Raw genomic sequence first — 121,896 nt, 5'->3', positions numbered from 1 at the left:
TCCCCCCAAAAATCCAAACAACCCCCCTCCATATGATTAAAATAATCTCATGTATTAAGGGCAACTGGAAAATGTCATACATCAGGGAAAGCAACAAAATCCTGGTATCTAAAGTGGGAGTAGGGGGGGAAAACACATATTTGAGGCATTAAAAACAATCAATAGATCTGTGGAGAGGGATGAAAAATACAATATATGGGGGAAGCAGTAAAAAACAAAAAACATGAAACCCTATTTCTGGAGGGAGGGATGGGTGGGGTGCACATGAGGTACCTGGCAGCCCACCCTCATGCGTGCCACTCCCTAGCACCCCATCCTGACTGCACTCAAAACCCTTGCACCCCACATGAATGGTATCCCACATCCACGACAGCTGCCAGGGCTATAGTAACCCTAAGTCTGCCCCCAGCATTGCGTCACGTATTGATATCATACAATTCTCGCACCATGAGAAGATACAAGTATCCAACAGCAGCAAAGAGGTTAAGCAAGAGAAGTTCACTGCCCTTCTTCACTCTGACATCACAGCCAAAGGCCTCCTGTCAGCCCCCACAGAGTTTATGCAGTAAAGCCCTTTGAAAGGTGCATGAAGTTCTTTAGCAATCAAGAGTGACCATAAAGGTAGGGGCTGCTGTAGCAGCAGCTAAATGAAAGTGGGTGGGATGTGGGAGAATTCCTGCTGCCCTGGCGTTTTGAGCTACTTTATTAAGACTGCATGCAGCCCAAGAGAACTGACTGTACTCCCTGCTGCAAGCCTCGAATAAGCTGCATTACACACACTGTAGCTCTGCTCAAGCCTCTTCTAAATTGGAATAGAATGCAAAGGATTTCCAGTATAGCTATCTGCTGCCTGAAGGGACTCTGAGCAGCTTTCTTGTAACCTTATGTTTTAGTTTCCTTGTGGCGCCAGTCTTTCCACTCAGGTAAGCAGTTATTTTAGGTTGTGCATTATTTTGCTTTATGAGCAGCAAATGGATAGATTTCTCCTTGGTTGAAAACTGAAGTGCAAAGAAGCTGTTTCTCTCAAATTGTGATCAGGTTCATGATAAACACTATTGTGTTGACATTGCTACGATGGTATAATTATGGCTTTCTGAATAGATTGACTGTATCATCCTAGGCAGTGTTTGCTCTAAGTTAAAATTAAAACCTAAAAAAAGAATACAGGCTGGTGCTTCTAATTTAACATTGACAGATTGCAGCTCCCATATGCTGCAATGTGTGTTATTACTGCCAGCATAGAGTTCAGCTGATCTGCTCTGCCAGCATTATCAGCACAAAATGCAACATTTTATTTAGGTTCGGCTGCGTTAGATTTCTTTTTACATTCAGTTTGGGCCAGTCCCAGGCTTCATTAATGATAAATGTTGAATCAGTTCTTCCAGTATAAATAGCACTCACGTTTATTAATTATTCTTGGTAGCCTCCAGTGTAAGTTTGAATCATTAAGCACAAGATGCGTGGGCTAGTAATTAAAGCACAGGACAGTGAATTGGAACAGCTGGATCAAGATTTTCAAACTTGGCTGCCTAAAATTAGGCTCCTAAATCCATATTTAGGCATCTAAATTGGGATTTTGGGGGCACCTAACTCTCTTAGGTTCCATTTAAAAATCAAGCCATTTATTTAAGGGTGGAATTTTCAAAATGCTGAGCACCCTGCAGCACCAATTGAAACCAGAGAAATTCAGGCTAGTTACTTAAAAATGATCTTAGGCTGGGATTTTAAAAGGTGCCCAGGAGAGTTGGGTGCCCAGCTCCCATTGACTTTCTGTGAGATTTGGGCTCCTAATGCCATTTGGCCCCCTTGAAAATCACAGCCTTAGGACCCTAACTATAGGCAGCCAAGTGTGAAAATCTTGACTCTGAGTAAAGCAGAGTTGTAGGTACAAACACTCTTCCCCCCTCCAACTCTGAGATATTTAGATTGAACTGTAGATCCACATTTTATGGCTAGGGCACCTTTCTGCTGGGCTGCGTTTTTATCTCTGAAATGGTCTCCCTGTGTGATCCTGAGCAAATCCTTTAAATTCTGTCTCTGTTTCTCCAACTGAAAAATGAAGTGATGACATTTAACAACTTGCTAAGAGGTGGAGGCTAAATTCATTAAAGTTTGCAGAGCACTTGGGGCCAGATTCTGACATACTGGCTCATAGCAATGATGATAGGGCCTACAAGACCTAGTCATGTTCCAGGACCCCATTACGCCAGGCACTGTACAAACAGAACAAAAAGACAGTCCCTATCCCAAAGTATTTATAATCTATAATATATAATCTAAATAATAATATAAATAAGTATTTATAATCTATAAGTATTTATAATCTATAATAAAGCCCCACCAGACGGATGGGGGAGTACAAGGAAAAAATGAGACATTATTGGTCAGCATGCCAGGCAGTCATCTCAGCACACCCGTGGCCCAATCGTTGACAAGGTTTTTATAGGCTTCACAGCAAAGGAGAGTTTTAAGGAAGATTTGAAGGAATATAATGAGGCAGCATTATGGATGATTATGGGGAAATCCTCACAAGCATAAGTGGCAGCATGGGAGAATGCAGAAGGGTGCTTGAAAATTTAACAAGTGGGTGATGGAAACCCATCATGGGCTAATAGAAGGCAGAAGTCAACCTCTTGATAGTGAAGGAGAAATGATAGGTGGGGTATGCATAGGTATGAAAAGATTTGAAAATGAAGACGTGGAGCTAATGTTTGTTGTAATAGAAAAGGGAAAGCCACTGGGGGGATGCAAAAGAGGGATGAGGTGGTCAAAATGATGGGCTAGGAGAATGATCTTTTTCAGCAGCATTCAGAATGGAGATGAGCAAGGCAAGGAAGCTTGAGCGAAAGCGAGAAAGATGTGGTAATCAAGACATGAGAGACTTCAAGAGAGTTTTAGGTGCGTGCATGGATAGGAAGGCCGTATTTAGGAGATATTGTGCAGAAACAATCAGCAGGATTTAGACTTAGCCTGGATGTGAAGATCTAGACAAAAGTTGGAGTCTAATGTGGTGCCCAGGTTTTGGACCTTAGTGACAGGTAGGATGGTGATATTGTCCACAGTAATCAAGAAAGGAGGTAGCAGGGAGGGACTGGGGGGTGATTAAGAGTTCTGTTTGAGCCATACTGATCATGAGGTAACAGTTAGGCATCTATGAGTAGATATCTGAGAGACAGGCCAAGATATTAGTTTGGACAAAAGGAGACTGGTCTGGAGTAGCAATAGAGATCTGTGAGTCATTACAGATGGTAATTGATTAATTGATTGTGTTAATAGATAAGATTACTCGGAGATCCAGTGTAAAGGGTGAAGAGAAAGGAACTAAGGACTGACCTGTGTGGAACCCCCACAGAAAGTTGGAGTGGGGGGATGAGGAGGATCCTCCAGAGGACATCTGAAGGGGCAACTTGTGAGGTAGGAGGAAAACCAGGAGAGGACAGAATCATAGAAGCTAAGGGAGGACAAGATTTCAAGAAAGAAAGAGCATGGTTGATGGCCTTGTTAGTGATTGACAAGTCTAAGACCGTGAGGATGGAGTAAGGGTTCTGAGCTGTCCGTAGGAAGAGGTTATCCAGGCCTTGGTAGCAGTGGTTTCAGTGGAGTGCAAGGAGAAGAAGCTGGATTAGAGAAGTTCTAGGCTGGAACTGGAGGAGACACTATAAGGTGGGTAGAAAGTTGGCTAGACTGTCGGGCTCAACGGGTAGTGATCAATGGCTCCATGTCTAGTTGGCAGCCGGTATCAAGTGGAGTGCCCCAGGGTCGGTCCTGGGGCTGGTTTTGTTCAATATCTTCATTAATGATCTGGAGGATGGTGTGGATTGCACTCTCAGCAAGTTTGCAGATGACACTAAACTAGGAGGAGTGGTAGCTACGGTGGCAGGTAGGGATAGGATACAGAGGGACCTAAACAAATTGGAGGATTGGGCCAAAAGTAATCTGATGAGGTTCAACAAGGATAAGTGCAGGGTCCTGCACTTAGGACGGAAGAATCCAATGCACCGCTACAGACTAGGGACCGAATGGCTAGGCAGCAGTTCTGCGGAAAAGGACCTAGGGGTGACAGTGGACGAGAAGCTGGATATGAATCAACAGTGTGCCCTTGTTGCCAAGAAGGCCAATGGCATTTTGGGATGTATAAGTAGGGGCATAGCCAGCAGATCAAGGGACGTGATTGTTCCCATCTATTCGACATTGGTGAGGCCTCATCTGGAGTACTGTGTCCAGTTTTGGGCCCCACGCTACAAGAAGGATGTGGATAAATTGGAGAGAGTCAGGATAGATTCCTTGAGGACCTGCTCCATGATTTTTCCGGGGACTGAGGTGAGGCTGACCGGCCTGTAGTTCCCAGGATCCTCCTTCTTCCCTTTTTTAAAGATTGGCACTACATTAGCCTTTTTCCAGTCATCCGGGACTTCCCCCGTTCGCCACGAGTTTTCAAAGATAATGGCCAATGGCTCTGCAATCACAGCCGCCAATTCCTTTAGCACTCTCGGATGCAACTCGTCCGGCCCCATGGACTTGTGCACGTCCAGCTTTTCTAAATAGTCCCTAACCATCTCTTTCACCACAGAGGGCTAGCCACCTACTCCCCATGCTGTGTTGCCCAGCGCAGCAGTCTGGGAGGTGACCTTGTTCGTGAAGACAGAGGCAAAGAAAGCATTGAGTACATTAGCATTGAGGGGGGAGGGGAATGCTGTCAGTTTGGGGCCCCATGTAGCAGAGAGGAAGAGGTGTGTATGTATGTTTTGGAGGTGGTGTGTGGGTGAAGGGTCACAGATTGGTGTGTTTATAGTGGTGTTTAGCTCAGGAGGCAGGGTGTGTGTGTATTTTGGTGTTTGTAGGTGGTGTGTAGCAGAGGAATGGGGTTGTGTGTGTTTTGGAGATTGTTTGTAGCTAAGGAATGGGGTTGTGTGTAGCTGAGGGATGGATTGCGTGTAGCTAAGGAGCAGGTAGTGTGTGTTTTGTGGGTGGTGTGCAGCTGAAGGGCAGGGAAGTGTGTGTTTTGTGGGTGTTGTTGCCATGGGGCAGGGTTTCCTCTTCCCCTGAGGAGTAAGCTAGTGATGGTGGGTGGCAAAGGAAGGAGTGACCTCTTTCTTGGTCTCCCCCATGGAACCTGTAGTTCCCTGGCAGGGTGTCTGTTCACAGCTCCTGCTATCTATGGGGGAGGCTAGTGCAGCACTGGCTTGGGACATCCTTACTAGGAAATGAGTGTTGTGAACACATTTGGTGCAGGGAGGAGGTGGGATTTCTGCAACTTGTTAATTAAAAACTTGTCCTGAGTCAGCAAGGTCAGAGGCCAATTGCTCCCTGGAGATTGGGACTCTGTTGTGTCACTGAACCTGAAGACACAGCCCTAGTTCATACTATGCAGGGCTTTCTTTGCCTTGGCCTCCAGGTTAGCCACCATTGCTTTGCATATGCTCTTTGCTATCTGACTCCGGCTATGCATCGAGGCTGGGAGTGGGTGTTGGAGGCTGGGAGATCACCCGGACTTGTTTATAAGTAACCCTGGTTAGTTAAACCCAGTGACAGTGCAACTCCTAACTTCACAGGCTAGATAGTTTCAGCACACTAATTTTTTTTTTTAAATCACCTCACCCATCTTGTAAAGATAACCATGTACTAAGCACTTAGCTTGGAGATAACAAAGGGCATTTGTGTCCAAAAGACACACTTCACTCATTCAAGGATTAGCCACACAAGAATAGCATCCATGTTTACTCCATATTGTAGGCAGCATGGGTAATGACACCTATAATCAAAGTTGCCTAACAGGGTAGCCTCACCTGGGATGCCCTCTTGCAGGAGGTCATGATATGACATGTTTACCTACCTTGGTTTCCCTCTTTATAGACCCCAGTAACTCCCCCACTGCTCTCTTGCCTCAGTAGTTCCCCACCTTGGGGCCAGTTGCTTACAAAACATAATTCAAACTAGTTTCATTACCAAGAGTCTGCAAACATACACCCCAAGCCATGTAGTCCTGAAATACCACACCCTCTAGTCCCTTGACATAGCACCTCATCCGTGCACTTCCTCAGCTCTCTCCTGGCCTTTTATCAGGACAGCCACCCCAGCACCTCTCTCTTCACAGCAGCTTCTTGGCTGGGAGATCATCCTCACCAGGGGAGCATCCCCTCCTCCCCATGGCCCTCTCACTAGTCCCCTGTGTGGAGATATCAGTGGGTTAGCCCCTCTGCTGCTTCCAGGCCTTCTGCCCTCTCAAGACCATGGCTTTGGTTCTCTGGCTTGGAGTCAGTAGGCAACTCCTTCTGCTGCTCTCCAGCCTTCAGCTGCCCTCAAGGGCCTCCTGCAGTTTCCTGGTCTCAGACAGCTCTTACCTATTAACTGCAAGACAGCTCTCGCCTGATCTTTGCCTGGCAGACTCTCTGAGGCCCAGCTGCCCTTTTTAAAGCCCAATTGGGGTCAGCTGAACTTTTTCCTCTTAAAGGACAAATGTCATCCTGTGACACCCCATTGCTTAGAACTTTGCCAAACTTTAATCCTTTGGGCTGAAATTTCCCATGCTTGGTATCTGCCTCAGATCGTTTTTTTTATTTCAGATAGAGTTATTCAGTGACTTCCCAGATTGAGATTATAGGGGGAAATATGTGTTTTGTCCATGTTTAAAAATATTTACAGCCCATTTGTTAAGAAGCTCTAGCACCCCCAGTCTTTGGAGCAGGGACTTTATATTTTGCAGCAGGGTCACAGTGATATCAGGTATGTGCCTTTTTCTGCTCCTGTGACAATCCAGCCAAATGTAGCCAAATTATATAAATAATAGTGTGCAGCTTCAAAGCCAGTCAGACCAGCGAATTTCACCCACTTGACCCTGCACTGGGCTCAGTAACTTGCGTTTGGCTAAAACGCCTTCCAAAAAGGCATCCTGTCTTGAGTGAACATATCAAGAAATGGAGAATCCACCTGGGTATTTTGTTCCCATGGTTAATCACCCTCACTGTTAAAACTGGTGCCTTATTTCTAATTTGAATTTGTCTGGTTTCAGCTTCCAGCCATTGGTTTTTGGTCCGCCTGTCTCTGCTAGATTAGAGAGCCCCTTACTACCTGGTATTTTCTCCCCATGAAGGTGCTTATACACTGTAATCAATCACCTCTCAATCTTCTTGTTTGATAAACTAAACAGATGGAGCTCTGTGAGTCTCTCACTGTAAGGACGATCAGTAGAGGTTTAATAGAATTCAGCAGAGCTACGTTCTCTGAAGATTCTGGCTGTGGGCTACAGTGGCCAAGCAGGACTTTCTGTGTAATTGCTCTTCCTGGCTGCTGGGGGTTATTGTGATGCCAGAACTGAAGCAGGGAAATTATCTTTCTTCTGGTCTCAGTGCTACCCCCACTGGATCTCACCATGGAGGCAAAGAAGGAAGCTGCCTGCATCCTGATTGGAATGCATAGGTGTAGGACAGGAGTTGAAGAAGGGGTGGCGGGATGGTAGCACAGGGGACAGTGACAGGAATCAGGGGTGGGGGAGAATAGGAGCAGAGGGGGATGTCAGGGACAGGTTAGGACACAGGTGCAGAAGAGTCTATATGTTCCTCTCTGGAACCTACATAAGAATGGCCATACTGGGTCAGACCAAAGGTCCATCCAGCCAAGTATCCTGTCTACCGACAGTGGCCAATGCCAGGTGCCCCAGAGGGAGTGAACCTAACAGGTAATGATCAAGTGATCTCTCTCCTGGCATCCATCTCCACCCTCTGACAAACAGAGGCTAGGGATACCATTCCTTACCCATCCTGGCTAATAGCCATTAATGGACTTAACCTCCATGAATTTATCCAGTTCTCTTTTAAACCCTGTTATAGTGCTAGCCTTCACAACCTCCTCAGGCAAGGAGTTCCACAGGTTGACTGTGTGCTGAATGAAGAAGAACTTCCTTTTATTTGTTTTAAACCTGCTACCCATTAATTTCATTTGGTTCTTATATTATGGGAACAAGTAAATAACTTTTCCTTGTTCACTTTCTCCACACCACTCATGATTTTATAGACCTCTATCATATCCCCGCTTAGTCTCCTCTTTTCCAAGCTGAAAAGTCCTAGCCTATTTAATCTCTCTTCATATGGGACCCGTTCCAAACCCCTAATAATTTTAGTTGCCCTTTTCTGAACCTCTTCTAATGCCAGTATATCTTTTTTGAGATGAGGGGACCACATCTGTATGCAGTATTCAAGATGTGGGCGTACCATGGATTTATATAAGGACAATAAGATATTCTCCATCTTATTCTCTATCCCTTTTTTAATGATTCCTAACATCCTGTTTGCTTTTTTGACTGCTGCTGCACACTGCGTGGACATCTTTAGAGAACTATCCACAATGATGCCAAGATCTTTCTCCTGATTAGTTGTAGCTAAATTAGCCCCTGTTATATTGTATGTATAGTTGGGGTTATTTTTTCCAATGTGCATTACTTTACATTTATCCACATTAAATTTCATTTACCATTTTGTTGCCCAATCACTTAGTTTTGTGAGATCTTTTTGAAGTTCTTCACAGTCTGCTTTGGTCTTAACTATCTTGAGCAGTTTAGTATCGTCTGCAAACTTTGCCACCTCACTGTTTACCCCTTTCTCCAGATCATTTATGAATAGGTTGAATAGGATTGGTCCTAGGACTGACCCTTGGGGAACACCACTAGTTACCCCTCTCCATTCTGAAAATGTACCATTTATTCCTACCCTTTGTTCCCTGTCTTTTAACAGTTTTCAGTCCATGAAAGGATCTTCCCTCTTATCCCATGACAACTTAATTTACGTAAGAGCCTTTGGTGAGGGACCTTGTCAAAGGCTTTCTGGAAATCTAAGTATACTGCGTCCACTGGATCCCCCTTGTCCACATATTTGTTGACCCCCTCAAAGAACTCTAATAGATTAGTAAGACATGATCTCCCTTTACAGAAACCATGTTGACTTTTGTACAACAGTTTATGTTCTTCTATGTGTCTGACAATTTTATTCTTTACTATTGTTTCAACTAATTTGCCCGGTACTGATGTTAGACTTACCGGTCTGTAATTGCCAGGATCACCTCTAGAGCCCTTCTTAAATATTGGCGGTACATTAGCTATCTTCCAGTCATTGGGTACATTAGCTGATTTAAAGGACAGGTTACAAACTATAATTAATAGTTCCGCAATTTCACATTTGAGTTCCTTCAGAACTCTTGGGTGAATACCATCTGGTCCCAGTGACTCGTTACTGTTAAGTTTCTCTATTAATTCCAAAACCTCCTCTAGTGATACTTCAATCTGTGACAATTCCTCAGATTTATCACTTACAAAAGACGGCTCAGGTTTGGGAATCTCCCTAACATCCTCAGCTGTGAAGACTGAAGCAAAGAATTCATTTAGTTTCTCTGCAATAACTTTATCGTCTTTAAGTGCTCCTTTTGTATCTCAATCGGCCAGGGGCCCCACTGGTTGTTTTGCAGGCTTTCTGCTTCTGATGTACTTTAAAAACATTTTGTTATTACCTTTTGAGTTTTTGGCTAGCTGTTCTTCAAACTCCTTTTTGGCTTTTCTTATTTCTTTTTACATTTAATTTGGCAGTGTTTATCCTCCTTTCTATTTACCTCACTAGGATTTGACTTCCACTTTTTAAAAGATGTCTTTTTTACATCTCACTGCTTCTTTTACATGGTTGTTAAGCCACGGTGGTTCTTTTTTAGTTCTTTTACTGTGTTTTTTAACTTGAGGTATACATTTAAGTTGAGCATCTATTATTGTGTCTTTGAAAAGTGTCCATGCAGCTTGTAGGGATTTCACTCTAGTCACTGTACCTTTTAATTTCTGTTTAACTAACCTCCTCATTTTCGCATTGTTCCCCTTTCTGAAATTAAATGCCATAATGTTGGTCTGTTGATGTGTTCTTCCCATTACAGGAATGTTAAATGTTGTTATATTATGGGCTCTATTTCCAAGTGGTCCTGTTATAGTTACTTTTTGGACCAGATCCTGTGCTCCACTCAGGACTAGATCGAGAGTTGCCTCTCCCCTTGTGGGTTCCTGACCAGCTGCTCCAAGAAGCAGTCATTTAAAGTATCAAGAAATTTTGTCTTTGCATTTCGTACTGAGGTGACATGTATCCAGTCAATATGGGGATGTCATAAATATAAAGGGAAGGGTAAACCCCTTTGAAATCCCTCCTGGCCAGGGGAAAGCTCCTCTCACCTGTAAAGGGTTAAGAAGCTAAAGGTAACCTCGCTGGCACCTGACCAAAATGACCAATGAGGAGACAAGATACTTTCAAAAGCTGGGAGGAGGGAGAGAAACAAAGGGTCTGTGTCTGTCTATATGCTGGTCTTTGCCGGGGATAGACCAGGAATGGAGTCTTAGAACTTTTAGTAAGTAATCTAGCTAGGTATGTGTTAGATTATGATTTCTTTAAATGGCTGAGAAAAGAATTGTGCTGAATAGAATAACTATTTCTGTCTGTGTATCTTTTTTGTAACTTAAGGTTTTGCCTAGAGGGGTTCTCTATGTTTTTGAATCTAATTACCCTGTAAGATATCTACCATCCTTATTTTACAGGGGGGATTTCTTTATTTCTATTTACTTCTATTTTTTATTAAAAGTCTTCTTGTAAAAAACTGAATGCTTTTTCATTGTTCTCAGATCCAAGGGTTTGGGTCTGTGGTCACCTATGCAAATTGGTGAGGCTTTTTATCCAACATTTCCCAGGAAAGGGGGGGTGCAAGTGTTGGGAGGATTGTTCATTGTTCTTAAGATCCAAGGGTCTGGGTCTGTAGTCACCTAGGCAAATTGGTGAGGCTTTTTACCAAACCTTGTCCAGGAAGTGGGGTGCAAGGTTTTGGGAAGTATTTTGGGGGGAAGGACGCGTCCAAACAGCTCTTCCCCAGTAACCAGTATTAGTTTGGTGGTGGTAGCGGCCAGTCCAAGGACAACGGGTGTAATATTTTGTACCTTGGGGAAGTTTTGACCTAAGCTGGTAAAGATAAGCTTAGGAGGTTTTTCATGCAGGTCCCCACATCTGTACCCTAGAGTTCAGAGTGGGGGAGGAACCTTGACAGGGGATAATTGAAATCCCCCACTATTATTGAGTTTTTTTATTTTGATAGTCTCTCTAATCTCCCGTAGCATTTCATTGTCACTATCACTGTCCTGGTCAGGTGGTCGATATGAGATCCCTACTGTTATATTCTTATTAGAGCATGGAATTACTATCCAGAGAGATTCTATGGAACATGTGGATTCATTTAAGATTTTTATTTTCATTTGATTCTACATTTTCTTTCATATATAGTGACACCCCGCCCCCCACCGACACGACCTGTTCTGTCCTTCCGATATATTTTGTAACCCGGAATAATTGTGTCCCGTTGATTGTCCTCACTCCACCAGGTTTCTGTGATGCCTATTATATCAATATCCTCCTTTAACACAAGGCACTCTAGTTCACCCGTCTTATTATTTAGACTTCTAGCATTTGTGTACAAGCACTTTAAAAATTTGTCACTGCTTATTTGTCTGCCCTTTTCTGATGTGTCAGATTCTTTATGTGAATGTTTCTCGTCTGATCTGGCCCCTACTTTATCCTCCTCCATCCTTCCTCCTGACTAAAACCTAGAGAATCTCTCTCAATAGACTCTCCTCTAAGAGAAGTCTCTGTCCGATGCACGTGCGCCTCTGCAGCAATCGGCTCCCACCACCGTCCCACATCTCTTAGTTTAAAAACTGCTCTGCAACCTTTTTAATGTGAAGTGCCAGCAGGCTGGCTCCACTCTGGTTTAGGGGTAGCCCACCCTTCCTGTATAGGCTCCCCCATCCCAAAAGTTTCCCCAGTTCCTAATAAATCTAAGCCCCTCCCCTCTACACCATCGTCTCATCCACGCATTGAGACTCTGAAGCTCTACCTGCCTACCTGGCCCTGCGCGTGGAACTGGTAGTATTTCTGAGAATGCCACCATAGAGGTCCTGGATTTCAGTCTCTTTACTAGCAGCTTAAATTTGGCCTCCAGGACGTCTCTCCTACCCTTCCCTATGGCATTGGTACCTACATGTACCACGACCGCCGGCTCCTCCCCAGCACTACACATAAGTCTATCTAGATGCCTCAAGAGATCCGCAACCTTCACACCAGGCAGGCAAGTCACCATACGGTTCTACCAATCATCACAAACCCAGCTATCTATGTTTCTAATGATCGAATCTCCCATTACTAACACCTGCCTTTTCCTAATGACTGGAGTTCCCTCCCCCGGAGAGGTAACGTCAGTGCGAGAGGATACCCCAACATCATCTGGAAGGAGGGTCCCAACTATGGGAAGGTTTCATAGAATCATAGAATCATAGAATCTCAGGGTTGGAAGGGACCCCAGAAGGTCATCTAGTCCAACCCCCTGCTCAAAGCAGGACCAATTCCCAGTTAAATCATCCCAGCCAGGGCTTTGTCAAGCCTGACCTTAAAAACCTCTAAGGAAGGAGATTCTACCACCTCCCTAGGTAACGCATTCCAGTGTTTCACCACCCTCTTAGTGAAAAAGTTTTTCCTAATATCCAATCTAAACCTCCCCCACTGCAACTTGAGACCATTACTCCTCGTTCTGTCATCTGCTACCATTGAGAACAGTCTAGAGCCATCCTCTTTGGAACCCCCTTTCAGGTAGTTGAAAGCAGCTATCAAATCCCCCCTCATTCTTCTCTTCTGCAGGCTAAACAATCCCAGCTCCCTCAGCCTCTCCTCGTAACTCATGTGTTCCAGTCCCCTAATCATTTTTGTTGCCCTTCGCTGGACTCTCTCCAATTTATCCACATCCTTCTTGAAGTGTGGGGCCCAAAACTGGACACAGTACTCCAGATGAGGCCTCACCAATGTCGAATAGAGGGGAACGATCACGTCCCTCGATCTGCTGGCTATGCCCCTACTTATACATCCCAAAATGCCATTGGCCTTCTTGGCAACAAGGGCACACTGCTGACTCATATCCAGCTTCTCGTCCACTGTCACCCCCAGGTCCTTTTCCGCAGAACTGCTGCCTAGCCATTCGGTCCCTAGTCTGTAGCTGTGCATTGGGTTCTTCCGTCCCAAGTGCAGGACCCTGCACTTATCCTTATTGAACCTCATCAGATTTCTTTTGGCCCAATCCTCCAATTTGTCTAGGTCCTTCTGTATCCTATCCCTCCCCTCCAGCGTATCTACCACTCCTCCCAGTTTAGTATCATCCGCAAATGTAGTTCCTTCGAAAGCCGGCCTGCTGTTCATCCAGATTTCGCAACAGTCGATTTGTTATTTGTTATTATTTTTGTGAACAACTTATAGATATGCGAAAGCAGGCAGATCAGGTGATAGTTCTTTAGATTTTCTCTATCGCCTTTCTTATGCAGCAAGATGGTATTGGACTCTTTCCAACTGGACGGTATTTTCTGGATTTCCAGTTAGCGGCTGAACCTTTGGGTAAGAGCTTTCCAAAGTTCCTGACCTCCCGCCTTAAGCACTTCTGCTGTCAGACCTTCCTTGCCTGGAGCCTTCCGCTCTTTCATTTGATGGATTGCGTGACGGACTTCGCTGATGAGAACTGGGAGTATGTGTTCATCGGTTTGTTGAAGTGATGGTACTCAAGCCTGTCACTGCCATTTCTTTTCATTTTCCTCGTCTTCTCCAATAAAGTCTTTGTATTCTCCGAGATTCTTCTGCTAGCTCTTCTTGGTCTTTCACACTCAGCTTATTTCACACACCGTTTCAGTCTCTTACTGAAGTTCTCATAATCATCATTGCAGTTGTCCAGGAGGCTTCAATTTTCCCTAGAAATGTTTTCCTTCAGGATTGCCTCATCGAAAGCTACCGGTTGGTGCCTTCTGTTCGCCATACACAGCGCCTTTTTCTCCACCTTCACAGTGAATGTGAGTCTGGCTCTCAGTAGGCGGTGATTGCAACCGATATTGAATGATGGCACTACTGAAATATCCTGCACGATGCGTCGTCTAGCGATCAGAACGTAATCAATTTCATTTTTGTCTTTGTTTGGTGCGATCCAGGTCCATCTTCTGTTGGCTTTCTTTTGGAACCAGGTGTTACCAATGAACATTCTCCTCGTCTCTGCCAATATAGCTAGTCGTTCTCCTCGCGTGTTTCGTTCTCCGATACCGTACCTTCCTGTGAACTTTTTACCCTCTCTCCCTCTTCCAACCTTGGCGTTAAAATCTCCCATCACAATCGTATATGTGGAACTCTGGGCGAGGGTTCCCTCCAGTTCCTGATAGAATCCTTCCACATCATCATCTTCGCATGCACTTGAGGGAGCATAGATCTGGATGATTTTGAGGGTACTATTTCGGTTCAACTGGAGGTAAAGCACCCCAATACGTGATGATTTCAAATGGCATGAGACAATTTTCGAAGACCATTCCTTGTTTATGATGAATCTGACTCCTCCAACTGACCTTGTGCCTTCTCCATGTTTCCATCCCTCCAGCTGACCTCCATCTCCTTCTTTCTGCAGTATTACTGATAATTCTACCATTTCCATCTATTAATGGACTAGTACCATTGTCAGGATTTTTTCTGTTCCTAATAGATTTTAAAAAATGCCTCCTTATTTTCCTTAACTCTGCTGGCCATAGATTTCGCTTTCTGTCCATTTGCTTTCCTTATCAATTTTCTACAGTTCCTATCTTCTGATCTGTATTAATTACAATCAACTTCTCCTTTCTTCCATTTGTAATATATTAGGGTTTTTTTAAATAGCTGCCTTCACTTTCCCTTTAAACCAGGTACATTTTTTAAATCAAGACCGCTTTCTTCCTTGGTTGTGGGATTGTGCTTTTTTGGGCATCTAGTAAAGTGTTCTTAAACAATTCCCAATTATCAGTCATTTTTCTGATTAAATTCTTCCTGCCAGCTAATTTGACTCACAGTTGTTTTCAGCATTGAGAAACTGGCCCTTTCAAAGCACTCAGTTTAAATATTCCTGTTCCGGACATTATTCTGTTTGCATATTATAAACATGATAAAGTCATGATCACTTGTACCTAAGCTATGATTAACTTTAAGTTCTGTGACCAATACTTCATTATCTGTCAAGATAAGCAAAAAGAAAAGGAGTACTTGTGGCACCTTAGAGACTAACCAATTTATTTGAGCATGAGCTTTCGTGAGCTACAGCTCACTTCATCGGATGCATGCCGTGGAAACTGCAGCAGGCTTTATTTATACACAGAGAATATGAAAAAATACCTCCTCCCACCCCACTGTCCTGCTGGTAATAGCTTATCTAAAGTGATCATCAGGTGGGCCATTTCCAGCACAAATCCAGGTTTTCTCACCCTCCACCCCCCCACACAAATTCACTCTCCTGCTGGTGATAGCCCATCCAAAGTGACAACCATTTCCAGCACAAATCCAGGTTTTCTCACCCTCCACCCCCCCACACAAATTCACCTGATGATCACTTTAGATAAGCTATTACCAGTAGGACAGTGGGGTGGGAGGAGGTATTTTTTCATATTCTCTGTGTATAAATAAAGCCTGCTGCAGTTTCCACGGCATGCATCCGATGAAGTGAGCTGTAGCTCACTAGAAATACCTTACAATGAGAGACTTGGGGCATGCCTGCATTGCCCCACGGTTGTGACTAAAGGGGTGTGAATAGCAGAGCACACCAAAGTGTAACATTGTGGGCATAAATTTACAAGTCCAGAGTTGGCGCTAAGGTAGTTGAAACCTTTACATTCACACTCGCAGCATCCACACACGGGAGTTACAGCGCAGCCCTTTGATGCACACTGTTAGTCACACCCCCTTAGAGTCAGAACTGTGGTAATTTAGACATGCACATACAGAGCTCAGTCTGTTTAGAGTATCAAAAAGAAGATTGTTAGGCGACTTGATTATAGTGGATAAGTAACTCCACAGCGAGAAAATAATGGGTCCCAACAGGCTCTGTAACAGGGAGGCAAAAGTTTTAGCCCAAGGGTCACATTGGGGTTGCAAAACGGTATGGAGGGCCTGGGCTGTGCCCCCCAAACAGCCTGGCACTGCCCCCATCCGACCCCTCCCACTTCCCACCCCCTGACTGTCCCCCTCAGAACCCCCGACCCATCCAACCCCCCCGCTCCTTGCCACCTGACTGCCCCCTCCCAGGACCCCACCCCATCCAACCCCTCTGCTCCCTGTCCCCTGACTGCCCTGACGCCTATCCACACCCCTGCCCCAACTCTCCCTGTTCCCCACCCCCCCAGAACCTCCGCTCCATCCAACCACCCCCTGACAGGCCCCCCGGGACTCCCACACCTATCCAACCGCCCCCTGCTCCCTGTCCCCTGACTGCCCCCTGGGGCCTCCCAGCCCCGGCCCCCTTACCATGCCGCTCAGAGCAGCATGTCTGGCAGCCGCGCCGCCTGGCCAGAGCCAGACGCACTGCCCTGCATGAGCACGTAGACCCACCGCCCAGAGTGCTGCCCACACAGTGGCGTGGCTGCGGGGGCGGGGGATGACAGTGGGAGAGGGGCCGGAGGCTAGTCTCCCTGATGGGGAGCTCAAGGGCCGGGCAGGATAGTCCTGTGGGCCAGATGTGGCCTGCAGGCCATAGTTTGCCCACCTCTGCTCTTTAATCTAGCAGAGAAAGGCATAACAAGAACCAATGGCTGGAAGATGAAGCTAGACAAAATAAAATTAGAAATAATTTTTTAACCCTGAGGATGATTAATCATTGAAACAAACTACCAAGGGAAGTTAGGGAGTCTCCATCTTGTGGGCTCTTCAAATCCAGACTGGCTGCCTTTCATGAACCAGGTAAGACAGGCATTGCTCTGCTGAAGTTCCCTGCCAGGCCCACGCCAGTAGGTGCACTCAGAGCCACACCTAACTCCACACAAAACAGCCAGGTGGACGGAACGACAGTTCGCTCACAACATTTCACCCAGTGGTTAGGGTGCTCACCTAGAAGGTCAGTCAAGTACCCCCTGTGCCTGGGGGAGAAGGGATTTGAACAGGGATCAGCCACTTCTCAGGTATATGCCCTAGACACTGGCCTATGGGACATTCTGATGTTGTGCTCCCTGGGTCTCTCCTGCTGAAGCTGTTCCTTTTTGTATGGCGAGTTAAAGAGTGCTGAACTCCCGAAGAGGGCCAGGGCTTAAGAAACATCTCTCTCCTTTGCATCTCCCCTGGGCTAGCATGGCCAGCTCCCCGCCCAGCATGCTGGCTTCTGTGAATCCCTAGATACCTATCAGAATGGCCAGACTAGGTCAGATCAGAGGTCCATCTAGCCCAGTATCCTGTCTTCTGACAGTGGCCAATCCTATCTCCCTCAATTCATTGGAGAGGAAGCCTGAATGCCTAACTGTGACTTTGTGAATCCCAGGGATTGTCGGTGACTGAAAATCCCTTTGTGAATCTAGCACTAGATGTCTGGAAATGAGTTTGTCTCTGATTTGGAGGCCCCAATCTCCAACGTGTTAATCAGTTTACAAAGAGACTCATGAGGCTTACTTGAACATGATTTGTGAGCCATTATTTCATGTAAGGGAAGTGCCTCTGACTTGTGGATTTGTGTTGCCTAGCCCATGGGTGCATGATGATGTGAAGGAAACAACATCTGGGATGACTTAAAAACAAGAAAAATAAAGTATGTGTGTGAATGTATTCCAGTTATTCATTTTTAATTGAGCTTTTCCATTTAATGTAGGTTATGAAGGCAGCCTAATACCCGAGCTGGAATGACTGGCCAGTTTACCATGAAAGGACATGCCAGTCATCCTCATGAGCTGATTGCTCACTTTAAGCCCTAATGGTCTATCCCTTCTGGAGATTGGGCTGAAGCATCTACTAGCTGACTTGCCTCCTATTCCTGCTGTGATTCTCTCCTTCTACTCGGCGCACCATGGGAGGATGCTTCTCCAAACCAAAACCAGGTGACTGCTGTTCAGTGTTCCTCTAATCGTCATGTGTTTGCCCGAGTAGCTGCAGATGAAACTAGGTCAGGCACGCAGAGGTGCTCCACGGGGAGGCTGCTTCAGAGAATTTTAATTCTCTGCTCTTACACGGAGGATTACAGGGCAGTTAATCCACAGAACATTCCACTTCATTTTCATTCACATGCAGTGAATTGTGTAAAACCTTTCAAAGTGCTGAGGGGTAGGGTGAAAAACTCAAATCTCAGTAAACTAGAGATAGAAAAGCTCGCTGGGGTATCAGTCGCAGCCTGGGACAAAGGTAAGAATCCAGCCTTGATTTGAAAGACAGAGATTCAAAATCTATAAGTACATTTCCCATTTGATTTGCCCTCACACATAAATGGCACACTCACATCCTGCTGCCCTGTACACGCCCACACAGAGCAGCTTTTCGGTCCCCTTGTGGCTCACATCCACAAAATTATGGTGTGGTCTTCCCATATGCTTGCCTCACCTTGAGGTTACTGCTATACGCTCCCCTGTCCCTGATCCTCTGCCAGATTCACAACACTACTGTATTCTCCCTCACCCCCCTTTCAGAACTGCATTGCTCCCAGGCTCAGCCCCGAAGGCACCGCTATACACTTTCCATCTGCCCCCCGGATCCTCATGATGAGTGAAAACTTGTGGGGAGGTAATAGGTCCATTATGGACAAAGACTGTAAATTGCTTCAAAAGAGCAGTGTGACAACCATCCTCAAAACAGGCAATATTGTGACCTTGCTCAAGAAACAATCTCAGCTCTAGTAACCCCATCAATTATTGACCAGCCTCAAATCTTCCCTTTTTGGAAGATCTTCCATAGTTGTATGCACTGTTGTTGTAGCCACGTGGGTCCCAGGATATTAGAGACACAAGGTAGGCGAGGTGATACCTTTTATTGAAACAACATCTCTTTTTGTGAGAGAGACACGCTTTCAAGCTACACAGAGCTCTTCCTCAGATCTGGGAAGGGTAGGTATAGTGTCACAGCTAATTACAAGATCAAACAGATAGTTTAACATAAGTAGTTAGCACATAGTCTTTATTCTTTTAGTTAGCACATCTTTAAAAATGTCATTATTTTAAGCTGATCTTTAATTGTGAGGGCCTGATTCATCATTTTTTAATTCTTGAAGCTGGCAATTCTGAGCATGGCATATACTGCGGTGATGCTCTTTTGTACAATATTAGCATTCACAAATAATATAAATAAACCACTTCATCTACTTTTTTATTTTTCTTTAAAAAATACTCAAATTATTGGGTTAATTCATGTGTCCTTCCATTATATGTACCAGCAGAACCGTAGTTGCTTTGCCATGAGAGAGAACTGATTTCTCATTCCTGACCATCTCAGATCTTAGATGGCAAGAGTCCTGGTCTTCAGTACAAAAGTTCCCCCTTTTGTTAGTCCAACAGAAGTCAGCCTCAGAACACCTGTTATTGAGTAAACAGAAGTACAGTCATATGTGACTGCTTAAAAAATTGCAAAACATTAGATCGCATTCACATTAAGCTTAAGAACCTCTTTTAGTAGGGTTAAAAAGGGCTTAAAATATGCTGGAATGCAGTCCAAGTACATCAAGCCAATCGGATTAAAAAAGTTAAGAAACTTGGTGTTTATAAACCCCTTATTTCTTAGAAATCTAATTTTCCTTGATCAAAATAGACCTGCATCCATTCTGAACAAACCTTGTTACCACGGAGCCCCAGGCTCCAGAAAGGCACAGCAAAAGGGAACACAGCTCCCTACCTAGAGCAAAGGGGCTGTCCCAGAGGCACCCAGTGTGGGGCAGGGTGGGGTGAAGCAGTGAGTTGCCAGGATGGGGAAGGGGTGAGGTGGACCAGGGGGATGCCATAAAGAGGAGTGGGTGGGGTGAAGATGGACGGTTGTGTGGGGAGGTGAAATGGAGCCACACTGTAAAGGGTTGGGGTTGAGCCCAGGGGCACCATGGCGGGGAGTGGAGCCATGAGGCACAGGGAGCAGGTGGAGCTGAGATGTGCAGTGTGTGTGTGTGTGTGGGGGGGGAGCTGGGAGGTGTCCTGTGGGATGGGGGGGGAGCTGAGAGGTACAGTGTGGGGGGGGAGCTGGGAGGTATCTTGAGGGAGAGGGATAGGGGGGAGCTGAGAGGTGTAGCGGGGTGTGGGGGGAGCGGGGAGGTGTTCTGAGTGAGAGAAATGAGGGGTCTGAGAGGTGCAGTGGGGGGGGGAGCTGGGAGGTGTCCTGAGGGAGAGGGATGGGGGGGAGCTGAGAGGTGCAGTGTGTGTGTGGGGGGGAGCTGGGAGGTGTCCTGTGGGATGGGGGGGGGAGCTGAGAGCTGAAGTTGGGGAGGAGTGAGGAGCTGGGAGGTGTCCTGAGGGAGAGGAATGGGGGGGAGCTGAGAGGTGCAGTGTGTGTGTGGGGGGGGGGAGGGAAGAGATGGGAGGTGTCCTGAGGGAGAGGGATGAAGGGGAGCTGAGAGATGCAGTGGGGGGAGGGAAGAGCTGGGAGGTGTCCTGAGGGAGAGGGATGGGGGGGAGCTGAGAGGTGCAGTGTGTGTGTGTGTGTTGGGGGGGAGGGAAGAGATGGGAGGTGTCCTGAGGGAGAGGGATGAAGGGGAGCTGAGAGATGCAGTGGGGGGAGGGAAGAGCTGGGAGGTGTCCTGAGGGAGAGGGATGAAGGGGAGCTGAGAGGTGCAGTGTGTGTGTGGGGGGGTGGGGGAGAGCTGGGAGGTGTCCTGAGGGAGAGGGATGAAGGGGAGCTGAGAGGTGCAGTGTGTGTGTGGGGGGGGTGGGGGAGAGCTGGGAGGTGTCCTGAGGGAGAGGGATGGGGGGGAGCTGAGAGGTGCAGTGTGTGTGTGTTGAGAGGAGGTAGCTGGGAGGTGTCCTGAGAGAGAGGAATGAGGGGGGCTGAGAGGTGCAGTGTGGGGGGGGGAGCTCTGAGGTATCTTGAGGGAGAGGGATAGGGGGGAGCTGAGAGGTGTAGCGGGGTGTGGGGGTGTGGGGGGGAGCTGGGAGGTGTCCTGAGGGAGAGGGATGAAGGGGAGCTGAGAGGTGCAGTGTGTGTGGGGTGGGGGTGGGGGGGAGCTGGGAGGTGTCCTGAGGGAGAGGGATGAAGGGGAGCTGAGAGGTGCAGTGTGTGGGGTGGGGGGTGGGGGGGGGGAGCTGGGAGGTGTCCTGAGGGAGAGGGATGGGGGGGAGCTGAGAGGTGCAGTGTGTGTGTGTTGAGAGGAGGTAGTTGGGAGGTGTCCTGAGAGAGAGGAATGAGGGGGGCTGAGAGGTGCAGTGTGGGGGGGGAGCTGGGAGGTATCTTGAGGGAGAGGGATAGGGGGGAGCTGAGAGGTGTAGCGGGGTGTGGGGGGAGCGGGGAGGTGTTCTGAGTGAGAGAAATGAGGGGTCTGAGAGGTGCAGTGGGGGGGGAGCTGGGAGGTGTCTTGAGGGAGAGGGATGGGCAGGAGCTGAGAGGTGCAGCGGGGGGTGGGGAGGAGCTGTGAGGTGTTCTGAGGGAGAGGGATGGGGGGAGTTGAAAGGTGCAGTGGGGGTGGGGGGAGGAGCTGGGAGGTGTTCTGAGGAAGAGGAATGAGGGGGAGCTGAGAGGTGCTGTGTAATGGAAGGGACAGATGAAGCAACCATGGTACCTTTTTGCTAGGGACAATTGTTTTGAAAATCACTTTAGTGATACTGATTATTGTGTGAGCCACCAGATTTTTGTGAAGTGCTGCACTAGTTAGCACCTTCTGGAGCTGTCTAGTGTCATATACTGCCCAACTGGTTTTGCATAGCAGTGGTTCTGAACCTGTGGTCCATGGACCCAGACTATGTCTAAGGGGTCTGCAAAAGACAGATTGAAAACTGACTGAACAGAATTCTACTATATATATAGACCATAGATTTCCAAAGGGGCCCACACCTTCATTCAAAATTTTTTAGGGTCTGTAAAATGAAAAAAGGTTGAGAACCACTGTTGTAAAGTGCCATCGATGTGTTGCTCTGCCTGTTAATTCAGCAGATAGGGAAGTACGTACTCCCACATATCTGCTCACGAGGCTCCTCCTTTGTCCACAGAGACTCATATTTGCATGGGTTCCTTAGGCCATGTCTACACTATAAAATAAAGTTGACCTAACACCTTTTGGCATATAACAGCTGCAGTTATTATATTGCTTGTGCATGTCTACACTTCGCTCCTTGTGTCGGCGGTGCATGTCCTCACCAGGAGCACTAGTGTCGATTGTACTGTCAGTGTGGGGCGGTTCCTGAAAGCCAGTAACGGTCAATATACGCAACACAGTGTTGACCTAACCTAACTACATTGACCGTGACTCTACGCCACCCATGAAGATGGAGTTATTATGTCAGCGTAGTGGGGCAGTTATGTCAGCGAGAGTGAAATTTGGGTGCAGACACTTCCAACTAACCAGCAGTTAATGTGCTGCAGAAGGTTCCACAAGGCTGCATGACCATAGTGTGAAATTATCTATTTTTTACCGTGACTGAGCCATGCATTATGCACAATACCCATTGTGGAGGGTAGCAGAGCTTTGCTCCACCAAAGCTCTGGGTGGTCTCTTAGCCCATGTCTAAAAAATTGCCACAGGTGCTACCTCTGGTAACACCAGTAATAGCACTGGTAAGAGCCCTAGTTTAGACGGCTTTCAGGCTCTGGCAGTTTTTTTCAGTGTCAATTAACACTGCTGAGGAGAGTAAGTCTAAATGTCGAGATCCTGAACACTGCTGCTGAGCTGGAAAACTTTCTATACTAGGCCTCCCGTCAGTGCAATTACTGGTACAGCTGAACCAGTGGTAACATTAGTGAGAATTTTTTTTACTAAAGTTCCCTAGGGTTGATAAAGCCTTCATTGGAAAAAAAAAAAAAAGATGAAGGTCCTTCTTTGTAGAGCTGGCAGCTAATGTAGTCTTTGCATGATGAGACAGGCCCATTTCTTGGTTTTACCTCTTCAGTGCTGAACTGTGTACGCGGTATGTACACCACGCTACAGAAGGACTGAAGAGAGGGCTGTCTACAGACTTTGAGCTCTGCTCAAAGGTGAGGTTTGCAAAAATTATTGCCTTTGTACTGTAGTAGGAAAGTGCGATTGGGTGTGCGCAGGTCTTTGTTCCTCAAGAGCTCATTGAAAGAGGCCCCTCTCAGGTGGGTGAAACAAAATTGGGCAGGAAGAGAAGAACTCAGAGGAGGTTTGTATGGGAGTAAAAACCAATTTGGGTTTGTGATGTGGAAATATCCTGACAGAAAAACACTACGTAAACACGTCAATAGTTGGATGGGTCACATAGGGCATCACCATTTGGGACTCCATAGAGATGATGACCGGAGCTGAGACAGGAGTGTTGTCATGTTGGGTATTGGGCAATCACACCTCCTCATGGAAGTTGTTGGGCAGGATAACTGACTTCCATTCAGGTCAAGTGAGGGAACAATTACATGCCCCTTTGGTTAGTGAAAGCTGAAACAGGGACTAGGCTGCATGCAAGCCTGGGCAGTGGCTGTGCCATATGGTCCAAGGGGTTTTCCAGGGGATCCGATAACAAATGCTGGGGCAGGGGTTTGACTGGATTGCAGCTGTATGTCTATGTGAGAGAAAGAGAGAAGCAGCAGAAACACCACTGAAGCGCACAGAGAAGGCAGTAAGGAAGCCCTAGCCACATCCGGAGAAGGTCTTGTAGCATGACCTTCAGAAAAGATGAAAGAGAGCTTGTGGATAAAGGGCTGGAGCTGGAAAAAGGCTTGGCACTGAGAGCAAAGAATCTGTCTCCATCTGTTTGATTCCTACTGTGTTCTGGGAAACAGGACTGTATGCATTCTTTGTAAGTAAACAGGATTGCATCCAAGAAATACCTGACTGCATCAATTTCTTAGGCTCACAAAAATAATCTGCTAGACCCTAATTACTGGCTAACCACTCGGGTCAAAAGCAGTAACAACGCTGTATCTGGGTCCCATACTTGCATGGTGTTTCTGTACCATAGATAGGGATGGATATTTCCCCCAGGGACCTAGCTGGGTAGCAGAGCCTACACATCTAGGCAATGTCTTTATTACAAAAAGTGTGTTTTTACATGGAGATAGCGAACTCAAGATAGCCATCTTGCTGTAAAATCAGTGTGGAGACAAGGCACAGTAGTTTTAATTCCAGGTAGCTAGTCAAGGTATATTCCAGGGGAACTCAGGTAAGAAGTGATCCTATTTAGCCCCCCAAGGTCAGAACTTAGCTACCCACTGCTGGGCCCTGGATTGGGGCCTGGTGGAGAGTGTGGGCCTGGGCTCCCCTACCAACCGCTGAAGGTGGGATGACAACAGGAGTCTACTCTTCAGTGGGAAATCCAGCTGGGAAAGGCCCTCAATACACAAGGGTCCAGATCCCCAGTCCCAGAGTTAAGGAGGAAGTCCTGAAGCCCTTGTGGGCACAAAAAGATCTCTGCTATTGGATTTTTCTCTCTGTATATCCCAAAAGGGCTGAACTAGAATATGTGAGCTGGCTGGAGGGCTGAGCTGCAAAAGAAGGGACTAGCCCCACAGGACGGAGCTGTAGATGAAAGGCGGACCTCTGGTCATACCCTGCCTGACCACTAGGCTCCACAGCCAGGGCAGGTCACCTTTCACAGCTTCCCAGACAGACTTCCAGCCTGTGGGTAATCTTGTTCTGAGCTGGTAGGGGCACTTCATTTTCACACATTCCAGTGATGTGTCTTCTTTACCTTTGGCCTGTGACAGACTGTTTTCAGTCCATTTGATATGTGCTAGTGATCGTTTTACAATCAAATGCTTTACAAAAATGCAATATTATATCAAACCTGTTTCCTTTATCAGTTAATTTATAATCTTGCCAGAGGACAATTTTCAAACTTATTTAACAAGAATTATTTTCCAGGAAACCACATTGATTGCCAATAATTATATTACATAAGTGTATTTTGGAAAATCCCCGTTTGCCCTTCACAGTGTTTTAGCTTAGGAAAAAATCAGCTCACTGTGCCACTGATGTGAACTGAATGAGTCAATGAAGTTCACTTGGAACCCTGCAAAGAAACTTGCTCACAGCCAGAGACTTTTAAATTGGTAAAGTCTGGCACATTTGATTGATTGACTACTACAGCAGTCAGTTATAATAATGTGAAAGAAGTTCACAATCCATCTCTTCCAGTGCGTCAACATGGAAACATTGTCCTGAGGGAGAGAACAGGCATGAGAATGATGCTATAAACCGGTGTTTGGAGATCCAGATATTCCCCCTGCTCCATTGACTCTTCTTAATTGTTATTCCACAGTGGAAAAGCTTCAGCAGGAGAGGCTGAGGGATTCCCAATCTCAGAACATCCCATATTCCAATGGTTAGGATCACAGGCACTGACTTTTCAAAGTGGTAGGGGGTGCTCAATCCCTGTCACTGTCCCAGGCCCCGCCCCCACACCACCCCTTCCCCCAAGGCCCCACCCTCACCCTGCCACTTCCCACCCCCGCTCCACCCCACCTCACCTCTTCCCACCCAGTTCCGCCCCTCCCCCGAGCACACCACATCTTCGCTCCTCCCCTCCAGAGCCTCCTGCACGCCACGAAACAGGGAGGCATTGGGAGGGAGGGGGAGGCAGGGCCCGCTGGCGGGCTGGCGGGAGGCACTGGGGGCTGCTGGTGGGTAGTCAGCACCCACCATTTGTTCCCCATGGGTATTCCAGCCCCAGAGCACCCACGGAGTCGGCGCCTATGGTTAGGGTATTCACCTGAGCAGTGAGAGATTCCTGTTCCAATCCTCTCTTTCCATTAGGCAGAGAGGGGATTTGAACCAAGGGTCTCCCACATCCCAGCTGAGTGCTGTAACCACTGGGCTAAAAGTCCTCCTCCATCATTTTGTGTGAACTCACCTGAGGGGCCCGAGCCAATAAGTAGCCTCTGAACATGCCTGCCAAATCAGTCCCCACACCTGACTAGGTCAGCTGAATGCATGTCCTCCCCCCGTTTTGTGAATCGCTCTGGGCCTTAGGTGGGAGGCAGGTGCCCGGATGCCCACAGGAAGGCAGTAGGGCGCATACCCAGAGATACCTAGGGAACTCTGACTACAAAGTACATGGTTTGGCAGCGGGGAGGTGGGATGGGATGGGTTCTGTCTTGAAGTCAGGGGCGCCAGAACAGAGGGGCCCAGAAGGCCATGGCCCCATCCCTTTTAAAAGAGCACTTTTTACGGGCTGTAAGGATGAGTGATGGTGGAGGGGCGGAGAGACGTGAGTAAAGGGTGGGATCTTGGGGGGGAAGACATGGCACAGGAGTGGGGCCTTTGGGGAAGAGGCGGTGCAGGGGCGGGGGCTCAGGGAGAAGGGGTGACGTGAGGCGGAGCCTGCGGGGGGGCAATGTGAGGGGTAGGCCTAGGGGGAATGGGCAGCACAATGCCATGGACTCAGGGGGAGGGGCAGCGTGAGGGCGGGGGCTTGGGAGGAAAGGGTAGGGACCAAGGTCAGGCACCGGTGGCCCCTCAGTTTTAGGGAGCTCCCACTGCTCCTGACTGAAGTGGTGCCAAAACAGGGACTTAGGTACCTAACTCCTCTTGTGCATTCAGGCCGTGGAAACTGCTAAACTGGGTCAGACCATCAAGACTGGTAATTAGTGTCCTTCCTCTGCTGAATGCCAGTACCTAATACTTCAGCAGAAGGTGAACCCCACTTTCATGCATCTGCCATGCTGGAGATGGGAGCGAAGTTCCCTTCCTGGACCCTGAACGATCAGTTTCATATTCTGAAGCATAAGGTTGGATTAATCCTGTTTAATCATGCATGACTACAAATATTATGGGTCAGAAGTACACAGCCCTGTTTTAAAATCAAGCAGCAGGGTTGGACTTTGTAACCTCTTGCTCTTGTGGCGGTGAATTCCACAGCAGGACCACATACTGTGTAATGAAGTATTTCCTTAATTTCTTGCAGTTTTGTGGGCTGTTGTTAAGTCATTGAGTGACCCTTTGTTCCTGGTATGGAAAAACACAAAAGATAGAAACTCACAGCTTGATCGGGACAAGTAGCTGCCCTCAGTTTAATGGTGGGGAGAAGATGGGGGGGGGGGGGGCAAATGTTCCTTAAAGAGGAAACCTGCCCTGCATGCTCAAAAACCTGATGATCACTTTAGATAAGCTATTACCAGCAGGACAGTGGGGTGGGAGGAGGTATTTTTTCATATTCTCTGTGTATAAATAAAGTCTGCTGCAGTTTCCACGGCATGCATCCGATGAAGTGAGCTGTAGCTCACGAAAGCTCATGCTCAAATAAATTGGTTAGTCTCTAAGGTGCCACAAGTACTCCTTTTCTTTTTGCGAAAAACTCTGAAGGTACATAGTCCTTAATCCCCCTGCTCTCACCATCAGCTCTGCCCTAGGAGAAATACCAGTTCTGCACAGGGGCCTCAATCCCCCCATCAACACCATCAGTGCAGCCCCAAAATGCCCAGACAAACTGCAAACCCTGGAGGGGTTTCAGGAAATCTAATAGGAAAGGGGAGGTCGCACAGAGTGCAACAGAATCAGGGTATTTACAGCCCTCGCCTGGAGCACCTCTGGTCCCCAGCCAAGGCAGTTTCTCCCTTCCAAGGGACTTTGTGATTCCCCATTAGGCTAGAACAATGGGTTCTTTGTGCTCCGGGATCCAATGGCAGGTCTCAGCCTGCTTTCCTCCTGAACTGCATACAGTGAGGTGCCTCCATCTAACTGTCAAGTGAATAAATGAATATGTAACTTCTAGGACATGAATAATAATTGAATTCAAAAGGACTCATGGACCAGGAGTGGTGAGAAGAACCAACACTTTTGTAGGGGGCAGAATAGGGCAGCAGTCATCTGCCCGCACCCATAGCGCTCATCACCCCAGCACTAGCTCTGTTGTCACACACACCAGAGTCTCCCTAAGGACCATTATGGGCATGTCCGACTCCTCCCCATCCTGACATTTCTTGGCCTTTTCTCCATTCCCCTCTTATGGTTGAGTTGCATTCATCAGGCTATACTCTCCCCTCCTGCTTCCTATGGCTTTTCTCTACTCCCCTATCTCCTCCACAGACAGCTTCCCCTTGGATTTCAACACCTGGCTTACCTGTTCCCTTTCTTCTCACTCTCCCCACCCTGCATCCGTAGAGACTTCCCTTTCCACATCAATGCCACACCTGCAAATCAGCAGCTCCCTCCTCACTCTCATTTCCTTCTGTGATCATCAGTCCTGGATCCACTCTCCTAAATGGCCATTTGACCTGCTTCTCACCAAAAACCTCTTTGACCCTGTGTGACACGGAGGCCCATTGGTGGTTCACTGCTCTGTCAGCAACTCATCAAGCCTGACATTCCACACCTAACACACTGTTCTCATGCTATATACCCAAACGGTGGCATGTAAGATATCACTGGAAAATGAATTACTCACTGATCATTAATATTCTTGCAGGAGGTGCATGTATGTGTGGAGTGTGTGTCTACAAAGAGTTATGGATATGTGCTAGAATTCTGTTCTTAAAATGTGTTTGGCAAGCAATGCATAAGCCCAGTCTGCCCTAGACAAAGGAATATATATTTGTTTGTTGGACCTGCTTGGTTGTTAGGCAGAGACAATGAAAGCACACTCATATGAAAGCCATCGATCTACTGAATGGGGGAGATAGCCTCTAAACTATGAGACCAGGGGTCTCAAGTGATAAGTAATTAGATCAACTGATTGTACACAATATTATAAAAGTGCATCGAGTACAGTCTCTGCTGAAAGCTGATGACATACTGGTGATTAATAACATGGTGAATCTATGGATTAACGCTATGTGAGGAAATATGGATACTCGCTGATATAATGATTTAAAGTCTGTGACCTAACACAGGGAGAAACAGGTTTTCTTGAGGGAAGGTAGCAGTGTGGAATCAATACAATGGAAGCCCTGTTACACAAGAATTGGCAGGGGGATGGGAAGCCCACAGGAAAGGAACAACAGCATGAGGTCATCCTGAGACTGGGAAAAACACAGTGAGTTAGGGAAGATACAAGGAGAGAGAAGACATGGTCCTGGCATCCATCACTAGACAGACACAAGGAGCCAGAGCTCTAGCAAGATGAGAAAGATGGGCCCTTCTGCCAAGGGGTTTGACATCTCTGGGAGAGTAACCTGCTTCAGCAAAGATCTTTCACCAAGGAAGACAAGAGAAACCAGCACCTTGGGCTTCTGAGAAAGTCAGCAATGGCTGGGAAAAAAAAGAATGGTAAGAAATCTATCTTGAACCAAGGCTGTAGTTTGCTGAATTAAATCTTTATTTTTGTGTATTAATAATTCTTTCTAACTTTATTCCTTCTACTTGGTATCACTTACCTATGTCCTTTTGTTAATGCATTTGTTTTATTTTCACAATGAACCAACTCAGTGCGGTGCTTGAAGGGAAGGGTGTATTAACAGCTTATTAACCTAACTGGGGTAATGTGCTTTTGCCTCTTTCAAGGAGCAAACAAACATTATTTCTGAGTGGTCCAGGACAGGGCTGGATACTTCAGGGCAAACAGTTTTGGGGAAATTCAGAACTGGGGGTGTGTTGGGGTCACTTGGCTAGTAGTAACCCCCACAGTGTATGACTGTGATGTAACATGCAGGCTGCTGGAGTCAGATTTGCTGAAGCAGGGTTGCTTATCACACAGACATTCAGTGCATGCTTGTCTGATGGCTGGGAGAATCCAGACAGGGAATCATAGAATATCAGGGTTGGAAGGGACCTCAGGAGATCATCTAGTCCAACCCCCTGCTCAAAGCAGGACCAATCTCCAATTTTTGCCCCAGATCCCTAAATGGCCCCCTCAAGGATTGAACTCACAACCCTGGGTTTAAGGAACTACAGCAGCAGAGCCTTTTAAGACACTCAGGGTTACAGGACAGGTGGTAACACAACCTCTCAATGGTCTGGGTTGCAGCTCAAAATGTGACACTCTACCCCTCCACCTGGACCTTCTGCAACCTCCAGTCTATTGAGGCCCTTGACTTCCCAGCCGACTTCAGCTCACTCCTCTCAGTGCCCTCACCTGTCTTCAGTACACAGTTGTTCTCTACCAGCACTCTGCTCTCGTGTACCCACTTCCCTGGCTTAATTCCCATGCCACATGAACCCACTGCCCTGGCTCACTCCCCGTGCTCCTGCTGCTGAACACCATTGGTGGGAGTCCCATGATCTCAGAGACTCTCTCTACAACAGGTGTTTTCTCTCCTGCTTTAGCTCTGGCACCTCCCTGTCCAAAACCAATACTTTGGCCCCTCACGGCCTCCCATGCCCACAGTCCTGTCACTAATCTGTGGTTTCTGACCCTGCCTCTGTCTCTGCACAGGATCTTGCTGATTTCTCCAAAGAAAAAAAACCTGACAAAATCTGTTGATTTCTCCCTCTCCCTGACTTGTCTTCTACCTCTAATGCTTCCCCATGCCGTAGTGATCCTATCCCTACCCACCTCCTTAGCTCCATCGCCTCCATGCCCACCCCTTCCCTCACATTGCTTATCAACCTCTCATTGTTCTTTGTCCCTACCCCTTAAAATATAAATATGCCTTGTTCTTCCTACCCTCAAAATAGTCTTTGATTCTTGCTGCCTTTCTAGCGACTGCTCCATCTTTCTCCTCCCCTTTACCTCTAGAACAGGCACCTTCTAAAACTATACAGAACTCAGACCCTCCTTGCTTATATTCTCTTGCCAAGCTTTGCTTCATCTCAGATCCACCCCCCCCCCCGCTCTGCCAGTGCCCCTAGTATTGGCACTCCATTTGTCAGATTCGTGCCCAATCCTCTCTGTGACTTCATGGTAGGACCTCCCTGAGCTCAACTGCAAGGCCCCTACCCTGCCCAAACTCTGACATGCTCCCACTACTGTGAATTGAGGTGACTTGTATGCACCTTGCCCTAATGCTCTTCCCCTTCTCCTAACCACTGTCTACCTGTCCGTCTGCCCTTATAGTGGGAGCTTCTCCGAGGAGAGACTGCACTCCCTGAGTGTTTGGAAAGTGCCCAACATATACTGGACACTAATATAAATAATAATAATAAAGGGAGGGACCAGAGATAGAAAGGAAAGCATGGGAGTTGAGGGCACCAGATGTATAAATTAATAAATTCATAGATATTAAGGTCAGAAGGGACCATTATGATCATCTAGTCTGACCTCCTGCACAACGCAGGCCACACAATCTCACCCACCCACCCCTGCGAAAAACCTCTCACCTATGTCTGAGCTATTGACACCACTTCAAATCATGGTTTAAAGACTTCAGGGAGCAGAGAATCCTCCAGCAAGTGACCCGTGTCCCATGCTGCAGAGGAAGGCGAAAAACCTCCAAGGCCTCTTCCAATCTGCCCTGGAGGAAAATTCCTTCCCGACCTCAAATATGGCGATTAGCTAAACCCTGATCATATGGACAAGAGTTACCAGCCAGATACCCAGGAAAGACTTCTCTGTAGTAACTCAGATCTCACCCCATCTAACATCCCAAATTAACCTACAGCAGTAATCGGACTCTCTTACCTTCAGACAAGGAGAACCCCACAAACAGTATGTGACTGCACTCTCTCAAATCAGGACAGACACCTGGGCATCGCTGAGGACTGCTCAACGGATACCTTGGCTCAGTGGGTAGCTAGCTGCAGCCAAAGAGGCCAGCCAGATGTTGGGATGCTCTAGGATATGTGAAATGTAGACATATATGTTTGGTGTTTGGGTATGTGAAAAGATGCCTGCTTGTCTGGCAGGGAGGGAGAACAGCCAGGTGAAAAGCTGAGCCAGCAATCTGATCAGGTGAACACCTGGGTCAGCAGTTCAATTAGGTAAACAACTGAGTTAGCAAACTAATCCTAGCATTAGGCAGAAAAGTGTTTATACAATACATAATGAGTAACTTTGTAATAATATATTTTTGAGTAACTGAATGAGGCTGTGCACTTGCATTTAACCCTATGCTGTGCCCTGTTTCAGTGAACTGATCACTCACTGAAGCAGCAAATAAACTACATACTGCTTCAGCTCAAGAATCTGTCTGTGAATCTGTGTGTTCTGGGTAGCGGGAAGAAGAGTGGTCAGCAGACACATAAGGAATAGGATGGTGAATAATACAGAAAATATTCAATGCCTTTATACAAATCAATGGACCAGCCTTATCAGGATACTAGGGGTAGGACTGGTCACCCTGTCTCACCCAGGATATTGCAGAACTAGAGGGGTCTGATAGAAGAGCAATGAAAAGGATCAGTGTCCTGGAAAAGGTGTCTTATGAAAAGAGAATGACAAGACTGGGATTGTTACCTTAGAGAGGAGACAAATAAGAATGGATATGATCAATGTTTATAAAATAATAGACTCATAGACTTTAAGGTCAGAAGGCACCATTATGATCATAGAATCATAGAATATCAGGGTTGGAAGGGACCCCAGGTCATCTAGTCCAACCCCCTGCTCAAAGCAGGACCAATTCCCAGTTAAATCATCCCAGCCAGGGCTTTGTCAAGCCTGACCTTAAAAACCTCTAAGGAAGGAGATTCTACCACCTCCCTAGGTAACGCATTCCAGTGTTTCACCACCCTCTTAGTGAAAAAGTTTTTCCTAATATCCAATCTAAACCTTCCCCACTGCAACTTGAGTGATCATCTAGTCTGACCTCCTGTACATTGCAGGCCACAGAACCTCACCCACCCACTCCTGTAATAGATCCCTAACCTCTGGCTGAGTTACTCAAGTTCTCAAATCATGGTCTGAAGACTTCAAATTCCAGAGAAGCCACCATTTACTCTAGTTCAAACCAGCAAGTGACACATGCCCCATGCTGCAGAGGAAGGCAAGCCTCTCCGCCAGCACCTCTGCCAATCTGATGTGGGGGGGAAATTCCTCCCTGACCCCAAATATGGTGATCAGTTAGACCCTGAACAAGTTGGCAAGACCCACCAACCAGACATCTGGGAAAGAATTCTTGGTAGTAACTCAGAGCCTTTTCCATCTGTGTCCCATCACCAGCTGTTGGAGATATTTGCTGCTAGCAGTCATAGATTGGTTGCATGGCATTGTAGGCAGGCTCATCATCTCATCCCCTCCATAAACTTACCAAGCACAGTCTTGAAGTCAGTTAGGTGTTTTGCCCCCAGTGCCACCCTTAGAAGACAGTTCCAGAACTTTACTCCTCTGATGGTTAGAAATCTTAATCTAATTTCAAGCCTAAACTTGTTGATGGCTAGTTTATATTCATTTGTTCTTATGTCCACATTGGTATTTAACTTAAATATGAGGGAAGGAGAGGAGTTATTTATCCCTCTGATGTATTTATAGAGAGTAATATCTCCCCTCAGGCTTCTTTTGGTTAGGCTAAACAAGCCAAGCTCTTTGAGTCTCCTCTCATAAGATAGGTTTTCCATTCCTTGGATCATCCTAGTAGCCCTTCTCTGCACCTGTTCCAGTTTGAATTCCTCTTCCTTAAACATAGGAGACCAGAATTGTACACAGTATTCCAGGTGAGGTCTCACCTGCACCCTGTGCAATGGTACTCACACTTCCCTGTCTCTACTGGAAATACCTCATCTAATGCATCCTAGGACTGCATTAGCCTTTTTTGAGGCAACATCACAACTGCAACTCATAGTCATCCTGTGATCAATCAATACACTCAGATCCTTTTCCTCTTCTGTCACTTCCAACTAGGGAAGGTACATTGGGAGCATCTGGTCTCCTTGTGTCATAACAGAAACAAGGGGACATAGAAAGAAATGGAAAGATGGCAAATTCTAAAGTGATAAAAATAATTTTTTTTCACATGGAACAGCTTGTGGAAGTCATTGCCATTGGCTAGCATTGTCAAAGAGGGCTTGGACATTTAAATGGATGATGAGACTTCCGGATTTATAATAGCTAATGCTAAAAAAAAGCACTAAAATCAATGGGAATTTAGACTTATAAACACCAAGGTCAGAAGGGACCATTATGATCATCCAGTCTGACCTCCTGCACAACGCAGGCCACCGAATCTCACCCACCCACTCCTGCAATAAATCTCTCACCTATGTCTGAGCTATTGAAGTCCTCAAATCATGGTTTAAAGACTTCAAGGTGCAGAGAATCCTTCCAATCTGCCCTGGAGGAAAATTCCTTCCCGACCCCAAATATGGCGATCAGCTGAACCCTGAGCATGTGGGCAAGATTCACCCGCCAGATACCCAGGAAAGAATTTGGTGCATAGGTGCTTCAGAAAATCCCACTTCCCCAAATATGGGGCATGGGCCCCTAGGGGGGCACAGAGAAACATTCAGGGGGCACGCAGTGGGTCCCAGGCCAGTCCCCACAGGAGGCAGGGAGGGAGCGACACCCAAACCCACTCTGCCCCCAGCCCAGCTCCACTACACCCTGTGCCGCACCCAAGCCCCACTCCAGCCCCTGCTGCACCCCCATGGCGTCATTCCCTCTCCGCCCCAAGGCCAGCTCCAGCTCCAGCTCCTCTGCTTAGCCAACTGTGCAATAATGGAGGGTGCATGGACAGGTAGGGGGGGAGGGTACAACAGGAAAAGTTGGGGCACCACTGCACTAGCTGCTTACCTTTCAATATCTGGTCATTGCCTTTTTTCGCATTTTCTTTGTAAACTACTACTATCTAATTTGCTGTCTGCTCTCACCCTTAATTCTTTCATTGTCACAGCTTCCCAGGGTGCTACCTACCCTGAAGTACCCTGGCAAGTTTAATTAATTAATGTTTATTCCCTGCTTCTAGATTACCAGTAAAGGTGTTCAATTAAGCTGGTACCAACAGTGATCTCTGAGACATCTCCCCAAAGAGCTCCCCTGTGCCCATGCATCAGCTGGTATCTAACCAACCTAATTATGTAAAGGAGACTCACCTCCAGGTTCTTGCATGACATCCTGCAAGCTACCCATTGCTAGACTGTATTTGTCTTTATGAAGATAGTACCACTTTAAATACCTGTAACATTTCAACTCCTATTAAACCAAACTCTTTTTCTGTTATTACTTTCCAGCCACTGTCTGCCCAGGTTGACATGCATTTGCAGTTCTGTGCCCCAAGTAGAGTCATTTTCATTTATCTTTTTATTAACTGGCCCAGATTTTCACTGATCCTAATGCAGGGGAATGAGGAGGTATAAGGCCCCACCCCACCTGTTGGCAGTTTGCAGGAACAAGCTTAGGACCAAGAGCAGGAGTGCTGCCATAGAAATGGAGAGGGCAGTGGGTTGGTTTTGCCCCCCTCACTATGCCAGCATGGCTGGCAAAAGGTAAGGAGCAAGCTGCACCCTGCTGTAAATTTGAGCTGCTCTCTTCCTTTCCCTCCAACTCTCACAGCTGCTGCAGAAGAGGCACTGCTATCTGGAGGCATTAGATAGGCCCCCTTTTCTGTGGCCGCACACTGCCCATTTGGCAGCTAAGGACCAGTGGTAATATGAAAGCTGAGCTACTCCACCCCTAGCCTCTGGCAGCAACTCCCTCTCCCACCCCTTTGTCTGCAATTCTGTCCTTTCCCCGGCCTCTCCCACTTCCCTGGCTGCTGCTGCTCCTCCTCCTGGCAAAGTGAAGCTGGGGTTCCTGTGTGTTGCTTAGTCCTGGCTGAAGGTTTCCTCCTCTACAGCTGGCCTGGGTCAGTTTCAGGTGCATTGAGTGTTAGGGGGCACCAAGGTCTGGATTCACAAAAGGACTTATGAACCTAACTGCCACTTTAGGTGCCTAAATCCCAGAATCAGGCCCACGGGGATTCACAAAGCCCTTGCTCAGCTGCCACCAAACCCTGTAGGTGCATAAACTCCCTTGACACCGACACGTTTGCAGTAGAAGTTTGCTCAGGGGCTATTTTTCTGCCCATGAGCATGCGTGCTGCTGCCTCCCTCCACGTGTCCAGATGCCTAAGCCCCAGAGTGAAACACAAACTGAGAGAAATAGGTGCCTCTCGATCTAACTTGCCTGTGAACTGGTGCGCGCAGAGCTCACCTACCAGAGTAGATCCCCCATAGGTGAACAAACACAAAATGGCTGGGAAAGGAGGATGTCCCTCATAGCTTTTAGCCCAGTGGTGGGTACTCTCCTGGGATGGGGAAGACCCCTGCTTCCCCCCCCGCCGTAGGTACCTAATGCCAAGTAAGGATTTTGTTGATGAGAATTCCAAACAGAGGGAGGTGCCAAACTCCCAGAGAGGATGCACTTGTCTTGGAAACTGCCATTAACTAGCTGAGGCGGGGAGCCACCTCCCATGCTGGCTTTTGTGGATCCCATTCTGAGGTGCCTATCTCTCCCTTTCCAGTGTGCAGGGAGCCCAGGTACTGAACTCAAGTGTTGTGAATCCCAGTGATTTTCTAGGCCCCTGCATGTCACCACCCCTAAGTTCCTTTGTGAATCTAGCGATAAGCAACTGTTGGGGGAGATGGGTCAGCAGCAGCAGCAGCAATTGACTGGTTTGTGGGGAAAGGGAGTTTGTGCAGTTCCATGTGACATTCCTCACTAGTAAGAAAAGGTCATGATTGTCCTCACTTGAATCTCACGCAAAACCTGGCAGCTATGGGAATTCCTGTACAAATCACAGGAATATCAATCTCCCCATTTTCCAGCTGCTAATGCAGACAACGATCATTTCCTTATGTTATGAGACATAAACAAATAATGTTTGCCACCACAGTGTGAGGGTAACTGCCCCTGTATTCCCCACTCTGTGGCCCATTCCAGGAGTGCCCAGTCAGGTCTCAGGTATCACCTGTCTCTGAGAAGGGAGTGTTGCCCCACTCCCTTCTGACTGCGGGTTTTAAGGCTGCACAGCTCCCTGCCTTACACAGGGATATCCCCAGTCTGCCTAACGGTCAGCGCTTGTGCATGGCTTTCTCTCCAAGGGCTCTGCGCAGTGTATTGCCAGCAGTTACAAGTTATCGCACAGGTCTTTCTAAGCAAACACGTTTATTCTTAAGGTAAAAATATCACAGAAAAGCATAAAATCAATAGAGGTTCCTATACACATGCTAAAAGCTTAACAGAGGTCACCTCATAGGTCTTATGGGGCCTTAGTAGGCCAAAGTCCTTCAAACACTTTCACAAGGGTTGGTGGGAGGAGCCCTTGGAGAGAATGTCCTGGCTGCTGGTTCAGAAAGAAGGTCCCTTGTCAATTTAAATGTAGTCCTTTTATCTAGAAAGCCCTTTCTTCATCTGTTGGTCTCTGAAAAACTATGTTTGGACCAGTGTATGCATACCTCCCCAGCAGGTGGCACCTCTTTGGAGATGTTGGCAGTTTCAGAGACTTGCCTTAATCACCCTCCATTGCTTTTAGCTCCAGGAGGAGTGGCAGTAACCCTCCCCCTTGGAGTTGCAACGCTCCCTGGCCCATAACGATAAATAAACCATTCAACACTTAATAAAATATGGTCCCCAAAGACATTGCATGCAGTTGCAATATCATTTACACTTGCAAGTACAAAGTATTAAGGCCAGTTAGCAGCACAGCTGGGACTAGAACTCAGATGCTGCCAGCGCCTGGCGTTAGACACAGATCTTGGGGCTACATGGATTCTAGGAAGGCTCTTTCTCCTCTAGCAGCTCTGTCAAAAATTCAAATTTGAAAATCAGCCAATGTTGCTGGAAAATACTGCTGTTTATCCCCAGGATGATTTTCATCTTCTATTGCCAAATTTGTGCACCTTTCCCATTTAATGCTCAGGATTCATAAGAGTCAGAACTCAAATAATAGTTGAAATTTATAACATCAATTTTTTATTAATTGCCATCTGAAGTGGTAGGATTTTTTATTAATTGCCATCTGCTCAGCTGTGTACAGATTTAATATACCATACTGTATAGGGTTAGCTTTACCTCCCATTTAATATTGGTTATTAATGATGGACAATTTTTCTTTATCTGTTTTCAGATGAACAGAGACCCATTTATGACTAGAAACTGAAGCGTCTAAGCCTAAACATAAATTACAGCTGATTGCTAGCAGCTGTATTTCATTAACAGGGAACAAGACTAACATTGATTGGGTGGGGTTTCACAAGCTTTAATATTTCTGTTTGCAAGAATACTTGGTTGATACATATTAAGGAAAACTGGTGGGTTGTGATTAAAAAGGGAATATAGGGGTCATGGCTGTTAAAACTTAGTCAAGACTGAGATTTAATATGCCACCTTCCCAGCCAAGGCAGCAAAGATGGCAATCTGAATGGTATGCGTCAGGTCACCTAGAATTTCCTGAAAGCCAGTGTTCCTAGGAAAGCTGGAAGTAATGTTTCAAGGCCATAATAGCATTATCTGCAGATTTCTGGAGAAATTATATAATTTGACTGAAAAAACTGCTGCTTAGTTTGAATGAAGATTTCTGTTCGCTCCTGCAGTTGAAGTGAAAATTGAAGTTGTCCTACCAGAGAAAGAGAGGGCGAAGGAAGAGATGTCACCCAATGGGAAAGCCAGTCCACTTGTTTACAAAGTCAATGGGACTGCCCGGCATTACCACCTTGAAGAACATCCCATCACCATCAACCCCTACCAGAACGTGAAGGATGTAGTTGAAGCCTCAGTGTGCCACGTGAAGGACCTTGAGAATGGACAGTAAGTGTTTAACATTTTTACAGTTAGCTTGAAGGATCCCAGAGGGCTTTATACATGCTACCATATACTATTACCATAACTGAAATGCTGCCAGCATGGTGCTGGAGCTGAACAGCAAGGCTGCACACCTCTGTGAAATGTGGCATGTTATGACCCCAATTTATCTAAACACTTGAGCATGTGCTCAACTGTAACTTTGTGCTTAAGCTTAAATTTATCTCCAGTCAGCACAGCATTTAAGCATATGCAGGTAAGCATGTATTTAACTGCTTTGCTGAATCAGGCCTATGTCATGGAAACTGTTGCTTTTTTCTCACTAGCTCTTTAGTCTTGACTAATCCAAGATGATCGGACCATCTGTGGCTAGTGTAATTTATCTTTGTAATATGGGTATTGTTATCTTCCTCCAGTTTGAATACAATAGAATCTTGTACAAGTGACAACTCCTCTTTAATGTTTTTGGATACATGAAATTCTCTCATGTTCTGTGCCTGTGGAACTCCTTTCTGGGGAGATGCGACACTAATTTCCAATAGACCTTGTCTAGTATCCTTTAGTTGCTTCTTTAATGATTTGTAAGTTTATTTGCAAAGTTCTCGACTTAGCATTTTAACAAACTAGTTTAAGTAAAACAAGCGCGTGGAGTTTGTGGAGTAGGCCCCATAGCACTTCTACCTTGTCTTGTTTTTCTAGTTGATCTGGTTCCTCATCAATTTGTTCTCTCACAAAGAATGGAATTTTCTGATGTTTTTGTGCTAATGGAAACACACTTTGCATGCAATTTCACAGTCCTGATTTTTCATGTAACAATGGAATCTGTTAGGATATCAGACAATAGATCACTGGTACATATTGATGAAAACACATATTCAAACCAGAACAAAAAACAACAGATTATGTAGCAACCCAGAGAGGGGGGAAACCAGATATGTAGGAAGAAGCCCAGGGAAACAGCAGCAAGGGGTTGGACTGCACAGGGACTGTGGCTGCTTGTTCTAGGGTCCCTGGGCTGGAACCCAGTGTAAAGGATGGGCCTGGGTTCCCCTACCAGCCTCTGGGGAGTGGCAAAAGGTGTTGGAGATGCCTGCCAGCCAGAAGGTCTGGAAAGACTGCAGATTCTCCAGAAGGGGAAGACTTAAGTGACCTGGCCGGAGGGCCAAGCCAGAGGGAGGAAGCTGCAGACCCAGAAGTGAGCGGGGCAGCAGAGTGAGACAAGACAGGAGAAGACAACACTGGAGGGAGAGCATAAACTGGCAGAGCTGATCCCCAGGATGGCCAGCAGTAGGTGCTGCAAGCGGCGAGTGCGTCCCTTGACATCATGTTCCCTTACTTTCGTGGCACCTACAGCCTGGCTTGTAAGTATAAGCCACTTTTGTTTCATCTGGTAGCAAGTCCATAGTTTTGGGTTATCTCCCATGAAAGTACTGCCTCCCTCAGTCATAAAGCTCCACTTCTTCATCCACAGCTTCATTGCTGCAGCAAGCAAAGCTGTCATCGTAGAGACAGAGAGACATTCCAGGCAGAACTCTGAAAATCAGGTCAAGTGCTTGCACAGGATTCTGTTCAATAGGGACGAGTGCAGAGTGGCATATTGGAGTGATGTGTTCTTCCTGGTGACCCTCCGCTGCTGAGCCTGAGGCTGCCACAATCTGAACTAACTGGAGCTTCCTCTGAGCATAGGCCTTCATTCCTAGATACAGGGAATTGCAGTATCCGAGTGTAAATGCATGGATCGCCGTGACCCAGTCTGAGTGCAATGGGATCAGGTGCAATATTCTGACCAATTGCAAAGGAAATGGGAGTGCAGGGTCTTATACCTGTGGACTGCGGTGTAAATGCCTTTGGTGGGAGGGATGAGTTATTCAAGTTGCTAACCCTGTCTCGCCAGCATTGCTTCAGTGTGGTCTAGCTGAGTAAGTTTTTAAAAAAACATCGTTGTGCTTAGAAACCGATGTGTGGTCAGTGACAAAATGAATAGGGAACACACAGACAGAGGCTGGTTTTCCAAAGGCTTTTTTTCAGGACAGACCTGCATTTTAACTGGCATTTCCTGGCTTGTGAGTGCAAGCTGGGCAGACATGACTAACCTTAACCCTCCCCCCTTTTTTAAAAATATGGAATAAAATCTTAATAGGAATGACTCTAAATGAGTAGATTGCTTCATTCTAACAGCCCTTGGTTGTAAATAGCCATCTCACTCACTTGTGGAATGAGTGTGTCATTTGAAATCTTTTGCACAAGGTTTCTGTATTTGCTTCAAGACATCAGGTGCTGATGATTATCTATCTCAGGTCAAGTGGTTCCTTCGGGTGGCTGTAAACCATTTCTCTTATCTTTTCATAACTCTGAAGTTGTCATTTAACAAGAACTGTGGGGTTGGTCTGAAATAAAATCCATCCGAAGAATGCAGCAAGACTTGTTCCTTTTGCATGTGGTGAAGCATGAGAATGCATTGATCTCTTTATTCCATTTGGACTGTGCTTACTGCAAGGACTAAACAGGCACATGGGAGGGAGTAGAGCCCTTGTAGCATTCTGCTCCAATAAAATTGCGGTATGTCCTTAGCAGTAGCCCATACTGCTGCTTAGGGCCCCATCAGCAAGGTGTCTAAGCACATGCCAAAAAGGATTATTCCAGTGGGACAATTCTTGGGTAAAGGTAGGCAGGTGCAGAACTGAAGTCTGGCAGGTGCTCCACTTCATTGCACAGCAGGGGGAATCAATCATAGAATCATAGAATCATAGAATATCAGGGTTGGAAGGGACCCCAGAAGGTCATCTAGTCCAACCCCCTGCTCAAAGCAGGACCAATTCCCAGTTAAATCATCCCAGCCAGGGCTTTGTCAAGCCTGACCTTAAAAACCTCTAAGGAAGGAGATTCTACCACCTCCCTAGGTAACGCATTCCAGTGTTTCACCACCCTCTTAGTGAAAAAGTTTTTCCTAATATCCAATCTAAACCTCCCCCACTGCAACTTGAGACCATTACTCCTCGTTCTGTCATCTGCTACCATTGAGAACAGTCTAGAGCCATCCTCTTTGGAACCCCCTTTCAGGTAGTTGAAAGCAGCTATCAAATCCCCCCTCATTCTTCTCTTCTGCAGGCTAAACAATCCCAGCTCCCTCAGCCTCTCCTCATAACTCATGTGTTCCAGTCCCCTAATCATTTTTGTTGCCCTTCGCTGGACTCTCTCCAATTTATCCACATCCTTCTTGAAGTGTGGGGCCCAAAACTGGACACAGTACTCCAGATGAGGCCTCACCAATGTCGAATAGAGGGGAACGATCACGTCCCTCGATCTGCTCGCTATGCCCCTACTTATACATCCCAAAATGCCATTGGCCTTCTTGGCAACAAGGGCACACTGCTGACTCATATCCAGCTTCTCGTCCACTGTCACCCCTAGGTCCTTTTCTGCAGAACTGCTGCCTAGCCATTCGGTCCCTAGTCTGTAGCTGTGCATTGGGTTCTTCCGTCCTAAGTGCAGGACCCTGCACTTATCCTTATTGAACCTCATCAGATTCCTTTTGGCCCAATCTTCCAATTGGTCTAGGTCCTTCTGTATCCTATCCCTCCCCTCCAGCGTATCTACCACTCCTCCCAGTTTAGTATCATCCGCAAATTTGCTGAGAGTGCAATCCACACCATCCTCCAGATCATTTATGAAGATATTGAATAAAACCGGCCCCAGGACCGACCCTTGGGGCACTCCACTTGATACCGGCTGCCAACTAGACATGGAGCCATTGATCACTACCCGTTGAGCCCGACAATTTAGCCAGCTTTCTACCCACCTTATAGTGCATTCATCCAGCCCATACTTCCTTAACTTGCTGACAAGAATACTGTGGGAGACCGTGTCAAAAGCTTTGCTAAAGTCAAGAAACAATACATCCACTGCTTTCCCTTCATCCACAGAACCAGTAATCTCATCATAAAAGGCGATTAGATTAGTCAGGCATGACCTTCCCTTGGTGAATCCATGCTGGCTGTTCCTGATCACTTTCCTCTCATGCAAGTGCTTCAGGATTGATTCTTTGAGGACCTGCTCCATGATTTTTCCAGGGACTGAGGTGAGGCTGACTGGCCTGTAGTTCCCAGGATCTTCCTTCTTCCCTTTTTTAAAGATTGGCACTACATTAGCCTTTTTCCAGTCATCCGGGACTTCCCCGGTTCGCCACGAGTTTTCAAAGATAATGGCCAGTGGCTCTGCAATCACAGCCGCCAATTCCTTCAGCACTCTCGGATGCAACTCGTCCGGCCCCATGGACTTGTGCACGTCCAGCTTTTCTAAATAGTCCCTAACCGCCTCTATCTCCACAGAGGACTGGCCATCTCTTCCGCATTTTGTGATGCCCAGCGCAGCAGTCTGGGAGCTGACCTTGTTAGTGAAAACAGAGGCAAAAAAAGCATTGAGTACATTAGCTTTTTCCACATCCTCTGTCACTAGGTTGCCTCCCTCATTCAGTAAGGGGCCCACACATTCCTTGGCTTTCTTCTTGTTGCCAACATACCTGAAGAAACCCTTCTTGTTACTCTTGACATCTCTGGCTAGCTGCAGCTCCAGGTGCGATTTGGCCCTCCTGATAACATTCCTACATGCCCGAGCAATATTTTTATACTCTTCCCTGGTCATATGTCCAACCTTCCACTTCTTGTAAGCTTCTTTTTTATGTTTAAGATCCGCTAGGATTTCACCATTAAGCCAAGTTGGTCGCCTGCCATATTTACTATTCTTTCGACTCATCGGGATGGTTTGTCCCTGTAACCTCAACAGGGATTCCTTGAAATACAGCCAGCTCTCCTGGACTCCTTTCCCCTTCAAGTTAGTCCCCCAGGGGATCCTGGCCATCCGTTCCCTGAGGGAGTCGAAGTCTGCTTTCCTGAAGTCCAGGGTCCGTATCCTGCTGCTTACCTTTGTTCCCTGCGTCAGGATCCTGAACTCAACCAACTCATGGTCACTGCCTCCCAGATTCCCATCCACTTTTGCTTCCCCCACTAATTCTACCCGGTTTGTGAGCAACTACTCTGGTGATGTCCTATGGGAGCACCAGCATTCTAGCTAGGACCCCAGCAGAGACCTACAGAGCACCAGAGAGGTGGGATTCACAAAGGTATTCAGGCACCTAACTTCCAAAAATAGGTCAGATAGGATAACTGGGACTTGCAGCATAAAATGAGGAGGCCATGGGGGATTCTGCCACTCCTCTGGGATGGAGCATGGCAATCAAGGGCACTTGGCCCAGAGAGATCTGCCAGCTGCCTGGTTCAAAATAGACTGAGAGATGAGGAGCAGACCCACCCACCTGGGATGGCAGTTGTCAGGAGTGGACGCAGATTTAGAACCAATTGCTGAAGTATATTTAGCTCATTAAAGGCTTCAATAAAGGTCCTTAACAGAGGGACAGGGACCCTGCTGGGCATCTTAAGGATTGGATAGTCTGAAGGTTTTGAATATTCCCCTGTGAACCTTTGTCACCATGGCTGTCTGTGGTGTGGGCAGAGGAGGGACAATCAAGAAGAAGGGTAGGTCTCTTAGGAGATTTGATTCATATGCTGTCCTACAGGATAAGTTTTTGGCAGCAGAGGCAGTAATGGTTTCATAGATTGCTAGGGGTTTAAGGCCAAAAGGGACCATTGTGTTAATCTTGTCTGAACTGCATAACACTAGCCAGGGAGCTCACCCTGCGATTCCTGCATGGATCTCAGTAACCTGTGGTTGACTTAAAGCAGAACTTGTAGATAGAGATCTAATCTTGATATAAAGATCTCTCTCTCTCTCCGTGTATGCTGTCATTGAGAGAGGTGGAAGAGCGCCTTCTGCAGTCCCCTGGGTTTACATGGAGGGATTTGTTCATTGTAAAGGGCAGGCATTTCAACTTGCTTCCCTCTTAGTCTGCTAAAGCCCAGTTATTCTTCCTGACATGCCGCAAAACCCATCTCTTCTCCCAGGTATTTGGGGATGAAGCCAATGGTGAGACACAGTGTTAAGTGGCTTTATGTTAATGATTGTACAAGCTACGGACAGTTCATCTGAAATGATGACACTGATGAATGTATATTTTGCTATAGTAGGATAATGTGTTGCAGAGCTGCCCTCCACAATGGAGGGGAGCTGTTTGGTTATAAATAAAGATTATTCATTTTTATTTTAATTGCAAAAACCTGAATAAACCTCACTGCTGCATCCTAAAACTCCCTCTTGCAAGTGACAGTGTTTGGAAACTCCCTTCTGCAAGCGAGAGCGTTTGCTTTGGCGGCATCACTAAATATGCTCCCAGTGATCCTGTGGGCAAGCTGACAGGCCACAGCTGGGTTCCATAGAAAGGGCAACAGCTCACCATACCCAGGAGATTGAGACGAAAGAGATCCTTGCACCAAAAATCCCTGGAAAGCAGCATTCCATGTGTAAATGCACTAGTCAGGAATGGAATACCTGCTGCCAAGCTGCTGAACATCTTCCGCCAGTTCCTTAGCCAGCATAATGCATGCAGCCCCATGGAAACCAGTAAGGCCAGATCCTCTGCCAGTGTAAAGCAATTGGATCTCATTGTAGCAGTGGGACCAGACCCCCTGCTGGTATCAGTCAGCTCAACCTTGACTCAGAGTCATGTTGGATTCTCCTTCACTGGCAACTTTTCAATCAAGATTGGATGTTTTTCTGAAACTTATGCTCTAGTTCAAAGGAATTATTCTAGGGAAGTTCTCTGACCTGTGTAATACAGGAGGTCTTCTGGTCTTGGAATCTATGAACCTCATTGAAAGGGGATTTAGTCTTACTGGCTTCAGTGTAAACAGCACAGTCCCATTGAAGTTAATGGGCTCAAAATCCCAAATGGTGTAAATTGGCCAGAGCAACCATTGAATTTAATGAAGCTACATCAGTTTATGCCCGCTGAGAACTGGCCCATTTTTTAAAATCAAAAGTGCACATTAAATTGAGGTAACCAGTACCAAAAATGAAACTGATCCATTCCAGATGTTACTGCTACCATAAGTCGATTCAAATGGGAAAGGGAAGATGGGAGGAATTTAGCCCATGAGCTTTCTAGAGCCCTGGTTTGATCAGGAGTCCGTCTAAGCTGCGCCGATGGTTATACTGTTGATCTGTGTCGCCAGCATCCCCCAGCAATTCAAATCAAGCCAACTGTGTGAAAAATATTTACTGAAGATCTAACACAGATGCTGAATACATTGTTATGCACTTGATTCAATGTTTGACATGTGGAGGGAGAGGGGGATCATGCAGCGTTGATGCATGGTTGGCAAAGCTGTCCTAGTGGCCAGCACAGCACTGACTGGATCTGCAATGCTGTTTAGCACAGCTACAGAAAGAGATAATGTCGCTATATGGCTGGAGTTAGAATGCAGTGTCCTCTCCTGCTTCAGCCTTCAGAAAACCTGGAGATAAGATTGTAAACAGTTATTCTTTAGCTTAGTTCAGTTAGTCCTAGTGTAGATAGTGTAGTTTGTTTTCCCGGACTGGGGATTCCCTCCCCGTAGTCGGGGACAATGCCTAGACTCTGGGCTTCAAAAACTGTGTTTCCTGCCCTAGATCCTTCTGCATCAGCAACAACACCAACACTGCCTCTACTGTCTGGGGGAGATGCGCGTCTTGGGGAAGTGCAGCATTTGTTGCTCGTTTCCCCCAAGAGCTCTAGGGGTGGGGTTCTGACTTAAAATGTTTGGTCCGTAATCTTGATGGAAGCATTCGGTGAGACGTTTTGCTTAGGCACTAGAAAGTATTTTATCTTTATATTTCTTGTAACCATTTCTGACTTTTATGCCTCATGACTTGTACTCACTTGAAATGTATCTCTTTATAGTTAATAAACTTGTTTTATTGTTTAAGCAGAAGTGACAGGGTAACTCTATTTATGGTAGTGAGCTGATATTATTCCCTTAAAGGAATAACAAACTTAATATATTTGTACTGTCCAGGACATACATTTCTGGGGGACAATCCAGGACTCGGAGTGTTTTGGGGTCACTCCGCAGTATAACCGAGGCTGGTGAGAGCCAGGGTGTGACTGGCAGTTTTCAGTTACACAAACACATCTGGGAGTGACCTGCCTGCTGGTGGCTGTTTGTGAGCAGTCCAGGTTGGAGGCTACAGCAGCAAGGCATTGCAAGGCACCCCAGGTCACAGGGCAGAGGTGACGCACCCTGCACTGGTTTGGATTGTACTCTGTTCTTGTGAAATACTGTAAAGGAGTCTTGACATATCAAATTATTCCTTCTCCTTCACTCTAAATTTCTACCCAATGTCATCTCCAAATTCTACCTTCACCAGTATATTTTCTTACCTGTCCTTTTTCCGAAAATCCATGCTTCACATGAAGAGAAAAGACTTCATTCCCTCAACATCAGGTGTGCACTGGCTTTGACCTGCAAAGAACCAAGTCCATCAAAGTCTCCAAGACTTTGTTGTGATAGCAGAGAGATCCCATGGTTAGGCTATATCCTTTCAGAGGATTTCTAAGTGGGTTTCTGGCTGCATTATTGAATGCTGCAGACTCACATCCCACCTCCCATTCAAGTGGTAATGAAGCCATTTAACAGGCATTTGCCAACCCCCGGGTGTACACTGTCAGTTTCTGAATTTACTGACAAAAACAGTTGTGCATTACTGTAATATTTACTCAGAACATGTTTAGTCTACAGGACGTTAGTTTAAAATTTGCTTTAAAAATATTTCATTAGTGTGTTGCTGAAGATTACAAAATCACATCTCTAAAAAATCCTTGCATAGATTTTTTTAGATGCACAATCTGAGTATTCATCTTTAGCCTTAAATGCTTGGATCTTCAGACATATAGTTTTCTAAATAAATCCTTCAAAAGACCACCCTTATCTAAAATACACATGCAAGCCTGGGCTGCCATCGGGCATAGGGGCACCAGTTTAATAATACTGCATAGGGCCCCATAAATCCTAAGGACGTCCCTGTGCATACCCACGGATGGAGTACAGCTACAGACCACACACCTTGAAGAACCTCCAGTGACAGTAAGTAACTGTGCTTATAGCTAAAAAGAAACCATTAGCTAATGTGAAAGCTTGGGACTGGCTCTCTGACATTTGATAGCCCGAGCGGATCAAAAGGCAGTGATAATAGATATTTATTATTGTTACTATTATTTATTATGTATACTATATTTTTCATGCTTTTTAACTCCAGGATGCGAGAAGTAGACCTGGGTTGTGGGAAGGCTCTGCTGATAAAGGAAAATGGAGACTACTATGCAATGGGACACAAATGCCCTCACTACGGAGCCCCACTGGTGAAAGGTTAGTCTGTACGCTCTTGGTGTAAGAATATGAACCTGAATCAGATAGTCACAACAGACAATGGATCCGTATGAAGAATCTGAGCCATTTGGTATCATTCACTACATTGCAGAATTTTCAGGTCTATAGAGACATCCTGCCTTTGAGGTAAACATACACTGTTAATCCAGGAAAGGGATCAAAATCCTCTGCAGAGCACTCTGTCCATGTTTGATTTGCTAACAGATCTCGTGCTAGCCTATGCAGCACATCTCTGAGTGAAGTCTCTTAAAATGATGTTTGAAGAATAGAAATATAACCTTTCTGCCAGTCCAAGTTGACAGCAACAAGAGCTGGGTTCAGTATCTAGGGGTTCCTTTTCAACAATACATCATGAAACTGGCTTGAGCCCCCACCCAGTGACTTGGACAATTACACACCACCCCCTGGGTGCCTCTAAGAGGCAATACTTCTCCATTCGCAAGCACGGAGTCTGAATGTAGCAAAGAAACTTTTAATAAAAGGAGGGAAGTAACCCGGCATTAAATTGGGAAAACACTACAAACAGGGTTCACAAACATAAACCATTAGCAAAAGGCCCACTCCCAAGTAAGTTGGGCAGTGTCCTTTTCCCCTCAGGTTCTTAAGTCCAGCAACCAAAAGTCCCCTTAACATGCCCATCCCTTCTCTGCAGCCCACTCACAGTTGTTATCCTTGGTCAGGGCAGACCCAGAATTGAGAGATTCATCTGCAGATTTCACCTCTCACCCTGGGCAGTGGGGGGAGAGTAAGAAGGTACCTCACTTGCTCCGCTGCCCAGCTGATTAGTGCTCCGCTCCTCGCCACCGGCCGCTCTGCTGGCCAATCGCCACGTCTCTCCACCAGGCTGTACTCACCACCCTGCTGGCCAGTCGCCACGCCTCTCTGCTGGCCGCCCTGCCAGCCGATCATCGATCCACTGGGATCTCTCCAGGACTCCCCACTTAACACAGGGGTCTGAGACTTTCACCCAGTGATTCCTGCTGCGGAGGGGAACTATTCTTCTCTATTCTATTCTTCTCTACGACAGAGCATTTAGAAATTCCATCCTCTACGTGGATGGCTCTGCTGTGGTCCTGCTTCTTACCTGGAAGCCAGAGCTCTTCCTCCCACCCACCTCACGCTCACAGTCTGGTTCTGCACATAACCAGCCACACCACATAAACATTCTTACCTCAAAAAAACAGTAAGAGCTGCTCTACAGGCCATTTTTGCAGCAAATTTAACTATTCCAGGTGAAATTGGTGCACCCCCTGGTGTGGATACAGTTCTCTTGTTACAAAGGAGCTTATACAGTTATAGCTTATTGCTGTCTGTTTACCTGCTGGGCTCGTGGGAAAGCTGGCTTTGGTCCCTAGGCACCAGACTTTCAGCTCCGCTCTAGCTCCTTTGCAGGAGACAGCTGTTAACTAGCATCAGGGGCTGAACCAACCCCTGCAATAGGGGAGCACAAGAGTCTATATAACAACCTTCACCCCGCAACTTGGGTCCCATGCCTGAGCACTGGGCTGCACAATTTAAAGTCCAGTGAGCCCTGTCACAGTTCCCAGGCTAGCTGCACCTTTGACCCCTCCTGGCCTCTTTGAGGGCACCCCTTTCTCAGGCCTCGAACCATCACCTCTCTGGATGGTATCACACAGTTATCCCACTCTCAAACCAGGCCTTGGACTGCATCCCCCTGCAATCAACCATGATCACCTCAGCAGAACTGACTTATCCTCAGCACCTGCAGTTCCATCCCCTCCAGGATCAATGACAGAGGCTAATACAGTGGCCTCCAGATCTGTGAATATATGTTGACATGCTTCTGCACTGTCACTGAGCCAGCATGAAGGGGGCCAACACCTGATCATTGGCCATCAGTAATGTTGCCAGGATGTTGCTGCACTAAGTTCTCGCTGGGATTGCTAGGAAATGGTAGGGAAGGATCTACGGTGAGGTGTGACTCGCTCCTGCCATGCCTTTTGCAGGGGTTTTATCCAAAGGAAGAGTGCGCTGTCCCTGGCATGGGGCTTGTTTCAGCATCGGCACTGGTGATATAGAGGACTTTCCTGGCTTGGACAGCTTACCCAAATTCCAGGTGAGATCTTTCAATCTGCAGAGAAAGAAATGACCATTGGGGAAGGAAGGGACAGGGGAAGTGTTTTCCTTTCAGAGTGCAGAGCTGGGGTCTCCCAAGTGTGGGAGTGGTGGTGACTTCATGTGACCCCACTCACTGCTCCCTCCACCTGACCCCCATGATTCCAGCTGACCCCTTTGCCCTGCACCCATCTTGCAAGTGCCAGCCAGCTCCTGTGAAACTGAATCTCCAGGGTAAGGAAGAAGGAGAGAGAAAGGGAGGGGGCACATACATGGGAAGGGCTTGTTACACAAAGGCTGCTGCTGGTGAAGAGTGGTGGGGCTGAGGAAGAAGGAGGGGAGAAGGGCATCCAGGTGCCCCCCAGGACACGGTGCTGAGAAGACACTTAGGCATGTGGGATAAGAATCCAGACGAACAGAGATGGACACTCTGCTAAAGATCCTTGTACACCTGATACTAGTTAACAGAGAAAGTCCCAGGTCCCTGGGTGTAGGAGAGCCCTGGGTGCTGCTCACCCAGCTCTTACATGGGCCATGCAGAGAATACAGCGAGCATGCAATGTGGCTGAGTGGACAGAACCTGTTTTGCATTGAGCTATGTTTAGTTCAGCAGCTGTTAGACAAGAACACTCCCTTTAAACCCAGAGACACTAACTGTGCTGCAAACTGCTGCTGTCTTCTCGCCCCAGGTGAAAATCGAGAAGGAGAAGGTGTACATCCGAGCGAGCAAGCAGGTGAGGGGGAGAGATTCCATTGGCATCCAAACACAGGGACTGGGGATCGCAGCTTGCTGGGAGGCAAGGGTGATTTGATCCTTTGGCCCTTTGATTAGGTAAACAAATGTCCAAACAGGAAATAAATAGACCTTCCACACTCAAACCCTCCAGCCCTCATCCCCAGAGCTACAATGGGGTTCAAGTTGCCAAGGTTATCTGCTGCCCCCTAGGGAGTACCACAAGGAATGCTCTAGTTTGCTTTTAGAGACTGCTCAGATATGCAACAAAAATTATTAAAGGTCTAGAAAACATGAGCTATGAGGGAAGATTGAAAAAATCGGGTTTGTTTAGTCTGGGGAAGAGAAGGCTGAAAGGGGACATGATAACAATTTTCAAGTACATAAAAGGTTGTTACAAGGAGGAAGGAGAAAAATTGTTCTCTTTAACTTCTGAGGATAGGACAAGAAGCAATGGGCTTAAATTGCAGCCCGGGGGCTAAGTTAGACATTAGGAAAAACTTCCTGTAAGGTGGTTAAGCGCTGGAATAAATTCCCTAGGGAGGTTGTGGAATCTCTGTAATTGGAGATTTTTAAGAGCAGGTTAGATGAACACCTGTCAAGGATGGTCTAGATAATGCTTAGCCCTGCCTTGAGTGCGGGGGACTGGATTAGATGGCCTCTCGAGGTCCCTTCAAGTCTTATGATTCTATGCACATTCTATCTATTAGGAGCCACATTCTGATATCCACCCATACATTTAAGGAGCTCCAGTGACTCAAAGATTTGGCCCAAAGAGGTCACTAATATCAGGTGTGGCTGCCAGCATGTGGACAGATGATTTGTGATGCAGTGTCCCATCTACCCAGGTTACACACGTGAATGTTGGGGTTTGATGAAAAAGGATAACATCTTCCCATCCCTACCATCCTGTGCTGAGTTCTCCATTGGCAATGTGGGGGGCCGTACGTGGGGTGGTAGAAGTTACACTGAACTTTGCTTTGCTAGGACTTGCTGCTGTATAGTTGTAAAGCTAAAGAACATTGAACCAGCATTGCCACAGCTTTGTTCGGCACCCAAACTTTCCGACCTGGATGAATTTGTGGCTGATGGTGGATTTATTCTTCAACTGCCTTCTGGAAGTGGCATAGTGACATGTCTGGTAGAAAGGTTTTATAGTCCCATCATGCTTTTGTTGGGTCTGAGTTTGGAATCCTCTTCAGGCAATAAGAGTGAAGCTTTCATCCAAGCTGCTTTACAAAATAACTCATAGCTGTTCCCATTTGTACCTGGCAAAGTTAAAGCTTTGAACTGTTAATGACAGTCATCTCATTAATTGCTACACAGGCTCTTCTGACGCAAAGAAGGACAAAGGTTATGGCAAAATGCATCTCCCTCAGCAACTACAATATCAGTAGCACCAACGTGCTGATCATTGGAGCAGGTATTGAGATGTGCCTGCTGACAGCAGCAGATCTGTCATTTCAGTGAAGGATATAAAGAGAACAGTGAATAGTATATGCTAACTGATGTACACCCTTCATCTTCCTGGCCAGTCTGTGGATACACCCATCCCACTCCCAGTCTGGGTACATAACTGTCCATTCTCCTAATGTGTATAGACCCACAGCCAGATCCACCAATACAGAACTATTAACTAAGCTCAAGATCTTTGTATGCCACTACGCTAACCATTGGCCTGGGCTATGCAGCAAGTCAGACGAGATGAAAATCTAGGACTCTGTGTACAATGTCCCCGTGTGCCTAATTTATAGACATTTGCTCCCAAACTTTGTGGAAACCCTTCCCCAACCTCCCACACTGGGTAACTAACTACCGCTCCCACTGCAAGTTTCTCAGGGTATTTCTTCACTGCACAGTTAGCCCAGTAAGTTATGTTCCTGGTCTGTATTGAGATAACACACACCCTAGCTCCAGAGCAATAATGGGAAATGTGGATGTCCTGTGTATAAGTAACCCCTAACTCCTGCACCTGATCTATTTTAATTCTCCCACTCTGTGAATACAGTCATTTCCTCCTAAACCATCACCAGACACTCCAGGCACTTCTCTTTCTAATCACCACCCCAGTTCCTTTGACATTCCCCCCCATGCTCCTGAGCTGCTGATAACCTCCACTCTTCCAGGCTATATAAAATACAGGTATATAATAGCAAAGCTTCTGTCCCTGCTGTCCTCCGCAATCTCTCTTGTGTGTTAAGTTTGGAATTAACGCTTTGTCTACAGTAAGAAAATTTTGCAAAACTCTGCTCTGTCACCAGTTCAACTGCATTGGTTTTCACAACCTAGTTTTTCAAAAAGATCTGCTCTAGTTCAAACAGGAGTTAATTCAGGGAAGTCCTATGGCCTGTGTTATGCAGAAGGTCAGACTAGATGACCACAGTGCTACTTTCTGTCCTTGGAATCTATTGGTCTAGCGTAGATGGGTTACTGGCTGCAGTACTTACTTTAAGCACTGGATCTTATACGCAGCTCTGAGTATGTTTAATCAGCTCAGTGCTTAAAACAGCCCCTTGACACTAGTGCTCCCAATATAATTAGCACCAGCCAAGCTGAAATGATGATAGCAACAATGAGATCATTTTACAGCAGTTCCCTAGTGTAGACATGGCTTTAGTTCCAAACTTACCAGAGACAAATTGGAGGAGGAGTGTGAGTAGGAGGGGCCAGTTGCATTTGTGTTGGTACTTTGTGCTTTTCTTAAAATGTGTTTTGTGGATGGAACAAAACTTTACAGAATAGAAGACCTCACCAGTCTGTAGGCAGCAACAAACTTCCCTGCTGTTGCTTTTCTACAGAGAACAGGGAGTCATGGTGGATGCTGCCTTTCCAATGATGGTTAGCATGGACTATTCATTGTTTGTAATGACACCATTATTGCAGGCTTAGTTGCAGAAGAGCCCCGAGGCTGAGAAATTTCTACTCATTTTTCAAAGCTTCAAGTATACACCTAGAACTGGTTCAATATTTTTGGCCAAGACATTGTTCAGCATATGTTGCCATGGCATGACTATGTAATGGAACAAGTACCTTTTGTGGTATTTGATTACCTCTGGAGCTAGTCAAATCCTAGGCCAGATTTCACGGTTTATTCAGATCATGCTTAGCGAAGTAGAGCAGGGCTATCAGGGAGCCAACTGTTGATTCTCTGCTTGGCCCCTGCATATGCCAGATGTCTCTAGTCCCTAAGGTGCCATATGCCATGGGTGAAAGCCAAAGCACACCATGTTCCGCCACTCCCTGTCCCCTTGCTTCCTGCCCCAGGTGCTGTGGGAAGAGTAGGATAGAAGCCAGCTATGCCTGCTCTTCTCCTATTGCATTACCCACTCCCTTTGTGCCAGTGTGCTTTGCTGGATAAAAGCCAAATTCTGAAACTCCTGTCCCTTGGTTTCAAGGGGTCTGTTCCTAGAGCAAGGCACAGCTACACATGGGAATGGACATCAGAATCTGGACCCAAGTTACTCATCAGATAATGATGATTTAATCAAAGAATGCATTTGATTAGTGGCTTTTCCAGGCTTCAGCCAGCTCATTTTACAGCCCTCCTAATGCTCCAGTTCTAACTGGTGAGCCAGAAAGGCAGGGGTTCAAACCCTAAACAGTGAGGCAGAAGCTCTGAGGACAGAGTAGACCTGCTACCCAATGGAGCAATTCGGAATCCACTCCCTGTCCCAAGGTATCAATGACTGGAATAGCACTAGGCAACCTTTTTATTGTTCATAAAAGCAAAAGAAATGAAAGGCTAGATTCACAAAAAAAAAGTCTGAGAGATTGAGTCCTTTACTGGATGGATGCTAAACTTTTCATTTGTTAAATAAAATACATATGTAGCAATTACTGGCCTTATGCCTTTTAGGTGCTGCTGGATTGGTTTGTGCAGAGACCTTAAGACAGGAAGGTTTCTCCGACAGGATCGTAATGTGCACAATGGACAGACACTTACCCTATGACCGACCCAAGCTAAGTAAGGTTTGTATCATCCAGAATGTTTCATATTCTTATTTCATGTATTCTATATTCATGTTTCTCTCACTAGACAGTGGGTGTCCCAGTTGCTAGAAACTTTGCCAGCTTGTCCTTTTATTGCACTGAGGCACTGTCAATAAAATTAATTCTAGGGACTTCTGGAGCTTGTCACCTTTTCAGTGTGTGTTTTCGGAGGCAAACCCGTGAACCCTCCTCTGACCTAGTCATATCATCATCTAAGACCAATAATGGAAGGAGCCTGATGAAAGCTGGGGCCGAGATTTCCCAATGTACATGCTTTATGTCCCGTTCTTAAGTCCATAGTTAGGTATCTAAATAAGTAGCCTCATGTTCAAAAGTACTGAGTAGCTCTCAGTTCCCACTAAAACCAGAGAGAGTTACTGGCTACTCAGCACTTTGCACAATCAGGTCACCTAGGTCTCAGGTTACATAACCTGTTTTAGAAAAGCTTGGCTGGGGGCCTTGTCCCAACTTTATTAAATCATCTTCGTCTTTCATATGCCTGGGGTAGAGCAGCAACTACACTTTCACCTGATGTCGATCGAGCCAAATGGCTGTAGCGGGAGTAGCAGAATTTATTGCAGTGATGCCTGTTTAACTAAATATACTGGCACCTTTCTTTCATTTTGACCTCTTGTTTCTTCTTTTGCTTGAATTTTCTTTTCTGCAAACAACTGAGGATATTAAATACAAAACCCTGATGTTCAACTTTCAATCATGGTACTGCACTGTCTGCATAAAAATGAGAAAATTGTAAATATTCCCAAAGCAAATCCATATACAGGGAGAACTGGATTTAATCTCTATATTGTTACCTTTAATTCTTTAATATATTCTTAGGCAGAAATCTTTACAATGATGAAGTGAAGGCTGTAAACATAAATTCTTTTTAAAAAAAGAATGATAGTCGCTGCCTCCGTATTTCTTTCACACAGAGCTAAAGTGGGCGAGTTAGTGGTACACCCTCCCAGAACATGGAGGGTGGGTAACGTTTAATCTCTGGAAAGCAGGAAATAAAGAGATCAGTGAAGACAAATTTAAACCTCTGGAAACCAGAGAACGCAGAGATAAAAATGTCTCCCGCCCCGGCAGAACCTTAACTCTGCTCCTCTGGAGCTGGCATTAGTTACTGGGACAAAACCTGATCTATCCCTAAAAGCCTGTCACCCATCCAAGCAAAGGCTCAGCTCAGCTCACTCATGGGGCTCTCCACCCTTCTGACTCCCCGGTGCGTACTTCAGGAGGTGAGGACAGCCTTGTCGCCCGCCTCTCGAGCTTACCTCAAGCAGGTCCTGAGGAAGAGTGCTCCCCGCCCACCCCGGGCCCTATGGATCTTTTCATCGGGCCCCTGTCCCGTGAGCCTCCCCTGCCACCCCACCCTGATGCCTGAAACCAGCTGCGTGACCTGCAGTCGTTTGGCTTTCAAACCACACCAAGGGCACATCTGTACACATTTGTGCTCCATACTCTGTTTCCTCACCCTCGTGTCCCGCCCTGATACCAAGTGGCGGGACCCAATGTCATCTGTCGAGGGTGAGGAACCCCGGTGGGCCAGTCTATATTCCATCCTCGTCCCACGGCCCCCCAGGGATATTGGCTGGCGGCTCCTCCATGAAGCTGTGAGCACGGGCGTGGATTTGGCGCGGTTCACTCCTGTCCCCAAAGCCTGTCCCTTCTGTGGTGTGAGGGAGATCCTGGAGCATGTGTATCTTGAGGGTGCCAGGTTGCAGCCCTTTTTTGGGCTCCTCCTGGACCCCCTTTTACGTTTTTGGCTGCACTTCTCCCCCCACCTCCTTATATATCACACCCTGTCATGGCCCCACAAAGTCACGGGACCTCCCAGTCAACTTCTTCCTAGCGGTGGCCAAGGTGGCCGTCTATAACCCCAGGGAAAGGATGTTGGCTGAGAGGGTTCTCTGTGACTGTGGGACCTATTTCCAATCCTCCCTCCATTCATGCATCTGGGCAGAGTTCCTCTGGGCAGCATCCGTTGGCTCCCTTGACACCTTCGAGGAGCAGTGTGCGCTGTCCAGGGTTCTCTGCTCAGTATTTCCTTCAGGTTTCCTTTTTTTGACCCTTTGACCTTCACACCCATCCTTGTTATTTTTTCTGTTGTCCCCCATAATTATGTGAGTTTTCCGGGCTCTGTGGATCCTCCCCATAAGCTTGGGGAGGGTCCCTTAGCCAGCCCACCTCTCCATAACCCAATAGGATCCAAGCAGAGGACACTGCAGGGTTTGTGTGTGTGCTCTGCTGACATCACCCCGTCAGAGCCAGGAGGGGGACGGGAGGGTGTTGTCACTAGAAGGCAGGTTTTCTAATCCTTTCATCATTCTCACAGCTCTTCTCTGAACCCTCTCCGATTTATCAACATCCTTCTGGACTTGTGGGCAGAGCCAGGGAGCCTAGGCCCCTCCACCTGCCTGGGGTGGGGGTGGGAGGGCTGAGAACACCCCGCAGTCCATGTCCCTGCCCCCGCAGACCCTCCACCCAGGCCAAAGGGTCCACAGCTCCCCACAGCAGCCTGCATGGCTCTTACCCTGACCTGGCTCCAGCTTCTGGCCTGGCCGGGGGAGTGGCACCTTGGGGGCCGAAGAACTACAGCCAGGCTGTGGTAAGAGCCACATGGGCAACTGTGGGGAGCCGCAGAGCCTCCATCTGCTGCTCTTGAGCCCCCCCACTTTGGGCAGGTGGACAGTCCATGGCTGCCTAGGCTGCTGGGGCCACCCTTACATTCGCTCTTTTGGCCACAGCATCACACTGGGAATTCATGTTCAGTTGATTATCCACCACAACCCCCAAGTATGTGTGAGTCACTGCTTCCCAGGATAGAGTCCCACATCCTGTAAGTATGGCCTGCAAGCTTTGTTCCCAGATCTATACATTAGCTGTCTTACAATACATGCTGGTTGCTTACGTTCAGTTTCCCAAGCAATCCAGATCGCTCTGTATCAGTGACCTGTCCTCTTCATTATTTATCCACTTTCCAATGTTTGTATCATCTGCAAACTTTATCAGTGATGATTGTATGTTTTCTTCCAGGTTATTAATACAAATGTTAAATAGCATCGGGCCAAGAACTGATCCCTGCAGAACCCCAATAGAAACAGACCCATTCTGTGATGATTCCCTATTTACAATGACATTTTGAGACCTATGCTACCAGTTTTTAATTCATTTAATATGTGCCCTGTTAATTTTATATTGTTCTAGTCTTTTAATCAAAATGTTGTGCAGGAACAAATCAAATAGACTTATAGACTTTAAGGTTAGAAGGGACCATCGTGATCATCTAGTCTGACCTCCTGCACATTGCAGGCCACAGAACCTCACCCATCCACTCCTGTAATAGATCCCTAACCTCTGGCTGAATTACTGAAGTCCTCAAATCATGCTTTAAAGGCTTCAAGTTAGAGAGAATCCACCATTTACACTAGTTTAAACCTGCAAGTGACCCGTGTCCCATGCTGCAAACGAAGGCGAAAAACTGTCAGGGCCCCTGCCAATCTGGCCTGAGGGAAAATTCTTTCCAGACCCCAAATATGGTGATCAGTTAGACTCTGAGCATGTGGACAAGACTCATCAGCCAGATACCTGGGAAAGAATTCTCTGTAGTAACTCAGAACCCTCTACATCTAGTGTCCCGTCTCCAGCAATTGGGGATTTTTGCTACTGGCAGTCACCAACGGGCCACATGTCAATAAGTTTCTATGGTATTCTTGTGGTTGAATATCTGCTGATGTTCATAACTCAAAATATCTAAAGCTGGTATAAACTAGCATTTTGCTGTCAACTCTCAGCAATTTAGCAACATTTACTCATAACATCACATTATCTTGTGACATCTTGTAATACAAGGTCATGTATCGGTTAATTACTTGTGTCCAGATTTTAAGCCTTTGGCCTCAGTTAGTTTGTAAGTTATTGCCTTACAGGCTTGGGACATATAAGCTTTTGCATTACTGCCTTAATTCATACTTATTCCTTACCTATGTGTATATATGTTTGTATCACTGTCTACAAATTAATTGGCTACAATCCAGTGAAATTACTAGGCATCAAGTTTAATACAAACAGGAGGAAATACTCTTTCATGCAATGCACAATTTACCTGTGGAACTCATTGCCAGGGGATGTTGTGAAGGTCAAAAGTATAAGTAGGTTAAAAAAAGAACTAGATAAGAGCTTGTGTTTTGATTCTTGCTGGGACATTTGCTCTTAAATAACTTAGCTGCTCTTGAAAATTCTGCCCTCAGGTGGATAACTGATTCTCTTTCCAAAAGTAACCCTTTTCTTGGCCCCTTTGTTTGTCTCTGTGCTCTTCCATGTTATGTCTTTTGAACTTCCACTTTACAGCTATTCAAAAGCCTTCCCTTCCTGTCTTTCTTAGTAGGCCAATTCTTGTACTGCAGTGTGAGCTAATATAAAAGGAATTAAGGCCCAATACCAAGTCCATTCAAGTCAATGGAGATCCTTCAATTTTCTTCAATGAGTTTTGGTTCAGGCCCTTAGCCCTGGTCACCTGCACAGATTTCCTGTGTACCAGGTTACTACAAGGACAGATTTCAGGCTATCACTGAAAAGTACTGGGAACATGTATAAAGGATGTAACTGGGAATTTACAAACATCTCTCACACTGTAAACTGTAAAGCCTGCTGCAGTTTCCACGATATGCATCTGAGGAAGTGAGCTGTAGCTCACGAAAGCTTATGCTCTAATAAATTGGTTAGTCTCTAAGGTGCCACAAGTACTCCTTTTCTTTTTGCGAATACAGACTAACACGGCTGTTACTCTGAAAACTGTAAACTGCGTAATTGACAGCAAAATTGCTTCTTTGTTGCAGTCAATGGATTCACACTTAGATCAGATCACCTTGCGCCCTAAGGAATTCTTCCGTACAAATGACATTGAGGTCCTGACTGAAACACAGGTAAGGAGAACAAGATTTGCAAGGTGCAGTCATACAAAATAGCATACAGTGTACATCTCGGAAGTTCTTTATCGAACACAGAGACTGCATGTGGCTAGTAAAAGAAAAAGCTAGCTTTGCTAGCTGGCACTGTCAAATTGCCTCTACAGAAATATTACCAAAAGCTGCATTAAAGCCCCCACTTCATAACAAGATCCCAGCTGTATGTCTCTGTTCAAAGCGCTGTTAGCTTGGCTAGCAAATAGCTACAAGATGGATGCTCATTGTGGCTGTTCCCACACTGATCATGCTCATGGCTGTGACCCTACAGAAGTTCGGTGCTGAGCACTACAGCTCCATGCATTGCAATAGGAATTACCCAGCAATAGGAACTGGGCCCTGACTTAGACTACTCAAGACTGGTTGTATTATTTTACCAAGGATACCAGTTAGACATACAGGGACCCAAATTCCTTCTTTTGTGAGCCAGTTTTTCAGGATCTCCTAAATTGCTTGTGGTTTTTCCAGAGTCAGTGTCAGTGATGCAATAAGCCATTAACTATTGTCTTAATACACTTGGAGGCAACTTATTCTGACTCTCTTGTACATCTAGATTTTCTAATCATTGCCTTGCTTGCTTTTTATCAAGTTGTTTTTACAGACTCCTTCTTCCTACCTGTTCACGTTTCCTTTCCCCGCCCCTTTGCTGGCCACCTTACTATGGTCAGCGAGTGACGTAGCTCTGCTGAGTGCCAGGGTGCCAAAAGGCCCATGAGGTGCTTGGACTCCTCGTTCCCCACGGCACTGGGTAGAAGAGACAAAACAGGGAAACCAAACTGCATGTTGGGCATAAACCTGGGCCAGGATCTTTATTATTCTATTTATGCGTATTACAGCAGCACTCTGAGGCTCCAGCCCAGGATCAGGGTTGCAATGTTCCAAGTATACACAAGTATAAAAGACAAATAATCCCTACCCCAGACAGCTCACCTCTAACTTCAGACCGATTGCTTTTTCCTTGTATTAATTCTCAGCATGTTGGAATCCTGTTCTTCACTTCATGCTGTTTAATGTGAGGTCAGTAGCTTATAGAGTTCGCACCATCCACAGTGTAATTAAGGATGCAGCCCTGATTCTTCATTTATCACAAAGACCTGGTTGCATGACCCTGCAGGACTGGTGCTGGCTCAGCTGCCACTTGATCATAGACAACGCAGTTCATGTAAGGAACAACTGACCAAGGGTCAAGGTGGATTCTCCATCACTGACCATTTGAAAAATCAAGACTGGCTATTTTGCTAAAAGATCCGCACTAGGAATTATTTGGGGGCAGTTCTCTGGCCTCTGTTCTAAAGGGGTCAGACTAATGATCACCATGGTCCCTTCATGGCCCTGGTGTCTATGAGTCTAGAAGGGGCATTCAAGGAAGTGGTGCTGCTGTGCCACTTCCATCTGTTGCCTCATATGCAGATTTCCTGCTGCAATGGTGTGTGTGTATGTGTGTGTGTGTGTGAGTGTGAGAGACAGAGAGAGAGAGAGAGAGATTTCAGAGACATACCTGGGATGGGGTTAAGGCAGAACTAGTGTTACAGCTGGCCAGGTTCCTGTCTGTGGTCACTCTGGAATTGTCAAGGTTCTTTGCTCTTGGTATCCTTACGTGCACACAGATGATGATGATTCTTCCAGGACAGCTCAGGATTTAATGGCTGCTGTGGGAGAGGCCTAGGGTAAAGACCCCTGCTCCTGAGAACCAATCCAAACCAAAACCAATGGGGCTGGTTTTTCCAGTCCAAGCTACTAGTCCCAGCTGGGCTGGGCAGGGACAGGACTTCCTCTTCCCCTGAATGGCTGCTCTTGGGGAGGAGATCAGACCCACTTCTGGGTACTGTCCCCGGCTGCAGAAAGCTCCGGACTGCTGCCTTCACTTCTACACAGAAGTGAGGTTGGCAATCCTCCAACCCCCCTACAACAGCTTTGTGACCCCCCACCCCCACCCCTATGGCTCCCTTTTGGATCAGGACCCCCACGATTACAACACCATGAAATTTCGGATGTGAACATCTGAAAATGTGAGATTGACGAATTAAAAAACCCTGTGACCATGAAATTGACCAAAATGGACTATGAATTTGGTAGGGCCCTAAAATGGTGAAGAGCCTATTGTCAGTGCCTTCTCAGTGCACTAATCAATACTACAGACCGCTCTAGGCACAGGTCTTTAGCCACAGAAAATAGGTACACTTAAAATAAGGATGGTAATTTCCTCAAACCGTTGGATTAGGAATGATAGCTTGTCACAGACATGGCTGCCGATGTCTATTAAAATTGAATGTTGAACGACAAATAGCACTGAAACAAGCACCCATTTTATAGCTGCCCCATTCAAAATGGGCCCAAGACTGGAATAACAAGTAGCGCTGCAAGCAAGTCTGTCTGAGCTGCCTGGAGACTTCTGTCCAGAACTCCTCCAGTCTCAGCCTTCGCTGCTTTCACCAGTACTATGCATCTCTCCCTAATTTTTTTGAGCAACAAATTTAAGTCACAATTAATCTAAAATGATTAGTCCAAATGAATGAGTTGGTTGCATGAGCTAATACAATGTGATCCATGGAAAACTCAGCCCAGAGTACCAGGCGAGGCTGTCAGTGTGCCTTGAGATGAGACCAGCCCTTTGCCCTCGCGCCTTCCGGGCTATTCCACTTGGAGCTAAACCCTTTGGTATCTCAATAAGCACCTCGGATTTTGCCCCGTAATGTTATCTAGAATGATTGCAGGTTGCAGCTGTGGACACCAAGAACAAGACAGCCGTGTTCAAGGACGGATTTAAGATGGACTATAACAAACTGCTGATAGCAACCGGAAACACGTAAGCTACAAACAAACATAATCCACCCCAAGACACATCCTACTCTTAGGAGAACCTAAGGAGCTTGTGCCTAGGGATAAAGGCCTAGACTCACAAAGGCTCTTGGGCATCCAACCCCCAAATTTAGGGCCTAAATCCCACTTTTTGGCTGCACTGTGACCCACAAAACTCCCACTGAATCCTGTAGGTGCCTCAACTCACTAGGCACCTACATTTTTTTTCCATTAAAAAAAAATTACCTTGATGCATGTTTCTGCCTCCGGGCAGGCACAAGTTGCCTCCCTCTAGGTGTCTGGAGGCCTATCTCCCACCTGAGCCCCAGAGCAATTCATGAACTGGGGGCAGATAAGCATTTGGCCCCCTTATTTGGGGCCAGGGCCCGGCCAGGCAGGTGTGCTCAGAGCATGCCTCCCAGATTGTGCCCCTCAGGTGAGTTGGCACACAGCCCGTGAGAGGGGCAGGGAAGGAGGAGCTCCCCAACTCTTAGCCCAGTGATTAGGGCATTCACCTGGGATATGAGACCCCCCCAGCTCAAGTCTCCCCCCAGCCTGATGAGAAGGAATTTGAACAGGGATCTGCCACCTCTCAGGTGCGTGTGGGCTATTCTCTTTTGGGGCTCCCAAACGCTCTCCTGTTGAAGCTCTGCCACTGTGGTGCAGGGAGATGGGACCCTGGCTTTCCCACATCCTGGCTGATATACTAGCTATCAGGAGAGTGAGTCTGTCTGTCTGTCTGTCTGTCTGTCTCTCTAGCCCAATGAGGAAGTGTCTGCCTCTTTACAACATTCCTGAGGCAGCTAACTCCAAAGAGAGTTTATAGCTGAGAATCACCAGCCGCCCTGACTCAGACATCTATCTCCAGGAGAGGGGCGGGGCTTAGGACACCCCTCTGGTTGGCATCTCCCATTGGCTAACTTAGTCAACTCCCTGCCTAGCATGTTAGCTTTTGTGAACCACAGTCTAAGGCATCTGTCTCTCCCCATTCAAAGCCTGGGAGCCTAACTCAGACTTTGATTTTCTAGGCACCTCAAAACACCTTTGTGAATCTAGGTCAAGCAACCTAACATGACTTAACCATTTGAATGGGGAATTTTTGTTCGCAAGAATATTTGCGAAAAAGGAAAGTGGGGATCTATGAATCCTGGTCTGAATATACGTTCACATGACTAGCCATTCAGGCTGGAAAGGTTTGTGCAGCCAAACCTGAAAACTGTGTTTTGGAGCAATCCAACCAGGAAGCAAAACCAATATCATGTTACCAGTTAGGCAGCAGAAGTTGTTAATTGTGCATAGTGACTACTGAAGTACTAATTGATGACCAATGCACAGGTTAAAATGTTCACAGAAGCTATTTATGAATGATGAATAAATGAGTGTAACCAAAGTATCAGTGGGTAAATCATGAGCAGAGCAGGTAGGGGTTCAAACACCTCTCTGGTTGACATCTCCGATTGGCTAGCTTAGGTGGCTCCCTGTATTTGTAATTTTCACCCCATGCACATGAAGAAGTGGGTTTTTCACCCACGAAAGCTTATGCCCAAATAAATCTGTTCATCTTTAAGGTGCTACCATACTCCTTAGTTTTTTTAGCATTCATGTTGTCCATGTTTACAGCTTCTAAGTTTCAGGTTTTTCAGGTTGCTCCTGCTGTTTGTCTAGTTCAGAGTGATTTACTATCTACATAGCTGTGAGTAGATTTAAGTCTGTCTTTAATTGTGATTGCTGTGAGACGTTCTTGTCAGTTAACCCAGTAACCAGCCTATCTCTGATACTTTCATGGTTTGCATTCCCAAAATCAGTTCTCAGCCAATGCATGCAGGGATTTTATAAAAGATTTGAATTTTCTCTTTGTTCTTGAATTCTCTGGTGAAAACCTGCTCTTTCATAAACCACATTTTTCTGAGTTATAAAGTATGCATCAAACATAGCCAAAACTCTCTTTCATAGTCATCATTGTGACTCTTCAGTAAAGTCAAAGGATTTAAAGATGTGCTCTAATGGTTTCCCCATAGCATAAATTAAAGACTATACCTGGATATCTCCAGGGTCCTGGTGGAAGCGCCATCAAAGCTAAAGTTCTCTGGAGCATTGAAGAGTGGTATGGTGATAAGATTTGACAACTTTTGTTTTGTGCCCTTTGTTTCTGCTCTCCTCTGGCACTTGATTACTTGTGATGCTTATGTCATGTACACCTTGTACTCAGTACAAGCCTGACTGCTACTAGCAAGTCAGGCTTCTGTGTCAGATATGGACTATCTACAAACCTTCCTTCACAAGGAATGACACACAAGATGTGTTCACTATAAAATCCTTTAATGCACTGCCAGGAAGGAATGGCTGTTGTGAGCTTAAGGTATGTCAGATGGAGCCCCCTAGTGGCTAAACAGTATAATACAGTTTAGCATTTCTTTTCACAGTTTCAGAGTAGCAGCCTTGTTAGTCTGTATTCGCAAAAAGAAAAGGAGTACTTGTGGCACCTTAGGGACTAACAAATTTATTTGAGCATGAGATTTCATGAGCTACAGCTCACTTCATCAGATGTATTCAGTGGAAAATGCAGTGGGGAGATTTATATACGCCAGAACATGAAACAATGGGTGTTACCATACACACTGTAACGAGAGTGATCACTTAAGATGAGCTAATACTAGCTGGAGAGCCGGGGAGGGGTGTGTGAAAGAAAACCTTTTGTAGTGATAATCAAGGTGGGCCATTTCCAGCAGTTGACAAGAACGGCTGAGGAACAATGGGGGGTGCGGGATAAACAGGGGAAATAGTTTTACTTTGTGTAATGACCCATCCACTCCCAGTCTCTGTTCAAGCCTAAGTTAATTGTATCCAGTTTGCAAATTAATTCCAATTCAGCAGTCTCTCGTTGGAGTCTGTTTTTGAAGTCTTTTTGTTCTAATATTGCAACCTTTAGGTCTGTAATCGAGTGACCAGAGAGATTGAAGTGTTCTCCGACTGGTTTATGAATGTTATAATTCTTGACACCTGATTTGTGTCCATTTAGTCTTTTACATAGAGACTGTCCAGTTTGACCAATGTACATGGCAGAGGGGCACTGCTGGCACATGTTCTGTTATTTTCTTTGTTAGGCCTGTCCTGTAGTAGGTGACTTCTGGGAACTCTTCTGGCTCTGTCAGTCTGTTTCTTCACTTCAGCAGGTGGGTATTGTAGTTGTAAGAATGCTTGATAGAGATCTTGTAGGTGTTTGTCTCTGTCTGAGGGGTTGGAGCAAATGTATTGTAGAGCTTGGCTGTAGACAATGGATTGTGTGGTGTGGTCAGGGTGAAAGCTGGAGGCATGTAGGTAGGAATAGCGGTCAGTAGGTTTCCGGTATAGGGTGGTGTTTATGTGACCATCGCTTATTAGCACCGTAGTGTCCAGGAAGTGGATCTCTTGTGTGGACTGTTCCAGGCTGAGGTTGATGGTGGGATGCAAATTGTTGAAATCATGGTGGAATTCCTCAAGGGCTTCTTTTCTCTGGGTCCAGATGATGAAGATGTCATCAGTGTAGCGCAAGTAGAGTAGGGGCATTAGGGGACGAGAGCTGATGAAGCGTTGTTCTAAGTCAGCCATAAAAACGTTGGCATACTGTGCGGCCATGCGGGTACCCACAGCAGTGCCGCTGATTTGAAGGTATACATTGTCCCCAAAAGTGAAATAGTTATGGGTGAGGACAAAGTCACAAAGTTCAGCCACCAGGTTTGCCGTGACGTTATCGGGGATAGTGTTCCTGACGGCTTGTAGTCCATCTTTGTGTGGAATGTTGGTGTAGAGGGCTTCTACATCCATAGTGGCTAGGATGGTGTTTTCAGGAAGATCACCGACGGATTGTAGTTTCCTCAGGAAGTCAGTGGTGTCTCGAAGATAGCTGGGAGTGCTGGTAGCGTAGGGCCTGAAGAGGGAGTCTACATAGCCAGACAATCCTGCTGTCCAGGGTGCCAATGCCAATGCCAGATTGACAGAGCCGGAAGAGTACCCAGATGTCACCTACTACAAGACAGGCCCAACAAAGAAAATAACAGAACGCCACTAGCCATCATTTCAGCCCCCAACTAAAATCTCTCCAACGCATCATCAAGGATCTACAACCTATCCTGAAGGATGACCCATCCCTCTCACAGATCATGGGAGACAGGACAGTCCTTGCTTACAGACAGCCCCCCAACCTGAAGCATATACTCACCAGCAACCACATACCTCACAACAGAACCACTAACCCAGGAACCTATCCTTGCAACAAAGCCCATTGCCAACTGTGTCCACGTATCTATTCAGGGGACACCATCACAGGGCCTAATCACATCAGCCACACTGTCAGCGGCTCGTTCACCTGCACATCCACCAATGTGATATATGCCATCATGTGCCAGCAATGCTCCTCTGCCATGTACATTGGTCAAACTGGACAGTCTCTACATAAAAGAATAAATGGACACAAATCAGACGTCAAGAATTATAACATTCATAAACCAGTCAGAGAACACTTCAATCTCTCTGGTCACTCGATTACAGACCTAAAGGTCGCAATATTAGAACAAAAAGACTTCAAAAACAGACTCCAATGAGAGACTGCTGAATTGGAATTAATTTGCAAGCTGGATACAATTAACTTAGGCTGGAATAGAGACTGGGAGTGGTTGAGTCATTACACAAAGTAAAACTATTTCCGCATGTTTATTCCCCACCCCCCATTGTTCCTCAGCCGTTCTTGTCAACTGCTGGAAATGGCCCACCTTGATTATCACTACAAAAGGTTTTCTTACCTCTCCCCCTCTGCTCTCCTGCTGGTATTAGCTCATCTTAAGTGATCACTTTCCTTACAGTGTGTATGATAACACCCATTGTTTCATGTTCTCAGTGTATATAAATCTCCCCACTGCATTTTTCACTGAATGCATCCGATGAAGTGATCTGTAGCTCACGAAAGCTTATGCTGAAATAAATTTGTTAGTCTCTAAGGTGCCACAAGTCCTCCTTTTCTTACAGTTTCAGTCTTAACTATTCTGTTGCTTTCATGAGTAAAGGTTGCTCCTATGAGTGTGTTTTGCAGAATTAGACCCTAATTCTGACCCTGGAAATAGGAGGACCCTGTTTCAGGATGAAAACAAATGTTGAAATACCAGAACTTTTCCGGGACAGAAATTCCATTTTCTGAACAGCTCTATATCTGAATGTGCATAGACAGCAGGAATATAAAAGTGAAGTGACTAAGATATGGAGGCTTGCCAATAGATGTTATGGGCCTGAAAGTCATGATACAGAATCTAGCCCTGTACTGTAAGGCATACTAGTAGACTTACCTTTCGTGTGTATGTCCTTAACGTTCACATTTCCTGGTTTGTGAGTATTTAAATGTACAACATTAACCTTGCATTACCATAGCATATGATAGCATTAGGTCTGTATAATAGCACAGTGGGACAATCCACATCAAGATATGTGGTCAAGATTGTGCCCTCTGAGATTCACAGACATGGGTAGATTTCCCTTTTCCCACCTCTGTGACACTATCCCGCAGCTCACTGGGCCCCACATAACTCTTACAATATTTTCCATAAATACATCCCGCAATAACCATGACCACCAGAAAGTTCTTAGCTTTCAGCAGAGACCCCACATGCCCCTCCTTTGGTGAAACATCATGAAGATGGTGATTGTAGGGGAAGCATGCCCATCTGGGTATGTCTTGGCTTACAGAGTAGTAACTCTGTACCCCTAGTCTGTTGCCAAACTGGGGCTGTTGGGTCATAACACCTAACCCAGGCTTTGTGAATCCCAGTGATTTTTTTCCAGGCACCTAAAAATTAGGCAGGTGATACTCGGCATTGTCATGCCCAAGTTTCTTCAGGAATCTAGTCCCAAATGTTTATATGTTAATATATTGTTTGAAAATACTTTTAAAATCCTTTTACATAAGCTCCTGGGTAAAATTTTCAAAAGCACCAAAGTTATGTAAGAGCCTAAATCCTATTTTCAGATGTAATCTAAGCCCGTATCTACCTAAGATCCCTTAGGGCTAGATCCACATAGAGACTTAGATGTCACAGAGGTGAGCATTGCAATGCCTAATTTTTAGTTGCCTGCCACCCAGCGGACTCCTCAGACCTGAGTTAGGTGCTGTGGCTCCAGGTGCTCTGATTAACCTGTAGTAACCTCTCCTTAGTCCACAGGGAATAAGGCTCTGATCATCCTGGGGGTTACATACTTCCCCTCTATTACACTTTTGCTGCCCTCTGGCCTTGCTGTATCACAGTACCCAGACTCCCTATGTAATGCAGGGGGAGAGTTAGGGGCCTAAGAATGGGATTGGCAGACCCCAGCAAGTGGAATGGGGAGCCTCCTGAGCTAGCCAATTAGAAATGCAGAGGAGGGGCCCAAACACATGCCTTCATCTAACTTCAGGCTGGAGGAAAGTGTCTTTCTCCCCTGGGGACTCGCAGCTGTGACCCTTCTCCTGGTGCTAGGTGGCTGAGCAAGAACAGCCCTTTCTCATGGAAAAAACAGAGATAGTCAATAACCTAGAGTCAATAATCTAATAACAATTAGAGCACTCACATGAGCATACGGGGACACAAGAACAAATGGATATAAACTGGTCATTGGGAAGTTTAGACTTGAAATTAGATGAAGGTTTCTAACCATCAGAGGAGTGAAGTTTTGGAATAGCCTTCCAAGGGAAGCAGTGGGGGCAAAAGATCTATCTGGCTTTAAGATTAAACTCAATAAGTTTATGGAGGAGATGGTATGATAGGATAACATGATTTTGGTAATTAATTGATCCTTATATGTTCATGGTAAATAGACCTAATGGCCTGTGATGGGATGTTAGATGGGGTGGGATCTGAGTACCCAGGAAAGAATTTTCCATAGTATCTGGCTGGTGAATCTTGCCCACATGCTCAGGGTTTAGCTGATCGCCATATTTGGGGTTGGGAAGGAATTTTCCTCCCGGGCAGATTGGAAGAGGCCCTGGAGGTTTTTCGCCTTCCTCTGTAGCATGGGGCACGGGTCACTTGCTGGAGGATTCTCTGCTCCTTGAAGTCTTTAAACCATGATTTGAGGACTTCAATAGCTCAGACATAGGTGAGAGGTTTTTCGCAGGGGTGGGTGAGATTCTGTGGCCTGCGTTGTGCAGGAGGTCGGACTAGATGACCATAATGGTCCCTTCTGACCTTAGTATCTATGAATCTGTTCTCAGATTCTTGATGTGGAACAGGAACTTGAACGTGGGCATCCGACTTCCCAAGGGGAATGCCCAAATCACCAGTCTGGGGGCTGTTTTGGGATGTCTCTTTCTCAATCTCTGTTCTGCTGTGTATGAATAATGACACAGGCATTGCTGCAGCATTGGGCCCCAGAATCTCTCATTTCTCTAGTTGGTCATTTGATTCCAGCTCTTTTGGTACTGGAGATAATCTTGAAAACTGGACCAGCTGTCACTGAGGCAGGGTCCCATGCCCCATGCCTGAGTCTGCAGAAAGCCTGCAACAATAATTCTAAAATATTTGAACTGTCTCATTCATCTCAGTCAGGGTCCCTGGGGCAGCTGCAGTAATTGACATTTTTTTTCAAGATGCCACCAGTTTCAGCACTTCTGCTGTACAATTTGTTGTTTTGCTGCAGTGTGGCTACAATCTCTGACCCGTCCCACAGCAGCAGGCCCCTTGTCACTGGCACAGATGGAGGAACTGATTTGGGACAAACATTTATGAGAGAAAGAACCCCTTCTTGAGATCACCAGCCAATCAGTAACTGCTGGGGATCAGAAAACTTCCTATGTGGCCACCTCTATTATGGAGATTTTACACCTACCTCTGCAACAGCGGGTAGTGGCCGGTGTCAGAGTGCCCGGCCGGAAGATCACTTGCAGTTATATTAGACAGTGTGTTGGCTCCTTGAGTCACTCTGTGCAGCACTTGCAGAGACATGTTTAGTAACAGAAAGGATGCAGATAAGAAAACCACAATTGAAACCTGACACATTCTTTTCCTAAATGTGTGTTTTTCAGGCCCAAAGCTCTTAGCTGTAAAGGCAAAGAAGTTGAGAATGTTTTCAACATCCGAACTCCTGAAGATGCCAACCGGGTAGTGAAACTGGCCAGCAGCAAGAATGCAGTTATAGTGGGGGCCTCTTTCCTTGGTGAGATTTGGTCTTGGGCAGACCATCTCAAGAATCCCATTCAGGGGCCTTTGGGCAGAATTTTCCCTTTGAGATGTTATAGTTTTCTTTATAATTCCCCATTTTCCACATGGTTAATTAACCACTAGAACAATTTACCCAGGGAAGTAGTGGAGTCTCTGTCCCTTGAAATCTTTAAATCAATATGTCTCTCTAAAAGATCTGCTCTAGCTCAGTCAGACGTTATTAGACTGGATGCAGGAATCGCTGGATGAAATTTGATGTCATGTGTTATTCATGCGGTCAGACCTTAACATCTATTAATCCTATTTTTGACCTGTGCCTAGCCCTTGAATTTTCTTGTGATCTTTTTGGCCAGAATAATCTATTGTAGATCCTTAAAAGATATAGCTAGTTCATGAAGCTAGTGAATTTTCTGGGCTGTTTTATTTTTTGTATGCAGCCACATGACATCCTTTAAATGAAAAATTCCCTTCTTATGACTCATTTGTGGCTATTGCCACAATTGTCTACTTGTATTGGTAACCTTCCATTTTATTCAGGTTCTTATAATACTTTCTAGGATACAGCCCTCCTGACCTCAACTTGTAAATTAATTTAATTAATTGTCTAGAAGACTGAACAATTAGGCTGACCAGTCTATGGACTGCATGCACATATTGGATACTTATTGTTTGGGTCAGTTTCCTGGTTTCAAGATGTAATCCATCCAGTCAGGAAGCAGAAACTATAACCTGCAACCTCGGTGACCAATCACAAACTGCAAATAGTCAAAGTGAACAATTCACAAAGAACGGATAGGTTGAAAATGTCTTGGCCAGGCTATTTGAACAGTGCTTCCAAATAACAAACACATTCCTAGACATTGGGATTGATTCATGATTAGAAAAAAAGAGCTAAATTCACAATGACTCTTATTTGCAATGTATAATTCAGTAAGCTTGACTATGATCCCAGCCACAGAGTGTATGCTCCTCCTAGTTCTTCTATTCATAATGTTACGGTTTTAAATGAGAGAGACAAGGTGGGTGTGGTAATATTTTTATTGAACCAACTTCTGCGGGTGAGAGACACGAACTTTCACTCTCCACACAGCTCTGCTTCAGGCTTGTGGAGTTTGAAATCTTGTCTATTTCGCCCACAGAAGTTGATCCAATAAAAGATGTTACCACACCCACCTTGTCTCTCATATCCCAGGACCAGCATGTCTACATCACCACTGCAAACAGTGATGGTTTTCAATGACCATTTACTAAGTATATTACAGTGCATCACTTCAGTCTTCAAATCCTTTTTGTGGCTTCTTCCTTGTAAGAATTTCACAAATAAATAATTGGTCTTGGGGTGAAGAACAAAAACAATCACTATGAAACCCTTTGGCGAGCAGAAGGTTTGGTTTCTGCCCAACCTATGAATACATTTAATATCCCAAAATAGCAATTCCAGTTCCCATCACAGGGAATCAGGTTGCTTGAGGCAAACCAGGTCATGCTGAGCCACAATTATCATTATTCATACCAGCAATAGTCCTCAAATTGCAGTCATACCAGAAACCCCAGTAAGGATCAAATCCTGACTGTGCTAGGAGGAAAGGGGTGACGTTACACATGTATAACAAAAAGATGGTCCCTGCCCCCAGTGCTTACAATAGACTGAGCGAGCGGAAAACGTTCTTCATACCATCTGCAGTATATTCTTCTGCTGAGCCCAAAAGCAGCTGCTCATGCCGTGGCAGCTGTTCCCAGCCCTGAAAGGGTGAATTGAAAGTTCTCACATCTCTAGCCACCACCTGACAGCTCTTGAATTCAGCTCCAGAGACCTCACTGAAGTGCAGGGAGTGGCGCGCGCTGTCTCTGACCTGCTTCTGTTCCCCAGGGATGGAGGTGGCAGCCTACCTCACAGAGAAGGCCCATTCTGTGTCTGTGGTTGAGCTGGAAGAAGTGCCTTTCATGAAGTTCTTTGGGGAGAAGGTTGGCCAAGCTCTCATGAAGGTGATTATGACTTACCAGTCTCTTAGAGGATTGTTTTGGATCAAGCAAGCAGGTCAGTGACCCTGATTCCTGCTGTGCGGAGGACAGCTGTGTACGTCTTACCTCCCTGTTGGCACTACCAGTTAATCATATCATTGTGTTCGGTTTATTTAATGTATGAATGAGAATACAGTGTTCTGATGCTATAAAGTGATGCATGGTGGTTGACACCTAAAAGAAAACATTGGTCATCTCCTCCCCCATTGGCCTAATTGCAATATCCTCAAGTATTTTGTGTTCCTACACTGCAAAATTATGACACCCCACTGAGCAGGCGAGATGCAGAGATGCTCAGAGAGCCCGTTTTCAGTGCACCCTCAAGCCAAGGTGAGAGCTGTAGCTCGAGGGAGGGAATGGGATTGTGGAGGAAAAGTCAGAGAAGCCAGAAGCTGGTGGTAGCTCCAGAGCGTAAGGACTTTTGTCTCTCTCTTGTTGCACAGATGTTTGAAAACAACAGGGTGAAGTTCTACATGCAGACTGAAGTGTCTGAGCTGCGGGAGCAGGAGGGCAAGGTACAGTGGCTGGTGCTCCACAGGAGCTGAGCATTGTGGGGCTAAGGGAATGGGACTGGGGGCCAGACTGCATGAGTGTGTGGAAGGACAGGGAGAGTGTGAGGAGCTCAAAGGAGTGCAGAAACCATTCCCAACCTGCATCCTAGGAGCATCTATGACTCCAAAGTGGGGAGAGAGCTGGGGAGAAGGCCAGTCTATGCCCCCCAGCCCCACCTCCTCACAGCCTGTGGAGTGAACTGGGTTCAAATTAAATATAGCGATCACTACGAGCCTCCAGTAATTATGGGCTGAGGGATTCTCCTGTTTTTGGTGATTCCACACTGTACACTGCTGAGACAGGGCTTATCCTGTGACATCACTCAGAGGGCCCAAATGCCATTTGTGCAATCAGGGTGCCTAGCCCATCCGTTAATGAAATACTGCATGAGAAAAGCACAGAGAAGTTAGCAATGCCAGAAATCAAGTTGCCCGTGCAGTCCTAATTTGGCCCCCTTTGTGTGCATGTCCAGAGGTCTGTCTGTCAGAGGTGGGGTTCGGACTTGCATTGCTGGTTCATTGTTTCTTCTCATTTCTGTTCTATTAAATTCACATTCTCTCATCACACCCACCAGCATGTCTGTGAGGGCAACAGACATCTCAGCCCGCTGTATTTTTGTGACTGGATTTTACTGTGGAGAGATTTCAATTCTGGGGGTCTGGACAGCATTTAGGATCTAGGAAGGCTGGTGAGCACCAGCCAAAGGAGAGGTTGGTGTGACATAGATCATGCATTACCACTGTGTGTCATTAGGGACTAAGAATCCTGCATAGCTACAGGGTTTACAATAGGGAGACAAGAGTGAGAATCCTGCAGGATGATCTCTTCATTGAAGCAGAATTATAATTGAGTCATTTCCCCTTATTTTATGAACTGGAGTGAGATTCCAACTCAGCTGGGTACTGCTAGGTTCTTTTTTTTGTCCTTAAAGTAACCATGAGTTTCATCTGTGTCCCCTAAAGCTTAAGGAAGTTGTCCTGAAGAGTGGGAAAGTCCTCCGTGCAGATGTCTGTGTCATCGGCATAGGTAAATGAACCCTAACATGCAAAGCTTCAGCGTTTGGCAGCAATGTGGCTTCTGCTTCCCCAGATAGAGGCGAGCGCTTGGGCTGGGAATGCTGATAGCTACACTATAAGAGTGCCACGTAGCCATGAATCACAGGAACATAAGACTGGTAGGGACCTCCTGGGTCAATGAGTCCAGCCCTTTGCAACCCATCAAATCCACCATCAACACCCGAACAAGGGGAACCTTTTCAGCTGGTGGTTAATTGATCCTTGCCAAAGGGATGTGAAGAGAACAGTGAGAAATTGCTGTGTCAAACTCCCTTGTTATAACCTTGGTAGGTAATAGAAACTTGATGTTTCCCTCAACATTTTCATGTGATTTTTGTTTTCAGGAGAACATTCATTTAATTTCAAATTGATCTTTTTATTTGATTCATTTTTTTTTCTTTGCAGTCTGATGCGGTAGAATGGATGTTGTGTAGAGTATTTTTCCCTTTTTCTTCTCTCTAATTTTCCAAACCATCTTGAGCTTTGGAAGAGTCACCAAGTGACAGCCTTCCATTTCCCTTTTTGCTGCCTGTTGACTTTTCCAAAGTTGGTGAAGTTTTGAAAAGTGAGAATGAAAAAAGGAAAATGGGGGGAGGAAAAGGAGAAAAGAAGGGGGAAAACGATCTGTAATGCAGAGAAACAGAGGAGAGCCCTCTTTGAACATGGTTGTGCAACTGGATACTCTCATAAAAAAACAACCTTCGACACAAACTTCCTCGTGGCTGGACTTTACTAAAACTAGACAAGCCATTTACAACACACATTTTGCTTCTCTACAAAAGAAAAAGGACACTAAATTATCTAAACTACTACAAGCAACAAGGGGCCACAGCAATGGTTCCCTTAACCCACCCAGCAATACTGTTAATCTATCCAACTATACTCTTAACCCAGCAGAAGAATCTGTCCTATCTCGGGGCCTCTCCTTCTGTCCCTCCACCCCCACGAACATGATACAGTTCTGTGGTGATCTAGAATCCTATTTTCGACGTCTCCAACTCAAGGAATATTTCCAACACACCTCTGAACAACATACTAATCCACAGAGACCTTCCTACCAACACTACAAAAAGAAGGATTCTAAGTGGACTCCTCCTGAAGGTTGAAACAGCAGACTAGACTTCTACATAGAGTGCTTCCGCCGACGTGCACGGGCTGAAATTGTGGAAAAGCAGCATCACTTGCCCCATAACCTCAGCCGTGCAGAACACAACGCCATCCACAGCCTCAGAAACAACTCTGACATCATAATCAAAAAGGGTGACAAAGGAGGTGCTGTTGTCATCATGAATAGGTCGGAATATGAACAAGAGGCTGCTCGGCAGCTCTCCAACACCACTTTCTACAAGCCATTACCCTCTGATCCCACTGAGGGTTACCAAAAGAAACCACAGCATTTGCTCAAGAAACTCCCTGAAAAAGCACAAGAACAAATCCACACAGACACATGGCTGGAACCCCGACCTGGGGTATTCTATCTACTACCCAAGATCCATAAACCTGGAAATCCTGGGCGCCCCATCATCTCAGGCATTGGCACCCTGACAGCAGGATTGTCTGGCTATGTAGACTCCCTCCTCAGGCCCTACGCTACCAGCACTCCCAACTATCTTCAAGACACCACTGACTTCCTGAGGAAACTACAATCCATCAGTGATCTTCCTGAAAACACCATCCTGACTACTATGTAGAAGCCCTCTACACCAACATTCCACACAAAGATGGACTACAAGCCATCAGGAACACTATCCCCGATAATGTCACAGCAAACCTGGTGGCTGAACTTTGTGACTTTGTCCTCACCCATAACTATTTCACGTTTGGGGACAATGTATACCTTCAAATCAGCGGCACTGCTATGAGTACCCGCATGGCCACACAGTATGCCAACGTTTTTATGGCTGACTTAGAACAACACTTCATCAGCTCTCGTCCCCTAATGCCTCTACTCTGCTTGTGCTATATTGATGACATCATCATCTGGACTCATGGAAAAGAAGCCCTTGAGGAATTCCACCATGATTTCAACATTTTCCATCCCACCATCAACCTCAGCCTGGACCAGTCCACACAAGAGATCCACTTCCTGGACACTACAGTGCTAATAAGCGATGGTCACATAAACACCACCCTATACCGGAAACCTACTGACCGCTATTCCTACCTACATGCCTCCAGCTTTCACCCAGACCACACCACATGATCTATTGTCTACAGCCGAGCTCTACGATACAACCACATTTGCTCCAACCCCTCAGACAGAGACAAACACCTACAAGATCTCTATCAAGCATTATTACAACTACAATACCCGCCTGCTGAAGTGAAGAAACAGATTGACAGAGCCAGAAGTCACCTACTACAGGACAGGCCCAACAAAGAAAATAACAGAACGCCACTAGCCATCACCTTCAGCCCCCAACTAAAACCTCTCTAATGCATTATCAAGGATCTACAACATATCCTGAAGGACGACCCATCACTCTCACAAATCTTGGAAGACAGGACAGTCCTTGCTTAAAGACGGCCCCCCAACCTGAAGCAAATACTCACCAACAACCACACACCACACAACAGAACCACTAACCCAGGAACCTATCCTTGCAACAAAGCCCGTTGCCAGTTGTGCCCACATATCTATTCAGGGAACACCATCATAGGGCCTAATCACATCAGCCACACTATCAGAGGCTCGTTCACCTGCACATCTACCAATGTGATATATGCCATCATATGCCAGTAATGCCCCTCTGCCATGTACATTGGTCAAACTGGACAGTCTCTACGTAAAAGAATAAATGGACGCAAATCAGATGTCAAGAATTATAACATTCATAAACCAGTCGGAGAACACTTCAATCTCTCTGGTCACTCGATTTCTGACCTCAAAGTGACTATCCTTCAACAAAAAAACTTGGAAAACAGACTCCAATGAGAAACTGCTGAATTGGAATTTAATTTGCAAATTGGATACAATTAACTTAGGCTTGAATAGAAACTGGGAGTGGTTGAGTCATTATACTAAGTGAAACTATTTCCCCTTGTTTATTCCTCCCTTTCCTCCCTCCCCCCCACTGTTCCTCAGACGTTCTTGTTAATTCCTGGAAATGTGCTGGAAATGGCCACCTTGATTATCACTTCAAAAGGTTTTCTCTCCCGCCACCCCACTCTCCTGCTGGTAATAGCTCATCTTAAGTGATCACTCTCCTTACAATGTATATTTTTTCATGGTCTGTGTGTATATAAAATCTCCTCACTGTACTTTCCACTTTATGCATCCGATGAAGTGAGCTGTAGCTTACGAAAGCTTATGCTCAGATAAATTGGTTAGTCTCTAAGGTGCCACAAGTACTCCAAGGAAAGTGTGGGCCCCTTACTGAATGAGGGAGGCAACCTAGTGACAGAGAATGTGGAAAAAGCTAATGTACTCAATGCTTTTTTTGCCTCTGTCTTCACGAACAAGGTCAGCTCCCAGACTGCTGCACTGAGCAGCACACCATGGGGAGGAGGTGGCCAGCCCTCTGTGAAGGAAGAAGTGGTTCGGGAGTATTTAGAAAAACTGGATGTGCACAAGTCCATGGGGCCAGATGTGTTGCATCCGAGAGTGCTAAAGGAGTTGGTGGATGTGATTGCAGAGCCATTGGCCATTATCTTTGAAAACTCATGGCGATCGGGGGTAGTCCCGGAAGACTGGAAAAAGGCTAATGTAGTGCCCATCTTTAAAAAAGGGAAGAAGGATGATCCTGGGAACTACAGGCCAGTCAGCCTCACCTCAGTCCCTGGAAAAATCATGGAGCATGTCCTCAAGGAATCAATTCTGAAGCACTTAGAGGAGAGGAAAGTGATCAGGAACAGTCAGCATGGATTCACCCAGGGAAAGTCATGCCTGACTAATCTAATTGCCTTCTATGATGAGATAACTGGTTCTGTGGATGAAGGGAAAGCAGTGGACGTGTTATTCCTCGACTTTAGCAAAGCTTTTGACACGGTCTCCCACAGTATTCTTGTCAGCAAGTTAAAGAAGTATGGGCTGGATGGATGCACTACAAGGTGGGTAGAAAGCTGGCTAGATTGTCGGGCTCAACGGGTAGTGATCAATGGCTCCATAACTAGTTGGCAGCCGGTATCAAGTGGAGTGCCCCAAGGGTCGGTCCTGGGGCCAGTTTTGTTCAATATCTTCATAAATGATCTGGAGGATGGTGTGGATTGCACTCTCAGCAAATTTGCGGATGATACTAAACTGGGAGGAGTGGTAGATACGCTGGAGGGGAGGGATAGAATACAGAAAGACCTAGACAAATTGGAGGATTGGGCCAAAAGAAATCTGATGAGGTTCAATAAGGATAAGTGCAGGGTCCTGCACTTAGGACGGAAGAACCCAATGCACAGCTACAGACTAGGGACCGAATGGCTAGGCAGCAGTTCTGCGGAAAAGGACCTAGGGGTGACAGTGGACAAGAAGCTGGATATGAGTCAGCAGTGTGCCCTTGTTGCCAAGAAGGCCAATGGCATTTTGGGATGTATAAGTAGGGGCATAGCGAGCAGATCAAGGGACGTGATCGTTCCCCTCTATTCGACATTGGTGAGGCCTCATCTGGAGTACTGTGTCCAGTTTTTGGCCCCACACTACAAGAAGGATGTAGAGAAATTGGAGAGAGTCCAGCGAAGGGCAACAAAAATGATTAGGGGACTGGAACACATGAGTTATGAGGAGAGGCTGAGGGAACTGGGATTGTTTAGTCTACGGAAGAGAAGAATGAGGGGGGATTTGATTGCTGCTTTTAACTACCTGAAAGGTGGATCCAAAGAGGATGGATCTAGACTATTCTCAGAGATAGCAGATGACAGGACAAGGAGTAATGGTCTTAAGTTGCAGTGGGTGAGGTTTAGGTTGGATATTAGGAAAAACTTTTTCACTAGGAGGGTGGTGAAACGCTGGAATGGGTTACCTAGGGAGGTGGTGGAATCCCCTTCCTTAGAAAAAAGAAAAGGAGTACTTGTGGCACCTTAGAGACTAACCAATTTATTTGAGCATAAGTTTTCGTGAGCTACAGCTCACTTCATCGGATGATCCGATGAAGTGAGCTGTAGCTCACGAAAGCTTATGCTCAAATAAATTGGTTAGTCTCTAAGGTGCCACAAGTACTCCTTTTCTTTTTGCGAATACAGACTAACACGACTGTTACTCTGAAACCCTTCCTTAGAAGTTTTTAAGGTCAAGCTTGACAAAGCCCTGGCTGGGATGATTTAGTTGGGATTGGTCCTGCTCTGGGCAGGGGGTTGGACTAGATGGCCTCCAGAGGTCCCTTCCAACTCTGTTATTCTATGATTCTTTTCTTTTTGCGAATATAGACTAACACGGCTGCTACTCTGAAACCTGCCATTGTAATGATTGTTTGGTGCTTAGATACCATCACTTTTGAAATATTTGTGGTAGATAGAGAAACGGACTAAAACTATTCTCAAGCATTGATAAGACTCCCCCAATTCAACACCCTTATCAATTTTAAACTTGAAGTGCATTAAAACATGATAATATTCATTGTGTAGTATGTGGAGTCCAATAGTTGGTGGTTCTCAAACTTTTCCATAACAAGACCCCCTGACCGCTGTTCTAGGACTCCCACAAAACCCTTCTCTCATTTAACTAGGCAGTAATATTGACATAATGTACTTGTGCATCATTTTGTACAAATTAGGCAGTCTAGACGGTGTAGCTTTTATTTCCCCTCTTTTATTTGCATTTTGTATCGATATTTTAAAAAGCTACAACCAAAAACATTTTAAGATTAAAAATCATGGCCGGCACTTTAGGTGCTCTGTTTATGGCCATGCTTCGGGTTCAGGGAGCTATGCCACCTCCTTGTGCTCTCCTCCTGCACAAAGCCTCAGTCCTGCAGGTGCACTCCATGAAGGTGACCCCTCTGCCCATGTGGAACTCGTTGCAGGATGGGGGCTTGAACGTACAAGCCAGGCAAAGGTTAGAGGGGCAGGGATAGTCTACAGGCACAGTGATCACCACGGATGGGTGGCAATCAGTGTGTTAGCTCCACTTTTCGAAGGAAATTGTTCTGATATTTTTTAAAATTTGTATATTGAGTGGGAGTGGGGTGAGTTAATTGGAGCACAGGAGTCTGGAAGGGAAGGACAGTACTGCGGAGGAGGGCAAACAGGGACAGAAGGAGCACTCTCCATGTGCCATCTGATAAGAACAGAGTTACCTGGTTTCCAAATGCAGCTGCACAAGTTGTACATATTCTAATTAGTTTATCCCTAGGTCTGTGCATTTCCACTGTACTTTCGCTTCTGCCAAATCCTCCCCATCCTTTGAACTTGGCCAACAAGGCTCTGAATCCCCCTGTCAATCATTCATTTGCTGCCCCCTCTGGCACTAAGCACAGCTGCATTTGTGGGACCCAACAGAAGATGTTAACTGAGCAGCACCTGGTATCATGGAACTGGGCTGACATTGGCAGGAGAGTGATTGCTGGTGTTAGCAGGTCCTTTCTCGCTCTGACATCTGTTTTCATGGGAGAGCCAGTGTTTGGGAGTCAGACCCACTCACACCATGTCCTTTGACTTTCTGGCAGGTGCAAGTCCAGCAACAGGATTTCTGAAGCAGAGCGGCATTAACATGGATTCCAAAGGCTTCATTGTCGTCAACAAGGTAAATACTGTCAAAGCACTGACTGTTGCAAGGCCCTACGCAGGCTCTGATGGTAGGTGTGGAGACAGCCATATAGCGGAGGAGTGGGAGCAAATCCAGAGTTAAGGTTGTAGTGCAGTAGCTGTTTAGAGCCAAATTTTCAAAGTAATCTGCCTACACATGTGTATTTTAGAGTATCTTGAAAATTGCTGTAGCTCACTAAGGACATGGTTAGACTATGTGGGATAAATATGGGGTCATTTAGCTAAGGGATTCTTGAGTAGCCCCAAAGTGAGTGGTTTAAGATTAATAGATTCTTATGACTATTGACTCACAATAAAATTGCGTGAGAGGATGCGATTTTGGCCCCTGCTGTGGACTGTCCCATGAGGATGTGAAAAGCTTGAGACATCAAATGATTCTGGGGACGCAAAATGAGAAAAAAATAGAGAGGGAGAGCTCCCATCCCTTCTCACAAATTCCTGGAGTGTATTGGCAGTTGCACAAAAGTACACACCCAGTAACCAAGAGGTCTACTCACAGAACATACACTAACTGCTATTAATGTTTCTGTGCCATGCAGAACCCTCACTGTGTTACTGTAGCCTTGGAGGCTGACTCGAATGCACTCGTTTCACAGAGCCAGGATAGAACCCAGGACCCAGATCCTCTAAAGTATTTAGACTTCTAACTCCCATCAACTTCAATGGGAAACACCTTTGAGGACCTGGGTCTATGTCTCTCATATGACCAAGCCAACTCTCATCCACTTTGCCACACAGTCTTCAGAAAGCAGCCTGCCAAATCAGATGCATGTATAACGCACAATAACAATATGATTCTGCAGTGGTCACCCTCTAGAACAGGGGTGGGCAACCTATGGCACGTGTGCCGAAGGCAGCATGCGAGCTGATGTTCAGTGGCACTCTCACTGACCGGGTCCTGGCCACCTGTCGGGGGGGCTCTGCATTTTAATTTAATTTTAAATGAAGCTTCTTAAACATTTTAAAAACCTTATTTACTTTACATACGACAATAGTTTAGTTCTATGTTATAGACTTATAGAAAGAGACCTTCTAAAAACGTTAAAATGTATTAGTGGCACGCAAAACCTTAGATTAGAGTGAATCAATGAAGACTCGGCACACCGCCTCTGAAAGGTTGCCGACCCCTGCTATAGAAGTTATACCACGGATCAAGGTTTATGGCTGTACTGCTCATTGTGTGTTCTGTGATGTGGTTTTGAGCTCAAGTGGCAGGGGCTTGTGCTTCTACAGCCGGAGGTTCTGGGTTCAGTCATCACAGACAACCGACACAGAAGCATTGTTACCTTTGGCTATGCTGTCTGAACCATGCTCGCATAAACAGGAAGACACACCTAGAATCTTGATGCCTAGTGTCCCTCTGCACTCTCAAATCCTGTGTAACCTAGTAACAAAGTGTGATTGTGACTCCCTACATGGCCCACACAGAGAGCAGTAGCATTTATACACTCCCCTTCCCCCCCAAGAACCACCGCCCATTGCTCCTGTAGGTGAGGTGAAAAAGGTCTGTGTTGTGAAGATGAAGGTTGTGGGTCAAACCTAGTTAATGACCCCTGTGAGCGTAAAAAGACATCTTTACGTATAAAAGTTCACCATCAGCAGGAACAGGACAGGTTCACTGTCTCTGCGAAGGTACTGATATTAGGACTGTTCCTATGGTATGGTATGGTTTTGCAAGACATCTCGTAGTGCTGACACTAGACACTGTGGGGGAGGCTGAGTTCCAGATGCCCAGGGCCTGCTATCCTTTCATCCAGTGAGCCTGATGTGGGTACAGCTGGCAAAGGAGAAGTGGGAGTAATGTATTGGGGTGTAGATGGGGAAGCAACTTCTTTTCTCTCTCTTTCTCATCCCTTCCCTTCTCCTCTAGTACTTGGATTCTTTTTGCCTGATTTGGCTCAGTGTTGTAACCACGGTGACATCACCAACCACTCCACTGAGCCGAGTACTTTCGGGACCTGTGCTTTGCTAGTGCTGGGAGGTGGGGGAAGGCGAGAGGCAGGCGTGCCTATGGAGGTGACCAGTATAGTCCAAATCCAGTGAGTCTTGCCATCCAAGTAAGGGTAGAGTAGTTGCTACGTACAAATCTGCACACTCAGTCTGTGGGGGTTGTTTGTTGCTATGTCTAAGTCAGCAGCATGAAGCTGCTGCTGACCCTGAACTTATAATGCCAATTGCAGCGTAATCACCAGTGGTGCTTGTGGTTAGATTTTTGGCTGCGTGTGTGTTCCCTCTGTGCGCTGCCCCAGCTCTGCGCAGTTAGCTGGCACAGCAGACCTCGAGCAAATGCCTAGTGACCACAAAATCCATTAAGGTGCAAAGGCACTTGGTCAGGTTTATTGTCAACGAAGCACGGTCCTAGCTCTCCAGATCAATGTCTACAGTTACACTAGCACATGTATGCCCATGACAATGGATACAGCTCAGTGTATGGCGGGACTTTCCATTCCCCCCTCAGCTGGCCTGCCTCTTGCTCACAACTTAACTTTATATCAGCAAAGTTTTGACTACTTTAGCCCAGGCCTCAGGTCTCTGATACATGGGCTTATGTTTCAGGCCCTCTCCCTACTACAGTGCTAACGGCCCCTTGCTTCCTTTCAGATGATGCAGACCAACATCCCAGGAGTTTTTGCAGCTGGTGATGCTGTCATGTTTCCACTGGCCTTGCGTAACAACAAGAAGGTGAACATCCCTCACTGGCAGATGGCACATATGCATGGTGGGTGTATTTCAGTCCCTTCGCTTTAGGGCTCCTGAACTACTTAGGGACAAGCACATCTTGAAGATGGCCAGCCAGACCTGGCTAGATAGAGAGGCAGTTGGGGAATGGGGATTTATTATTCACCATTCACTTGACTGTTCAGTATTATCCCTCATTATTCCTTCATGGGTTGTTTGTCTTAGATTGGCCAGTAGTCCTTACCCAATGGGGTTTTTTTCAGATTTGAAGGTATTTAGGCACATACTGATGCAAATAGGTGCCTAGTGGGACTTAATAAAGCACGTAACCTAGTTGAGTCCCTAACTCCCATTGCAGTGCTTGTAAATCTGACTAGGTGCCCACCTTCCTCTTTAGGCCCCCAGATACAGCTCTAGACCTTAGCTGTGCAAGCCAGGAATTTTTCCGTGATGCCTTTAGCTTCCTGCCATAGCACAATCCTTCGTGGAGCACCCTCCTGCAGCAGGCTGTGGCATGACAGGCACACCTGCCTCAGTTTCCTTCCTTAAGAGTCCCCAGTAACTTCACACAAGCTTTCTTGCCTCAATAATACCCCTCCTTGGGGCCAGTTTATTATCAAAACATAGTGCAAATCAGTCCATAATCGAAAGTCCCCCACATAGTCCAGATCACTGCAGTGCATGTAGTCCTTAAAACCCTGCTCTTTCCAGCAGGAACCTCACCTCGCTGCTGGGACTCATACTGCAGTGTCTTCACCAACATCTCTGCTCCTTGTCAGTCCCCTTCTGGCCCTCTCCCAGGACAGCCACCCCATTCCTTCCAGCTGGAGCATAACCCTGCTCTTCCCAGAGGGAACCCCACAACCCCTTTGCTGCGAGATTGTCCTCTGCAGGGGAGCATCCCTCACTCCCCCAACCCTCTCGCTGTTCCCTGGGTCCAGCTCTCTAGCATGTCAGCTGCAAGCCCTTCTGCTGCTCCCCTGCCTCTAGCCTGCTTCCTCCTTCAGCTTTCTGGCTTAGAGCCAGCAGGCACCTCTCTCTGCTGCTGCCACTCCTCTTCCTGCCCTCCGCCCTCTCCAGCCCTGGCTCAGGGAGAGCAGCAAACAAAACCCACTTTCATTGCTCCTGCCTTCAGCCTTCTCCCAGTAAATACCTTCTGCTTCCTACGAGGACCTCCTGTAGTCTCTTGGTTACTGGTAGCTCTCACCTGCCTTCTTCCGAATGAAGCTGGTAACCCCAACTCAGCAGATCTGTCTCCCCACTAAGGCCCTGCTGCCCTGCTCCTTTACAGCCTCCAGCACTGCCTCATCCTCTTAAATGGCCAAACTGGCACAGGGGCACTGGATCTGCTTCATTTAAGGGGGTCAGCCGCCCTGTGACACTTCCCTTATCAATTCTCTGCACTTCAGAGCCTCTAACTGATATTGATTTCCTTGTATTTCCCTTTTCTTCCATTAGTTCTGTTTCTTTTTTATTTCTAATGCTGATTTCACTTCACCACGGAACCAGGTTGGGTTTTAGCCCAAGTAGTCATCCTTCCTGAGTGTGGAATCCTGGCTTTTTGGCCCTCTAATAAACTCCTATTTTTCATTCACATTTTTCCTCTTATTCAGTTTGGCTCATAATTGTTCTCAGTGTTGCGAAATGAGCGATTTTCAAGCACCAAGTCTAGATAGTTCTGTCTTCTCTTTGTCCATATTGAACATAATCAAATGTGGCCTAGACCATTGCTAGAATTCCTCTTCTTCCCGATATATTTAAAAATACCTTTATTGTCCTTAACCTACTGGCCTTAGACATTTGGCTTCTCTCAGTGTCCAACAGTTTACCCAGAAAAAAGGAACTCCGCCCCCTCCCCCCAGTCAAGTTGAAGGACTCAGTCATCTCCCCGCTTGCAGACTAGCCTCTTTCTCCTTTCTGCATCAACCTTTTTTCCCCGCCCCCCATTCTCATGCTTCCCACCGTGGCACTGCCAGTCTGCCAGCCAGGTGCCCCAGTGGTCAGTTTTTGGAGTTCTATCACCCAGGTTACCCTTCCTTTTGAACACATTTCTCTGGTTAGCATTGTTTTAAACATGCTTTGAGGATTTGAATATCATTACATGATCTAAACAAGCATCGGCACTAAAAACATGCTCTTCTTTACCTACAGCAACGCCATTCTCAGTCTATGAAGCCCTGAATCACCATGGTGCCAGTACAGATTTTGGGGAGGAGCAGTGATACTTTGCCCATAAAGGTCTCTGTTCTTGAGAAAAAAGAAAAGGAGTACATGTGGCACCTTAGAGACTAACCAATTTATTTGAGCATGAGCTTTCGTGAGCTACAGCTCACTTCATCGGATGCATACCGTGGAAACTGCAGCAGACTTTATATACACACAGAGAATATGAAACAATACCTCCTCCCACCCCACTGTCCTGCTGGTAATAGCTTATCTAAAGTGATCATCAGGTTGGGCCATTTCCAGCACAAATCCAGGTTTTCTCACCCTCCACCCCCCCACACAAATTCACTCTCCTGCTGGTGATAGCCCATCCAAAGTGACAACTCTTTACACAATGTGCATGATAATCAAGTTGGGCCATTTCCTGCACAAATCCAGGTTCTCTCATCCCCTCACCCCCCTCCCAAAAACCACACACACAAACTCACTATCCTGCTGGTAATAGCTCATCCAAAGTGACCACTCTCCCTACAATGTGCATGATAATCAAGGTGGGCCATTTCCAGCACAAATCCAGGTTTTCTCACCCCACCCCCCCACCCCCATACACACACAAACTCACTCTCCTGCTGGTAATAGCTCATCCAAACTGACCACTCTCCAAGTTTAAATCCAAGTTAAACCAGAACATCTGGGGGGGGGGGTAGGAAAAAACAAGGGGAAATAGGCTACCTTGCATAATGACTTAGCCACTCCCAGTCTCTATTTAAGCCTAAATTAATAGTATCCAATTTGCAAATGAATTCCAATTCAGCAGTTTCTCGCTGGAGTTTGGATTTGAAGTTTTTTTGTTTTAAGATAGCGACCTTCATGTCTGTGATTGCGTGACCAGAGAGATTGAAGTGTTCTCTGACTGGTTTATGAATGTTATAATTCTTGACATCTGATTTGCGTCCATTTATTCTTTTACGTAGAGACTGTCCAGTTTGACCAATGTAAATGGCAGAGGGGCATTGCTGTCACATGATGGCATATATCACATTGGTGGATGTGCAGGTGAACGAGCCTCTGATAGTGTGGTTGATGTTATTAGGCCCTGTGATGGTGTCCCCTGAATAGATATGTGGGCACAATTGGCAACGGGCTTTGTTGCAAGGATAAGTTCCTGGGTTAGTGGTTCTGTTGTGAGGTATGTGGCTACTGGTGAGTATTTGCTTCAGGTTGCGGGGCTGTCTGTAGGCAAGGACGGGCCTGTCTCCCAAGATTTGTGAGAGTGTTGTTGGGTCATCCTTTAGGATAGGTTGTAGATCCTTAATAATGCGTTGGAGGGGTTTTAGTTGGGGGCTGAAGGTGACGGCTAGTGGCGTTCTGTTATTTTCTTTGTTAGGCCTGTCCTGTAGTAGGTAACTTCTGGGAACTCTTCTGGCTCTATCAATCTGTTTCTTTACTTCCGCAGGTGAGTATTGTAGTTGTAAGAAAGCTTGACAGAGACCTTGTAGGTGTTTGTCTCTGTGTGAGGGGTTGGAGCAAATGCGGTTGTATCGCAGAGCTTGGCTGTAGACGATGGATCGTGTGGTGTGGTCAGGGTGAAAGCTGGAGGCATGCAGGTAGGAATAGCGGTCAGTAGGTTTCCGGTATAGGGTGGTGTTTATGTGACCATCGCTTATTAGCACTGTAGTGTCCAGGAAGTGGATCTCTTGTGTGGACTGGACCAGGCTGAGGTTGGTGGTGGGATGGAAATTGTTGAAATCATGGTGGAATTCCTCAAGGGCTTCTTTTCCATGGGTCCAGATGATGAAGATGTCATCAATATAGCGCAAGTAGAGTAGGGGCTTTAGGGGACGAGAGCTGAGGAAGCGTTGTTCTAAATCAGCCATAAAAATGTTGGCATACTGTGGGGCCATGCGGGTACCCGTAGCAGTGCCGCTGATCTGAAGGTATACATTGTCCCCAAATGTGAAATAGTTATGGGTAAGGACAAAGTCACAAAGTTCAGCCACCAGGTTAGCCGTGACATTATCGGGGATAGTGTTCCTGACGGCTTGTAGTCCATCTTTGTGTGGAATGTTGGTGTAGAGGGCTTCTACATCCATAGTGGCCAGGATGGTGTTATCAGGAAGATCACCGATGGATTGAAGTTTCCTCAGGAAGTCAGTGGTGTCTCGAAGGTAGCTGGGAGTGCTGGTAGCGTAGGGCCTGAGGAGGGAGTCTACATAGCCAGACAATCCTGCTGTCAGGGTGCCAATGCCTGAGATGATGGGGCGCCCAGGATTTCCAGGTTTATGGATCTTGGGTAGTAGATAGAATATCCCAGGTCGGGGTTCCAGGGGTGTGTCTGTGCGGATTTGATCTTGTGCTTTTTCAGGAAGTTTCTTGAGCAAATGCTGTAGTTGCTTTTGGTAACTCTCAGTGGGATCATAGGGTAATGGCTTGTAGAAACTCGTGTTGGAGAGCTGCCGAGCAGCCTCTTGTTCATATTCCGACCTATTCATGATGACAACAGCACCTCCTTTGTCAGCCTTTTTGATTATGATGTCAGAGTTGTTTCTGAGGCTGTGGATGGCATTGCGTTCCGCATGGCTGAGGTTATGGGGCAAGTGATGCTGCTTTTCCACAATTTCAGCCCGTGCACGTCGGCGGAAGCACTCTATGTAGAAGTCCAGTCTGCTGTTTTGACCTTCAGGAGGAGTCCACCTAGAATCCCTCTTTCTGTAGTGTTGGTAGGGAGACCTCTGTGGATTAGTATGTTGTTCAGAGGTATTTTGGAAATATTCCTTGAGTCGGAGACGTCGAAAATAGGATTTTAGGTCACCACAGAACTGTATCATGTTTGTGGGGGTGGAGGGGCAGAAGGAGAGGCCCCGAGACAGAACAGCTGCTTCTGCTGCCCCTCCTCTTCCCCTCTCTCCTTGTTCATTTTTCAATATCTGTGAAAGGTGCCAGGCGTGGAAGCCTGTGGCCTGTCTGTGACTTTTACTAAAAATAATGGAGTCGGGGGGTGTTGACAGGGAACTGACTGATGCCCAAGTGGGGGGTGGGGAGGAAGGGGAAGAGAGCCTGAGATCTGTTGGAAGAGGAAGGGGGAAGTCCAGCACCTGCCACTGCCAACAGCTTCAGATCCCTCTGCCACAACCTCAGCAGCTCAGAGCTCTGGGGCCCCACCATCTGCGGTGGCTCGGATCTCCAAGTCCCGCTGAGGCAGCTGAGAGCTCTGGGGCCCCCCCATGGCAGCTGAGAACTCTGGCCCTGCTATCCTGGGGTTGAAGCAGAAAACGTCTGGGAGGTCTCTGAAAGTCATGGAATCTGTGACCTCTGTGACATAATCTTATCCTTACTGATAGCCAGTCTTCTTGGAGGTGGGAGGGCACCCTCTAAACGTGCAGATTAAGGGTCTGTATGTGAACAAGAGCCACACAGCCTTCCTTTGAAGGCAGGTAACTGAGGGGCTTCACCATGACCTTGCTAGCATTGTGGTTCATGTAACTTCTGCTGTCGTCCCTCTGCTTGGTTGTCTGATGGGAGTTTTTTAGTCTAAGGTGAAAGGTCTCCTGTGATGGTGGACTGTGCTGATGGTCACCTGTACTGATGGTGACCAAACAGGAAATTCAAAAGTTCCCAGGGCTTTTACTGCCTACCTGGCTAGTGCATCGCAGTTCAGAGTGTTGTCCAGAGCGATCACAAGGGAGCATTCTGGGATCTCTCCCGGAGGCCAATATCGTTGATTTGCGTCCACAGTACCGGGAACTGTGATCTCAATTTTAGAGCTACTCCACTTGCCGAGGTGGAGTACACAAATCAGGGTAAAGAGCCCTTTAAATCGAAAAAACTGGTTTGGTCGTGTGGACGGAACCAGTTTTATTTCAAGGTAACTCAGCTAATTCCAAAATAACCGCATATTGTAGACCAGGCCTTAGACTCCACTTAAACTGTGATTAGAGCAATTGGTAGCAAAAGGCTCTAAACCATCCCAAAGCCCTGGGTGCAATCCGAGTACTCTGGGCCTGCCGAGGCCCAGAGCATGTGACAAGACTCCCACACGATTTCCTTTCTTACACTCTGTTTCTTCGGTTTTCCAGGCCGCATAGCAGCTCTGAACATGCTGGCCCATGGCATGGAGATCAACACGGTCCCGTATCTATGGACGGCTGTGTTTGGGAAGAGCATACGATATGCAGGTCAGACATATTAATGTGAGCCTGAAGAGCAAGGCAGCCTCTTGAACCGGACAGAAGCCTTAGAGAAGTCTTGGGGGGATAACACCCAGCTCCCTGGAGGGGTCTCACCAGCGACCGATGTCTGCGCTTTAGGAAAAAATGCCACACGTGCTACTGTGGGAACAGGAGGAGACCCCAGCGTCCCAAGATTTACAAACGGGAGATGGCTTTGAGGGTGCAGTGCTGAACCTGACTGGGGGCAGGGCCCGACCTTCAGTGGGGAGGAGATGCCTGTCCCTGGCTGAGGCGTAGGGGCAATCCCTAAACCTGGCTAGGGGTGATGGGTGACAGCTGAATCTGACTCGGGGGAGGGGCAACGCCCGAAACTCTTTCAGGGGGCAGTGCCTGAACTGGACATGGCACCTGGACCCAATGAGGGTGTGAGGGTAACCAAGCTGAGGGGTGAGGTAGCTGGACTGTGATGACTGGTATTACAGACGCTGAGTTTTATTTTTCCTGGTGGGTGCTTCACCCCCGCTCCATCCCGAGGCCCCGCCCTCAATTCACCCCCGAGGCCCTGCCCTCGCCCTGTCTCTTCCCGCCCCTGCTCCGCCCCTTTCCCCAAGTGCCTCCCACCAGCCGCTGAACAGCTGATCGGTGCTGAGCACCTGCTATTTTTCTTCCCATGGGCGCCCATGGCTGGCACTGCTGATGTGTGAACATGAGGAGTTCTGAGAGAATTCCCAGACAAAAACTATGCTAACAGGGAGTTAAAGTGAAGAGTGCATATTTCAATACATGACGGCAGTGTTGTCCAAAAGAAGCATTATAAAGCCACAACATTCAGAGTTAAGGTTTAATTTAAAAGAATTCCAAACAAGTTAAAATAATCATATATGATCCTGACGATTGAGGCGTTTCAGTTTCTGTGGTCCCAGGTCAGATGATACAAGAGATTTGTTTTCTTTTTTTTTTTCATCATGGAAAATGTATTTATAATGTGAAGTTTTCCTGGGACCCATATTGTGCATGAATTCAAAATGCCAGCCTGAGTTACCACATCGTTTGTATATTTCATACCTGCACACATAGCACTGGGTAAGCCCATTCTTAAACATCTGAATAACACGTGAAGGTAAATTTGCCTGTTCAATGGCTTGGCAATAGATTCTACTGGTGAGAGGTCCGAGCCCGTCCAAATAGGGAAGATAACCACTGTGCTAATCTGGACATCACTTCTGGGTCTGAGTCTCTTCTTCTTCCCATTTAGCCTCAACAAGGGGGCTAGAAAGCCACTGAATTTCCCTCACTGTGAAGCAATCCCCAGCAGAGATAGAGCTAGAATAGCTAGCTGGCTCCTTCACCACCCCCTGCAGCCTCTAGCATAGGGGACCAATGTGCTACTTTGCTCTGGCCGTTCTTCACTCATGTACTGGCCAGTTGGAGCCAGAGTCAGCAAGTATAGGTTAGAGGAGCCCCAAGGCCTCTCTGAAGTACACCAAAGCTAGAATAGAACTGGCCTTCAGATCAAGAAGTCAGTTTCTTTGCTATGTTCTCTCTCAGTTATGCCTTCTCTCTTTAGTCACCTGATATTGTTGGTTTATTCCGCTGAGATCCTTATGCTCATAACCTTATTCTGAACCTCCAGTGCCTCCTGCATCAGTCAGGGTACATCTATGCTGGTGCTGGAAGGTGGCATTTCCTTGTGCTAGCTTGATGAGTGTTAGTGTGCTAAAAATAGACATGTAGCGTGAGCAGCGCAAGTGGCAGGAGGGACTAGCTGCTTCTGTGGATAATTAATGAACCAATCACTGGTCCAGGGAGAGACACAGAGAGAGAAATGAAAAACAGCTTTATTCACATAAAATTACATTAAAACGATTTAGGAGTTGTCATAAATATAAAGGGAAGGGTAAACCCCTTTGAAATCCCTCCTGGCCAGGGGAAAGCTCCTCTCACCTGTAAAGGGTTAAGAAGCTAAAGGTAACCTCGCTGGCACCTGACCAAAATGACCAATGAGGAGACAAGATACTTTCAAAAGCTGGGAGGAGGGAGAGAAACAAAGGGTCTGTGTCTGTCTATATGCTGGTCTTTGCCGGGGATAGACCAGGAATGGAGTCTTAGAACTTTTAGTAAGTAATCTAGCTAGGTATGTGTTAGATTATGATTTCTTTAAATGGCTGAGAAAAGAATTGTGCTGAATAGAATAACTATTTCTGTCTGTGTATCTTTTTTGTAACTTAAGGTTTTGCCTAGAGGGGTTCTCTATGTTTTTGAATCTAATTACCCTGTAAGATATCTACCATCCTGATTTTACAGGGGGGATTTCTTTATTTCTATTTACTTCTATTTTTTATTAAAAGTCTTCTTGTAAAAAACTGAATGCTTTTTCATTGTTCTCAGATCCAAGGGTTTGGGTCTGTGGTCACCTATGCAAATTGGTGAGGCTTTTTGTCCAACATTTCCCAGGAAAGGGGGGGTGCAAGTGTTGGGAGGATTGTTCATTGTTCTTAAGATCCAAGGGTCTGGGTCTGTAGTCACCTAGGCAAATTGGTGAGGCTTTTTACCAAACCTTGTCCAGGAAGTGGGGTGCAGGGTTTTGGGAAGTATTTTGGGGGGAAGGACGCGTCCAAACAGCTCTTCCCCAGTAACCAGTATTAGTTTGGTGGTGGTAGCGGCCAGTCCAAGGACAACGGGTGGAATATTTTGTACCTTGGGGAAGTTTTGACCTAAGCTGGTAAAGATAAGCTTAGGAGGTTTTTCATGCAGGTCCCACATCTGTACCCTAGAGTTCAGAGTGGGGGAGGAACCTTGACAGAAGTGTTATAAAATTGCAATATATACACCAAACGATGAATATGAAAGCAAAATGTGTCTTAAGCAAACATTACACATGGATCACTAAAGCATCGTCATCACCACATTCACTCAAAATATTAACACACCAAATCAACCGAAAAGTCCCTCTATCCTCCCAGTCTGTTCTGGTGAGATTTCAGAACAGCCAGTTTTTTCCCAACCCAGCAAAAAGTTAGGCAGTCAAGAAATATGTGGCCAATCTCACTCAGAGAACAAACAGGGGCTTGTGAGTGCTGTCTGGAATTTGGCAAGGATCTGATCCAAAAAACACACACTCCCTCTGTCCCAGTGACTCTTTCCTTGTTTGTCCTCAGTGCAACAGCTTCAACAGGAGACACTGAGGGAGCCCCACATCCAACTATCCCATACCACAGTGATAGGCGCTCACCTGAGAGGTGGCAGATCTCTGTTCAATTCCTTGCTCCCACCCACAGGCATAGGGGGTGACTTGAACTGAGGGTCTCCTATAGACATGCTGAGTACCCTCACCACTGGGCTAAAAGTTATGGGGGAGGTCTTCTTCCTTCTCCCTGGACACCCAGCATGGTGCTGCAGTGCACATGCCCAGAGGCAGAAACATGGGTACTGAGCAATTTTAGGAGCCTACAGGGTTTGGTGGCAGCTGAGCAGTGGTTGTGTGAATCCCAGTGGGGCCAGATTCTGGGATTTAGGCACCTAAAGTGACACTTATGCACTTAATTCCTTACTGACTCTAGCTCTTAGTGGACAGACTGTGGCTTCCCATAGCACTATGATTGAATCATTTGGGAGATGGCTGAGCAAAGAATGCTGGGATTTTACGACTGTCACACCAACTCCAGCACAGGGTGTGTATGGTTTGTAGACTGTCGTCCAAAAAGAGGTTGTGGCTGTAAAACAGACCACTGCCGTATGGCATGTGTTATAATCCAGAGCAGTGCCACACAAAGGGGTGGGGGGTGTCTACATCCGTAGGTGCTTGCCTGTGTGTGTATCTGTGTGCACATAAGATTGTGTAATGTGGAACCAGGGCAAAGGGAGCAGAATCCTGTCTCCTGCACTGCTTTGACATTTCCCCTGTTTTTCAGGCCATGGGGAAGGATTTGATGATGTCGTCTTTCAAGGTGATTTAGATGAACTGAAGTTTGTGGCATTTTACACCAAGTAAGTGTTTCTCTTCCCTTTGAGATATCCCAACATGGACATTAATCTGTCTGCTCAGTTAGAGTAGAAGGAAATATTTCTGCTGAAGTCACTAGCCATCAGGTTTCCCCCCTCCAAGGATTCAGGTTGCTGTGCATTAATAAAAAGACACATCTGAAATCAGAGGAGTTTTGAGGCCAATGCTGCATGAGGGCACTAGGTTCAGACTGTTCTGCATGATGAATGTTCTCCAGGCATGCCCAGCACAATGTAGACCTCAGAGCGGGAGGATGGATTAGGTGCAATGGGTGAGATTCTTAAGCGTGATTTAAGTGCCTAACTCACTTTAGGCATCTCCATCCAACATTAGTTGCCACTGGCCTGTAGGCACCAATTTCCCACCTTTAAAGTCCCCAAGGCACCTCCATTTCAGCAGCTGGTCCTTCATGGAGCCACCTCATTCCTGACATCTCCCAGCAGGTCAGCACCTACCTCACACCTAAGCCCCAGTGGGATTTGCAACTAGGCATTTCTCACGGATCTTGCCTCCAAGGCCTGATGCAATAGGCATGCTGAGAGGACACTGGAGAAGGAGGTGTCCCCTTACGTTCAGTGGTTAGAGCACAGACCCAGGATGAGGGAAAGCTGGGTTCAAATCCCCCCTCTGCTTCATATGGAGCAGAGATTTGAACTTGTCTCCTACCTCCCAGAGGACTGCCCTAACCACTGGGCTATAGGGTAGCCAAGAACAAGGCTTGCTGAGTCTCTCCAGTGGACACACTTCCACTATATATAAATACTAACTATTCATTGGGGTCTGTGGGACTCTATTAGGGCACTGTTGTCAGAGGTCCAGGTTTCAGTCCCCCTGCTCCAGTGGATAGATAATTATTTATACATTTGAGGCACTCGTCTGAGGGGTGGGGGACCTTAATTTCCTCCTCCACATCAGGCAGTGTGTGGGGGGGGGGATATGAGCCCAGGTCTCCCACATCCTGGGCTAAAGATTGTAAGTGGGGAACCATCACCCCTGCTTTCCACCTGGCATAGGTGCCCCATTCACGTACCTCCAGCTCAGATTTAAGTGGCTAAATCCCTTTGGGAGCATGGGGACACTTTCTTAGATACTTAATTCTCCCCATGCTTTGTGCAAGGGGCCTAGGCACCTAACTCAGAGTTGTGAATTGCACAAGGTGGCAGGGCACCTAAAAGTTAGGGGCTGCACTGCAGGGGCAGCGGAGCCTTCCCAAAAATGAGGGGGGCCAGGGGGCCCCACCCCTTCAGTGCCCTGTCCCATGTCTTTCACCCAAGGCGCCCCACCTCTGGCCAAGCCGGAAGCTGGAGTGGGCTGGGAGCTGCAGACCCTCCATCTGACTGGGGTGGGGGAGCCAAGAGCAGCCCCCGGCCCATGTCCCTACCCGGGGACCCCCTGGCCCAGGGCAGGAAGGTCCATGGCTCCCCCCTGCTGCCCGCGCAGCTCTTACCTGACCCGGCCATAGTAAGAGCTGCATGGGCAGCTGTGGGGAGCTGTGGACCCTGCACCTTCCCCGGGTGGGGGGCCTGGTGCCCCACAGCTGCCTGAGCTCCCCAGCCGGGCTCCAGGTGCCAGCCTGGCTGGGGTGGGGGGGGCCTCAGTTGTGTTTACAAGGCACTTTACAAGGAAAAGTGAGAGAGAGAATGAAAACTAAGTCCTTCCTTTGCATCTTGAGTTCTCTGGGAGGCCACAGGCTCTGGAACCATTACAATCTCTCAGATAGTGCTCCCCTCACAGAGTCAGTGCTAAGGGCAGGCATAGCACCTGGGTTCACCTGACAACACTGTGATTACAAAGTGGACCCCACTTCCACTGGCCCACAGGGGAGGGCCTGGGACAGGGCAGAAAGGGAGTGAAGAGCTGATGGTGGTGATGGAGAGGGTAGAATGTTGCTCCACATATAACAGAATCCTAGAAATTAGTGATGGACTGCATCATCCCAGATCTCCTCCTTCTCCCGCTGTCTATCACTCGCAATAGGCCTTCCCCCTGCTCGCGCTTCACACCTGTCAGACTACCGAGGGTCAGAAAATGGAATTTCTGTTCGGTGGGAAACTTCAACCCTTTGAAATTTGTTTTCATTCTGAATCTGAATAAAAAACTGAAATTTCAGAATTTCCCATGAAATGAAAATGTTAAGAAACTCCATTTGGAAACATAAAAACATTCCATTCTGACAATGTCAATGCAATAAAATATATCATTGTGGGGGCTGGGGCTCCCGTGGATCTCTGCCAGACCTCTCTTCAAATGGTTTCCATTTGATAATGTGAAAAAAAGTTTCTTTCCAACGTTATCATTTTGATTCATTTTGATTCCCATATCATTTAAATGTCTAGGTGTTTCTAATGCCCTCCCCCAGCTGAGGGGTTCTCCTAGCAAAACCAACAGAAGAGAGCTCCTTTTCTCTCTCTTTCCCTTACAAGAGCAGGGAATAGAGTGAAAGAATTTAAAGGCAATTGCGGCCCCTCTCTTTGGCAATCTTTCTGGAGTCAGCCCTTTTGGGGCTTGGCTTATCAACTAGTCTTTGTCTTTAATTAGGGTCTACCTCCAGCACCTCCTCTTGGAGCATCCTGCTTTACAAGTGGTCAGTGCAGTTTCAGGAGCAGTGAGGCCTGCAACTGTCTCTCTCTTGGCTGATCTGTCTCTGTTGTCAGCAGTCTCTGAGGTGTATCAGTCTTCTTCCAGTTCACCACCCCATCCTGTGGCAAGTTTTCGCTTTTTAAGCTTTCCCCTCCAGGCAGAGCAAGACTTACAGGTGCTGAATAAGCCCAGAAGAACTCGTTGGTTTCCTCCCCAGCAGAGTGAGTGCATGACCCTTCACAATTATATATATTAAATACAATATATAAACATGTAATATTAACATTAACATTTTGTTATAATGGTTCAAACAAAATGCATTGAAATGATAAAGTTGGAAAGAAACAGTTTTACATTATCAAAATGAAACAGTTTGACACTTAAATGAAATAAGAAAAGTCTAAACGATTTGTTTAGACTTTTCTCATCAAAAACTTTGTTGAAATTGAGACATTCCCAAAAACCATTTTTATTTCAATGAAATTGCATTTTCCAACAGAAAATTCTTCCATCAAAACATTTCTTACCAACTCTACTTCGGATATGGACTAGGGTGACCAGACGTCCCAATTTTATAGGGACAGTCCTGATTTTGGGGGCTTTTTCTTATATAGACTCCTATTACCCCCCACCCCCGTCCTGATTTTTTTTACACTTGCTATCTGGTCATACTAATATGGACAGACTTATGTTCCCCCTTAGCTACTCCTTAGCTGACCTACACACATATAGCTCTTTCAACCTTTTCAAATAAGTCCTTTAACCAGTTCCTCCAACCCCATGATCATTGTTGTTGTTCTTCTCAGAACAGTCTCCAGTTTGTCAAGATCTCTCTGCTAGTGAAGTGGTCAGAACCGAATGCACGATTCCAGGAGTGCTCAATAAAAGTTGTATGGTGACATCATTCTTTCACATATTGAAGCTCAAAATGGGGCTTTCTTTGAAGCCTCATTATATTCCTCCCCTTCAATACCGCAGGAAAATATTTGGCATATTTTGGTATTTATTCCATCCCTAATTAGGAAGGAAATGTCAAATCTCTTTAATTAAACATCTGTAAAGTACTTTGAAGATGAAAAGCTACGGATAGCTAATATGAATAATGACAGCATGTTATTATGGTAATTGATTCATCACTTTGTGTGCAACACTCAGTAAAGCAAGGAAGTGGCAAAGGATTTTGAGCAGTAAAATGTCACGGAAAGGAGAGCTGCTTGAACAGAGCCTGCTGGCCAACCTTAATGTAAATATTACAGGTTGTAAATAAGCCTTAAGTAAACCAGATAGAAAGTGGGAGTCTGCTGCTAAAAGTAGGAGTGTTATTCTGAGACTTAGGAAAGCCCACAGGAACTGGCTTTTCTATAATAGGATGATCACCTGCATAGAGTCCTTGAGGTAACTTTGAACAGCTCTAGCTAGTGGGGGGGGCTGCACTGGTTAATCAGTCTGGCGTTCTTCCAAGCCTGGGACTAGTGTCACCTTCTCTTTATCTCTTTATATCCAATTACTTGGAATCAAGGGCAGTCTTTGCCTCTCAGGCCCTAGGAGTTATTTCTAGGTGCTTGAAAAAGTCTCTTCTTTCTAACTTTTGATGGCAACTCAGTATGGTTCAGTGCTGGTGTTGGGAGAGAGGCCACTGTCATAAATTGACTCTCCTCTGACTCCTTCTACCACTAGTCAAAGGTACCAAGGAAAGGTACCAAGGGCCCCTTTTGCCCTTTGATCTCCCCCGTCTAATTCATTGCAATGAAATGCGGATGGCTTACGTTCCAGGGCCTGCTCTCATCGCTCAGTTTCACAATTAAACTAACATTATTTTTTCAGAGATTGAAGAAGAAATTATACAATTGGTAAAAAAAAACAAAAAAAACCCCACAAACACCAAACCTGCCTGTTACCCCACAGTTACAGGGCTACAAAAGCCAGGGCACCAGCACAAGCAAAGCCCCTGTTGGTGCCATAGGTGCTGAAACTAGAGGTGCTGCAGCACCCCCTGACTTGAAGTGGTTTCCATCATATCCAGGGTTTACAGTTTGGTTCAATGGGTCTCAGCACCCCCCCTATACACATTGTTCCAGGACCCCTGGTTGGTGTTGCTAGAGCAAAGGTTGAAGTGCTCTTGTCACAAAGGAGATTGGTTTCTTATCACCAAATATGTTGGTGCTAGATCACCCCCAGGAGAGGAAACATAGAAGAAAGGGCCCTCCATACAGTTCACCCTGCGGAATCTCTTGATTATTGTCCCAGAGGATCCACCATGAAGGATCATTGCTGTTGCCTTTCCCCAGAACCTCTCCTCCACAGTAGTAATCCCTGTTTCCCCAAACTCATACCCTCCCATTCCAGCCAATCCCATCCCCACATACAGATTCCCCAACCCCACTGAAGAGCTCCTGTTGGAAAGGGAAGAATGATGCTGCAAAGGTGGTGGAGATCCATCAGGATTTCATGTCCTCTGTCTGTGGACCTTGTTTCCTAATTCTTCCACACCCCAGTTTCAGAAATGGTGCCCCAGTTGATTTTGTTAAGAGGCATTTCTTATAGTTTCTCCTGCCCATACCGCACTATGGCTAAGATTTTCAAAAGTGACACGTATTTAGGATGTCCTTTTTGAGACACCATAAAAGGACCTAGTTGTACATAACTTTGTTGACATTACAAGACCTAGAAATGTTTCCAAAGTTAATAATTCGAGTGTGTGAGTCTAGAATAGGATTTCCCCATTGATAATGGTTCTGCCATTGTCTCAATCATTCTCAGTCAACCAATTCTCAGTCAACGATAGGCTACCTATTTGGAAAGTGTTTGTGCGATCTCTTTTCTTTCTCCCAAATATATACATAGTTTATTCCTTGCTTCAGAATAGCAAATCTTTTACCCTCGCTGATTGATAGTGTCTCTCTCTTACTTCCTTGTCTTTGAACAGTGAAGTAGAAATTGTCATTTTTCATTCTTACCTTTCATCTCAGCTACGTAATTAGGTGCCCGTGACATTCCAGAAGTTTTATATGTGTCAGTATCTACTTCTCGTTTTGTACATTGATCTGATATTTAGATAAGAGACTACATTCTCTGTAGTGAGATAGTCTCCCAGAATTAATTGTTTACAAACTAGTTTGTAACTTGTCTGGCATTCCCAGCAGGCAGGGTACTAGCCTGCTAGTGTTTGGGTTAGTTGCTTGAGGATTATTGGTTTTCACCCAAGATTGTGTGCAACACAGATCTGGGTGTCATTGCTGTGACACCTGGAGGTATGGGAGCAGTGTTGGAGTCTAATGTAGGTTAATCAGGCTCTGTTGCTGTTCTTCTAAGGCCTGTCCACACTAGTTTCTACTGTGTTTAAAAAATCATTTTTCAACATAGTTTTTAAAGTGATTGCTGCAAACATGCTGTTGAGGTGGGAGAAGAGAGACAGTTTGGTGACTGAAGTATGACTTCACTGGAGCTATGCCCATTTACACTGGTTAAGAATCTGGCTCAGGGATGTTAAAGCCTGAAAGGACCATTCTGATCAACTGGTCTGCTCTCTTGCTTAACACAGGCCAGATAATTTCACTCTGTGATTCCTGCATCCTGCCCAGTAACTAGTGGCTGAGGTAGGGGGTATCTTTCATAATGGCATCCAATCTTGGTTTAAAGGCCCAGATGCTCTCCTCATGTTCAAACCATTTTGTTGCCACCTGCATACTCTGGCCTCAGCTAGTTGGCTAAGAAAATCTCGAGTGGTGGGGAGCTCTCACCTGGCATAAAATGTCATAGCTGGCTCCTAGACCAATGACCATTAACATTCTGATGGGGGCTGAGGGGCTGTTGAGAGTGAGAGGGGTACGGATGGAGATTACTTCACCAGGCCAATGCATAATTGGTACAAGGTCCCATAAGGACCTTGGTGAAAGTTTCACTTGGTGAAAGTTACAGCAGCCCTGAAACTTTGCATTGTTGTGCCCGGCCAGTGCAGATGCACCTTCAGAATCCAGTAGGTATAAGTGGCTTCCTGAAGCCCCTCCCCCATTTCCTGTCATCATCACCATCATGGCAAATCCCAAAGGGACATGACCTCCTTGAAGAACAAGCGCCACCTTGCAGGCTGGCTGGATGTTCAGTTTATGCCCATCACTGGCAATCTTATCGCACCACCAAAGCTTCAGGTGACCACATGACCACTAGCTGAGTAGTGGCATTCCTGGGTAAACACACTTCGTGATTTGTTGGTCTTCTATCCTAATAACATGTCTGTGCCAAGAAAGTCACCAAAACCAAACCATTGCTGATGGAAGCCATTGCTGGGTTCAGCTTCAAATATCCTCATTTCTGATCTTGTCCTGCCTCTTAATAAGGAGAAACTGATGAAGACAATAAGAACTGAAAACATCAATCAAATGCTCATTAGCCTTCCTCAGCACGCACGTTTCACTGGCGTACAACAGAGTGGGTAGAACCGTGGCTCTATAGAGCCACAGCTTTGTAGCAAGTTTAATGTCATGACATTGCAACAGAGGCTGATGAAGGGCCTGAAACATGGCAGCAGCTGCTGCTATACAAGTGCCCGCCTCTCTTGAGCAACCTCCAGCACTGTCTGTGACACTTCAAGTATTTGCCAGTTGCCACCTGCTCGATGTCTAGTCTGGACTGGTTAATAGTGAGCTGGTTGAAATCTGGAGTTGGAGAATGCTTGATAGCAGGGGCCAGGACTGAATTTTATCCAGATTAATAATCAGACCTGTATGCACTACTTCTTGCCTGGCTGCAGCAATTCACCCAACTGAGCCAACAGGACAACGCCATCGGTGTATTTGAGATCTCAAAACAGAATGTTATTCAGCTCAATAGCATCAACAACTGCCTCTTCAAGCGTATCCATCATCCCATTCAATGTCCGATTTCCTGTGGGACACTTGCAAAGAACTGGAGAATTAACCAGATCCCTTGGTAAATTCTTCCAAAGGTTAATTACGCTCACTGGTAAAAATGTGTGTGTGATACAGCATGGCCAGAGGGCAGCAGGAGAGTGTTAGAAGGGAGCCTTATTCCCTGTAGAGGGAAGAAACTTTGCTATAAATTAATTAAAGCACCTGAAGCCAATTAAAGCACCTGAAGCCACTCACATGATAAAACCCCCTGCTTCAATCAGACAAGGGGAGGAGTTGAAGCAGAGTGGATTGGTGTTGGAGCAGAGAGCAGTTTGGAGGGAAGCAAAGGCAAGTTTGGAGAAGTGCTGCGGTGGGCTAAGAAGATCAAGACCCTAGGTAAAGGGACACCTGGTTTGTGCAGAGGGAGAGCAGGAAGCCCCACAAGCTGAAGGGCAGGAGAGGGAAGTAGCCCAGGCGAAGGAACTGCTAGTTCTAGTGGTTTACCGCTATCCCGAGGGCCCCTGGGCTGGGACCCAGAGTAGAGGATGGGCCCAGGTCCCTCCCTCTCCACTCCCCTCCTCTAGGACACTAGTGGGGCAGTTAATACCCCAGTTCAGGGGCAAGAAATCGTGCCCTGAACCACCCCCCCCAAGAAGAGAAAGCACAAGACCCATCATAGAAGTGCCGGCAATTTGCCATAGTGCCATATTTCTAGTATGAATTTGTAGATCTTCAGCTTCCAGCCATTGGACCTTTGTTCTGACTATGGTAGGTTAAAGAGCTGTTTGATGTCAGAATCCTTAATCTAGGTACTTGTCACCTCTTATGTTTCTTTTCAACGAGCTAAATAGGTGGATGATGGGGATTTTCAAAAGTATCTAAATCCAGCTGATTTTTCTTCTATCCCTATAGTTGCTACCACTCTGATGAATCAATGAGTTTAAGTACTTTATTGTCACTCCGTCCCTGCACTTTGATACATAAGGACCCTCTTACTGGACTATTTCTTACTTTACTCTGAGCAGGGATTGCATTGCTTTTCATGCTGTTCTATTCACAAATGGCTTTGCAGGTCTCAGAGAAGTCATGAACACTCTGTAGTCTTGTCAGAAGCGTAATAGTCACTTGAATGCTGCACAGGTTCATTTTGATTTAGGCTCAAGTGCTCTGCACAGACTGCATGTCTCTTTGTCTGTATGACATTTCCCAACTCTTTTTAGCAGTGAAAAAGCATTGTACATTATTAGGTGTGGTCCTTATTAGAGCTGGGAGAATAAATGATTTCTCAGTTTGCTGGCATTTCTAAAAAAGCTTTTTTTTTTTTTTTTTTTACATTTCAGCTCAACCAGACCTAATCCAAAAATCTCTGAAAAAATGTGATGATTGGAAAAAGTTGACAAACCATTTTGTTCAACTTGCAATGAACCATTTCACTTTGTTTCTAGGCACTTTTTAACATACTGGAAAAGAAAATAAAAGGCTAGAATCACATTCACCTAATTTTCCCACCACCCGCAGCACTGTGATTTCTATGCATACTAGAAGGCATCACATCTTTAGTACAATATCTATCATGTTGTCTAAGTTCTGCCCTCTTTCTCCAGAGGCAGCTGGACATTTTTTTTTCCACCTCAAACAAATGTTTTGGGTTATTTTAGTATTTAAAGCCGCGTCAGAGTGCCATAGGGTCAGACCGTACTGCCCTGACTAGGGGCAGGGTGTAGCTATGCTGTCCCATGGGCAAAGCTGGGACCAGGCATGGAGCCAGGGCTCCTACCAGTGCCTGCCTGCACGCTGCTCACTGACCGCTCTCCCTTGCCAGGTGCTGTTGCCTGAGGTAGGAAGCACATGGGGTAAAGGGGGCGCCTGAAGCTGGGAAGAGATTATAAATTCATAATCCCTGGTGGTTCCATCAAGGAGTTTACCCTTTTGTGAAGGAAAAAAGTGTCCATCTAAAGCCATTCACTTCACTACCCACAGTGTGTCCTTCATGCCTCTGATCTTTGTTGTAGGAACGAGGAGGTGATTGCTGTGGCTAGTATGAACTATGATCCAATTGTGTCCAAAGTCGCTGAGGTCATGGCCTCTGGGAGAGTGATCAGAAAACGAGATGTGGAGTAAGTAGAAGCTGCTAAAGACAACTGAACATACAAACATTGTGACATAAATCGGGCCAAATAAAATCAAAACCAAATGGGTGAGTGATCCATCAGCCGGCAGGTGCTCGAGCAGAAACACGGCCTGGGCTAGAAGCAATGGTTCATCCCATTTTAGTTCAGGTGAATGACAAGTGGCAACCCACACATATCCACTGCTGTTTGCTACTGTCAGCTGTACTTCCTAAACACACTCATTCCTCCAGTCCCACTAAACCAGGGCGGGCAAAGTTTTTGGCCTGAGGGCCACATCGGGTTTCTGAAATTGTATGGAGGGCCAGTTAAGGGAGGCTGTGCCTCCCCAAACAGCTAAGCGTGGCCAGGCCCCTGCCCCCTATCCAACCCCCCTGACAGCCCCCCCAGGACCTCTGCCCCATCTACCCTCCCACTCTCTGTCCCCTGACTGCCCCTGGACCTCCCCGCCCCATCCAACCCCCCCCTCCTTCCTGACTGCCCCCCCCGGACTCCTGCCCCATCCAACCACCCCTTCTCCCTGACCACCCCCGGACCCTCTACCCCTAATTGCCCCCCGACCCTAACTGCCCCCCGCCGCCCCATCCAACACTCCTCTCCTTCGTGACTGCCCCCCCAGACCCCTGCTCCCATTCAATTCCCTTGTTCACCGCCCTCTGACCACCCCGACCACTATCCATGCCCCTGGCCCCTGACCACCCCCCAAACTCCTCTGCCCTCTATCCAACATCCCTGCTCCCTGCCCCCTTACCGCGCTGCCTAGAGCACCAGTGGCTGGCGGCGCGGCTGCACCAGGACAGGCAACTGTGCCGCGCAGCCCAGAGACCGGGTCAGGCAGCCGCGCCCCCCCCGGCTGGAGCCAGCCACCCGCAGCGCAGCCCAGAGACCGGGTCAGGCAGCCGCGCCCCCCCCGGCTGGAGCCAGCCACCCGCCGCACAGCCCAGAGACCGGGTCAGGCAGCCGCGCCCCCCCGGCTGGAGCCAGCCACCCGCCGCACAGCCCAGAGATTGGGTCAGGCTGGGCTCTTCAGCTGAGCTGCCCCAGGAGCTCGCAGCCCCCCGCCCACAGCATTGTGCTGGGGGTGCAGTGAGCTAAGGCTGTGGGGGTAGGGGGACAGCGGGGGAGGGGCTGGGGATGAGCCTCCCAGGCCAGGAGCTCAGGGATCAGGCAGGACGGTCCTGCGGGCCGTAGTTTGCCCACCTCTGTACTAAACTCATTAATCCTCCCCCATGCACTGTCCCTTGCCTCCCTGCCTTTATGTCTACACTACGAAATTAGGTCGAATTTATAGAAGTTGATTTTTAGAAAGCGATTTTATACAGTCAATTGTGTGTGTCCCCACTAAGCACATTAAGTTGGCGGAGTCCGTCGAGGCTAGCATCGACTTTTGGAGCGTTGCACTGTGGGTAGCTATCCCAGAGTTCCTGCAGTCTCCGCCTTCCATTGGAATTCTGGGTTAAGCTCCCAATGCCTGGGTTAAGCTCCCAATGCCTGATGAGGCAAAAACATTGTTGCGGGTGGTTTTGGGTACATGTCGTCAGTCGCCCCTCCCTCCGTGAAAGCAACGGCAATCGTTTTGCGCCTTTTTTCTGTGCAGGCACCATACTGCTTTCAGCAGACGGTGCAGTAGGACTGCTAACTGTCGTCATCGAACCACCACTTCCACTGCCACTTTGCTCTCCTGCTCTTGTCTCGATAGTGAATTTTTCAATGTTGTCTCTCATGGGCTCCTGCTTCTGCTGCAACTCTGCTCTCCTGCAGATGCCATACCAGACGGCAAACATGGAGCCCACTCAGATCACTAGGCAGTTGTAAACACCTCGCGCATTATCATGCAGTATATGCAGAACCAGAACCTACAAAAGCAGGCGAGGAGGCGATGGCAGCGTGGTGACACGAGTGATGAGGACATGGACACAGACTTTTCTCAAAGCACGGGCCCCGGCAATTTGGCCATCCTGGTGGCAATGGGGCAGGCTCATGCCATGGAATGCCGATTCTGGGTCCATGAAACAAGCACAGACTGGTGGGACCACATAGTGTTGCAGGTCTGGGATGATTCCCAGTGGCTGCGAAACTTTCGCATGCGTAAAGTCACAAAGTTCCATGAAGGTGCCCTGCTTTCCCCTGCCCTGAAGTGCAAGAATACCAAGATGAGAGCAGCCCTCACAGTTCACAAGTGAGTGGCGATAGCCCTCTGTAAGCTTGCAACGCCAGATAGCTACTGGTCAGTCGGTAATCAATTTGGAGTAGGCAAATCTACTGTGGGGGCTGCTGTAATCCAAGTAGCCAACACAATCGCTGAGCTGCTGCTATCAAGGGTAGTGACTCTGGGAAATGTGCAGGTTATAGTGGATGGCTTTGCTGCAATGGGATTCCCTAACTGTGGTGGGGCGATAGATGGAACACATATACCTATCTTGGGACCAGACCACCAAGGCAGCCAGCACATAAACCGCAAGGGGTACTTTTCAATGGTGCTGTAAGCACTAGTGGGTCATAAGGGACATTTCACCAATATCAGCATCAGATGGCCGGGAAGGGTACATGATGCTCGCATCTTCAGAAACTCTGGTCTGTATGAACAGCTGCAGCAAGGGACTTACTTTCCAGACCAGAAAATAACCATTGGGGATGTTGAAATGCCTATAGTTATCCTCGGGGACCCGGCCTACCCCTTAATGCCATGGCTCACGAAGCAGTATGCAGGCAGCCTGGACAGTAGTCAGGAGCTGTTCAACTACAGGCTGAGCAAGTGCAGAATGGTGGTAGAATGTGCATTTGGACGTTTAAAAGCACGCTGGCACACTTTACTGACTCAGTTACACCTCAGCGAAACCAATATTCCCATTGTTATTACTGCTTGCTGTGTGCTCCACAATATCTATGAGAGTAAGGTGGAGACATTTATGGTGGGGTGGGAAGTTGAGGTAAATCGCCTGGCCACTGGTTACACGCAGCCAAACACCAGGGCGGTTAGAAGAGCACAGCAGGTCACACTGCGCATCAGAGAAGCTTTGAAAACCAGTTTCATGGCTGACCAGGTTATGGTGTGACAGTTCTGTTTGTTTCTCCTTGATAAAAACCCGCCCCCTTAATTCACTCTACTTCCCTGTACGCCAACCGCCCTCCCCTCCCCCCTTCGATTACCGCTTGCAGAGGCAATAAAGTCATTGTTGTTTCAAATTCATGCATTCTTTATTAATTCATCACACAAATAGGGGGATAACTGCCAAGGTAGCCCGGAAATGGGGGGGAGGACAAGACCACACTGAACTTCAAAACTTATTGAATGCCAGCCTTCTGTTGCTTGGGCAGTCCTCTGGGGTGGAGTGGTTGGGTGCCCGGAGGCCCCTCCCCTGCATTCTTGGGTGTCTGGGTGAGGAGGCAATGGAACTTGGGGAGGAGGGTGGTTGATTACACAGGGGTTGCAGTGGCGGTCTGTGCCTTTCCTGCACCTCAACCGTATGCCGGAGCATATCAGTTTGATCCTCCAGTAGCTTCAGCATTGCATCCTGCCTCCTTTCATCATGCTCTCCTCTTGCTCCAGCCATCTGTCCTCACGCTCATTTTGTGCTTTCCTGGACTCTGCCATTGTCTGCCTCCATGCATTCTGCTGGGCTCTTTCAGTTTGGGTGGACTGCATGAGCTCAGAGAACATTTCATCGTGAGTGCATTTTTTTTGCATTCTTATCTGCACTAGCCTCTGGGACAGAGATGCTAGTTGCAGCGTTGAAACATTTGCAGCTGTGGGAGGGGAAAAAAGGAGATTAAAATTGAAAAAGATACATTGGCCATTTAAAAGGAGGGGCTGATGTTTTCAGGTTAACGTGCAGCACAAACCCAACTAACCCCCCCACACATCCAATTCTCTGGGATGATCGCTTCACCCCTCCCCCCACCACGTGGCTAACAGTGGGGATGATTTTTTTTTCAGCTACAGGCAAACAGCCCAGCAGGAACAGCCACCTCAGAATGTCCCTTGAATAAAATTCCCCTATTTCAACCAGGTGACCATGAATGATATCACTCTCCGGAGGATAACACAGAGAGATAAAGAACAGATGTTGCTTGAATGCCAGAGAACACTGGGACTACACGCTGCCATGCTTTCTTATGCAATGATTCCAGACTTCATGCTACTGGCCTGGCGTGGTAAAGTGTCCTACCATGGAGGACACAATAAGGCTGCCCTCCCCAGAAACCTTCTGCCAAGGCTTTGGGAGTACCTCCAGGATAGCTTCATTGAGCTGTCCCTGGAGGATTTCTGCTCCATCCCCAGACACGTTAAAAGACTTTTCCAGTAGCTGTTCTGGCCGCGAATGCATCCCAAGTCTTCAGGGCAAAGTAATCATTAAACACGCTTGCTTTTAAACCGCGTATTATATTTACATTTATATTATATTTACTCACCAGAGGTGCCTTCTCCGCCTTCAAGGTCTGGGAGCCTGGGTTGGGAGTGTATTGGATCCAGGGTGATAAACAGTTCCTGGCTGTCAGGGAGAACGGTTTCTCCACTTGCCTGGTGTGCGCTATCTTCAACCTCCCCCTCCTTATCATCTTCCTCGTCCCCAAAATCCTCATCCTGTTGCGTGAGTCTCCCGCCTTGCAGGAGTCCACGTACAGGAGTTGGGCAGTGGTAGGGCCACCCCCCTAGAATTGCATGCAGCTCATCATAGAAGCGGCATGTCTGGGGCTCTGACCCCGAGCAGGCGTTTGCCTCTTGGGTTTGCTGGTAGGGTTGCCTAAGCTCCTTAAGTTCCACGCAGCACTGCTGTGGGTCCCTGTGATAGCCTCTGTCCTTCATGCCCTTGGAGATTTTTTCAAATATTTTGGCATTTCATCTTTTGGAACGGAGTTCTGATAGCACGGATTCATCTCCCCATACAGCTATCAGATCCAGTACCTCCTGCTTGGTCCATGCTGGAGCTCTTTTGTGATTCTGGGACTCCATGGTCACCTCTGCTGATGAAATCTGCACGGTCACCTGTGCTGATCAGCTTGCCACACTGGCCAAACAGGAAATGAAATTCAAAAGTTCGTGGGGCTTTTCCTGTCTACCTGGCCAGTGCATCCGAGTTCAGAGCACTGTCCAGAGCGGTCACAATGGAGCACTGTGGGATAGCTCCCGGAGGCCAATACCATCAAATTGCGTCCACACTAACTCGAATTGGACTTGACGATGTCGATTTCAGCGCTAATCCCCTCATTGGGGAGGAGTACAGAAACTAATTTTAAGAGCCCATTAAGTTGACAAAAATGGCTTCGTTGTGTGGATGGATGCAGGGTTAAATCAATCTAACGCTTCTAAATTCGACCTAAACTCGTAGTGTAGACCAGGGCTCAGTCACTATTCATCATCCATCACATTTACACATTGATAGCTTCAAGGGGAAATTAGCCATGCAGGCCCAGTTCTGCAGGATCCCTGCCTGTGCACTGACCAAACCACAGTGACTGAGGAGGGAGCCTGTATATAAACAGCATGTGGACCATGAATGGAATGTGGCACAGTGCGTACCCCTAGGAGAAGGGGGAGCATTCTGAAGGCAGACCTAAGTTCCACTCAACTTGCATAGGGGATGCCAAGAAAATATTGGAAGATTGATTTCTACTGAATGAAAATCCAGCAGCGTATATAAACCCTTTAACTCCACCACACTGAAATGGATATGCCCCAAATCACACCAGACTGACAAATTTTGATTTCTGGCTCAAAGCACTAAGGAGCTAGGGCTTTAACAAAAAGTTGCATTTTTATAATGGCCAAAATGTGTCTCCTCCCCGCCCCCCGCCCGCCCCTTTCTTTGTCCTCAAAAGTGTCCAACTTATTTTTGCTGAAGCTTTTTTTTAAAAAAAGTTTACATTCCTTCAGTCACCAGAGGTGAAAAATGTCACGTTGAAAGGTAAACGTTACTTGCAGGTTTAAACTAGCGTAAATGGAGAATTCTCTGGAATTTGAAGTCTTTAAACCATGATTTGAGGACTTCAGTCATGCAGCCAGAGGTTAAGGGTCTATTTCAGGAGTGGGTGGGTGAGGTTCTGGGGCCTGCGATGTGCCACATCATGGTCAGCAGTGACCCTTCCCACAGTGGGGAGTCTGGCATTTTGCCCTCATTGCCTGCAGAGCATAGAAAGCAGTCTCACTGCTCTGGCCACAAAGTGCAAAGGCTGCTTTTTGCTCAACCTGTCAGGAGCCACAGCCTGTTCTCTGCCCCTCCTGGGGGTAGGGGTGGAGCTGGGAGAGGACTCTTGGCCCTGCCATGCATCAGGAACAGGACACTTAATACTAACCGAACATTCTCTCCTTGTTTTCCTGCTGCATACACGTATTTAAAGCTTTTAGTTCGTCATGGCAAGTATGTTTCCTTTTGTATCTTGAACTTGCCACATATTAGCAATGGAGGGTTAAAGTGACAGATTTTAAGTTATCAACCTCTGAAGCCCTGGTTTGGGAGATGTTCCTAATTCCTGCAGAAATGTTATTTACTGTGTTTGACTGAATGAAGTGGTTTGACTGTGGTTTGTTCCCTCTGCATAGAGCAGTTGATAAATCTATTGCTTCTGTGGAAAGGGAGTTTGGACACATGGGGCCGGATTTGCTAAAGTGTACTCACAATAGTGCTCATTCCTCAGCTTGTGCATGTTCATGAATCTGGGCCACTGCACCGCTAGACCAATGGGCCTGGTCTATATTCACAGTTGCACTGGTTCACCTGTAACTTGGTTCAACAACTGATTCTATTAAACCAGTGCAAAACCCTGTGTGGCCATTCGGAATTCAGTTTAAACCTGGTTTTTAACAATTTCAGCTAAAACAACCTAAACCAAATTTCAGTTGAATTAAGAGCCTCTACACAGGGTTTTGTACTGGTTTAACTAAATCACTTTTTAAAAAAATCACACCTTTATTTAAACCAGTGCAACTTGGGATATAGACAAGACTTTAATGACACAAAGCCTGGACATGCTCCCCTCATTGCATTTGGCTATATCAGATCAATATTTTGCCCCAGCTTCTCCAGCAGGGTTGCAGGCAACTCAGTGAAGAGAGGGTGTTTGCTGCAGAGAAACTGGAGCTGCATAATAGCTAGCAATCCTGGCCGGTGCAGAAAGCAAACTCAGAAACACTAGGTGAGCAGATCTGGTTAATCCTGTTGTCCTGCTTTTGTCTTTGCCTTAGAACTGGAGACATGTCTTGGTTAACTGGAAAAGGCTCTTAACATGGGAAGGAACTGATTTCTGCTGAGGCTGCACTTGCCAGAGAGGAGACTGGGATGACCAGGAGGCTCCGCTGCTAAATGCAAATCTAGTCAGCTGAGTCATTGCCTCCCTCAGACGTTGAAGCATCTTTCACTGAACATTTATGTTCCCACCAATGCCCTCTGTACACACAGCCGGTGGTTCTGAAGCACCAGTGGCAGCCCGCATGCTTGGGCTCTGCAGAGTTTAAAAATCCTATGGAAACGCAAGGAGAACACAGGATCCCTGAGAAAGTGCTGACCTGCATGGGCCTTCAGAGTCTGAAGCAAACATATGCTCTAGCACCGAGAGCTGCATCTCTCCATGAACCCTGCTGGGGCATGGGGAGAGTAGAATGGAGCTTACCTTCACTTTCTTCTGGTAGGGAGGGACTGCCTGCAAAAACAGGGCAAACTAGTCATCCTGGACAGCATTTAAAGTTACCCACCCTGGGACACATCTGCTCCCCCTACAAACAATGCCACAGCCTTTCACTGCACCCCATGCTCCCGAATTCACCCATAATACGCACCCAACTAGCCTACCCCTCACCCACACTCCACTCACATCCAAGCATGACCTCACCAACACCCTGCATCGCTCTCCAACCTGCACCAACACCCCCTCCCTGCCACACTCTCCCAGACACCCTCACACAACTGCTTGCCCCCCTGCATCCTCCTCAGCCAGGTTCGCTTTCCACCCACAGTGTCATCCTCACCCACACAGTTTCAACCACATCCACGTGCTCCCATTCAGATCCTTACCTGCACAGTCCGAGTCATAGAGCTTCACCTTTGTCCGCGCCCTCAGCTGTAAGCACGGAGCTCCTGAGGTACACAGCTCACAGGAGCAAGCCTCCCAGCCCAGGTCGACAGACTCCCCGGCTTGCGGGGCTAGCGCATTGAAAACAGCTGTGTAGACAGTGCTTCACCGCTGCAGCTGGGCCTGAAACTTGGGCTCCCCGATCTCCAGTCCAAGCAATGTCGACACAGCTGTTTTTGGAGCACGAGCCCAGCAGGTATCCTTGGAATGTATAGTCTGACTCCTGTGTTAATTACAGTCAGTTGCTAGGTGTTGAAGTTAAACTCCCTGTTCTGTAAAGACCTGGGTCTCCCTTTTTCAGTTCTTAAACACCTGGGCTAAGTTCAGTCTTTACCAGTTCCCCAGGGACCAGTTTTGACCTCACTTACACTGGAATGATGCTGGTGCAACTCCAATGGAGTTACTCCTGATTTACATCAATGTAAGTGGGTCCAGAACAAGCCCTGTGATCTCCAGAAGATCTCCGGTATAATTGCCAATGGTTCTGATACCATTTCAGCTTATTCCTTTAGCATCCCAGGGTGAATGTTCAGAGCATCCTGTTTTGAATACAGATCTAGTCATCCTGGTCCCTTTAACTTGCTTCTGCCTGATCCAGCCTCATGAACACTCCCTTCTTCTTTAATTGTTTTGCATAAGTCATCCTGCTGCTGTCATCCTACCTACTGGAAAGTGGGGCAAAGTAGCTATTGAATGAGATTTCTGACTGTGCCTTGTCATCTATTATTTATTCTGCTTGTCATTCAGTGGCAGCGCTAAACTTACCTTCTGAGTGTCTTGCTTTATTATCCCCCTTTTAGGAACAAAGGCATTGCCACATCACTTCAGAATGCCCACGTAGTCTCGCATTCTGTCTCGGTCAGTACCCACTGCCCAGAGGCTTCAGAGAAAATTGCTGGAATCCTATAACGGACAGTTTTGAAATAACCTGCCCCTGAGGAAAATTTCCTCCCAAATCCTATTAATCCATCATACTTTATGCCCTGAAGCAGGAGAGTTTATATCTTACATATTATTTATCCTGTTTGATGTAACCAGTGTTATTCTCATTATCCTTAAGTGTCAAGTCCATTCTGGAATCCTGATAAATCCTTGGACTCAATGATATTTTGTGGCAGAGAGTTCTCTAGTGAACTGTGTTGTTGTCACAGGGTACACTCCCTGCTAGTGGCATCTCCTAGCTGTCCTGGGGATTAGCTCTGGCCAGGCATAGTGCCCTCCTCTGGGGGTGTCTCTGCTGTTGTCCTCTTGCCCAGCAGACCCTTCTTGCTCCAGGGTCTGCAGCGTCCTCTTCCTCTTTGGATTCACTAACTTCTCCTCCTGATTTCTACCTCATAGCTAATTATTCTGTGTTCCCCAAGTTACAAACTACCTCTCTCAGCTTGTCAATAACTAATTATCCTTTATCCTGCTTGGGTTTTTCAACTTCCCACTGTCTGCCTCTTCCATGTGTTTTCTGGTCTCCTCGGCTCACTGGCTTGGCCTTGTTCAAAGGGCTCTTGGGAATAAAAATAAAGAAGCAAAGCACCCCTTGCCCCTGCTTCCATTAGCTGTACTCGCCAGCCCCTTCCCACCTTTGTCCCACACACATTGATACTCATTTCTTCTCACACTTCCTGTGGCCTGGTGGACCAGTTTGGTGTATGTGGATGCTCAACTCCTTGGGGCAGGAACTGTGGCCAGCATTAGATCTCTGAAGGGGGAGATTTTCAACAAGAAAGCAGGGACCTGCCCATTTACAAGTGAAAGGTCCCATCTGTGCCTTTGAAAAAAAATCTCACTTAGGTGCCAAACCGTAGGCATCAACATTTGAAAATATTGCCATTTGTTCTTCTTTGCTATCAAAGATAGACAACCATTTTTTAAATAAAAGGTTTTCTATTGAAAAAATAGCCTCTTTCCCCATGTGAAATATGTCACAAACATTGTCATTATTGAAATTGTTCATTTTCGCTGGAATTTTGGGAGAAATTTTAACTGACATTTTTTAATCAAAATTTTTTGTTTATCGAAAAGTCAGGTTTTAGCAAAACATAAGGGCAATATTGGTTTTGATAAAAATTTAGATAGAACTTTGATTTGAAACGATGCACAAAATTCCTGAAAACTGGAAAAGGTTTCATTTCAAACCAAAATAAATTTGTTGTGAAATTGTGTTTTTTCCTTTTTTGACCAGATCCGTTTGCTGTTCAAAGAATAGTGTTCTGCTAGTGGGCGATATATAGCATCCTCATCATCATCACTGTGCAAAACAGAGCTGCCAAAACCTACCCTGAGGAAGAAGCAATTGTGTATGGCATGGAAAGAGAATCCAAGCTTAACACGCAGTGATGTGCATGGACTTTGACAATCTTATTTATTGTGAATGCCATCAGCACTTTGCAATGCATAATGAACAGATCTCTGAGCTGATTCTCCTGCAGTTACATACACACGGCTGCCATTAGATTTAACAGGAGCTAGGTGCAACACAATGTGAGAGAGTCAGGCCCAGGTCGACATTATATCCCGCCTGACTGTAATCAGTTATAGGGCATTCAAGTGGGGCACTCCCGTGGTGCCTTTCTTTCCCTTCCTTCCCTTTTTCCTTTTGTTCCTTTCAGAATTTTTAAATTAGCAATAATTAGAATGATTATAATGAAGCCCCTCCTGAGAGGGTAATGAGTGACTGTGAACTGTAGGAGGAGTGTGAGGGGAGGAGCGGGCAGTGTGTGAGGATCTGTGTGAGAAGGGAGATGAGGAGACGTTGTCTTATCTATTGTTGTCATCATCTGTACTGACAAATGTTCTGATTATAGTTGGCTAATCTTCCTTTCCTCACTGTAGACACTTATAGGGAGAATCTGCATATTCATCTAGTGCTCTGCATGGATGAATATAAATATAACCTGAATAATAAAGTCCAAACTTCCAGCAGATTATTATTGTCATTTATTTGCCTACCATTAAGCTACCCCCAGATCCTCTACCCTTCCATTTTCCTGCCAAGGAGCTTTTCTTACAAATGGGGAGTCATCAAAGAGTGGGGTCTGTCTAGTAGGGTCCTGTATGGATCAGTTTTCAGCCCAACGCTATTCAGTGTCTTTGTCAGTCATATGGAAGAAAACTTAAAATCACTACCGGCAAAGTCTGCAGATGGCACAAATATTGGGGTGTGTGGCAAATAATGAGTAGAACAGGTCCCTGATACAGGGAAATCTGTATTGCTCGATAAGCTGGATGCAAGCAAGCAATAGAAGCTGTAATGCAGCACAATGCAAGGTCATGCATCTAGGAATGCTGACTGGCTGAGGGACTGTACCCTGGAAAGCAGTGGCTGAAAAGGAGAATACGTGCTCATTTCGGGTATGATATTGTGGCTAAGAAGGCTAATGCGAGCCTTAGCCGTATGAAGAGGGGAATATCAATGAGAAGTAGGGACATTATATGATCTTCGTGTAAGGCCCTGGTGAGACCACAGCCTGTATACAATGCCCAGTTATAGAAGGTTGCTGAAAAATTGGGGCGGGTCCAGAGAAGAACTACAAGAGTGACTTAGAGTCTGGAAAACAGATTAAAGGAGCTCAGTGTAATGGATGCAATGCCCTGGGTCTCAAATGCAGGCCTGCGCATCCCCAGACAGCTGTCGCATCCTGGCCACCACCCAATGTCTGCTGAAATGTGGGGGTCCCAGGAGCTAGCAGGACTATAGCCTCGTCCAAGGCACCACACATGGGAGCCCTGATTGGAGGATCACCCAGCTCCACCAGTTGGTCCAAGCAGGCTGTTTAAGCCAGAAAAAGGCACAGGAAGTTGAGCTACTAGGTGATTTCCTGCTTCTGCATTGGACCCTGCTCGTGCCTGCATTCTGCACCCAACCCTGTTCCTGATTCCTGCTCTGCTCCTGGCTCCTGCCTCACTCCTGCCTTCACTCCCCATTCCCACTGTGCTCCTGATCCTTGCCTCTCCTCCAGCTCCTGGCCTTACAGCTCACTGGTGACCATCGGTTACCAATCCTGGCTATGACCTCTAACTCCAGCTCTCGGTTTAACCCTTGGCTTTGACATTTGGTATCTGATCCCAGCTCCAGCCCTCAGCTTTGGTTCTGTCTCAACCCCTGGCTCTGGTCATTGGCAGTTAAATCTGTCAATGCTGTCCCTCAGTGCTGTTCCTTGACCAGGACTCCTGCTCTGACCACTAGGCAAGACTGCTTACCTTCTGGTTCCCTAACCCTTAGTGTATTGAAGAGAAGGCTAAGAGGTGACTTGATCACTGTCTGTAATTTCGTACACAAGGAGAACAATACTGTTTTAGTCCAGCAAAGAGTTAACAAAATTCAACTGCTAGAGGTTGAAGTCAGGAAAATTCAATTTGGAAATAAATGTGGCAAAGTTTTAATAATGAGTGTGTCACAGGCCAGGGCAACTGCACCTGTATTCCCCCTGTCTGGTCCCGCAAGGGCACCTGCTCTAAGCTCCCAACTCTTCAGTCATCACTTCTTTTCAGTAGAGACCCATGTGTCTCTCCCTCATGATTGCGGTTTTTCCCAGACTGCAGGGTTCCCTGCCTGCACTGTGATATTCCCAGCAAGCCAGATTGCCTAAATAGACCAGTGTCTGTGCTTTGCTTGCTCTTAGAGGGCTATAAGTAGTGTAATTGCCACCAGTTACAAGTTACCACACAGCTCTTTTTTAAGCAAGCATATTTATTAAGGTGAAAACATTACAAAGAAAACATAATAAAGCAATAAAGGAACATACCCTCATGCTAATAAGCTTACCAGAGATCACCCTGTGATGGGATGTACTTATCCTGAACTGGTTCAGAAGGGATTAACCACACTCTGTGGCTGGAGGCAGCCATGCCCCTGCTGTGCATGCTCTAGCTGGAACCAGAGTATAAAAGGAAGTAGCTCAGGTCAGTCTAGGCTGGCCATTAGTGAGAACAGATGTGTGTTGCAGGTCCTCTGAGGGAAACTGCCAGAGCTCCAGAAGCCAACCTGGCTGAGGCTCCAGTGAAGCACTGTCTCTGCCAACATCGGAGAGACAGCAGAGGGCAGGAGACTACCAGCCTTGGAAGAAAGGAGAGGAAGCGACCTAAGGATCAGGACTAAGGTACCAAGTGACGAGACTGATTGTAGACGCGCTGGTGGAGCGTGGTGGGCCTGGGTCCCCCTGCCCTGCCAGTGGGGCAGCTGACACCTAGAGGGGTGAACTGCACAGCAGAAGGATTGTCCTACTGACCATAGCTGCTCGGGCCACGCTGCCCTGCACCGAGGGGCAGCTGCATGGCCTCAGGCCACTGGGCCACTAAATCTCTACTTTGATCCTCCCACAACCTGATGCCCTTTGATCCGGTGTACCTGACCCATGACACTCCCCCATAACTCCAACCTAGTAGGTGTCAGTCCTTCAAAACCCACAATGGGTTTTGCCTATGGTTACAAGTTCACAACTATCTCTGATTCTGAACCAGAACCAACATGAACAGGTATCTCTTTCCTTGATGCAGCTTGTGGCTTTGATTTTGGCCTCATGAAACAGGTGATCAGTTAACAGGGGCTCACTCTTCACAAGGTAGCTTCTAAAGGCTGGGATTTTGCATAACAGTGTGGAGTGGGGATTGGCATTCACCTCCCCATGGAGATTTCCCCAAGCAAACCTCTTGACTTTGTTTGCCCCAAAAGTCCATTCTTGTCTGGCATTTTGTTCAGTATAGTCCTTTGATCAGCCAGGCCTTACATCCCATCTTCCCCCCAGAGAGGTTACTTGCAAGCCTGAGGCACAATAATACCTAAACTTTGCATTTAGTGCATTGGACCTCAATTCAATAATGTTTTTTCAAGAATATTGCAGGAAATTGCCATTTCTGTACAGAGTGTATTTTAACTGTTGGAACAGATTACCAGGGGACTTGGTGGATTCTCCATCACCTGAATCTTTAAATGAATGTTGGAGGGTTTTTTTTTTTCCTCAAAAAGGTCTGCTCTAGCTCAACCATGATGTACTGGGGGTGATGCAGGAATCACTGAGTGAAATTCTCTGGCCCTGTGATGTACAGGAGGTCAGACTGCATGATCAGAATGCTCCCTTCTGGCTTTAAAACCTAGTAATCTAAAAATAACAAGGACATTTTAATAAAACATTGGATAAAGAGTTTTTGGAAAGCCTGATTTAGTAACCGCCAGAGTTACTTTAAAAGAGCAGGGATTTTCCTCTCCAGCATTGCAGGAAGACAGCGTCTTCAGAACTGAGCTAATATAAATCCCTATCCTGCAGCTAGATTCCCTCTTTGAAGTTGGACCAGAACAGCTTGCTGTATTTGGTTTCAAATCACCTCTGATAGCATCTCCCCTGAATCTGAGTCCCAGGTTAGGTTGCAGTGCGGGTAGGGCAACCCACCACACCTCTGTTTTCCTTTCACATGGTCCACTTATTATCTGACCTGTTCTGGGAGCGAGCCAGGTTTATCATCCTGGTTATTTCACCTTCCATGTAACTGATGGCTCTTTGAGGTTGACAGAGTGTTAGAGCCAGATTTGTGAGATGTTTGGGCTCCTATAGACATAGGTGCCTGGTGGGATTTTAAAAAAAAATGTTTAAATCCCACTAGGTTCCTAAATACCTTTATGAATCTGGCCCTAAATGACAAGACCAAGGCCACACAGGGCATCTGTGGCAGAGCAGGGAACTGATTCTACATCTCCCAAGTCAGCTTCCTAGCCACTGGGCTGTCCTTCCTACCCTTTAGTAAGCTTTGCAGCTGGCTCATAGGAGTAGCTCTCTGCACTTCACAAACCTTATAACTGAGCACAGCCTCACACATCTACCCTAGGAGGGAAACCATGAAGAACAGGGTCCCATTGCACTAGACACTGTACAGACCTACAGTGATAGACAGTCCCTTCACTGCGGAGCTTACTAGGGTTAGATGCACAAAGGTATGTAGGCATTGCAACACCTAACATCTAAGCACCCTACTGTCCAGTGGGATTCACAGCCTGAATTAGGCAGCCAAGCTCCCAACGTATTGTATGGGGAGAGTTAGGTGCTGAAAGGGATTCTAAGGGTACCGTCTACACTGGTGCTGGAGCTATAATTCCCAGCTCACTGACACGTACCCACGCTAGCTCTGATTGAGCTAGTACACTAAAAACAACAGTGTGGCTGTGGCATTAGGAGTGGCTATCTGCACAGAGTACATCCCTAGAGTCTTATTCAGGACAGACAGGTCATGGCACAAAGTTTGTAGATCTGTAAATAATTAAGACTCAAGACAGACTGACATAGACATCTGTGAGCAGTTTCTGTGTATAGAACTATTTCTTTAATGCTTCTAGTTCCATATTAGATGAGATTTGTTCTTATTGTAATAAATAAGATGTTGTTTTCACTAGCTCTCAGGCTAAGTCTGATATGTGCTACTAAGTTATTTAGACACCTGACTGCTGCTTCTCAAAGTGATGCCACATAATAATTACCACCTGCTAGAGTGCATCTCTGGGATTCCAGTTCCTGGGGAGAAAACGCTAAAACCCTTAAGTGTAAGCCTACAAGAGACAAGGATCAGAGTAGCAGCTGTGTTAGTCTGTATCTGCAAAAAGAAAAGCAGGACTTGTGGCATCTTAGAGACTAACCAATTTATTTGAGCATCAGCTTTCGTGAGCTACAGCTCACTTCATTGGATGCACGAAAGCTGATGCTCAAATAAATGTGTTAGTTGCTAAGGTGCCACAAGTCCTGCTTTTCTTTTTGAAGAGACAAGGAGTGAATACTGGAATGGTGGCAGCAGTGGTACCAAATAAAGAGTCACCAGGTCTGTCTATATATGTGACATCTGTTCATCTGGGGGCTGGATGGGAGGAACGGGTTGTCACACTGATGATACTGTGAACAAAATGAGCCCTTGACCTTACTTGTAGCTGTTTCCATCACTTCACTCTGACCCTACAGACATTCTAGACTTCAGAGTGATATTTGGCATTATTGTGTGTGGTTGTGTTGATGTTTGTGTGTGTGTGAGAGGGGTTGTGCTGGGAGATTTCTTTGTGTTGATTTGTGTGGGCAGCAGTTGGGCACACAGGTGTGGCAGTTGAGCCACGTAATCTATAAACTGTGCAGTCACCCTCAGGGCCGGCTCTAGGCTTTTTGCCACCCCAAGCAAAAAAAATTTTGGCCACCCCCACTTTTTTTTCGTGCCCAACCCCTTCCCCAAATCCTCGGCCCCGCCTCCTCCCCGGATGTGCCGCATTTGCCCCCCCAATTGCTTCCTGCGGCTGCCCCGCCCTAGCTCCGCCTGCTCTCGTGAACACGCCGCCACTCCGCTTCTTCCCCCTCCCCCGGCAAGGGAGAGGCAGCACGTTCAGGGGAGCAGGCAGAGCGGGGGGAGTGCAGGAAGTAATGGGGGGCGGCAGAGGAACCGCTCCCCACCCCAGCTCACCTCTACTCCACCCCCACCGCCTCCCCCAAGCATGCCGCCACTCGGCTTCTCCTCCCTCCCTCCCAGGGTTAACAGCTGTTCTGCGCGCAGCAAGCCTGGGAGGGAGGGACGGAGGAGAAGCGGAGTGGTGGCGGTGCGCTCAGGGGAGCGTGCGGAAGCGAGCTGGGGCGGCGAGGGCACATTTCTAGGGGCGGCCTGGCTGGCACCAGAATGCGGCCCCTCGAAATTTGCCCCCCAAGCACCTGCTTGTTTTGCTGGTGCCTAGAGCCAGCCCTGGTCGCCCTCATACAACCAATGAAATTGTTGCATGCAAATTAGCTGTAGAGTAATGATGGTGATTGGCTGAGTTCTCTGATACCACAGTGGTGGAGGACTCTTGTCCTAGCACAGGTACATGCATTACTGTAGCTGTACTCCACAGGGGTGTAATGCGTAAAGTCAAATGGCTGAGAACTTAAAAATTGGAACCTAGCAGACTGCAAAACCCAGTGATATCTGAACCTGCTGATACTGTCGTGAGCTGAGTTAAACCTTGTTATGGGCTGCCTCGTTCAGACTGACATGTAAACACACTCTTCACTTGAGAGAGTTGTAAGAGACAGTTCAGGGGCCACATCTGAAACAAGTCAAATAGAATCAGCCCAGAAACTACCACCAATGTGGGCTAAGGTGGGAGTGTGTGCACGTGTGCGTGCGCACGCAGAAACTCGGAACAGACAAGGGGCTAGAGGAGAGGAGGAAGTGGCAAAAAGCAAGAAAGCCGAGTATTCCTGGTAAAAGCTAGAGAGAGCTTTTTTCTTGTCAACTGTCTAAATGGGCCATCTTGATTATCACTACAAACGTTTTTTTTCTCCTGCTGATAATAGCTCATCTTAATTAATTAGCCTCTTACAGTTTGTATGGCAACTTCCACCTTCTCTATATGTGTATATATATATTTTCTTACTATATGTTCCATTCTATGCATCCGATAAAGTGGGCTGTAGCCCACGAAAGCTTATGCTCTAATAAATTTGTTAGTCTCTACGGTGCCACAAGTACTCCTGTTCTTTTTGGTGTGTTGCTAAAGATGCTTGGGGCTGTAAGGAACCGTTCATTTTGTCCTGTGCTCAGAGAAGAAGGACTTTGTACGTTCCTTGTAAGTAAACACGACTGCATCAAAGACAATATTCTGCTTCCACCTGGAACGTCCCTAAAGCCCCAACATTTGACCAGCCACTCAAATCTAAAACAGGCAACAATATTAGGAATGAGAAGAGCTCTCACTCTTGTAGCTGTTTCTATCACTTCAGACTGACTCAACAGACATTTTGGGCTTCGGAGTGACAATTCTGTAGTCTAGTATATGGATACCGTAAAAGCAGCAAAGAGTCCTGTGGCACCTTATAGACTAACAGACGTATTGGAGCATAAACTTTTGTGGGTGAATACCCACTTCGTCCGATGCATGTAGTGGAAATTTCCAGAGGCAGGTATAAATATACAAGCAAGAATCAGGCTAGGGATAACGAGGTTAGTTCAGTCAGGTAGGATGAGGCCCTCTTCTATTAGTTGAGGTGTGAACACCAAGGGAGGAGAAACTGCTTTTGTAGTTGGCAAGCCAGTCACAGTCTTTGTTTAATCCTAAATTGATGGTGTCAAATTTACAAATGAACTGAAGCTCAGCAGTTTCTCTTTGAAGTCTGGTCCTGAAGTTTTTTTGCTGCAGGATGGCTACCTTTAAATCTGCTCTTGTGTGTCCAGGGAGGTTGAAGTGTCCTTCTACAGGTTTTTGTATATTGCCATTCCTAATATCTGATTTGTGTCCATTTATCCTTTTATGTAGGGACTGTCTAGTTTGGCCAATGTACAGAGCAGAGGGGCATTGCTGGCACGTGATGGCGTACATTACATTGGTGGACGTGTAGGTGAATGAACCGGTGATGGTGTGGCTGATCTGGTTAGGACTTGTGATGGTGTCGCTGGTGTAGATATGTGGGCAGCGTTGGCATTGAGGTTTGTTGCATGGATTGGTTCCTGAGTTAGA

General features: G+C 46.6%; 1 protein-coding gene across 4 annotated transcripts; it reads left to right on the top strand.

The window, feature by feature from the left end:
• Nucleotides 1–749: 749 nt before the first annotated feature.
• On the top strand, nucleotides 750–113,429 carry AIFM3 (AIF family member 3). Of its 4 annotated transcripts, XM_073312949.1 has the most exons (20): nucleotides 750–923; nucleotides 17,668–17,893; nucleotides 38,242–38,455; nucleotides 47,636–47,745; nucleotides 49,734–49,843; nucleotides 50,532–50,576; nucleotides 51,902–51,998; nucleotides 54,432–54,544; nucleotides 59,407–59,493; nucleotides 62,247–62,338; nucleotides 70,355–70,485; nucleotides 72,361–72,476; nucleotides 72,956–73,027; nucleotides 74,027–74,090; nucleotides 80,710–80,786; nucleotides 83,411–83,528; nucleotides 89,731–89,829; nucleotides 93,735–93,810; nucleotides 103,269–103,373; nucleotides 110,569–113,429. In XM_073312949.1, exons 2-20 carry the CDS (start codon nucleotides 17,863–17,865, stop codon nucleotides 110,606–110,608), a joined length of 1,797 nt encoding a protein of 598 aa, XP_073169050.1. In that variant the 5' UTR covers nucleotides 750–923; nucleotides 17,668–17,862; the 3' UTR covers nucleotides 110,609–113,429. The 4 variants fall into 4 exon arrangements, with proteins under 4 accessions (XP_073169050.1, XP_078705083.1, XP_073169052.1 ...); XM_078848957.1 differs by lacking the exon at nucleotides 50,532–50,576; XM_073312951.1 differs by lacking the exon at nucleotides 110,569–113,429 and having other exon boundaries at nucleotides 103,269–103,424.
• Nucleotides 113,430–121,896: the final 8,467 nt, after the last annotated feature.

Source organism: Lepidochelys kempii, chromosome 15 (assembly GCF_965140285.1).
Source record: "Lepidochelys kempii isolate rLepKem1 chromosome 15, rLepKem1.hap1, whole genome shotgun sequence".
Taxonomy (NCBI): Eukaryota; Metazoa; Chordata; order Testudines; family Cheloniidae; genus Lepidochelys; species Lepidochelys kempii.
The sequence above is the reverse complement of the archived record's forward strand: the minus strand, read 5'-3'. Positions and strand labels throughout refer to the sequence as shown.

What these genes read in the sequence shown, in the direction of transcription:
- AIFM3 (XM_073312949.1), top strand. Translation starts at nt 17,863, where the DNA reads ATGGGAGGATGCTTCTCCAAACCAAAACCAG. An exon ending in ACATCCGAGCGAGCAAGCAG is followed by an intron (nt 50,577 to 51,901) that starts GTGAGGGGGAGA and finishes ATTGCTACACAG; the next exon opens with GCTCTTCTGACGCAAAGAAG. An exon ending in GAAGAGCATACGATATGCAG is followed by an intron (nt 89,830 to 93,734) that starts GTCAGACATATT and finishes CCTGTTTTTCAG; the next exon opens with GCCATGGGGAAGGATTTGAT.